Raw genomic sequence first — 121,896 nt, forward strand, 5'->3', positions numbered from 1 at the left:
AAGGAAAGTGTATTATATTTGTATGAATATCACGTTAAAATATATCTTCATGTTAGATTTTCATGAAAAGGTGATTTTTTTTTATCTCGCTCGCTTCGCTCGCTCGGGACCTATATTAAGCTTCTTCTTGCCAGAAGCGCCATACTCGGCCCCCTCGAGCATATAGAGCTTCGCCCTGATGCTCACAATCATAACAAAAATCCTGTTCACCGTGGCGTACAAAAAAGAGAAAAAAAAGGAAAGAGAGGAGGGTGAATATGATATCATCTTTTTAACATTATGTCAAAATCTATCACAAAATTGGATTTTTGCAATAAAAATGTCAAAAAAAATTTGCTCGATCGCTTCGCTCGCTTATATATATATTTGCCCGATACGCCATATCGCCCCCTCAAAATGTTTGCCTTAGGACGCCATTGTCTGTTCCATGATATGACCGGGAAATTTTTGGCTCTTGCCCCCCTGGCCACCGACCCCTGTTACGCCGCTGCTTAGAATATAGTCTGTGCATGAGCTATACCACCCCTTCATCCAATTCTCGTTTCGAGAATCATTCATGTTGATTTGATCATGAGGTTTGCATTTTTAACATAAGTAAATATGGACTTTGAATTACCATTTGTCATGTTTGTGGAAGTTTGATCCTAGTCATAACTAATGTTTTTCAAACGGCAAACATGACAAACGGGAAACATACTTCTCGACATAGCTGCAGGAATATGACGAAATAAATATTGAGTAGCCAGTACTTTTTAGCACGATAGTGTACTTTCAGTTATCAATTTCTGAACCTGTCTCCCATAAGACAGAGATGAGGGAGAGACCCGGGGAGAGACTGCATTTGAATCGCTCAAAATAGATCAATGGATCATTTTGAGAAAAATGGATTGAACCATGGACTTAGGACCATGATTGAATTAAGAGGTGGTTATGGTCATTGATATCACTAATTGATGCTGTAGAGATCCTCAAATTGGCATTGAGACCAAGATTTATGATGCCACGTATCTGCAGATATTAGAAAGATCCCCTTTCATTTCGAACATGTATTATTTCACCTTATAATATTCTCTTTTCCAAAGTCCATTGGTATATATATAATAAGTGTAATCTGGACATGGGAGGATACAGGTTTCACAAAATGGAGCAAAGAGATATTTTATTTATGTATTTTTTTGCCTATCACTCGTGTCAAAATTAAGGGTATACATATATGTTGGTGAGTGACATGTCCCATCTTCGTTACATGGCCAGTGTCAGTATTCTCTACATTTTAATGCTTTCGTCTTTCTCATTGTTTGTCCAATGAAACATTAATTGATCCCGGCAGTCAAAAAAATGAAAGCATATGTTCAAATGTGTATGTCCACAAGTAGGTTAGCCGTAGGTTAGTTGTCCGGTATATATTCTGCGGCAATGAAATGTCGGGCAACACAACCGTCAGCGTCAATGCCTGAGCACGAGAAGGGAAATCCCCTGACACGCCCATTGCCTGCCTGTGGGACACGCCCCTCGAGCCATGGACGGATCCCTGGGAATTTCATGTTCGTGTTTGTTTACCAATTGTCACATTGTAGATGTAGTCGTATACAATGCGCCTCGTGAAATACACAATATACACGTACAGCAGTCTCATAATGTTTCTTGATGAAAAAATGAAAAGTTGATTCACAAAATTAGATGAAATCAAATGATATAATATTGGTGTACTTTATGAGAAATTGGAATGTTCAGGACTAAATTTATATCCTGTTTTCTGAAGTCTATTTTGGCGTTCTACTTTGAATTAGACTAGGTTTTGTGCATGTGCAAAGTTCATTCAGGAGCGAAGTGTCAATACGAATTTCGGGCTCAGGAAAATTGGACTTTGCCAATTCACAATCCAATATATACGGTGTCTAATGACCAGTGGATTGTTACAGTCGATTTACATCAGCGGCTGATCTCTGGATTAATGATCGCCAATCGTAATTTTATGATATTTGCATTGAAAACTAGTACCAGCATATATCCGATCTAGAGACTAGACGGTACTGTGTCGGCTATTTTCACCCTCCACTACCCGGTGCATTGACGCCTGCCTCGCGATATGTTACGTGCTAAGAATTTGGTTCAACTCGTCATCAAGTCAAATCTGTGTACAACAGGCAGTGTACGTACAGCAGAAGCAATGGCGACTCTCTCGAAGCGTGGACAAGTTGCTGTTGTCACATTGAAAAACCCACCACTCAATGTTCTCAGGTATTAACTTCTACTCTGACTAGTTATACTGCGGCAGCCCGAACACAACATTCAACAAAGTGTCATCCGGGTTATATAGTGTAACAACTCCTAACTAGCAATCATCATATTCAGGAATTTCAAATGTTTAAGATTTGATGGTATGAATTTACAAACTCATGCTAAAGTTTATCAAGTGCACCCCCCCCCCCCCCGCGGGCATACACATGAATTAGGGAATCGTTCTGTTTTTCAATATGTGACTAAAAAAGATGCCATGGTCATATACGATGGATATAGGTCTACATCTAGTAATGTCTGTTGATGTAATTTAATCTAGATTATGTTCAAATTGATTTTGTTCAAGGTGCAGTAGTAGTCCCTCAAGATTTTTGAACAAAATTACATTTTTTCCAAAAAGTTTCTTCTGGTAAATTAGATGAGTGTAACTGAAGATTTTGTTCATTGGAGAATAATAAAATGTTCCGTTTCTATCCCAATCTCGTGTTGTCTTGCAGCTATCCAACCAGAGCTTCAATTGTTCAATCAATAAAGGTGAGATCTAGTCTTCCCCTCGAGAAGGCCCAACATTTTTTTTTTATTCATACACATACCCCGTTTAAAGGCATACATGTATCAAATAAAGTATTGAGTGGAATATGCTAATTGTATGGACCATCCAAGAATTGCAAGTGTAAAATGCCTAAAAAATGTATTGTAGGCCTAATTACATAACAAAAGCCCCAAATGTTAGGTGTATGAAAGCATAATTAATTACTCATTTATTTCAATCAAATTTCGGTAAAATTTACCTACAAATAAAGAAATTCAAAGATCAAGGAGAACCAAGTGGAGTAAACTATGATCTGTTGAAATTCTCAGCAGGTAAATCAAATCGGTCTTGTAGAATTCTTGTCTCTTGTGATTTGTTGAATATCATGACTCCATATATGTTCACAGTAGGCCCTACATAGAGGAAGAATAATTTTTTTTTTTTGAAGACCAACACAAATATGGTGTTTTATACAGAAAGAAAATCTTAGAGCTCTGGCTATTTATCACATGGGCTATTCCACGGTTACTCACGTTACATTTGGAGACACCTTGACTCATACTTGGAGCTGTAACTCCATTATTATTGATAGGAACTAAACATCTCTTTATCACAACATAGTACGCAGTCTGACTATCCTTTGTATAAAAACAAAACTTGGGAAATTTCATTATGCTCCTGGCAAATCTTTGAAATGTGTTGGTTACTCATGTTACATGATTTGGACATGCATAAAATGAAGAGTGGACATAAGTGAAAAGTGTCCTCATGCAAGGCTTTTATGAAAGTTGATTATATCCATTTCAAAGAAGTATATTAGGGAGACAAATTTGTATATAATTAAAAAAATAAAGAACACATGGTTTTTACTAGGGGTGCAGATAAAGTGGTTACTCATGTTACGGTTCAGATTAGCTATATGTACAAAGACACATTGAGCTCATGTCCACCAACCTATGGAATTGCCCACATGCTTTTGAGCTGGCTGAATGGGTGGGCTAATGTATTATCCCACACTTACATGTAGATTTTAGGTTGAGTAGGCCTATTATCTTTTAAAGTTTCAGATACAATTAAGGCTACAGTATGGTTCCAGCGCTAACTACTTGTAGGTTAGAGACACTTTGAAAGTCTATTTGATTTTGAAATCTTTTCAAATACTCTTACAGGAATAATGTGTGTTTATTGTATTGCTTGTCAAGTGCCCTACTTTAAAAACTGTGCAAACAAGTGCACCAAGAATCAATACAAATTATGTATGTGAAAGGGTATCCATACAATACTGTATTGACTTTCATATTCAAGCTAATTTTGTGTAGACTCTGTGTAGTGTAGCAAAGGTCTGGGTGGACGGAATTGTAAATGCTAGCAAACCTTTATACACCAAGAAGCCACAGGTTGGTTGTCTTTTAACAGAGTTAGAATCTAGCTTAGCATCTCTAATAACCATTAAATTTGACCAATGATTTTATTTTTTTTCCTATGAAATATGCCTATAATAGATAGAATTATCGCACCTGTATCTAATCAATGTTAATGCAGAATGAATTGCAATCAAACACAATTTCTACCCCAAAAAAATCAATTACAACATGATTTTCAACCATTCAGAAGCACATGTAGAACTTGCATGTTATTTTACGGTTGGATTGAATGCATCCTTTTGAGCAACAGGGCCCATGGCTAATAAAATCTATGCGGTTTACTGAGTTAACATCCATTAAACTAACTTTATTTTTCTCCTTCCAATCCCCCTGTACTACATGTAGGAAGCAGAGCAAGATGCATCAGTGAAGAGCATCGTCCTGTGTGGTTCGGGCAGATCATTCTCTGCTGGCGCTGATATCACTGAGTTTGCCAATCCAGATCTGGTGTTCAAAGGTAAATGATAAAGATATGAAGATTAAACGTTACTTCTGCCTGTTTACAATGAATTGTGGAGTATATTTCTCAGATTGGTAGGGAAGAGTTTCTTTTGTAAGCCCAATAGTTCATTTTGGCCATGCTGTAAGTTTTGGGGTTTGCTAAGATTAAAAAGAGGTTGACTTGGTTCTGTTAAGGCACGTTAACAAGTGTCAGAGTGGCATTATTTGTTGAAGGAGCTCTGCACGCATCTTTTCATCACTAATCTTCACATTTCTTCATAAACAAAGCATGCTGCGATGGATAGTAGGATTCTGACTCCAAGACATGTACTTTACACAGAAGTACAGACTACAAACAGGTGTTCGGTCCAAATATTTCAATTGTTTTCTCATGCTGTTATGTTGAAACAAATTCTCTTAACTTTCTTGTTTTGTATGGTCTGCAATTTTATGGTGTTTAAAAACACTTTTAATGCCTGGCTTTCAGCGTTGGACACTTTCTTATATGATAACTTAAAACAAATAGAAACCAAAAATCAAATTATGATCTAAGTTTCAACAAAGAGCTGGGACCAAAATAATTTGTGTTCCTACTCTTCTTGAAGGCCGTTTTTAGCATTGAATTGTATTGGTGCATATTCCAAGATGTGCATCATAATGCATATTGTTATTACTATTCTTTTACAGAACCAAACTTGATCGAGGTAACCAAAGCAGTTGAAGCATGCAGCAAACCTGTGGTAGCCGTGATGCACGGGACATCGTTAGGAGGTGGAGTCGAGCTCGCTCTAGGATGCCATTACAGACTCTTGCATAAAGCAGGGAAGTAAGTATAAGATCTGTCTTCAAATGACTCCTGACTCTATTTTTTTTTGGGGGGGGCTCTTTTTTGTAATCATGTCAAAAAATGCGACTTAGTTTTTTATTATTCAGAAACATGGCATTGTTCTGGAATGCCTCAATGTATAAGGTAACAATGAAAAATTTTAGCCACATTGAGCTTCTGCAGGAATCTTCTGCTTTTGATTCCTCTTATTTTTTGCAGGCCAACGATTGAGAGTTGAGTGGAGGGCATTGTGTATATAGGGCATACAGACATGTAGGGCAAATCCATGGACGCAACGTATACGTTTGTTCCTTATTCAACTCATCCCATGATTAATATGTTTTCCACAAGAGCTGGGCAGACCAAGGAAAGTGCTACAACTGAGCAATCTCTATGCTTTGTTCCTAGGATTGGTCTTCCAGAAGTCCACATTGGTCTGGTACCAGGCGCTACGGGGACTCAGAAGGTACCGAGGGTCATGTCTATCCCTAATGCCATTGATATGATCACCAGCGGTCGGCATATATCGGCCAAGGAGGCTCATAAAATGGGCATCGTTGACAAGGTACTATTCAACTCCATTGAGTAGTAGACTACGTTTTATTTATTTATTTATTCATTCTCAAATTTTTAAACAGGGTGGCATGATCAGCATAAAAAACATACAATATACATGTATGAAAAACATAGTAACAGGACATTATGTGATAAAGAAAAAAATAACAAGTAAAAATATGAGAATATGTTAGGAGATACAAATGGCAAGATACATGATATAAATATGCAAAATACAAACATTAAAAGCTGGTCTTCCTCAGGGCTCTGTAAAAAAAACATTAAAAAGATGAATGATTGTTAAAACATAAGGCAATGTATTACACAGTAGTAGTAAATTTAATTTTGGAATAAAAAACCAAGCAGAAGACATATCGCATCATTTGGTAATTTTATCACTAATATATATCGACACGACACATTTTAATGTTTAAATATATGGAATGAAGTGTGAGGGAATAACAGAAAAACAAAAGAAAAGGAATCGAGATTAAGTGTATTTTAGGAAAAGCACGGACAATGGAATAGTGATTGATAAGTGTTATAGCAAGCTTTTATACTGATTAAGATGAACAATGTGATTTGTCTATATGTGTTTAAGTTGGTATTTGAAAGAGTGAACAGATTTTGAAAACCTCATATGGTCAGGCAGTTGGTTCCAATTGAAAGAGCCTAGAAACAGGAAATATTTTTGGTAAAAGGTCATGTATAACAGGTGGATGAATTTCTAGGTTGTACACCAACACAATAGTAAATCCCATTTTGGTCTACTTTCAATTTTTTATAAAAGACCAGTTGGAGCCACCCAGTTCAAAATCTACCAGGAGTTGATAATCAAGGTCCTCTTAATAAGATATCATTTTTTTATTCTGGCTTAAAAATCAGAAATTAGGAAACTTCCTCATTAGAAAGAGTAATTGTGTCTCTATGGGGTCTCTTCTGGTAGTATAGTTCATAAAAGATAGGTTATGATGTATATATTTTTTTTTCCAAAGAGGCTTCCCACACAAAATCATTCACTATGTCTGGTGAGCAAAACACTACATGTTGCTGGGCTGTTAGAACCTAATATCTCAAAATTGAAAAAAAAAATTGAGGGCAGCAGAAAATTTTTTATTGTACAACTTCTTTAGGCATGAGAAGGTTGCTACCTATGTCATAAACTCTAAACTCTTGTATTTTCTCTATAAAAGCTATGCTAAATTTTGAAGTACAAGAACTTAATTGCTCAGTGGCATTTAAATTATTATGTAATAGTTCTTTATGCACTCTGGTATGCATTTCCAAAGAGCAATAATTTCTGTGGCATATCAGATTTACATTTTATTCATCTTTGCAGGTTCTGGAAGACGATTACATGAATGAGGGTGTGGCCTTTGCTGAGAGTGTAGCCAATGACCCGGTAGGACCAAGGCGTGTCAGTCAGATGCCCGTCAAGGTGGATGAGACCACGCCCATGGTCTTCAAAGGTATTTAGAATGTTCTATATTCACTTGGTATATATTAAAGAAGTTTGTCTTCTTCTTCTTCTGGGCTAATTCCATTTGATCTATCAATTTGGTCTAAATGCTGTTTTTCGTACATTGTAAGTACTCTATTGGTCTGTTTCCAGCTTAGTCTAATGTCAAGTTGGTCCAATTTCCACTTTGTCTATGTAGCCTGAGACCAGAAATAAAGTAGACAAAGCGGGTGTAGAAAAAACATACTCCTATATAGACTTCATACACGTGAATCGGCCGATGGCCAAGGCTGGCAAAATGTGGCCTAGAGGCCAGCCCAGATTCCTTCCATGATTACCGATAATGCATGGACATGTAGTTGAAACACCAACAACTTTGCTCCATGTGGTTGAATAGTTTGTTGGGTTTTTTTTTTCAAAGGATACCATTCAAGTATCCACCACTGATATTTTTATTTTACTTCTTATTTTGTGGGGTTTTTTTTCAGTTGCATATGAGAAGGTTGCTGCCAAGGCCAGGGGTATGTACTCTCCTCTGTTCTGTGTGAAGGCCATTGAAGCCGCAACCAAGGCAAGCTCCTTTGAAGAAGGCCTTCAGATGTAAGAGAATTTGATTTAAAAACATTACAATCTTAAAGCCTTTTTGATGAATTTATTTGAATTCATGTACAGGTGCAGTTGTGACAACATCATTCTTTTTTCTTATTGGTGTTTATTAATTGATTTTTCCCTTTCAGTGAATGAGAAGTACACTTTAATTAGTAATTGAACTAAACTGCCTTCCCATGACCACTCTGTGGTATGAGCTTTTTTAGTAAATGGGGAAAATGTGTCATTGTTTTATGTAGAAATTTATAAATTTACTTGGTTTTGAAACATCTATATTTCAGAAATTGGGGGCTATGTGATTCCAATTCTTTTAGCATCATGAAGAGCAGAAAGAAAATGTACAAAATCAAGAAAAGGGTCAATTTTGAAAAAATAACAAAAAAAATCAGTTACTTCCTTTTTTCATCAGACAGCAGTATGACCAAAGAATTTATGTGGGTAATTCATTTTATTTGTTCTCACTCTCCAATGAATTCAAAATTCATGTCTTATTCATCTTCTCTCTAGAATTGCAGAGAAAGGTATAAGGTAAAAATGTAGAAAAACTAAAGAGGGGCATGCATACAGCTACATATTGTACACATAAGGGCCCCATCTTACAAAGAATATGGAAAGCCAGCAAAGTCAACATATAAAGTGCATGTTTGTTCAAAGATTTTCTAGATATGAATGTAAATCCATGAATTCATTGATTTTTTGACCATTTGGTATGTTCTCCTTTGTTTACAAAGGACATTTTGCAAATTGCAAAAGAATTATGGCTCTGATTGATTTCCATAGAGTTACGATTGATTGGATCAATCGTAGCGGGGCCCAGATTTGAAGTTAATATTGCAGGCCACAGAAATATCAGTTGATCATGATCTGCACAGCTGATCCATGATAAAAGCTTTTATTATGATGTTGATTCACTGTGAGGATGCACACAAACATACATGTAACTGTAGGACGCTGTTGAAAGAATGATGCCTTGAAATTTGTTATATCATTGATTCAAATCTAGGGTGTTTTGGGGTCATTAATGGATTCATTGTTTTTATTACCTGGCCTGCCTGTGTGCTTTGAAACATCTCTATAAAGCACCCCATAAATGTTATTCATTACCATCTTATTTTCAGGGAGAGACACATTTCAAAGTTTCTTGGATTGGGTGATCAGTCTAGAGCTCTTCAATATGCTTTCTTTTCTGAGAGGGCAGTATCCAAGGTAATCAATGTGTTCATCATCATTCATTCTCCATTTATTTATTTGTTTTTATTTTCATTCACACGTCCAGGGAGAAAAATATTCAGACCTTTCTGGCCGTATCGGAACAAACTCCGGCACTGCAGTATGCCTTCTTTGGGGAAAGGGCCATCTCTAAGGTACCTTTCATTACATTGTCAATATTGTTCTGTTATCATAATTGTTTGGTTTATATTTTTTTTAAATTTGTAGGTAAAATAATAACCTTCTGTCCACATACAAGTAATGCATTTTAGTAGATTCTGTCAATACATACCAGTTCTACAGTGTATATCTACTAAGTACTTACCTAGTATACAAATATACCGGGTTTGAGAAAGAATAGTGGAAATATTTTTATCCGAAGTTCATTCGGCAATTACTATATTCCCGAGGGGCGCGAGGCCCGAGGGAAAATAGTAACATTGCCGGGCCAACCGAAGATAAAATATTTCCACTACACTTTCGCAAGAAATGCCAGGTATATTTGTTATATATATCCCTTCCATGTTTGAAAGTTTGAACGAAAAATATTGGTAATGTAGTCCTGATTGGCCCATCTCCATGATCTGGACAAAATCTAGGTCGTCTTAGCTCTAGTTTAAACAACCTTGGCTTATCATTCTAAGCGAGCCGGTTCCTGAGTAGACTGCGCACAGCTACCGTCGGCTCCCAAGCATTGCTCAGGGTGGTTTGGTGTTGCGCGGCGGCTGTACTAGTGAGATCGATCTTCTGATAATTCCACTTAATACCGGTTGTGAAGGTTGTGAACTAACCCTTCTGTACTAAAATCAGACAGCCCGAATCATTTTCAGCATACAGATTCATTGTAATCAAGCAAGACATGATTTCACATTGACAGTTATTTATTGGAGAGTTTGTGATTCAGCTCGCATTGCATTTTTGCCTGTGTTGATTGCGCTGTGCTCAGCGGTACCCTGAGAAAGCATCTGCGCCGTTGCATCACTAGACTTGCCCGGTGGAGGCAGTCCATTGTGCGCTGTGCCCGAGTGATTGCGTGGTTTTCACTTTGACGCATAATAGTAAAAAGAAAAAAACTATTCTATTCTGACGTCACAAACTATTTTGATCTTCGATGAATTACATTTTCTGGTGAAATTATGATTATTCATGTGAAGGGCTCTCGACCAATCAAATAGCAACAGATTTTCAGTAAGGGATATAATATTTACTATAATTATAATAATTGTTATCAATTTTCTATTTTTATAACCATTGTGGTTGTATATCATCATCTTATTTTTATCAGTGGAGCGTCCCTGATGGATCTACCAGCTACAAGACTGCCAAAGGTCAAGAGGTCAAATCGGCAGCTGTGATTGGTGCTGGGACTATGGGTGTTGGCATCACAATGTCAATGGTATTGGCTGGTATACCAACCTATCTTACAGAACAAAACCAGGAGGTAAGGACTGAAATTTATTAATCATGAAATGTAGTTCACTTATGTAGTACAACAAACATATGGGGCTCCAAAAATTTGCAGTGTTGCTTTTCAAAAGCCTGCTTTGCTTGTTATTGTTGTAACCTCCTCAAATCACTTACATCTCCTTTTCTTTAGTTGTGTCTTGGTCCTCTTCAGAATTTGAATATATATTGTGATGATAATGATAATAATAGCTGGATTCGTATAGCGTTTTTTTTTCCCAGAGGGTATAATGTGCACTTGCTATTACCCTGGCTTTAGATTGGGGTGCCGCTTAATTCTGTAGCTCTGTGCATTCAAGGAATTGATTTTGCCAGGTACCTATTCATCAATCTCACCTGGGTCAAGAGCAGCACAGTATGGATAAGTTTATTGCTGACGGAAAACGCACATGACAGAGATTTGATCAAACAACACTCTGAATTCAAAATGGGTCATAACCACTAACGCAACTTGTCAAAATTCTGGCCGTGTCTTTTAGCGGAAATCGCGCTGTAAGGATTCTATGAATGTGATGATTTATAATCAAAGGCCGCTTACAGGACGCCTGGAGGAAAGACACTGCTATGACGTTTGGCAAGGTGCCTAAACCAAGATGTGCCCACACAATGAAATTAAATGAAATTATTAAATAAGCTTTACGTGCATATCTCCTGTTGATTACACGTCTAGTGCATTAATATTTATATCCCTCTATTGTTACATTATTATTGTTTTGATTATGCATGAACATGGTAAAGTGATGAAATAAACTTTACACAAATATCTTTTCTTTGATACCTTGTATAATGATTTAATATTGTGTCCTTCCACTGTTACAATATTTTTGTTTTTATCATCAATGAACATAGTACCTTGAGAAAGGACTCAAGATGGTACAAGGCTATCTAGCCCATGGGGTCAAGCAAGGTCGTATGAGCGAGGACAAAGCCAAGCAGATCTTCTCATTGGTACGGCCGACCCTGAGTTACGACGACCTGAAGGATGTTGATGTGGTCGTTGAGGCCGTCTTTGAGAACATGGCTTTGAAGAAGGAGATCTTCAAGAAACTTGATGGTGTCTGCAAGCCCAGTGCTGTCCTTGCAAGTAACACATCAACACTGGATATAGATGAGGTATATATATATGTTAAGATGTGCTTTCCATGAAATTGTAGTAGTATCAGTAGAAGTAGTTGTTGTTGTAGTAGTGTTAGTAGTATTAGCAGTAGAAGTAGTAGTAGTAATAGTAGTAGTAATAGTGGTATATGTAGTATGTAGTAGTAGTAGTAGTAGTAGTAGTAGTAGTAGTAGTAGTAGTAGTAGTAGCAGCAGCAGCAGCAGCAGCAGCAGTAGTATTAGCAACAGTAGTGTAATGAACAAAACAACTTGAGGGTGCAGAAAATAATATATGTTGGAAGAATTCTTAAAAATAACAAGTTTTGACCTGTTGAAAGAAAAAAAAATTGTGATAGATTTTGACATGATATTCTACAAATAGTATTACATGATTTTATATTTCACTTTTTTCTTCTCTTTTCTTTTCTTTTCTTTCCTTTTCTCTTTTTTTTTTCTTGGTAGTGGAACTTTTATTTTGCGGGAGGGCATCTGTACATCAGTGAATAACAATAGTAATAGTACAAAAGCAGTAACTTTGTCTAATTCTATGATTCCTAGGAATTTCTGCAGGATAGAGCTAAGTTGGCTCAAGATTGTTTGAGGGGCACTCATCCATGCTAGGCAGGCATATTCATCGGCTTGGATTTGTATCATACAGTGTATAATTTATCATCACTCAATTTTCCATTCCTATTTCAGATGGCTTCAGCAACGACTCGCCCAGATAAGGTGATGGGGATGCATTTCTTCTCTCCTGCTCACATCATGAAACTACTTGAGAACATCAGAGGCAAAGACACTTCACCAGAAACCATGGCAACGGCCATGGATCTTGGAAAACGCATGAAGAAGGTGAGAGATTTGTGATTGTATGCCTCGCATTTAAGTCTTGGAACTCTTGTTAGATTGCTCCCAAGTGATAGGAGAAAGGGCATATATTGTGTGAGGCTATGCCAGAATCCCGATAACCGGGGTAATAATTAATAAAGGGTAAAGTGCTTAGAAGCACAAAGTATTATTAAAAGCGCTGTGTAATGCAACTTTTATTATTGCTAATCCTTTTCTTATGGATGCCATCAATTTTCATTCCATACTTGGGGCATGTGTTGAGGTTGAAATCAGAAATTTATGGGGACGTATCATCATATTCATTGTAATGCTGCATTTCTTGGAGAATTTGAAAACAGAGTATTGAAAAAAGGGAGAGTGAGACTTCCACTTTGACTAATAGTTGACTACAGTTTTTGTTTTATTTTAAAGACATTCAGAATTACCACTTTGGGGGCGTTCCATGTTGTCACTGGTATCTAAATATCGCTAATTATTTAGTTAATGAAATGCGTTTTATAAATGACTTCAGTACTGAAAGTATTGAAGAGTGTCTTTTTGAAACTAACTTGATTAATCACTTTTTTTTTCTTCTATCCATTTCTCTTTTAGGTATCAGTCTTGGTTGGTAACTGCCCTGGATTTGTTGGAAACAGGATGCTAGCGCCATACTCCAAAGAAGCAATCTTCTTGCTGGAAGAGGGCGCCCTACCTCACGAGGTTGATCAGACGTTGGAGGACTTTGGTCTGGCTATGGGTCTATGTCGGATGGGTGACTTAGCAGGTGAGACTAGACACTAAAAAAGTTGTCATTCTCCTCCTCATCATCATCCTCCTCCTCCTTAGTATCATTATCATTATAATCATTATTATCATCATCATCATCATCATTATCATCATCATCTTCAACACCCTAGTTATCAACATTACCATCATCATTATTGTCACCATCATCACTTTCACCATCACCATCTGTCTCCTCTTCATCATCACCACCACAATTACCATGATTGTTTTCTTGTATTTCCTCCTCATCCTCTTCCTCTTCCTCATATTTTCTCTTTATCATAATCATCTTCAGTCTTGACTATTGTCATCATGGTTTATTATCATTATCATCATCATCATTATCATTTTATTGTAATCACCTTGATATTAGTATCATTGATAATAATAATGTCATATTTTACCCAGGGTAGCCACTTCAGTTCCGAAAACTGTTTAACATGGCAATGTTATTATTACCCTGGCTTTAGCACAGCTACCTTGATTGGGCGCTCGAGCATTCAAGGAATTTCTTCCAACCGCGGGTACCCATTTACCTCACCTGGTGGAGTGCAGCACAGTGTGGATAAATTTCTTGCTGAAGGAAAACACACCATGGCTAGGATTCGAACCCATGACTCTCTGTTTGAAAGGCAAGAGTCAGAACCACTGGACCACGATACACCCATCATTATTGATCAGCATCATTGTTGCTGCCTTACCCTTCTTTCTCATTTTCCCTTTTACTTGTTTCATTCTTCCTCTTCTTCCTACACTTTCTTTCTGTTAACTGCTTTTAAATCTGCTTTGTTCATAGGTCTTGATATTGGTTATAAGAGTCGTAAGGAATTCGGTTTCATTCAGCGAGAAGGACAAGACGATTTCCTCAGGAAAGGAGAGCGCTACAGCCCTCTATCTGATTGGTTGGTCGAGAGTGGTAGACTAGGACAAAAGACAGGTAAGCATACTAAATATTTTGTACCTGTACAATTTTTCCACGAGGAGAGCATCCATGTACTTAACAAAATTTGTGTCCATGGCTTTGCTAATTGCGACATACAGGATTATACTGCAGATCACTTGTGAGATGTTTAATAAAGCTGTTAGTTACAAAAGATTTCATGCACGGTTGGTGACCAGTTTTTGTGCTTTATGATATATCTCTCTGTCACTGACTTATCAACTGGAGAACATCTTCCTGATGTGAGTGTTTCATAAAGCTGTTCAAAAGTTAAGGGCGATTTTTAGAATGACTGGTGATCCTTTCTTGTGGTGAATAGTGTAATCTAATATGTTCATTCTTAACTTATGAACAGCTTCATGAAACTCCCTACAGTCATGGGTAACTTAGTATCTTCATGAAACACTGCCCTAATCCTCTATCAAACAAGTGAAAAAAATTGGAAAGTTGGAAGTGAAAGATGCCTGAGTGGGTTTCTTGGAGAAAGGTATGGGTAAACTTGACTCAGACTATGTTTAGAGCACTTTCTAATAATTTCAGCAACCTATTTGCTCTCAGCCCATCAGATCCAAGAATATCAGATTCAAACGATTTCAAACAAACATCACCCTCACTTCATGAAATGTTTCTCTACAAGATTTTCATAGGAATAGTGGCACATATAATCATGACTCGTATCATTTTTTTTCTGTATGCTTGTAATATTTGTATTTATGTTGTATGGACAGGGGGCCGTTTCATAAAGCTTTTTGTAAGTTAAGAGCGACTTTAGGAACAACTGGTGATCCTTTCTTACGTGCTTAACCATCGCCAATGAATATACCATTTACCACAAGAAAGGATCACCAGTCGTTCTTAAAGTCGCTCTTAACTTACGTACAGCTTTATGAAACACCCACCAGCAATGACAAAACAGTATACCAGTTACTGACAGGGTTTCCCTGACTAAAAAAGAAAGACTAATAAATATCAATAACTAGTGGTCACTTTCATTTTTGTTAGATTTATTATTTACCTCAGGCTGTGATTTAGGTGGGATAATTTTCAATGACTTATAAAGTCATCCAATCAAAATTGACCTCACCCAAAATTTGAAATATGCAATTTTGTCACTCTAGAGGGAGAATGTAATTTGTCTTATGAATAATCTGTCATGACTTTTATTCCCCCCATCTAGGCAAGGGTTTCTACAACTATGGCAAGCCAGGTGGTCGTAAACCAGAGGCTGATCCCGAGGTTACTCAGATGATAATGGATGTGTCTCAGAAGGCAGGGATCACTAGACGACATATCCCAGCACAGGTAGACGTTAACCCATAGACCTGAGATTTATTCATTTTCTATTAGGTTTTATGTAGGGAATGCCTGGTTCTGGTAGGCAATAAGTTAAACATGATTGGTTGATACTTCCAGGTGGGATATACAGTGCGTCCCACAAAAAGGAAACCCGTTTTTCAGAGATAGCTTTCACAATCATTAAATATGTTTTTACAATGAATTTGATACTCATAGCAAGAGTGGAATCTCATCTCTAGTTTGAAACAAACGGCTTAGCAAATTGTTCATGCATGGCAGATTACAAACAAATATTGAGGCATATCAGGGATGAATTGCGCAGAAACTCGCGTGTGAATGTGAATCCACTCTCATTTCAGGGATCACAGAGAGAATCTTAACAAAGAATACAAAAGAAATGCTAATGAGCTAATTGTCGAAACGGCAAGGTCGTCTTATCACAAATCAATCATGATCATTTTTTCTGTGCAACCTGGTTTTGACATTAAAATTTCAAACTCGTCTTGCTCATTAATGAAGTGTTCGTCTATTAGGTATCAAACTAAAGAAGAATAAATTAATTATATTATTATGTAACTGAAATACTGGTATCATAATTCATTTGCCCTTGAAATGCAATGAAATGGGAATCCCGGTTTTCTTTTTTCTGGGACGCACTGTAAACAGCCGAAATCTCATAATGTACATGTTACTTACAGCCATGGACGGTATTCTTAATTAGTAAATAATCTGAGTCAGTACACGTATTTGGAAACAAAACCAATCTGTTTTAAATTATGGATGTTGTTTGCACACAATGTCCGATGATCTTTTCTTTTGATAGCTAATAGCTTTTGAATTTTCCTGCTGGCAAGAAGGTCCGCTCAAAGTCTGTTTTTAAGCTATTCGAATCGTTTCATTCAATTTTCTTTGGTGTCAGTATGTTTGAGTAGAAAAAAAGCCATGTGAATAAATATGTTGTCTTGAGTCTTCTGAAATTATATGCTCACTTTATCTCATTATTATTTATGAAGATTTTCTTATGAATAAAGGCGTACTGAAACTTGTGTCTTGTACTCATCAGAGTAAACCAAAAGAATGAACAGAGCATTAAATTGACAGTGTGAACAAACCAATGCCTGGTTAGGAGATTAATTGAGATAGATGCAGTGAAATGCCACATGTAGGGTTGACTTTCTTAAATTTACCTAGAACATGTTGGCTCCAATGGCATATTTAACATGTAATATTTTTGTTTCAACAGGAAATTCTTGAGCGGTGCCTGTATGGTCTTATCAATGAAGGTTTCAAGTGTCTTGAAGAGCAGATAGCATCTTCTGATGAGGATATTGATATGATTTGGTAAGAGCATACATATATCTTGAAAACATTCCATTAAAACATAGGACAAATAAGGGCATCATCAGGAACTTTTTAGTGATGGAAATCATCTTGCCTGCACCTGGCCACTGGCATTCAGACAAAATCTAGACTTTTTGGGGTGGTTTATTTAAGTATCAAAAATACACATTTCTGTCTAATCTGGGGGGGATGGAATCTTGCCCCTGCCCCTCTGGTATATTTAGCATAGACTATAAACTCCAGTTGATTTGGGTACAAGGGGAAAAGTTGCTTTTTGATTGAGCTTACAACAAAATGGGAACTGACTGCTGTAATAGTTAATATTAATGTGTCATATTTTCACCCCCCCCCCCAAAAAAAAAAACCAGGTGAGGTAAATGGGTACCGGCAAGAAGTAATTCCTCAAAAAGCTGTGTGCACCTGAATAGGTAGCCTAGCTTTATAGCCGGGGTAATAATAATAGCAGGGCCTGCTGGGAGAACAGTTATCGGAACGGAAGTGGCTACCCTGGGTGAATATACCGTTATTATTATTATAGTTATTAAACCTTGATTTTCAAAAAAATGTTCTTTCGTTCCAATGTCCATCAAATATTTACAGGTTGTACGGCTATGGCTGGCCAAGGCACACAGGTGGACCTATGTATTATGCTAAGAACATTGTTGGCCTTCCTAAACTCTTGGAGAGAATACTTTATTATCACTTTCAACATCGTAAGTACCCTTGATTGTGATTTTATTAGTGATGTGCATCTATGCATATGTATGTAAAAAATTTTACTATACTGAGTATGACATATTGTTTATTTAAATGTAAAATCATGTGCAATTTTGCATTTATGCCTTAAATCTTGATTTGTAAATTTTATATACCAAATTTGATTAAATTGAATTGAACCCTTATTAGAATTGATTTAATCTTTGTGGTACCAGTAATTAAATGATATTTACTGTAGGTTCGTAGAGGCAAGGAAATGCTGTTTTTTATTGTCTCGCCTGCATAGCAGAGCGAGACTATAGGCGCCGCTTTTCCGACGGAGGCGGCATCAAATCTTAACCTAAGGTTAAGTTTTTGAAATGACATCATAACTTAGAAAGTATATGGACCTAGTTCATGAAACTTGGACATAAGGTTAATCAAGTATTAGTGAACATCCTTCCTGAGTTTCAGGTCACATGACCAAGGTCAATGGTCATTTAGGGTCAATGAACTTTGGCAAAGTTGGGGGTATTTGTTGAATTACCTTCATAACTTTGAAAATTTATGGATCTAGTTCATGAAACTTGGACATTAGGTTAATCAAGTACCACTGAATATCCTGTGCGAGTTTCAGGTCACATGACCATGGTCAATGGTCATTTAAGGTCAATGAACTTTGGCCGTGTTGGGGGTCTTTGTTGAATTACCATCCTAACTCTGAAGGTTTATGGATCTAGTTCATCAAACTTGGACATAAGAGTAATCGAGTATCACTGAACATCCTGTACGAGTTTCAGGTCACATGACCATGGTCAAAGGTCATTTAAGGTCAATGAACTTTGGCCGTGTTAGGGTTATTTGTTGAATTACCATTCTAACTCTGAAGTTATTGGATCTATTTCATAAAACTTGGGATATAAGAGTAATCAAGTATCACTGAACATCCCCTGTGAGTTTCAGGTCACAAAACCAAGATCAAAGGTCAGTTAAGGTCAATAAACTTAGGCCATGTTGGGGTAATTGTTGAATTGCCATCATAACTCTGAAATTTTATGGATAGAGTGAATGAAATGTGGACATGGGGGTAGTTGAAAAGTCTTAAGTCACCGTTCAAATGTCATCTATGGTCAATGAACGTGGTATTATGTCATTATATGAATGGTGTTTTTGTGAATGATTATCTTACAGTAGTTTTCAAAGTTAGCACTGCTGCTATATTAAATCGCGTAATGCAGGCGAGACTGCCAGAGGCGTTCCACTTGTTTAATTATGTATAACTTAATATTTTATAGATTTGATCTTTCGGTGACTAACAAACCCTTAATTCAACCATTCCTTCATTAAATTTGATTAAAAAACATACCGGTACCTGTAACATCATCCAAATAGGGTATATACACCTTTTATATCATTTATGTGACACATCTCAAGAAGAGTATCTCTTTGCCATATTTTCCCCATACAGCCAATAGTCCATACTGGAAGCCTAGCCAGCTACTCATAGACAGGGTATCAGAAGATCATCCACACGCCAGCAAACTGTAGTATGCCAGTAAATATCTCATGTCAAATCTACTCCTGAAATACCTTCGTAATTAAGGCAATGATTAGAAAATCCTATTTTTGTTACTTTAACTGTTTTGGTAATGACAGGAACAATGGGGTGTAGCAAAAATGAAACGGTATACAAATAATATACATCATGGGGGCGTTAGTAAGAATTATATGCACAAGGTACAAAGTGTACTTTCTTCAGAAAAAAAGCTTACTCTAGACCAATGAATTTATATCATTTTGATAATTATTAATAACAATAATTGTGGTTTCTTATGACACTCCTGGTGTGCTCCATGTTATCGATCAGGCGCAGATCCAGCTGAATCTGACACTACCATTTTAGGGACCATATTGTTTTCGCACGATAGCCCGCCTCTCAAAGCTGGCACGATCCACGTCTGTTACCGATAATCTATGTAGAGCGTAAACACAACGATCCCTGTCATTCTTGTTATTGCAGTTAATATTTTTGACCAAATTCTACATTACTACCTCAATGATTAGAAACACGCAAATTTGAGACCAAAGATCATGATGTTTTGTGTTGATGATTCATTTTAGTTCATAATAATATAGGTAAGTTTTTATATAGTGTCTTGTTGTGATTTACATGTAAATGTATGCAGGCACAGATCCTTATTGAAACCTTGATCAGCATGTGGGTCTTCACACAAGACTAGCGATGGGGCTTTCTATACACAGTCATTGTAGGCTGTGCATTCAGACCCCTAACTCAAGTGAAGGGTTTGCACAGCAGTCCAATATACATGTGTATTGTCATGTAGTAATGATCATTAACGAAAGAGGGGAGGATTGATTGAATATTTTAGCATTTTGGCATCTGACACCAAGAGTTCTTCCAAACTATAATGATTGGTGAATGAATTGATCTTTTATGGCACAGTAACATTTCTCCTACGGTGGCCATACGGCGAATCCAAAACGGCCGTTTTTAACATTTTTTGTATCAGCTACATATAGTTGCATTGTTTAATTTAGAAAATGAATAAAACCGCTATTTTTGACTTGCCGTAGGGAAAATGTGAGTGCAGCATTAGACATCATGTACGGTTTCCATTTTTCAAGAAATGGTACTTTTTAGTCTTGCATTTGTTAGCATGGCCTTCAGAACAGGCTATTGAATTAACAATGCCCAGTGCCACAAAGAAATCACTCAGCTAAGACATTAGGGAAAGTTTCATCCAGGAGCTCGCTGCATAAGAGCTACTATTACAGTAACTTTGTCATCCAATGGTAACTACCAGCCAATCAAAATCAAGGATTGCAAAGTTACCATAATGGTAGCTTTTATGCAACAGGGCCCAGGCCTTTTAGAAAAATTTGTAAAAAATGTCATTTGTACCTGTTGTCAGTAATTAGTAGATTCTCACATGGTGTCAGAGGTACAAGTGAATATGAACTAGATCTGAATTCATAATTTCCTCCTTGCATTATAATGGAAATGCGAGAAAACTGCCAAGAAAGAAACATAGTGCCATTGAAACTTTTTGTGAATGCACTAAGCGTCTTATACAGTGGCTTTTGCTCATTCCCTATTGTTTCGTCTGTACTGAATGCAAGGATTAGCTTTGAGGGAAACACAATTTCATACAATGAAAAAATGTTACTGTCTTGTTTTTATAGATTATGAATAAATTTATATCAGTAATTTTGTACTTCAAATTTATCACAGTATTAAAATATATATTTTGATACTAGTATACATTAATGTGACATGTTTTGTGCAATTTTGAATAAACAAAACTTAATTTTATATACACTGTATGCAATTTTTATTGTAAGAATAATTTGAGTTATTTGATTTTTTTTAATAGATGTAGATAGTTGCTTCATATTAGTTTTTCTTGATTTTCAAAGTATTAACATGTTAATAAAAATGATAATGACATCCACTATCCCAGATCATACAGCATGTATAGGAATCATAGCCTTTAATTAAACCATGAGCCCATCTCTTTTGCCAAATTGGCAAAAAAAATTGGCAAATTCTAAGGTATTGTCTAAATATAGCTAATTGGCCCCTTAACCCTTACTTACCAAGGGGGGGGGTATTTTCAACCCCCCCTCGTCATTCTTCACGATATATCCGTTGTACAAAAAAAAAATCCATGCTGCTTGCTGACTTTTTACCTTCAAGTCTCGCAAATTTTTAGACCAAATTTTTCATACCTGGGCACGCGGTTACAAAATTATGCTCCATTGTGGAAGTGCATGTACAAAGTCAATACAAAATCTGTTTCATCTAAAATTTATAAATGAGTGATTATTCTCACTTTAATGACAAGTCATTTAATTTGATGCTATTTATGACTAAATTACTACCCTCAATGACTTTTAGCAAAAACAATAAAAATAAAGATAAAAAACTAAGAAATTAATATGGAAGTTTTGTATAGTTGTTGGGAATGCGATAAAGAATATTTTCACAAAAAATTAGCTTTCTGGCTTTAGTTAGTGAATTAGAGCTTGAATATATCAACAATTCATATAAAAAATAAACGAATTTTTTGCAATTTACAATTGTCATTTTCTACCTTCGTGCAAATTTTCGTCATAATCACGCGATCCGCGGCCGACAACTTGGTGGGGGGGCCTTTTAGGCGCCCCCACCCCTGGACTTTAAGCTCACAAAATAGCCCGGGAAAGTTAGGGCTGAGCCGCAGTAGGGGTTGAAAATCACGATTTTATATGAAAAGGCATTCATAGCCTTAAAAATCTCAAGTTAATTGTAATTGGAATTGACTCAAAAACTTATTTGGCTGACAATTTTTATACCAAATTGCGTTTTTTAATATTCTCATATTAGTATAAAATCGCCTTTCTGATAATACAAACGACAAAATAACTACATGTTTTTCACAACATCTTTTGAGTTCAATGACTTCCATTGTTTTAATAATAAAAACAAAAATTTTGAGAAATAAAACTTTCCTCATGGTATGTAATCAATGTGATATCGTAATCATTCCAATTAAATTGATTGCAATAAATTAGCAATTCTCTATGCATTAGCAAATTAAACTTAATTTTAATAAATTAAAAAGTACACATCCATGAAAATGGTTATCACATGGATTGAACATCTTCAAATAAATAAAAATATTAACTATTGCAAATGATATAAAAATTGCAGTGAACCTTAAAGGACAAAACTAACACAAATTCGTTTTGTATATAAAAAAGATACCTTCAATAGTTTCATGAAAGGAATGCAATACTGGAATTATCATAAATCATATAATGATAATAATAATATGATCCTTATTGCGAAGTGAATATTGTCACTTGTCATGAGTGAAGATGATTGTCTGAACTGTCACAATTTAATGAGTGCAGAAAGGCTGCTTACGAATTATAGCAGAAGTAATGTGCTTTTTGAAGCTATTTAGGGGGATTGTATGATGTCGATCTTCATTCCATCACGGACCTATTCATATGAGTATTTAAATTGCTCTGGGTATTGTATCTGTCTTTGGATGTCATATCAAGGAAAAAATTACACTCAGCGTTTTCGCAATATTTTCCTCTTTCTATTGAGCAAAGCATTCTCCAGTGCTGTAATGCGCTTCAGCATCCCGTTTCTAGGCAACGCATCATCGTCCATACCCCCCTGGTCAGTATTCCTCTTTTCCTCTTTCTCTTCCTCTTTCCTCTTTGTTCTTCTCTCTTTCAACTTCAAAGACAGTTCATGCTTCAAGCTGCTTATGATGTCAAGTTTCTTCCGAGCATCTTGAGACAGGAGGATTGGACGATGTCGACCTGTCTCCGACCGGGTTGATACCGCACCTGCATCGTTTCCGAGATCATTTTCGATATCATCGTCTCTTATAGCGTTAAGATCAACGTCATCATCAGAGTCGTTTCCATCAGGTTCATGGGTCTTGCGTGAGGCTGCTATGGCTTCATTTAGGTCATTGATGATCGAGTCACCCTTGATCTTCTCGGTGGCTTTGAAACGCTTCTTGCTCGATAGATTTGGGAGATGTTGGTCGCGACTATCGAGAGGACTTTCCTCAGGCGTGCTGGTGCTCGTAACATTTTCAACTTCCTCTTGCAATGTAAGATACTCTGAAGAAAAATAAAATGAATGATGTATATCAGAGATTATGAAAGAGAATTGGCTAAAAATTGGCTACAAAGAACTAGGAGAAAACAAGATTTCTTGTTTGATGTTCACTCAATCGTAAGATTTTGCACACTGTGCTACCTGGGTGAAATTTCCAAGCAGTCCAGACAAAAAAATTGTCGTCGAATAAACTTTTGTTTTTCGTCTTTTATTTAACTTCACAACTTTATAGCTTGTTCAGATGTGGCTGGTTACTGCGATATCCATTCACACCTTTCACAAGTTTTTCAATTATCTTTATGATCTCTCGGCAGCCTTTCAACGATATCCAAAAAAAATGAGAGACTCTCGAAAGAGCCTGGAAAGGCAAAGTAAAACCTTTGGCAGTTTGCTGAGAGACCGCCAAGAGATTCCAGAAAGAATACTACAGGACTTATTTTCCTGAATTACCGCTGTTTTGAACCATTTCAATTTTTTTGAAGACCACAGAGACCAAGTAATATATAGACCGTTCCTGGATCGTAAAAGACCTTGGAGATCAGCAAAAGTTCAAAGACCACTGAAAGATCAACCCAGTTTTAGCCTTTCACCAGTTTTTCAGTTGTCTTGCTCTCTTGTACAATGGGGGTTTTAATAATTCCAAAGACAACTCATCCATCCCGTTTACAGGCAGGGGCTTGGGAGCGATTTTTGAAGAGATGCTAATTGGAGTGAAAACCTTTTTTTTTAGCATACCAACTGGATTTCCAGGGGTGCTGCCTATGGTGTATAACATACGCAGCACCACCAGAGAATTCTTTTAGTTGCTTTAGCATCACAGGGCCATGTTCCCAGGACACATAATTAAACATACCTGCACGATTTAACGTTTGTTCGATGTTATACAGCGTGTTTGTTATATCCCCTGCATTGTACGTCGTACCATCGTAACCTTGAAGAAAAGTAAAATTATATATTCAAAATTGTTATCAAAGCTTTAATATAAGTGAAATGATATATTTACAGTGCGTCCCACAAAAAGGGAAACCCGTTTCCAGATACAGACTTCACAATTATTAAATACATTTTTACTATAAAATTTGATACTCATGGTAAGAGTGGAATCTCATTTTTAATTTGAAATCAACAGCTTATCAAATCGTTCACGCATGGCAGATTACAAAAGATAAATACTGAGGCATATAAAACGATTTGGGCAGAAACTCACGTGTGAATCTGAATCCTTTCTCATTTTAGGCGACAGTGAGAGAATCTTATATGATGTCGAATGAGCACGTTCGTCGTATGACGAACCAATCTTATACAATATTTCTGCGCAACCTGGTTTTGACCTTAAAATTTCAAACTCGTTTCGCTCAAAAATTATCAAAATGAATAGGAACGATTGAATTGTATGATTATGTAAATTAAATATAATTCATTTGCCTTTGAAGAAAAAGACATGGGAGTCACGGTTTCCTTTTTTCTGGGACGCACTGTATATTATATTGCAAAATTAATTTCAAAATGTAAGACAATCGCTTATTTGTAATGGCATCAGCTTATTACCCATACCGGTTTTGTTTTGAAATTTTAATATGTCACCAAATATATCATTAAAACTACTCTTTCGGTACATATATATTTTTCTTGTAAACTTTCTTCTTTCTACTTTATTATATGAAATGATGAAAAGCGTTGTCAATACCTATTTCATATTTAATTGTTAATCGTTTAAAGAGCGCATGGTATTCTACATGCAAAATATCATTTGGAAATTGTTTATTAAATTTGTGAAAATACGTACCATTTTCCAGAGTATTGACGAGATTTTCCAAGTCACTATTCAGTTCTGAGAGTACATACGATAGTCCATCATTTGACCCTGAGGGAAAATGATGAAACAGCCGAGTTTAAAGTTAATTATTCTAGATAAATGCCATTGGCATTTGTGCTCACTCTGGTTGGACTGCATTGTACTTGTGCCTGATATGTTCTGATGTATAGAATTATTATGTAAGTCGTTCATATAGTAAGTGTATCCATTTTGTCATCTTGTCTGTAGCTGTACTGTCACATATCATCCACGTCTCTCTCTCTCACACAAGCACACACACCCACTTGCACATACCATTCCTTCTATTCAATTGAGTCATTCTTGTCTTGGCCTATTTTTTTAAGTATATTGTCATAAGTACTCATGATCTGATAATTTTGTCATTCCTTTAAATCTTCCATGGAAATGTTTGTAGAAAACTTTAAAGAGTATATTTTTTTATTTGTAATAGGTTTTTGTTGTTGTTGTTGTTGTTGTTGCTACCGCAGGGCCACACCAGTCTATTTGCATGGGGAAGGGAGCGGACAAGACGCTCTGAAACTTAAGATAACTTCTTGTTTTCTCTTGATGAAACCTTCGGATATTTTAGGCCTAACCCCGTTTCAAATAATCTTCCCCGCACTTCTGCCTCATGTCACTGCCCCCCCCCCCTCTGCTTGGTGCTTGTGCTATTGAAACCATACCTTGTTGTCCTGGACACAATGCTTCGTCTTCTCCTCCGAGGCAGTCATTATAATCATCGCATACAGCATACACAGAGATGCAGTTACCGACATAGCAACGGAACTGATAGTGCGGATCACAATCCTCTGCAAAAAACGATTTTTTTTTTTTTTTTGATACGTTGAATGAAAAAGGAAGTAACTCAATCTTTTGAACCATCGGGTATACGTGAAGAAAATATTGGCATGTGTCGACAAACAATACTTCTTTAACGTACATGTATAGATCAATGACAAGAATCACAAGAATCTTAGTCGGCATGGTTACAAATGTGATCTCGTTAAAATGTAATCAGAAGGTAGTAAAATAATCATTTACTGCCAGTCAAGTTTTTCATATCATTATTTTCAATTAGTGTTATTAAGAGTTATCAGAAAGGCTATTAAGTGACGGAGGTTTTGGGAGGGGGCGAGAGAGAGGGAGATAATGTTGAGGTTGCATAAAATGCTCTAAGAGAGAGGGGGACGAGTCGAACAGAAAGTGGAAAGAGTGAAGCAGGTTAGGGATCTATTAAAATAAAACTTGTGAGCGTTAGAAATATTTGATTTGAGAGGAAAGACACGTAGGTATGATGGTGATAGGGGAGGGGTAAGACTGAGATAACCAAAATGAGATACATGCTTGTAGCTTGGCTGCATCACTGGAGATTCTTTCTTTTTTTAAGGCCATTCATGTTCATTTATTTGGAACGGATTTAAATTTTCCTACAAGTGAACGTCAATAGGGTGACGACGAGCAGAAACCTATGAAAGATGGCGCGAAATAGTATCACCGTCCCCATTAAGCATGGGAATGTCGAAATCATTCCCGATAGCGGAATCTGACAAATTATCCAATGAAAATAGGACAAGGAACCACTAGGACCTCTGCCTCTTTTGACTTACCAAGGTTTTGGAAATCATTACAGTTCAAGGGAATCTCGTCAGACCCTGAGGGACAGTCATTCCTCCCGTCACACATGCGACTGGCGGGAACACAAGCACCCGACTCACACTGAAAAACATAGCAGAAAATAAACGTTAGGACATGATTTGCATATGTAAATTCCTCTCCAAACGGCTCTACAATGGAAATAAATAAACTTTTTTGGGGGGGGGGGGGCGTAGAGGTAAAATATGACTGCCAACACATAAAAGTCTACAGCAATCGATCTGCTGTATAATGTTTATTATAATGACTGGTTTCCACCAGACAAATTATTCAATTGATGTTTAGATATTTCCAAAATTCGTCATCTCTGGCCATAGCAGTGCATTTAGGTGTTTGGACAATTAATTTTTTTTTAATATCTACATTTTTGTACGCCCGATCGAACTAAGGGCGTACGCTAGGGTGCCTGTGCACCCTTCAACCATGGACATGCTTCAACTGAGGCAGAGGAGTTCCAACACTGGTAAGCAAAACGAAATTTATACCCCTCCTGCTTTCAACAGCTCATTTTCCGAACTTCAGTTCCACCACCCCCCAAGATGTGCACCGCCACACCACTATAGTTCCACCTCCCCAGGATGTGCAACTCCCCATGCTCACACCAGCCTACGCCCTTGCGAACCCATTTTTTCCTTTCTTGTTCTACTTCATTAACTATTACAGCATTTCATTTAAACTTGAAAACAGAAACAATCACTTCTCAGGGAAATCCATCAAAGGTCTATGAGGGTATGTTGCATGTATGTATCTACTTTTCCTCTCTCTGTATTCCGTACACATTGTCGATTTAAGATTGATTTTCATCATTGTTATTGTGCCAATCTTTTATGGCTTACCTCATACTCGTATGCGCCACATGAACTTGGACAGCTTATTTCATCATCACCACCCTCGCAGTCCTGGTAACGCCCGTCACACACGTAATCCTGATGAAAAAATAGTTTGGCAAAGGGTAAGAATATTACATCCGTTATTAATGTTTACTGTGCAATTCACGGTTTTGGATTCAGTTCAGTCTGTTCTTGTTAATCAATTTGAATTCGTATATACCTATTTCTTAATATCGCCATAAGATTATTGGCGATGCTGCTGCTGCTGCTGAATCACAGCATATAGACACCTGTTTTACAGGTAGAATTACCCACATTGGGTTATTTGTTGCCCCCCCCCCTTCATGACCCTCTTTTAGGATATATGCCGGTCAAATGACAGACAACGTGAGGTACACGATATCTAATGTATCCTCGTGTGCCAAATGAGGCAACCATATGGGAAATACATGCATTTCGTGTGTGTCACACAGAGGCATTTTTAAGGGTTGTCATATGTGACTCCATAAAGTGCGTCATTTGACTCAAATTAATTATACAGGGGTCACCTGGCTCGGGAGGCAGGTCAAGGGTCATTTGACTTCAAAAGTTTTCTGTACACCAAGGCCCGTATTCTGAAGTCGGGTTTAATTTAAACTCTGGTTTAAAGTTGTGGTTTAACTATGGATAACCAATAGAGCATAAATCTCTAACAGTATTATTTCAATGTATCAGCTCATTTTTCTTTCAAATAATTTTTAACTCTTTCGGACGGATAAATATGATTGCTTTCCTCACCATTAATGAGTTAGGAAAGAGCACATTAAACATAAGAAACATACAAAGTACGTAAATTTTTTGATATTTTTGGTTTTCCATAATTTTAGCAGAGTTAGACCAAGGTCTAAGTTAAAGAATACGAGCCCATGTGTAATGTCATGTCTTTGTTCAGACATTTCATATCAATGATTTATCCTACATTCTTTTTAAATGCAGGGAAGGCCATGTAAAGTAACCTGAAAAAAATCCTATTTTTTGTTGTCAGAATTAGAAATAACAGGTATATTCTTAATTATTTGTTTTGTGTAATACCTTTGAAATACATGATCCGTCGTTACACCGGAATTCCGACTTTCCACAGTCGATGAAATTAGTACCTCCGCAGTTTTCTTCGTCTTCTCCCTTCATGCAGTCCCTGTACATACCGTCACAACGCCATTGGGATGAGATACAAACGCCATTGTTGCACTAGTCAAAATGAATCAGAAAACAGTTTGTTTAATCAAGAAACAAGAAGATTTAGAACAAGTTTTAATCATAAATTGTTTTGCATTTGTAAAGTATATATGAATGTCAGTTTTCAAAATTTTGTAAATTATCAGAGTGATTATAGTTGTTCATATTATTTCTTTCTGGTTTCTTATCACCCACAATGAATTATCAAACCCCTATGTTCTCCCAGAGAACGTTAATGGATTTAGGGTATGATATGCAAACAATAAACATTGAAATGATTAAATCATCCGAAAAAATAATTTTATTTATTCAGAATGATAATACTTTCCACACCTTTGTTCTCAGGGCTCTATTCTACACTGTAAAGAATTCTGATAAAACCGTGATATGTTTTTTTTATATCGTATTAGTTTTCAAGGTTTGGACGTATGTTCTTGTAACTAAAGAAAAATCAATTTGCCCGTGCAGAATACACATCTTCATAGTTACCTGGAATTGGTCTCGGTCGCATGTGCTCTGCGGTTCACAGTCTTTCTCATCTTCACCATGTGAACAGTCTTCGTAAAATCCGTCACATCGGAAGCCACCGGGGAAGCACTGGCCATCGAGACACCTGAATTCATCACTCCTGCATCCAGTGATTGGACAAGCTTCCTCATCCTCTCCCAGGAAGCAATCGTCAAGGCCGTCGCAACGGTTCCCAAGAGGAATACATTCTCCGTTCCTGCATCTGAACTGTCCTTGACAGTCTTGAGCAACCGGACAAGTGGCTTCATCCTCGTTGCTAGGACAATCCGGAATGCCATCACAAGTTCTCTCACGTTCAATGCAATGACCATTATAACAAGTGAACTGTCCACTGGTACAGCCTTCATTGATGGGACATGAATCCTCATCGATACCATTCGAACAGTCCTGTCTTCCGTCGCATATATACCGTAATTCGATGCAGAATCCGGTCTGACAATCAAATTTACCGGGACAGACCTCTTCTGATTCACAGTTCTGCTCATCAGAACGATCAGGACAGTCTTTGTAATCGTCACAAACCTGACTAGAGTCGATGCATGTACCATCACCACACCTAAATCCATTGCAAAGGTTCGTGAAGGGGCACTGCCTTGCTGACTCGTCTTCACCATCGTAACAATCTCGAACACCGTTACAAACAGCCGAGGAAGGAATGCAGTTGCCTGTGCTGCATTGGAATCCACAGACTGTGTTGCAGCTCCGCTCGTCTTCCCCTCCATAACAATCACGAACACCGTTACAGATCTTATCTTCAGAAACACAGACACCGTCATCACAGAGAAATCTTGGTGAGGGACAATTGTCGATGACAGGGCATCCATCTTCATCTTCCCCGCTATAACAATCGGGTTTACCGTCACATTTAGCAATCAGTGGAATACATTCGCCTGAATCGCATTTAAATTGATTCAAACATCGATCTACTATTGGACATCCTTCTTCGTCTTCATTTCCATAACAATCTCGAACTCCATCACAAACTGCTATTCTTGGAATACAATATCCAGGAGGACAGCTAAACTCACCTGGGCAATCATCTACAATAGGACAGTTCAATTCGTCTTCCCCTTGCAAACAGTCTCTGAAGTTATCGCAGATCCTAGTAGCTTCGATGCACCTACCGTCATCACATTCAAATTCACATCGTTCGCAACCATTTTCATCTTCACCGTCGGTACAATCTGATCTACCGTTACAGACATAGGTTCGAGGTATACAGTTCCCTCTGTTACATTCGAATTGGCTACCACACCCTACTGGGCAGTCAATCTCATCTTCCGCTGCTGAGCAGTCGGGTATTCCGTCACAGCGTTTGTCACCATCGATGCAATGGCCATTATAGCAGGTAAACTCATCACTGTCACATCCCTCGTTTATTGGACAGGAGTTTTCATCTTGACCATTTGAGCAGTCTCGCCTTCCATCGCAGACATATCTGAGTTCAATGCAGAATCCGGTCTGACAATCAAATTTACCAGGACAGGCCTCTTCTGATTCACAGTTTTGCTCATCAGAACGATCAGGACAGTCTTTGGAATCGTCACAAACCAGACTAGAGTCGATGCAAGTACCATCACCACACCTAAATCCATTACAAAGGTTCGTGAAGGGGCACTGCCTTGTTGACTCGTCTTCACCATCGTAACAATCTCGAACACCGTTACAAACAGCCGAGGAAGGAATGCAGTTGCCTGTGCTGCATTGGAATCCACAGACGGTGCTGCAGCTCCTCTCGTCTTCCCCTCCATAACAATCACGAACACCATTACAGATCTTATCTTGAGAAACACAGATACCGTCATCACAGAGAAATCTAGGTGAGGGACAATCGTCGATTACAGGGCATCCATCTTCATCTTCCCCGCTGTAACAGTCGGGTTTACCGTCACATTTAGCAACCAGTGGAATACATTCGCCTGAATCGCATTTAAATTGATTCAAACATCGATCCACTATTGGACATCCTTCTTCGTCTTCATTTCCATAACAATCTCGAACTCCATCGCAAACAGCTATTCTTGGAATGCAGTATCCAGGAGAGCATGTGAACTCACCTGGACAACTATCATCTACAATAGGACAGTTCAATTCGTCTTCCCCCTGCGAGCAGTCTCGGATATTATCACAGATTCTAGAGGTCTCGATGCATCTATCATCATTACAGGCGAACTCACACTGATCACAATTATCCTCATCTTCGCCATCGGTACAATCTGATCTACCGTTACAGACATAGGTTCTAGGTATACAGTTCCCTCTGTTACATTCAAATTGGCTACCACACCCTACTGGACAGTCAGTCTCATCTTCCCCTGCAGAGCAGTCTGGTATTCCGTCACAGCGTTTGTCACCATCGATGCAATGGCCATTATAGCAGGTAAACTCATCACTGGTACAGCCTTCATTGATGGGACATGAACTCTCATCGATACCATTCGAACAGTCTTGTCTTCCGTCGCATAAATATCGTAATTCGATGCAGAATCCAGTCTGACAATCAAATTTACCAGGGCAGACCTCTTCTGATTCACAGTTCTGCTCATCAGAACGATCAGGACAGTCTTTGTAATCGTCACAAACCTGACTAGAGTCGATGCATGTACCATCACCACACCTAAATCCATTGCAAAGGTTCGTGAAGGGGCACTGCCTTGTTGACTCGTCTTCACCATCGTAACAATCTCGAACACCGTTACAAACAGCCGAGGAAGGAATGCAGTTGCCTGTGCTGCATTGGAATCCACAGACTGTGTTGCAGCTCCGCTCGTCTTCCCCTCCATAACAATCACGTACACCATTGCAGATCTTGTCTTGAGAAACACAGATACCGTCATCACAGAGAAATCTAGGTGAGGGACAATCGTCAATTACAGGGCATCCATCTTCATCTTCCCCGCTGTAACAGTCGGGTTTACCGTCACATTTAGCCGCCAGTGGAATACATTCCCCTGAATTGCATTTAAACTGATTCAAACATCGATCCACTATTGGACATCCTTCTTCGTCTTCATTTCCATAACAATCTCGAACTCCATCGCAAACAGCTATTCTTGGAATGCAGTATCCAGGGGAACATGTGAACTCATCTGGACAACTTTCATCTACAATAGGACAGTTCAATTCGTCTTCCCCTTGCGAGCAGTCTCGGACGTTATCGCAGATCCTAGTAGCTTCGATGCACCTACCGTCATCACATTCAAATTCACATTGTTCACAACCATCTTCATCTTCTCCGTCGGTACAATCTGATCTGCCGTTACAGACATAGGTTCTAGGTATACAGTTCCCTCTGTTACACTCAAATTGGCTACCACACCCTACTGGACAGTCAGTCTCATCTTCCCCTGCAGAGCAGTCTGGTATTCCGTCACAGCGTTTGTCACCATCGATGCAATGGCCATTATAGCAGGTAAACTCATCACTGGTACAGCCTTCATTGATGGGACATGAACTCTCATCGATACCATTCGAACAGTCTTGTCTTCCGTCGCATATATACCGTAATTCGATGCAGAATCCGGTCTGACAATCAAATTTACCAGGACAGGCCTCCTCTGATTCACAGTTTTGCTCATCAGAACGATCGGAACAGTCTTTGTAATCATCACAAACCTGACTAGAGTCGATGCAAGTACCATCACCACACCTAAATCCATTACAAAGGTTCATGAAGGGGCACTGCCTTGTTGACTCGTCTTCACCATCGTAACAATCTTGAACGCCGTTACAAACAGCCGAGGAAGGAATGCAGTTGCCTGTGCTGCATTGGAATCCACAGACGGTGTTGCAGCTCCTCTCGTCTTCCCCTCCATAACAATCGCGAACTCCATCGCAAACAGCGATTCTTGGAATACAGTTGTCATTGTTGCACTGAAATTCGCAAATTACATTGCAGTTCCTTTCATCTTCACCTCCGTAACAGTCCCGTCTTCCATCACATAACGCTGCATTCGATATGCAAGTACCTTCCTGACATCTAAACTGTCCATTGCATATATCCTGCGCTGGGCAATTCTCTTCATCCTCCCCACCAGTACAATGACGGTGAGCATCGCAGACATAGCTCTGAGGTATGCATCTACCATCACGGCACTGGAATTGGCCCTGACATCCATAGTCCTCATAACTTTGGGAGTACCTTGGTGTAGTGTAGTATCCTTGGGTATACAACTCATTGGTGTCATCGTCATATCTGTCAGCTCCACAGTTGTAACTCTCCTCGTCCGAACCATCACCACAATCGTTGTAGCCATCACAAACTCGATTTGAATCGACGCATCTTCCATTTCGACAACGGAATCCACTTGAACATCTATCATTAGGACACTCAACCTCGTCCTCCCCTCTCGAACAGTCCCTTTGCCCATTGCAAATAGCAGAATCCGGAATGCATAATCCATCTCTACATTCGAACCCATTACATGTTGCTGGGCAATCATTTTCATCATCACCTCTGGAACAATCCCGTCGCCCGTCGCAGACGTTTTGGGGATCAATGCATGGTCCATCGGTGCATTTAAACCCTGGACACTCTTCTGGGCAGTCGGTTTCATCATCCCCTCTAGGGCAATTCCGTTGGCCATCGCAGACATTTCGAGTAGGTATACACGAGCCATCTGTACAGGTGAATCCAGAACATTCCTCAGGGCAATCTATTTCATCTTCTCCCGCAGAACAGTCAGTGTCACCATTACAAAGGCTCGAAAAGGGTATACAAGTGCCGTCAGTACATTCAAATGCAGTGCACCCGGGCAAACAGTTTTCCTCATCTTCAGCCTCAGAACAGTCTCGAGCTCCATCGCAAACCGAACTAATGTCGGTACAAGTTCCGTCGTTGCATTCAAAACCTTCTGCACAATCAGATCCTATGAAGCAAGACAGTTCAGTTTCATCTCTGCCATCGATACAATCCAAATTTCCATCACATACTCGGGAAGAATCGAGGCAGTAATCAGTGCGGCAGAAGAAGAATCCTCGACAGCTTGGCAATTCCGGACAACCTTCTTCGTCAACGGCATCGTAACAGTCTACCCAACCATCGCAAAATGCCTCACCGGGGACACACTGTCCTGTACTGCACATTTTAAGATCTTCATCTACATCACATTGCGGAAGTTCCCTACATGATTGCTCGTCTTCACCACTGGCACAATCAATGTTGCCGTCACACATCCTAGAAGCTGGGACACATGTCCCATCTATGCACTGAAAGTCACCACCGCATTGCGTCATCACGCAGTCATCCTCGTCCTCACCATGACTGCAATCGATGAAGCGATCACAGATTTGACTCCTGGAGATGCATTCGCCATCATTACACAGGAAGTCACCTCCACAGCTTCCAGGCTCATCAACAGGACAGTTCATCTCGTCGGTTCCATCGAGGCAGTCTTTTGTTCCGTCACAGATCCTTGTTTCCACAACACACCTTAATCCATTGCCATCGCTGCAACGTATCTCATTATGGCGACATGTTGGTGAACTTGAACATCTGAGTTCATCCTCCCCTCCTGAACACTCCTTTCTTCCGTTACACACCAGACTAAACTCCAGACATCGCCCATCTGACGGGCATTCGAACTTCCCAGGACATGCAGCTACTGCGACACAGTTCTCTTCGTCTTCTCCTGCAGAATAAAGTGTAAGAATATAAAATCCGATCGGAGAAAGATAATAGTAGATAATAATATGTTTACTTTCTTAAACTATATGAAATTGTGCTTTTTATTACGTGCTTATTCATGCTAATTAATCAAAAAAATATTTAAGTTTTACATGAAGTGGAAACAAATTATTTTGTATCAATACCTTTCCGTTGAATACTACAGAAGTTTTATATACTGACAATTATTTGATGTCTAGAAATAACTCACCATTTCGACAGTCTTGGTCAGAGTCACAAAGAGCTGATCGCGGTAAACATTTTCCTTCAGGACATTGAAACTCACCACTTCCTGTAAAAAGTCAACAAGAAAGAAAAGTGTTACACGCTGTTTTCGCTTTTATGGAGGCATGCATTTCAAACAACTTGGTGTCGAAGTTAAACTGATTGTAGCCGCTGACGAAGTTTCGAGAGTTCGGAGTTGACTGTTTCGGATTGTTACAATTCAAAGAACCCTCAGACGTAAACAGTTATATCCAATAAATACACTTCATTACACACCATTTTACACGCAAACATAGCTAGAGAATTTCGAGATGGTCTCATTGCATTGTTACATTGCAATGGTATGTGGAGTGGCTCGTGTCTATGATTTTTTCCCACCTTCGCGGAGTGTCCTTAGAAGAATTTTGCCAGATTTCTTCTAGTCTAATGTAAAGGTTGGTGTTTTACCAATCTAAGTTACGTACTGCATGAGAAGCAATCCTGCTCGTCTTCGCCTGACGTACAATCGTAAGAGCCATCACAAACCGATTCTGGTTGAATACATCGACCGTCATCGCACTGGTATCTGCCATCGCACGGTTCATTGATGTCCAGTCCTCCGCAGTTGCGTTCCTCCTCCCCAAAGTAACAATCATGGATTCCATCGCATACATATTGCTGGTAAATAAAGTAACATATGATCACATTGGTCTCATTTTCCGGCATTTTGTAATGCTTATCAAAAAAATTAATTGATCAGTAAAGTATAAAAAATGACCTAAAAATAAATAGTTTGTGCAAATGGAATTATCCAAGCATATAATTTTGCAAGAGAGATGTGTCTTTTTATCGGGAGCCGTTATTTTATTTAGATTGAAAAAAAGGGAAAACATACAAATTTACATACACATACGCACACCCACGCCCACATGCGTGCAAATACATATTTTAATGTAACCTGATTTTCAACAAAAAACAATTGGGAAATTTGAAATTGTGAAGTAGGGTTTGAAATTAATTTCTTCTTGCAACCAATCGCAATTCATTTGAGTTACCTTTTATTTTTTGATAAAAACAGTATAAAATAGAAGGCCTTCTTCGATGATTGTGCGACTGTAATGAGATTGCTAAATAGTTTAAATTAAAAAAAAAGGAAATGAAACATCTTTGAATCTTTGAAGAAAAAAGACAAATATAAACAAACAGGTCAACTCTGAATACAACCATTGCTTCAAACCTGTTTAGCTGCTCATCTTCTGCTTATTCGATTCGATGGTACGCGACTTGTCGGGGTTTTTTTTATTTACTTAATCCTTTTGGATATTCTTAATTTATTTTCCTAATTTCTTTTCCTAAAAAACGGGAAACTGTGTCGCCCCTGCGCCCTCCCCTTGGCAACGCTAGTTATTTTACCATGGTACATCGTCATGATCACACAACATTTAATAACACGTCCCCCCTAAGGGAATGAATATTACATCTTACATTGTCTACGCAAGCATCATTGTTGCACTTGAACTGACCCAGTGGGCAGGTCTTTACAAGACATGCCTGCTCATCTTCCCCATCATGGCAGTCTATATGGCCATCACAAACCCATTCTGTTCCTATACAGGAACCTGTGGAATACAAAAAAAGGTATTTGGGATAGAAGTTGTTTTAAAATGCATAAGCCCTCATCATACATCTCAAATACTAAGAGATATTGGCTTACACTTATGGTATACAGGTGTACACAATTAAGGTCTAGGAAAAACACGCGGATTGTTTACTTTCAACCCTTCTTTTTTCTCAAAATCTTTAGGCTTCATTCATATATATTTCCAGCACCTACTCACCCATGTTTTCCCCCGTTCGTTTAAAATGAAATGCACTCCCTTGCAGTATTTGGCTGGATGATTCGACTTTGATGCACGTATTTTATAAATGGATATAACTGAAAGGTAGGTGTAAAGAACATAAACATACTCTGCGCTTCATGGATAAAGAAAAGTGGTTGAGGAGCCCTCGGTGATTCATTGGACATGAAAGAGGGTTCGAAGCCCATGTAAGGCACTGACTTTCATGTGAAAGACAAGATACATTACTCTGAATATATCGATTTACAGCACACTTCTACAATATCGTCTCTTCCTTCTTAATTTTTTTCTTCAGGCCTTTACATCTGTACATGATCACTATTTTATTGGAAAGGAATTCATTTGTCGAAAATTTGTTTCTCGTAGGCAAATAAACGATCGGTAACCATAGAGTGCATCGACTTTTACCTCATCGAGAATTGGACAAAAAAGTTATAGACTACAAAAAGGTCGTCACATTCCAACAACAAAAAATGATACGCCCCCTCCCCCGAAAACGGGAAAACGAATCCCCGCGAATCCCTAGATTTTACTAATTGTGAAAGGCCCTTGTCTACTACTCTTCCATATCTGCATTTGGTATTTCAAATTTTATGGACGGAATCGTTATGATTTACCTGTTGTGCACCGGAACTGGTCATTGTCGCACCGTTTTCTAGAACACCCGAGCTCGTCTTCCCTATTCGAACAATCCTCAATGAGATCACATAGCCAGTAATTAGGAATGCATTCACCGCTCTGGCATCGGGTCATGTCCGAGGGGCAGGTACTTAACGAGCAACTCCTTTCATCCTAAGAATATGAAGAAGTATTACAACCTAAATTAGTTCAAAACGCCAGGGCGGCGTTCAGAATAATTTTTGATTGATTGATTGCATTTATTCTTTTTTCATTCCAAAATTTAACAAAAGTTACAATGCAAGGCAAAACACAAAAAAGCTTGTTAGTATGGGTTCCCTGCAATAAATAGTTAACTAAAGTATATATATGATCATTGAAATTCAAATCGTAAATTAAGATGGTTTTAGGAAGATGAGGCTGATACGACCCCCCAAACTTGGATAGATTTACTTATTCAATAAAAGATATTGTCAAAGACTTTGCCTTTGATACCATAGTTCTTCCTTCTTTTGTCCTCTTTGATTTTTTCTTCCTCACTGTTTGTGTCCCTTGAAAAATAAAAGAGGCAACGGTGCCTTAAAAAGTGTGTAATGATCTATGCATACCCAATCAAAACAAAATTGTAGAATGATACTGCCCCCCCCCCCCCCACACACACACACACTTTTGTTGTTGTTGTTGCTGCTGCTGTTGCTGTTTTGCTTGTCTGAAAATTAATGAGAAAAAAGGTGTGGTCCGTAAGTGGCATATCCCGGATTCACTGCTCTCAGTTTTATGCACCCTTTTACAGTTCTTTGCCCCATTTAACATGATTAATAAAGAGACTGGAATAGTTTCTTACCTCTCCGCCTTGGCAATCGTATAGACGACCATCACAGACTTGACGAGATGGGATACATTTACCATTCTCGCATTGAAATGATCGAGGTGGACATTGGAATGGATATGCGGGTGGTTTCGGTGACTGAAAGAAAAACATTATAAGAGGGGGAACAATGAATATGAGCAACTATGGAAAGCCAGCAACGTCAACATGTAAAACACATGTTTGTTCAAAATAATTACTTGAAATGATGTATATCTATACATTATTCTGTTTTCTTGACAATTCAGTATGCCATCTATCTTAAAATAAACTATCCCGATGCGCACTTTTACTACCCCAGCCTTAGCATGTTTAGAAACCTTATCCACAAACTTCAAACAATTCAAAGCAATATGAGTTGGGGGTAAGCAGCGCCGATCTTTTCAAAGAAATTAATGAAGTGGCAGCCATTTCCAAAAAAGACGTGAAAATTAGTTTATTAGCATATTCATGCATTTACGGTCTTGCACCTTCGACCATGGATCTATGAAGATATAGACATTCATCGATTTTATAATGAATTCACTTATAGGTCTCTTTTTTAAAGGGCCCCTCTGTAAAACAGCGTTAATGTGTTATCAACGCTGAGTAGGGCAATCCCTCCGTCTTTTTAATGATCATTTTTTTGTTATTGTAAATACATCGTTGTTATTATTCTTAATTGACGAAAAATAAATACAATACAACAGGTGACCGTTATTGTCATCTGAATAACATTCTCTTCATATTAGTCTACTTTTGTCCTATGATCGTCACGTGAGAAGGGCCTGAAGTAGTTCGTGATTGGATATTTATATTTCACAAATTGTATGCGCAGTAGGTAATAAATCACTGAAATCATAGAAAATCGATGTGCAGTTCTTGCTTATCTTCGGTAATCTTAGTTTCATCTGTGTTATTTGGGGAAATGTCTGCATATTTCAATATGGAGGCAATTTTGTGATTGATTTTTTACCATTTAAAATTCCTTTTCCAAAGTTTCTCCTTATAAATATTTCAGATATACGTGCACATAGCGTCTATCTCGTAATGATGTTAATGAGGTCCTAATGTCAGAATGTGTGAGCGGGTCGAATAATATCATATTTCATATCACAACAATCGTCTGCTTCTCAAGTTTGCTACTCCAAATATGAAGCATGGCGATTGAAAGGCATAAGCTGAAATAGGGCATCAGCCAACAAAATCAAGACCAGGGAAAATGTTCCTTCTTTTAGTGATCAGATACGACTTGGTAGTCATGGTAATTATTTTGTCACAAGATGTACACAACCAGGTGACGGTGACTATCATTGGATAATAGTAGAGCTCGCGTTAATCGCCCATCGTTTCATATATGTCCATGCTTCGAGTAATGAAATATAAATGTATTGAGACAGACATCGTATCAATACTACAAATTATGATTCATTGAACACAATCTTGCCAAAACACAATACAGATTTTATTTAACACTTATATGAATATGCTGCTATCAAAGTTTGGGAATCCCCTGGCACACATCAACCCAAACTATACAATCTTTCAAACTACTAACGATATTCTTCGTTTTAATTTGTAATATAGTTACAGTAATATATATATATATTTTTCAAATTTCCTATCATGAATTTCCTATTGTCATTTTATTATCTGAAATATATAATTGATGTTATCATTTTATATTTTTTAAACCTGTTGTATCAGGACCACGATGTAATCAGCTGTGCTGGTCATATTTTTTCCTGTATAAATAAATTTTTTTTTTAAATGAATAGCCTGAGCTGCGGTTTCTAGCACTGTGATTTCAAGCATTTACCCCTGAAATGTGTGCATCACAATGTGGATTAACTTCTCGCTGAATTACGCCATCGCTGTGATTTGAACCCACGACCCTCTGTTTCAGAGTCCTGAGACTCACTAGGCAAGAACGCTCCAATTATAGTAACGTTAATGATAACATCAACGATGGAAATAGTATATTAACAAAGATAACAAACGAACAGAAGAAATGGGATGAAAAAAATCGAAACACTTACCAATTGACCCTGTCTCGTTGTTATTTGAATCTCTGAAAAGTTTGCTGATTGAACTTGAAATTCAAAAGAAATTCGAATGAATAGATGAAGTCAGTGTACACACAAAAAACATAATATTTAAGAGTGGCAATGAAAGAACCTGTGAAAAAAAATTATTGGTGTACGTATATACAACACATTTGATTTTGACATCATAATCCAAGACCGTTCTTAGACATAAGAATACGATGGCAACCTTGGAATTTACTTTTTCATTCTTTTTTTTCTTCAAATTAATCCAATGGCAAAGGATGGCGGAGTTACGATTACTCCGCTATCAAAGTTTTACCATCTTGGGCATTTGACCTCCCAACCCCATCTGTAAGGTGTGTGTGTTTTTCTTTCTAAAGAATTACCCTGAATGCCTAATTTTATTTCGTTCCATCAGTAGTGGATCCAGGTGGGGGCACATTGTGCCCGTGCCCCCACCAGGATCCACTACTGATGAAACGATGGCCTTTAACAGTCATAGCAAATATTTGTAATGAGAATATGCCGCTCATAATAAAGTGAAGACTTTTTCTTTCTTGTAAGTTTTTCCCCAAAAAATGACCTCCATTTTGTAGTTAAAGAGTTGGGTTTTTTGCCTTAAATTATTCCTGACATATTTTTGGGGGGCGGGGTGTCAATTTGTTTTCTGTACAAAAATGCCACCCACACCCCTTGGAAAATCCTGGATCCGCCTCTGTGTTCCATAATGATCATAAGTAAACCATTTAACTTTGGTCTTAAAAAGAAATTTTTAGAGAAAAGAATAACGAATCTGCATCGTGTCAGACCGGAAAAATGCTTACAGACTGTTTACTTTGACAAATCCTTTTTTATCAGCACAGTTGAATTTAGCATTTATTGCATGAATAATATTTGGTTTGAGTTACTTGTTTCTAGATAAGGTGTATCTCAGACAAGCTTTAGATCGTCAATGGCAACTTTTGTACAAAACATACCAATTAATTTGATAGCAATTTTTGTTTTACTCTGGCCATTAAAATCCCTGCTTATCATAAGCACTATCAAGTTTGAATTCTTAAGAGCGTAAAGAAAAGTAAAACTTTGTTAATGTAGTCATGCATTAAATAGATAACGACACATGTTTGACAATGAATATGAAACCATTAAAAAGGTTTGTAATATTCTGATTAGTATCATAGTATAAAACATACAAAAACTATATATACCACTGCGGATTTATTTCTATCATGGGATAATTGGCTAATCGTCAAGAAGGAAACGACTTCTATACATTATGTACCCTGTCACGATTGATTTAAAGGTCAAGTCCACCCCAGAAAATGTTGTCTTGAATCAACAACAAAAAAATCAAACAAGCATGACACGGAAAATTCATCAAAATCGGATGTAAAATAAGAAAGTTATGACCATTTAAAGTTTCGCTTATTTTTCACAAAACACTTCTATGCACAATTCAGTGACATGCAAATGAGAAAGTCGATGATGGTCCTCACTCACCATTTCTTTGTTGTTTGAATCATACAATATTTCAATTTTTACAGATTTTACAATAATGAACAACTTGACTGAACCTTATACTATGTTAACACGATAGTAATTCCACAATGAGGAATACAGGACAAAGCGGAGAAAATTGGAACATTTTATATTTCATGCAATAGAATACAAAATAAATAGTAAGTGATGTCGTCAGTCCCCTCATTTGCATACCGACCAGGATCTGAATATAACTGTTTTGTGAAATTAAGCGAAAATTTAAAAATTGTATAGCTTTCTTATTTTACATCTGATTTAGATGACATTTTCAGTGTTATGCTTGTTGTTGGGGTGGACTTGACCACTCATTCAATGAACAAGGTTATGATATAACCTTGTTCTCAGTTATATCTCCATGTGTGGCAAAATAAGGATGGCAATGTTTGGCTTATTTTCTCTTTTTCTTTGGGACAAATGCTTGATTTTTTTTACACTGACAGTTTCCATTACACCTATTTGTCATACAACTTGGCCCTTAAGTAAATTTGATTCTTTAAATTATTTTTTTCTCAATTAAAAATAGAGATAAAAAAATGAAAATTGTCTTGCCATATTTTTTCTACCAATAGAGGGCGTACACAAAAATATGCCAAAAATTCAAGTTTTTGAGCGCTCTAGTGAATACAAAAGATATTCCCAAGTTACAAATGAAAAAGAAATTGCAACTGTGTGGAAATTAGTAATTTTGGTCACAAAAGTGATATTTTAATCTTTTTTTAAAGTGTGTGCTCTGTACAGCATTGGCATGCCATAGTCCAACCTGTAGATTCCCCACAGGCAGGGTGGTTGCAGTGAACAAGTGGACTTGACCTTAGAATATAGACGAATTTCAATTTTCTTGTTCCATAAAACAATCGTTTTTTACATAAAGCCAATCAAATCTGAGCATGATCTTTTCAGAACCAGTAAGTGATAAGATTTATATCTGAGCACTCAATCGATTAATTGAAATACCCACCTTTTCACCCCCCCCCCCCGCCCCTGGATTTGATACTTCATTTTTAAGACACTTACCATTGTCAAGATGGCGAAGTACTCGTAATTTTGTTGATCTTTTATTTTCCAGCTGCAAAGGAAATTTTAAACAAGAAATTATAAGTTCAAAGAAATGGACCAACATTTCATTCATTGGTATTTTAAAAAATGAGAATCAACATTTCATTATTTGGAAAGATCTTTCATCATTGACGTCGTTGTATAACATGGCATAATACCTTTAATTTTTCATTTGTATTACTATTGGTTATAATGTAAGAGTCGTGTAGAGTGAGATGTTTTCATCACTTGTCTTGAGACAAAATGTAAAAGAAAAGTAATGTTTAATCCATGTTTTATTTAATAAAAAGAACACTGATAACATAAAGCAAATATGACGGATAAACAAGTATATTTTAAAGTCGAATCTTACCGGAGTACCACGTCTCAAGAATCGCCTTGCTCTTGTACCTTCGTCTAATCCGTAGCAGCAAATGATCAGAATCAACAAACAAAATAGAAATATCAGCGACTTCATGCTGGCCTAACGATGGACCTTAAGGTTTCCTCATCAAAACTTTTCCCCTTAATTGGTTACAGTTCAGAGTGCAACCTAAAAATGGGTGCAAGAAAGTCGAATCATTGATTGATTCTTCTAGTAAAAGTATGTTATACTCGATCGAAATGGCAGCGTTCAATTTTCCATTCACCTTTTTCACCATGTCCTGTGCATGTGTCGAAGACGACTACAGACGACGCAGTCAAGCGTTCGACCGTTCAACAATTCTCCGCGCATTCTTAGCGTGAAAGAGGCAATTACATTTGCATGCGATGCAATGTCAGTAACACCTGGTACAATAAGGGTAAGAACCTACACACAATGAGTAAGGAATGTACGTCCAATTAATTTGGCATAATGCCCCACGTATGCTGTAGGGTGCGGCTAGTGGGAAAACCTCCACAGATTTGGAAGAAAAACCGCAGTTGGATGAGGAGCGGGAAGGATTCGAGGAAGGACGTTACAATCTATAGTTTTATCCCTTTTTTCGTGGCTGCCATTTTCCTCCTTGATCTTAGAAGAAAATGGCGGCTCTCTTCCACGTACTCATTGCTCTTCAGTGCTCTATCTCCATCGTTTTAAGTAAGCCTGTTGACTTAACTGAAAGTTGGAAAGGCTCACCCAAGAAACAATCGGTAAGCAAGAAGAAGTTTTCCAAAGGTTGTAGTTACGACAATTTTCTTCGTAGAAGAAATATGTGACCTATAACGAATCAAATAATTAAACTCGTTTGTTGTCTACGTGTTTATAATGCCTTCCATTCTTGATGCATTATCACAATAGTCCGAGGTGTCTATATTTCATGTTTGAACAGATTAGTGAAAATGTTAAAATTATAGTAAATGATTACGCAATGGTCACATCAACGAAACCGACCCCAGAACCATCGCATTAATATGACACATCATCGTTCTTTTTTAGCAGTCTTTGTTGGTGTGAATGTGACATTAAAACCTATTCAATAAATCTTGATCAAACCTAGCCATTCATGCAAAGTGGTTTAATCATTGGGTAATTAATACAAACACAAAAAAGAAAATGATGAAAAAATAATTGAGGATACAAACAATAATTATCTGCAGGCACAGACCCTTTTAGTTTTCGCAATTCGCGTAGAGCATAATTCAGAGTCTGAAGAAGTGAGACTAGATTCATTATGTACTGTATCTGACTCTACCAATGAGAGAGTTTGGATTCTAGTCTTCACTCTAGACATGGTTTTTGTCATTAATGTAATGTAGATCCTCCAATTGGCAATGCGACAGATATGTGTGGTGTCACATGTGAACAACTTTCCCGTTGATGGACTATAAAATACCCCAAAATGTCTCTTTTTGCTCTTTCTTATGGTGATACAAACTCTTTATCCATAATTTATTCTTTGAAAATCTGTATTACAAGCCCTTCTATAGAAGGAATTAATGATCTACTGATAGATGTGATAAAAGAGGCATTTTAAGTGAAATATATACAAAAGCAATGGGAAAGTTGTTCACATGTGATTTCACACATCTTTGTCGCATTGCCGATTGGAGAATCTACATTACATTAATGATCTAAACTTCAAATGCTCATAACTTTCTTATTACTCATTCAATTTTTCTCAAACTTTCATTGATCTGTTTCTTTGATTTTTCTGTTTTCACAGAAACAAGCTATCTTGTTCCAAAGGTTTCATTTTCCTTTAATAATGTAGAAGAGTAATAAAAGAAGGTCTGCATGTAAATTATGTTTTATTGACCCATCTTTAAATTTTATAGATTTGGAGAGATCAACCGATGGACATCGGCAATGAGATCGACCTTGGCAAGAGAAATGCATTCGGAAGTGAGTTTCTTTGTATGATTGAGTCGACAAGTGACATAATTATCAATTTATCATATTTTCTATAGTTCAATTTTTCAGTAGGCTTTTGCAATTGGCGGCATAATTTTTATTGTTTTCAAATTATATTTTATTATAATATCTTATTTCACTGTCTTTTCACTGAAGGGAAATGAATCTGGGGTCGCGGAAACGGTGGGGGCTGGGTGGGCTTTAGCCCCCCCCCCCCTCCCTTACTTTTTTTTTCCAAAACCATGTACAAAAACGTGAAAATGACCTGTTTAAATTTTTGCATGGTCAACCCCCTCCCCTTCAAAACTGTTTCGCGGCCCATTGTGAATGTATCCTATTTATTCATAAACTCGTAAACACACAATTCAATGTATCATTCGATACTTTTTTTAATTCATTTACTCTTTTATTCAATTCAACCCATTCCATTCGTAAAACACATGGATAAACAGAGTAAAATACAAGATTGATGTATGAATGTGAAGACAGCTTAAAATGAATCCGGTAAACATTGGCGCCATCAAATATTTAAATAACATTCAGATTGAATAAATTAGCATAAGATCAAGGTAATACAAATTTAAAAGAAAATTATTAATATACCAGGACAAACCTTACATATAACATGAACAAGAAAGAGCTTGAAGAAAATCTCAATATAATAAATTGTACATAATAAGCTTCTTTTTTTTTTTGAATAAATTCTGAAAGGATATAGTTTCAGTAAGGTTTTTAACCCAAATTTTCCCATTTTTTATATGTCACTCAGATTGCATGCCACCGGGATCCGATGTCCCTGGGTTTCGCTGTGCAACGAGTCAGGAGTGTATCCCTCTGGGTGAGGTCTGCGATGGCGTCAATGATTGCGACTTCGATGCCTACGACGAGACGGACGATGCGTGTATGGTAGTCCAATGCGAAGGATTCCTCTGTGCCGATAGGTCGTGTCTCCTCGCCGAGTTCGTGTGCGATGGGTCTCCTGATTGCAATGATGGCATGGTAAGTCAGGAGCGGTTCCGGCAAGGAGGGGGCAAGAGACACCCCGACCAATTTGAGTTTTTTTCAGTTTTTTGCTGGGTCCCTCCCACCTCTTCTGGTTAAATACTAGATCTGTACCGTATTCACAAAATGTATTGAAGATAATTTTTGTTTGTTAGTACCATGGAGCTACTTAGTAGCTCCATATTGGAGTGGTCTTTGCCTTTAGTGTATATGACCATGGACCTAACTGTAGTAGGTCCATGATCATGATCATATGACCCTTGGCTCATTATTGTAAAGGGGTGAACTAATTCGTATCGAGATCTGGCCTCTTAATTACAAGTTATTGTTGTATATTTTTAACCGAAAAAAATCAAATTCAATATTTTATTGTTTTTCTTTCCCTTTCGGTTGGTGGAATTTTCGTTAGGATTAGGATTTTAGACAAGGATCGATCTGATAATTTTTTTTAATGAGGAATGAGTAATATAATTCTTATTTATCAAAATTATGTCTTTATAGGATGAAGAAGATTGTAGCATGAACCAGTGCAGCGCTGATCGCTTCCAATGCCGGAGTGGACGGTGCATCCCAACCTTCTGGCGGTGTGATATGCTTGAGGACTGTCAGGAAGGGGAGGACGAGTCGGGATGCGATGAAAATGTTTGTCCGGGGGACGAATTTCGCTGTGACACCGGCTCGTGTGTCATCCGCCTTTGGGTTTGTGACGGTCAGGTACGTAAAGAAAATAGATGTACTGACAAATATCAATTATCACACCTCTACAGATTATAATGAATGAAGTAGATAATTAATAAACTGGCAAAATGAGAGCTTGATGAGGAAAGGAAGGCCTGAAATTTGAATTGATTTGGTGGGGATATAGCAAATATAATAATGGTTATCTTCCTGCATTTATATGCGCGTACATGTTTTTAATTAATTTCACATAATATTTATTGTTTGATTTATTTGATGATGCAATATAATATGGCATTACATTCTTTATTGTTGTGAACAATTCCCAACTCTATTGATATGTAATGAATGTTATTAATTAATGACCGTTTCCTTTGTTTCTTGAAAACATCATAATGCGAGTGTGGTAAACAGTGAATAAAAAAGCACGTTGCTTAGGCCCGGCACTATAAGTAGTTTAAACTTATAAATAATTGTTTAAACTTTTTATAAACAACTTGTTTAAGACATTTAAATTATTGTTACAATCATGGGCATAAAACAACGCGCTTATTTTTTTTTACTTAGACTATTCACAATTCTAAAGGGTATACTACATGAATAAAATGTATCCTGGGTTAGGCTCTTTGAAAATTATAGGCAGTGTCTGCATCTCTATCTGGTGCCTTTTTGTTGGCACTTAAAAAAGTTTTTATACATTATACCATAGATGTCAATTTATCATTTGTCTTGTTCATAACATTTCACACCGGACCAAAAATACATCGATTTCAATTGGGCTAATTATGTATTCACGAGGTAATATCTTGGACCCCCAATGGACCGATTCCCACGAAATTGGGGCTTTTTGGAGGTATTTCATTATATATTCTATCCAAAATAATCAATCGCTGACATGCAAACAAAGGAAAATCGATGACGTCATACTTTGATACTCTTCATGAAAATACTGAGATTTTTTTTTCATTTGCTATTTTATATATATTTCTTAGAGTGATTGTCCCCATGGCGAAGATGAGACTGTTGGTTGTAACGTGATTGTGGATTGTGATGACGACCAGTTTCAGTGTGGAGACAATTCGTGTATACCGAAAACTTGGGTCTGTGATGGAGTAGACAACTGTCCTTCAGGTATCATCCGAGAGAAAAATCAATGTTTAACCCGTTGAGGCTAAAGGGGCTTTCACAATTGCTCTTGCGATCATTTGGTCACAATATATGTTGCGCAGAATCGCAACGGTTGTAAGCAGTCGCGCCAACAATTGTGAAAGGGGCTTAATGAATCCACATACTCATTATATTTTGCATAAACAAAAACACTAAACAAAACATTAAAATGTTCAGTAGTCAGAGAGGTAAATTGCTAATTCGTCTACTGCCAACTCGTCCACTCACCACATGGTCGACATTAATTTAGTCTAATGTCATTCCGTCCATCAACATTTCATCTAACAACAATTTGGTCGAATAACCATTTGGTCCAATCACTTCGTCTAATCCCCATTTTGTCTCATAACCAGTTGGTCTTAATCCATTTCAATTTCATTCATCTTGCACAATCAACACTTAGTCCAATAAGACCAAATGGTGTATGGACTAAATAGCTATTGGACCAACTGGTTATTAGACAAAATATTGAGGAGACGAATTGGCAATTAGACAATGGATGGTGGACGACCTGATGGTAGCCCAAATGATAGTAGATGAGTTGGTAATTGGACGAATTGGCATTAGACGAGTTGGGAATAAACCGTCAGAGACAGGAGTAAAAGTACTATGTCTGTGAAGTCAACATCCGTCCACTAATCTTCGTAAGCGGGAAAGTACACCCAAGGTTAAATGAAAAGCATGTTTTTAACATTGAACTGAATACATTTGGGAAGATCAAATCTTCTGTAAATCACTATTACCAATTTTGAAATACCAATACTTCAATACAATGTAAACTGAATGAGCAATGTCTCTTGCATAGTATTGATACATCTGAAAAGGTCAAGGCCCCGTCTTACAAAGACTTACGATTGATCCGATCAATCGAATAATCTATAGTATATGGAATCCATCAATGTAATATTTTTTTCTTTAGGAAATTTGCTCAATGTCCTTTGAAAACTTTGAAAACAAAGAGAAGCATACTGAATTGTCAAGAAAACAGTGAATGTATGACTTTACGTCATTTCTAGAAAATTTTGAACAAACATGAATTTTAGATGTTGACATTGCTGGCTTTCCATAGTTACGATTGATCTGATTAATCGCAACTCTTTGTAAGACGGGCCCCAGTTATTTTTTTTTGTCTTATTGGGTTAAACTTTATGCCTCCGCTTATCCTTTCTATACGTTATATCATCATACATTATGCTTTAGTTATCGTTTGTTTTATAATCCCCATGATCATGTAATTCATCCGTATGTATATGGAGGCCACTGGCGTACAGATGGGGGGGGGGGCATTGGGCCATATTTACGACCAATGAAGAAAGGGAGAAAATTGAAGGGAAGGAAAAGGGGTGAAATATAAATCATTATCTTTTATCAAAGTCTATCAATAAATAAGATTTTTAAATAAAAATGTCAATTTTTTTGCTAGCACGCTTCGCTTTCTCGCAGCTTGTTAGAAATTTTTCCCCATACTCGATGCCTGATCCCATCAATTTTTTTGGTCCTTACACTTCTGGTACAGGCGATGATGAAGACCAAGATTGTTGCAAAAAGAAAGAATTCCGCTGCCATACCGGGCAATGTATCCCTGAAGAGTGGCGCTGTGACGGACGTATTCGGGACTGTCCTTCGGGGGAGGACGAGGAGGACTGTGGATGCGGGCCGAACGAATTCCAGTGCGACAGTGGGACGTGCATTCTGGATACCAAGTTCTGTGACAATGTGGTGAGCAAATGGAGTCGGACAAACGCAGGGGCGTATCAAAGTTATACCAGCGAAGGGGGAGGCAAGAGCCTAAGTATCATATTTGCACCAGACTTAGGTCGGTTCTGATTGGATCTTAACTACCTATTGGTAGTGTTGGCACATAAAGCTTGGTCGTCTTAAACGTTTTCGCCAGCCCAAAAGATTCTTGATGGGAAAGTGGCAGATCCTTTAAGACAAACTTAATACATAGTAGTATTACTCTATTATGTACAATTTCAGTATTGTTTTTTTTTTTGTAGATTGACTGTGATGATGGCGGGTCCGATGAATCAAGATGTCCAATCATTGACCCTATACCTGTATGCAAAGCAGCAGGGACGGTCAAGTGTATGTATGGACAGGTGTGTGCTGTAGTATGCAATGGCATCAGAGAGTGTCCAGTGAATGGTAAGTATGTGGATCAAGTTCATTATTTTAGTTTCCTCCATTTGGCGAAGGAGTCTAGTTCGGGATATGTCTTACATGTAATACACAAGGAACGCTTCATTCTGTTGAGAGGTGCACTTGTATTGTCTTTGTAGCATGATGATGTGTAGCACTGTTAAAATTATCGTCAACTTATTTTTTCTTCATTTAAGCTTTCTTCCCAGATGTTAATAAGGCTTAGTTTATTCTTTCCCGACATGGATATTTCCTGCGGTATTTGTGCCGTTTGATATTTTGAATAAAATGCGCCCTTCTATAACAATCGTCACCATCACCATGGCAAACTAGATTATATTTCCGCCATTTATCAATATCTGTTCAGATGAATATTTATTGCATTATAACAGAATTAGTTTTCATGATCAATGAAATGTGGAAGCGTTAAGGCTAGCTAGGAATAATCCTTGCATAAATCGTGTCGTGTAAAATTTCTATGGATAACACATCTTGTCACCGTAAGACCAATGAAGTACATTTTAGTAAATGGTATATCACGTTTTACCTAAATATATAATAATTTTTTCCTTTAATGTTTTTAACACAGGTGAAGACGAAGTTGGTTGTCCAGTGACGAACTGTCAGCCATCAGAGTTTGAATGCAAAGACGGTCAGTGTATACCGAGTTCGGATAAATGTGACGGTTACCCGCATTGTTCAGGTGGGGAAGACGAGATCGGATGTTCTCTGACTAACTGTTTGGCATCGGAATTTGAATGCCGAGACGGTCAGTGTTTACCGGCTTCGGATAAATGTGACGGATACCCGCATTGCTCCGAAGGGGAAGACGAGATTGAATGTTCTCTGACTAACTGCTTGGCATCGGAATTTGAATGCCGAGACGGTCAGTGTTTACCGGCTTCGGATAAATGTGACGGATACCCGCATTGCTCCGAAGGGGAAGACGAGATTGAATGTTCTCTGACTAACTGTTTGGCATCGGAATTTGAATGCCGAGACGGTCAGTGTTTACCGGCTTCGGATAAATGTGACGGATACCCCCATTGTTCCCAAGGGGAAGATGAAAGCGATTGCTCGCTACCAATTGTACCAACTGAATCTCCTTATCCTGTAACGAGCCCACTCTCTATCGTATGTGGACTGCCATTGTTTTTTGAGTGTCCGGATGGTACCTGCATATCACGTGACCTCCTATGTAACGGAAAGGTATGAATACTAAGAGGGCACCATCCAAATATTCACTAATATGGGTGATCAATACGAATTTGATAGAGATTTTTTTATTCTCACATTAAAATCCAGGAGAGGTGGATATTTGCTTTTATTTATTCAGGGAGGCGCGAACTATACTGAATTTCGATTTCAGTAGTCCTACCACTATTCTGAAAATGATCGCTAAGATTTTATTGCTTGGAATGTCCATATCAAATGTCATTACATTTTATTTGGAATTCGAATCGCAACGAATCGCATAGTGTGCGCCGGGTTTCACTTATTTTTCACAATTTTTGCATTGGTTTTTGTTATTCTTTAGCGCAATGCCCCCACTGACAACAACGAAAAAGATCAATCAATAGGCTAAAATAATTCCAAATCAATAACAAAGCCGTTAGGGGTAGAGTCTGTTTTGTTCGTGCGATAATACGAAAAAAAACCTTTTCAATCGGAATGACTGGTGTCCATCCATTTGATGGAATTGTAATCCTCAACTCCTGATGTAAGCTAGAAGATGCATTCTATATATCGAAGACCACTAACTATCAGTGAATGGACTATGCTAAAAGAAAATTACATGCATAAATAAATGAGTATTTTACGAAAACGTTTTGCTGAACAATTCCCGAAATATCATGCTTATCTGAAACGGTTACTTAAGTTACTCTGTAAAACATTCTTCTTCGTCCTTTTAGCCCGACTGTCCATATAGCGATGCAGATGAGCAACCTGGTAATTGTCAGATCGTTTCTACATGTGATCTTGATGAGTTTGAGGTAAGAAAATCTTTAAATTGTTGATCTTCAAAAATAAAGAATTTTCGATGATTTTATCAACCAATCTATAAGCAGCTAAAAATGAAGGCTTTAAGAATATTGTTTGAACTTAGATTTGGCCATAATAGTCTTCAATTCAAGGTATTATTTCAAAGAGCAGACAAAGTACGTACTACTGATAGAAAGCTAATACAAATAATGATACATATTCTTCTGTATGCCTACTCCATTCCTTACCGAATGAAATCTAAATATATATCAGGAGCATTTATACATCAAGTGACTAAATCGGAAAATAACATAAAACAAATTTTCATATGAGGCAACTGGATGACGACTGCTTTTATCAAAATGGCTTTAATTATCTATTGATTTTTCGAAATATACTACAAATGTTGACATTGTAAATAAAACAAGAATTGATTATCTTTGAAATATTTAAAAGAGGTAATATGATACCATGGAATATAACGCCATAAATCTTACCCTCTATTTCAGTGTGACGATGGGACTTGTATATATTCAGCGCTTGTCTGCAATGACCGAGCTGATTGTTCCGATGAGTCAGATGAAGCAGTAGAACGATGCGGATTCAGTGAGTATACACCCGAGTGATCTCAACTTTGGTGTTGGTGCTATGACTCAATGTAACACTATCCACTGTTATACAGAATTATACTAACCGCATTTCAAATAGTTAATACACCGAATGACCTGAATTTTCAACACCGAATGTATGTAATATTGTTGGGCGATTTGGTGGTTTGTAATCATATGTTCTACTAGCAGATGGCCTAATTCACGAATTGTCTAATACCATCGTTGGTAAATATACGTGATCAACTATTAATGAGGTCCAATCGCCACGTGACTTCGTCTGATACTCACTTGAGCCAACTGCCATGTGGTCTCATCTTCCCGTGTCCTGATGGTCTAATTTCCACTGATTAGACTAATGTCCACAATATTCATCTAAGCCAGGCAAACGATTTTATATGCAGTCGGCCCATTGTTGTCAATAATCATTGTTTCACATTGCCCAACACAATTCAGATAAGATCTCAGTCAGTAATGTTCTTTGCAATGCAGACGTTTGCTGAAAGACGCTAACAATATGTTTAATATTTTAAATTGGGTTTTTCCTGTCCCGACTTGTTTATGACGATTGATAATTGATGTGTTAATATTTTACAAAATTTGATTTTTCTTCAGTTACGTTGCAACGTTAAAAAAAAATGGTATCTTTTATCCAAGACGCATGCTTAACTCCATCACTTTGATTAGCGTAAGGAATTTACTATATCTTACGTGTATTTTCTCAAACTTATCCATGTCTCAGATCTATGTAATTCTGAAGATGGTTTCAGATGTCGAGACGGATCTTGTATACCTCTGTACCAAGTGTGTAATGACGTCATCGATTGTCCTGATGGAGGGGATGAGGATGACTGTGCTGCAATATGTGAGTTTGGTCAAAACAGCAGGAAGCAAGATAAAGAGAGTTAAATGGGAAGAGGACGAGTTCCAAGATAAAGATTAATATGAACCACTCACAAATTGAAAGAAGGAAAGGAATGGTGAAAATGTTGGAGAGCACAGCTTTTATCTTTAGTACTAAGCTCATTGATCCTTGTTTTAAATAGTTTTGAAAATTACTTGATATTCTTTCTTAGCACTGATTTAAATGAACGCCATTGGCATTTTTATCAAATTTTGAAGTTTTTTTTTTTTGGTTTTCCGTTTCCATTCATCATGATCTTTATTCTTCTATTAGCTCAGCCCTTTAATACCCCTTTCTGTCTCTTCCCACAATCATTAAAAAACTTCAAACATTTTCAACAGAATGCTCTATCAAAATGTGGTTGTGTTTTTTTTTATCTCTCCTTTGATAAGATACTAGACCAGGCGTGTGTCCCGTACATCCCAACATCGCATACGGAGGAAACAATATCTGCGTCGACAACTGTTTTCAAGATACAGACTGCCCAGAACCAATGAAATGTTGTCCGGCGCCCTCTGCGTGCGGCCTAACATGTAACAACGTCTTCCTTCCTTCTAACCCGTTGACAGGTATTTTCTACATGTATTTAATTTGATCGACTGTTGTTATTCAATATATTCAACATAATGAAAACAACACAGGCAGCACAATGTTGAATTGTTTTACGAGCCATGACTACGAACAACACTGAATAGATGTCAATTGCATTGCTTAACTCTAAAAAGAGAAGAATATTTTGACATATGAAACGGCTTGGGCCACTAGCTTACCTAAGGGGGGGGGCAGACTGCCCCCCCCCCGACGAGTCACACTCATGTAAAGGACGTATCCCTGCCCCCCCCCCCCCTGACGAGTCAAAACTGATCCCTGACGAGCCACAAATTGCCCCTCCTTTGAACTTGAAGACCTTTTTTTTTTTTTTTTTCAATTTGTTTTCTGGTGCGAAATGTCCTTTACTTTTGGTTGAAAACCTTTTTTGTCAATTTTTTTGGCGGACGAATTTGCCCCCCCCCCCCTTGGAAAATCCTAGGTACGCCACTGGCTTGGGCCACCCCCCCCCCCCCCCCCCACCGTTCGAAGTCCGACAGTTTCAATGGAGACACAGTTTAAATTTCATTTGGGGCCCTGCAAATGATTTTTTTTATTCATATATTTGAATTTAGCGTGAAATATGGTCTAGAATACACATAATTATTAATCCCCGAGGGTAAAAAATTATTCATATTTCAGTTCGTACTGTTCCTTAAAAATGTTAAATTGTTTTCATTGAAATGTCCATGCGCCTCACTCATCTCCCTTCATTAGAATGAAAACGATTTAGGGCAGCTGTTTTACTCTTCATGAAATCCTGCGTTTATGCTAACCAAGTAACATTTAAAAAAAATATTTATCATTCTTCTATCAAGGTTTGGCAGAGCTGGCAAATTTTGTTGAGACTCTTCGTGATGGCCTAGATATTATCAATAATGAAGGTAAGTGTATTTATTTGGTATGTTATTTTATTTTTGTTTTGCGTCCCCTGTGGCTGGGAGGCGAGAAGCGAACTGAATCTCTATGACCCGCAGGTCTCTTCTATCGAGTTCTTAATTGGTATGATCATAAACCAAATAGGGATAGCTCCTTCTACCATTCTAGAATAGAAAACGGATAATATTCAATATTTTATCCTTTTTTTAGCTACGAAGCACTGCTTCTATGGTAATTGTCGGATAAAACGTCCGACAGGTCATTTCAATGAAACGACCCCAGGTCACAACTGGAATATTTTCCAGAATAGGGATAGGGGTTTGGCTAGAAAGTATGGACAATTTTCTTCGGTAGTCCTTCATAGTTTCTTCTTCTTCTTCTTAGTATTCTATTTCAGTTAGTCAGGTTGTCGAGTCCTTATGTGCAAGGAAGTGCGAACAGAAAAGGGTTTACCTAATTGGAGCTATGGTTTAAGACAAATTGACTATTTTCAGTAATTGTTTCCAATTGCGTGATATTTCGCGGCAGTAACGGATTGAATCACTGCCATGTTTATACGATTTTTATTTTTGTAAAACAGTTGCAATCCTGACAGACGACGTGGATGATATAGAAACGCGACTGGAAAGCCTTGAGACAGATACGCGTCTACTTAGACAGGATGTGGATATCCTCAAGCAACAGGCAACAGCGGGTGACAGACCACAAGTACCAATTTATCCTGCACCATATGAATCGGAGCCTACCACACCGAAAGTGGTCGAAAGCTATGTCAAACCTTACCAGCCGCAAGATGTTCAGCCTTACAAACCAGACGACGTGCAACCGTATGAACCAGTAACCAAACGACCTAACGAACCGGAAGAACCTTACGGGTCTTATAAACCAGAAGAACCGCAATATGTTCAACCTTCTGAACCACAAGATGTCAGACCTTACACACCAGACAACGTTATAACCTATGAGCAAGAAACACCATTGTCTTATAAACCACAAGACGAACCAGAAACCGTCCGACCTTACATCCCACCACAAGACAAACCATACGAGCCAGAAACCGTTCGTCCTTATGAACCAGAAGATATCCAACCCTATGAAACAGAAACTGCCCAACCTTACGAACCGCCACAAGATGAGCAACCTTACAAACCACCTCAAGATGTTAGACCTTACGAACCACCACAAGATGTTAGACCTTACGAACCACCACAAGATGCTAGACCATACGAGCCACCACAAGATGAAAGACCATATGAACCGCCTCAGGATACTAGACCATACGAACCGCCACAGGATACAAGTCCTTACGAACCACCTCAGGATACTAGGCCTTACGAACCACCTCAAGATGTTAGACCTTACGAACCACCTCAAGATGTTAGACCTTACAAACCACCTCAGGCTGTTAGACCCTACGAACCTCCACAAGATGTTAAACCTTACGAACCACCACAAGATGTAAGACCATATGAACCGCCTCAGGATACTAGACCATACGAACCGCCACAGGATACAAGTCCTTACGAACCACCTCAGGATACAAGGCCTTACGAACCGTCACAAGATACTAGACCATACAAGCCACCTCAAGATGTAAGACCTTACGAACCATCACAAGATATTAGACCTTACGAACCGCCACAGGATACAAGACCATACGAACCACCTCAGGATACTAGGCCTTACGAACCACCTCAGGATACTAGACCATACGAGCCTCCACATAATACAAGACCTTACGAATCGCCGCAAGATGTTAGACCTTACGAACCACCTCAAGATGTTAGACCTTACGAACCACCTCAAGATGTTAGGCCTTACGAACCACCACAAGATGTTAGACCTTACGAACCACCTCAGGATACAAGACCTTACGAACCACCACAAGATACTAGACCATACGAGCCACCACAAGATGTAAGACCATATGAACCGCCTCAGGATACTAGACCATACGAGCCGCCACAGGATACAAGACCTTACGAACCACCTCAGGATACAAGACCATACGAACCTCCACAGGATACAAGACCTTACGAGCCGCCGCAAGATAATAGACCTTACCAACCACCTCAAGATGTTAGACCTTACCAACCACCTCAAGATGTTAGACCTTACCAACCACCTCAGGATACTAGACCATACGAACCGCCACAGGATACAAGACCTTACGAACCACCTCAGGATACAAGACCATACGAACCTCCACAGGATACAAGACCTTACGAACCGCCGCAAGATGTTAGACCTTACGAACCACCTCAAGATGTTAGACCTTACGAACCACCTCAGGATACAAGACCTTACGAACCACCACAAGATACTAGACCATACGAGCCACCACAAGATGTAAGACCATATGAACCGCCTCAGGATACTAGACCATACGAGCCGCCACAGGATACAAGACCTTACGAACCACCTCAGGATACAAGACCATACGAACCTCCACAGGATACAAGACCTTACGAGCCGCCGCAAGATAATAGACCTTACGAACCACCTCAAGATGTTAGACCTTACCAACCACCTCAAGATGTTAGACCTTACCAACCACCTCAGGATACTAGACCATACGAACCGCCACAGGATACAAGACCTTACGAACCACCTCAGGATACAAGACCTTACGAACCACCTCAGGATACAAGACCTTACGAACCGCCACAGGATACAAGACCTTACGAACCGCCACAGGATACTAGACCATACGAGCCACCTCAAGATGTAAGACCTTACGAACCATCACAAGATATTAGACCTTACGAACGACCACAAGATACTAGGCCTTACGTACCGCCGCAAGATGCTAGACCTTACGAACCGCCGCAAGATGCTGGACCTTATGAAACACAGAATTCCAGACCCTACAAACCGCAAGATGTTAGACCTTGAGTACTTAACGATGTGACATCCTATGGACGGGGTAGTTGTTAAGACCTAACTTGCCATTAAAAATACAGGGCTGTAATATTTGTTAGTATTGTAAATCGAATGATGTCATTGGTGAAGGAACTTAGATTATAGTAGTAATAACTAGATACCTTTCTTAGAGGAAGAGACATCTATGTTGAGGATGGTTGATACATTTCAAAATCTACCTGTGAAATCAAATTTCATGAATATCTCATTAGGTATTTAAAATCTGTAAATACCAATGCAAAGCATTGCTTTTAATTATCATTAATGGTTCCCATAATTTTCTTTTTTTTTCCATTAATGTTCGTGACACCTTGTGAAACCAGATAGTTCTGATGATAATAACGTACTCGGCAGCCCAGACATCTTGAACTAGAGTGCAAGATTTTATTTTCTGGAATGAATTCAAAGAATCTTCAATATGTTATATCTGTACATCATTACAAACAGTCGTTCTGTTTTGTGTTACTTGCAATTTATGTTTGAGTTTATGTATTATTTTTATGACAGTATACCATATATACTATTTTAGCAATCAATTTATTTTGCGCGTTGTTGAATGTAGATTAAAACCGAAATTTGATTTCGCTATACAATTTTGTTGATTGTTTTGCTTGCAGTTGAGAATGTCCTTTGGAAGGTGACATAAAAAGTAATTCAAAGATCACGTTTATCTTTACAAAGTTTGATCTGAATAATAAGAGAAAATCAATAAAGCACAACATTGATAATTTCGTATATGAAATAACATATTCAACATACGATTTTCCTTTTATTTCTCTCACTGTCACAAAACAATGCTGATAATAATTATATTATGCAAGTGAGTGAGTTGACGCAACAATATCAAACACTTATTTTATCATTTGACATATTAAATATTCCCTTTTTCTCTTAATAATGTAAAACTTGATTTGATTTAATGTGGATTCGTAAAGACCAACGTTATTTGATTTATCTCTGTTATTTATTGAATTCAACTTGTTTTTTATATGGGCTTGGCCTTTAAAACTAAGATCCTTTTTTTCTTTAATTTGTTTATATTTATTTTGACGACATTTTACCATCCAGATCGCAGACGCTTTCTGCAACTTTGAGAATATATTGGAAAAAAACCCGTCAAATTACAGTGGACAGATTTCCAAGGCTTTCAATGCAAAGAATCTCCGCGTTATTAAAAACGTCTGCGAAGTGACAGCTAAAATGCCCTAATAATATTGTATAAGATCTGCTCTCATCAGGAGCCGCGCAACCGGGGACATCAGCCCTTAAACATTAAAGATTCATGTACTAAAAATGTGGAAAGGACAATCAACTTTGATTATACATGTTCACCCCCCCCCCTCACACACACACACGTTTCGCACACACCTCCCCCGTTTTCAAAATCATTCCGCCGCCCCTGCTCCTCGCACCGCCCAATCTCGCCTCCTCCCCTCTCCCTCGTTTTATAAAATATATATGTATATAATCAAGTGAGATGAAAGTTAAGGACATAAAATTGACTCGATGAGTCAAGAAAACGGTGGAGTCATCGTTTTGATAAAGTAAACGAAAGGTAATCCAACCTGATATAAGCTTTCTAAATGTGAAAATAATAAACAGGAATTATTGTTGAAATATCAACAACATTAACGCTGAAAAAAATTGATAACGTGAGTAATGGGAGATTTATGGATTTGAGAAATAAATGCAAAATATGCCAAACCGGAAAATTTGTGTGATAAGCCAAATTGACAACATAATTAACAATTCGGAGTAAAAGCATCCGAGTCATCAGCAGATGTAGATATTTTCATAATGCTTGGAGTAGACTTCAATTCTATACCCACAAGAACATGAGGGGGCTCGCTAGCTCCAGCCATGAAATTCAACATAATCATAGATGTTTTATCTTACACTTTGACATTGGACAACATCAAAATAGTATGCGACTTTTTGAACGTCGGATAAGACATTAGCAAAATGTAGGAAACATCGCGGAGAGGTCGTGTTGGGTGAGGTTTTCTTCGGTTACCTTCAATCCCGTTGCAGTCAAGAAGAATCCCATCGCGTGTAAACAATTTGTTCCGTATTAATTTTCAAATCCTATCTGTGTCCGATACCTTCCATTAGCATCAGGTGCGGAGGGTGTCAGTTGAGTAGGTGCGTCAATATACGAAGAGTTTGATGTCAATATGAGCTACATCCAAATATATCCATACAAATAGTCAAACTCGTCATAGTTCCATCAAATTTGCGCTGACAATGTTGAATGGTTAACGCAGCTTGTGTCTAAAAATATAGATACATAATTTTAGGTGAATGTGGATAAATCAACGAATCCTGAATTACCATAGTTGTTTTAGCTCGTTTTAGAATTAAACCTAAATTTTCAATCAAGATAGCTCATTTGGGAATTGAACCTTAATTTGTACTCCAGTTTCGCAAACTTCCAAAAATGCATTTATAAACTCCTTAAAGTTTTTAGTAAATATCAATGTGCAATTAATATCAAAGAATAGAGCATTTAATTATCTTTAAAATGATACCCTACATGATATGATTATGGTTCACATGGAGATGCAGTGCCTTGAAATGTGGGGGCAAGGTCAAAATTCAAAAGTTGCAAAATGACACAATATTGAAAGTCACTGTTCTTTTTTCAGTGGTGATGAGTGAGTTTCTCAGCGTTTTTTTTTTATTTGATCGGTAATTCCTCATCGGTTTTAGTAAATATCAATGTGTAATTAATATAAATGAATGGATCATTTAATTTTCTTTAAAATGATACCCTACATGACATGATTATCGTTCACATGGAGGTGCAGTGCCGTGAAATGTGGGGCAAGGTCAAAATTCAAAAGTTGCAAAATGACACAATATTGAAAGTCACTGTTCTTTTTTCAGTGGTGATGAGTGAGTTTCTCAGCGGTTTCTTTTAATTGTTTTAATGCACCTTAACATCAACATTAACATGGAATCAAACACACCTCTGCACAAGCAAAAAACATAACAAACAAGCAAACATGCATGGGTATTTCAAACCACGACTCAAACCATGTTATCTCACAGAATCATCACTACAGAAACAGGGGCTTCATTTGAATGGATTTTCATCTCTATTGACACAGACAAAAGAATCAAGTTCTGTATTGACCCTTCATGACTATTTCTGCTCGTTTTGCAGCTTTTCAATTCAGACCTCATCCAACACTTTTGAATCCTGCTCTTTTCGTGATGGCATGATCATAACAAGCATGGTATCATTTTAAAGAAAATTAAATGATATTTTGAATGATATCAAATATGCATTGTGTAATAATGGGAGTTGGGATAAATTAATGGCCAAACTGAGATTTCCAAACTTTTTTTGCTCGTTTTGCAGCTTTTCAATTCAGACCTCATCCAACACTTTTGACTCCTGCTCTTTTCATGATGGCATGATCATAACAAGCATAGTATCATTTTAAAGAGAATTAAATGATCTTTTAAATGATGTAAAATTGGGAATTGGGAGAAATCAATGGCCAAACAAAGATTTCCAAACTCTTTTTGAGGGGTTTATATACATGTGTATTTCGATTCCAATTTCTAAGATAAATATAACTTACAATCATACAGATATTATTCTAATTTCATTTTATACTTTAACATTGTTTTTGTGAGCGCTTTGGACCATTGTGAGAAAGGGGCAGTACATAAATGATAAATGATGAATAATAATAATGAATCAATTTGGCCGAAAATGGATCTAGCTCCTTATGGAACTAAGCTCCTCATATGCGCGCGGGGTTGAGAAGACAATAGAGTGCTAATAGCAGACGCTTCAGAGGCGTGACTAAAATACGAGCGTAGGTGTGGTAATCCTTTACGAATTTTTAATTGCTTTTTCTCACATCGGGCAAGAACGCCTGGAAAAAAAGGTGAGTCCAATTCAGAATACTTCTAAAAAGGGAAGTTTTGATTGAAAAATAATATATTAGAAATCGTCAGAAAATGAGGATAATCATTGCAATGTTTGGTTCTGTGGCGTTGCCGTAATGAATTCGGAATGCCATGAACACACCACGCAACGGGGGATATAGGCCTACCAGTAGAAAAGTTGGAGCAAAATACGCTTTGATAAAAGACAAGCTCACCAAAACAAGTTTATTTTCCCTAATCGAGAGGATTCAAATAAGATTAACACTAATAATGTTATCCAACTTCATTGTCAAACAAGAAAGTCATGGCATTTAAAATTTTCATTTTTCCCAAAACAGTTAAGCACGCAGCGCCTGACATTGCAAGTCAGATAGTCGATGATGTCACATGCAAATTATTTTGTAGTAAATGAATATTTTCAAGTACTTAATTTTTTGTAGATATGATTTCTAATTATTTTGTATTGAATTCTAATATTTCCGGTGGGTTGTCTTGATCACGAAGTATTCAAGTCGTCTGGTTACCGCATTGATTAAGCAAAATTATTGAAATATTTCTTATTTCATAAAGCAAACCACAAAAGTTATAGTCAGTCAAATCATTCGCTCATTTGAGTCTTAAGCATCATTGTAAATATTGTTTTGTTTTTCTTCTGATTTTCATGAAACGTTTTGTTTTATGTTCGCATGATATTCCTCTGTTCTTAGCCTAATCAACTCTCCCAGGAAAATATCGATTAGATATTTTGTTCTATCATGTTGTCTATTTTTTTGCAAATGCAATATCAATTCGTCTATATATATTTCAGTTGTTTTCTATTGTACTTCATTTGTATTTTTTATATATTTTTGTAATAGAAATACGAAAAATGAAATGATTATTCTGAACTATCGTAATAAAAACCACTAATGGGAAATATAATACATGTGCACGAATCAAACATCATGATGCTGAATTAATACCAGTAAAATATAAAGAGATCCATATGGTGAGGTTGATCAAAGCAGGCTTTCATTTTTTTTTAACAAAAACGGAAACATCTGGTTAAAATATGTATACATGTATATCATTTATTCAGGATTTAAAGGTAATTTTCTTTCAATAACAAAACTCTGTTCATCGCAAGTTCTTGGCAACAGCATTTAATAAATATCTCCCAATATTGGAAGGCACCCAACCTATTGTAAAAGTTTTTTTAAAGACTTTTTATTTAGATTTTGCACAGAGAACGACATCAAGGGGACAGGGGACCTCAACAACTTAACAAAAACTATACATTTCGTAAACCAAATAAATAATCAACATTTTGGTTGTTTAAACTTCTTATTGTTATGAACCCCTCCCCGTTCTCTCACTCCCCACTCACGCCCCCCCCCCCCCCCCATTCTCTCTCTCTTTCTCTATCAACGTCCCCCTTCATACCACTCCCCCCTTCCGATTTCTCGCTTGATTTCTGTCTCGCCACTGGTGACGTGTGTAACATCATTCGATTCGTCATCGCCCTAATGATGCCATGTGCTGGAACAAAACAGTTGTCGGTGAATTGATTGATATTACGAACTGTGTATCGTGGGAGACAACACAACAGGAATATTGATATGTAGGTATTGCAAATAAGGAGACAGTTAAGATTGTAACAAGTCGCATCATAATGCTATTCTGTGTCGGGATGTGTGCGAAGATTGTGTGTGTGTGTTCTTTTGCAAGCAAACCATTACAAGAGTTGGGAAGATAATTGCAGCTTTGCCGCAAAATAATCAAAGACTTACCTCAGCAATGCATGTGAAAGGATAAACACAAATCCTTGAAAATCTGCTTCAAAGAACTTGACCTTTGAAAAAGTAAAATATGAAAGTATCCAGAATATTCAGATGTTGTCCCTGTGCGTATATAGGATGTAGTGTTGAACGAAGTTTATACCCAATGTAAGATTGAATTGATATATATACCCAGCGTTTTAAATTTTAATAGGTGTACATGAAAATGTTTGATAATCAAAATAAACAAAAATACGATACGTTCATATTATAGCCTACTTGTAGATTCTGTCATGGTGACTTAAAATGTACATGTCATGCGACACTTTCTTTTCAATTTGTATCTGCTTCGCAGAAGTATTAGGTTTGGCCATAGGGAATGGGGTATGAGGTCTGCGAGCACCCCCCCCCCCCCTCCCCCAAAAAAGTCACAACGATAATAATACGTTTCAAGGCCAGAAAAAATTAGGAGGAAAATGAATAAATTTGGAAACGAAAAAGTGAAATGATACATTTCTTCATATTAGATCAAAATTATTATTGGTAAAAAGATCAAAATTTTAATTTAGATAAGTAGTAATTTGAACATTATCGTTTTTATGGGAGCAATGTTTCGGGAAAAGAATGTAATAGAGTCGTGTCATGTACATTGAAAATGATTCAACTTGAAGATCCTTTAATTATGAATTAACCATTAAGCACCTGTTTACCGTTGATTAGATTGTAATTTGGGAATCTGGAGCGCCAAACGTATGAGCTCACTATGCGGCTCTATTTTAGCCAGTGTCTGTCTCCGTATCCATGAATGTTGCGGTCTTGTAGTAGGAGGGGAGAAAAAGAGGACCGGATCTAGGGAAAGGGGTGCAAATAATGAAAACCGATGGGAAGGGGTGTAGTGAAGGTAGGGAGGGGAAAGTGGGGAGAAATAAGGAGAAGGGGGAGTGGAGAGGGGAAAAGGGGAGGGTTTGCACGTCAGGGGACACGGTTCAAAAGGGAGGGTTCGTGTTGGGGTGGTGATAGCCGACGAAGGGAGGTGGGGTGGGGGAATCATGATATGACTTGGAGAAGTTTGGAACAGGGTGAGATGTGGAGATTGATTGGGAAAGGTGACATAAGAGGTGTAAGAAAAGTGGGTTATAGACAATGATAGAGAGATTGAGAGAGAGAGGGGAGAGGTGGGAGGAGCCTTCGCACATGGCATCGTGTGCCAAGGGACCTATTAACCAGTTTACGCTTATTAGTAAACTAAATTTACGCTCGACACTCTTTGGCTGCGTATCGTAGATTATTACTACGCGGTCCCTCAATCCAGCTATGTGCTCGTGACATGCAGGATACCTTATTGGAACATTCGAATGGATAACCGAGTGCCGTGTTTTATTCAAACTATATTTTGATTTTCGTAAACCATTTTGCCGCTATTCTGGAAAAAGGACACCTATCATCGTTTGACTCTTAATTTGTTTTGATCATGAACGATTAGAGACACCGTCAATATTTTTTTCACAGGTAACTGTATACATGTGCTTCTAATATATCTTTCATTTAAAGTGAATATACGTGCAGTGAGTAGTTTTCCATGCACACTAAGAATAAAATATATATCTTGCGCCTCACTGAAACACAATTTAAGCGGCACTTGTTTTGTGGGAGGCAGTTTTGTACCCTACACAACTACATACAGACCCTCATTAATGTGCAGATGGGGGCTTGGGGCGCTCCCCCCCCCCCCCCAGAAAGAAAAAGTCACGAGCAAGAAAAACAAAGAGAAAGTGAAAGAAAAGAGAGAAGGGCGAAATATGATCTGATTATTGTGTCTAAATCCATCACAATTTGGATTTATGTAATAAAGATGTCAACATTTTGCTCGCTCCCACCTTTTTTAAAATAAATTTTGCCCAATACGCCATATCTGTCCCCTCCCATTTGTGGGGCTCATTGCGCCATTGCTGAGACCCTTTCGCACCTGTTTTACCTGGAATGTCCAAATTTACCCAGAAAGTGTAGGAATTTTACACGTATATTAATACAAAACTAGACACATTGTTTTGTAGTGAGTCGGGCTGTGACATCACTCATTGGCTCTACTGATTTTAACACCGACATTTTCTTCTGTTTTTACAAAAAACAAGTGGAATGCCTCTGGCGGTCTCACCTGCATCACGCGATTCAATATAGTAGCAGTGCTGACTTTGAAAACTACTATAACTCGCACAAGATGTTCAGTGATACTTGGTTACTCTTATGTCCACGCTTTATGAACTAGACCAATACACTTACAGAGATATGATGGTAATTCAACAAATACCCCCAACATGGCCAAAGTTCATTGACCTTACATGACCTTTGACCTTGAACATGTGACCTAAAACTCGCACAGGATGTTCAGTGATACTTGATTACTCTTATGTCCAAGTTTCATGAGTTTCGTGAGACAAAAATCATGAAGTAGAAATATAGCTTTCTTTTTAGCGCCTAGTGATTTATGTAGAAAAATAAGAAAATTTAATCAATTTTGATTATGCATTATTTGTGCACGATTTATTGTACAAATTCATCCATCAGCACCTGCAATATTAAAGGGCATGTATGCCCGTCATAGCACTGTGAAGAAAAATCATAGATTTTAAGAATTTCAATTAAATACTTAAATCAGTGCCAATAATCACTCAAAGATTGAGCCGATTAGTATTTCAAATATTTTCAAATTGTCGCCTTGATAATTTCGCGTCTTTACACCCCCCCCCCTCCTTGAACGGGTAATATGTATTGAGATGCATATTCGACTGTAACACTAATTTATCCTTTTTTGTTATAGGAAATTAAGTAAGATACCTCATATCCTATTTAGACAGATTAGGTTCTAACAGGGTACAAATTAATCTTCCTGCTCCTTATTCATTGTTCGTATAACTCTATGTAGGAAATTGGAATATGACTCATCATTCTTAATTCATAGGCCTATCTATCGGTGACATTTTCACAGCTTGCTTAATTAATTCTTCCATCCTTTAATCCCATCCTTCATGCCATCCTTTTTATTGAAGTCGAATAAGTGTAATCGTAAACGTGGCATTTCACACATCTGGGGCCCGGTCTTACAAAGAGTCGTGATTGATCCAATCAACCTCAACTATAATGCATGGAAACCCATCAATTTCAGATCTTTTTTTCCTACAGGGAAATTTACACACTGTCTTCTGTAAACAAATGAGGAAGCACACTGCATTGTCAAGACAACGATGAATGCGTGAATAATAATAATAATAATAAAAGCTGGATTTATCAAGCGCATTTTGCCTGAGGATACAAAGTACTGATATTATTGACCCGGCTTTAGCTGCGCTGCCATATAGGCCCTGAAGCATTCAAGGAATTTCTTCCTACCGGGTACCCATTCACCTCACCTGGGTTAAGCGCAGCACAATGTGGGTACATTTCTTGCTGAAGGAAAACACGCCATGGCTGGGAATCGAACCCATGTCCCTCAGATTGAAAGACTCGACCACGCCCCCCCCCCCCATATATCATATTTAGGTTTCTTTTCTTTAACAAACATGCATTTTAGTTGTCGGTGTTGCTGGCTTTCCATAGTTGTGGTCGATCGGATCAATCGCAACTCTTTGTAAGACGGGGCCCTGATATGATACATTGGATGACCATATGGCCAGCTTCACAACGTGTCTATCTCAAACGTGGCATATTTTCTACACAATTTTTAATTTCATTTCTCGTTCATTAGTGTTCCCCATCCACCCCCCCCCCCCCGCAATTTGAAAATATGACCCGACTATTAGGATTATTAATCATTGTTTTGGGCCATTCCATCCGATACACATAATTATTCATATATACTGCACCAGGTGAATACATTTATCAGTACATTCATTGCATATTTCAGAATCGTGATGCACGCTTAGTGTTTTCAGTTGGTCACATACATCTCCTCTGATTAGGGAACTCCACTGGCTCCCTTTTTCACAACGTGTCATTTTAAAACTCTGTCTCTACATTTACAAATTGATTAATAGTAATGGTCCTTCTTATCTTGTAAACACAGTTGCTCATCTACGTTCTATTAATGACGGTTTAGTATAGCCGGATCTAGACTTTGGAATACCCTCCCCTCTACCATCCGAACAACACCGACCATATCATCTTTCAAACGACAACTCAAGTCGTATCTTTTTCCAAATACCTAGTATATACTAAACTATATTCATTTATGTATTGTTTTGATAAATTTTGACTGGCTTACCAATCTGGGGCCTGGTGGCCTCAAGTGCTATACTAGAGCTACTGTGAATGATGTGCTGACCGGGCCTGTCCCTTAAATTATTGGTGAACGGAGCAGCAAGAGGCCACCAGGCCTCACCTGGGACAACTGAGTATACAAATAGGTGATTCAATTTAATGTACACAATTTGATATATATATTTTTTTATTTACATTCTATGTCTGACAAGTGTAAACGCTGTGATACCTTTGTGTATAGCGCATATATAATAACCATTATTATCATTATTATATTGTACAACAGATGAGTGTAAAACCTTTATGATTTGGGCGTTCACGTAATCAGTGTTAAAAAACTATTAAAACCGGTGTTCTTGTCAATACAAACAACGGCTATTTCCTATGAACTATAGAGTGACATAATATATATTTTGGGCGTTAACATGATTAACGTCAAAAATATAATTATCCCATGCATGAGTTTCCAATCTGATAGACATTTGATAAAGCGTCTTTTCCTTTCGGTAACAAAAAGCTGCACACAAACTACTCCGTGTTTGGGCCACTTAAACAATAATTAAATAAGAGTTTTGTTCCAAAAAAATAATATTCTCGTTACAAAACAATTATACTTTAGGGCCTGTGACAAAATAGGCGGAAATAAAATGTGTTCGATGTAATGGGCGTTTACATAATTAGAGTTTAAAAAACCTATCAAAATCAGGGAGTTTTGTTACCAACAATAACATTTCCTATACAAAAAACGGAAGTTTCGAAGGAACTGTAGTAGTTTGGGCGTTCACATAATTAATGCCAAAACATATTAAAATCAAAGAGTTTGTTTCCAATAATAATAATATATATGTATTTTAATTACAAAATCGGATATTAGGTAGAAACTGTAGCAACAAAGTAGGGGGAATGAATGATTGTCCAACAATCATGATAATATTGGTAAAAATGTGAAAATAGGGTTAAAAGGCAAGAAAAATCGTCAGATTTGACGTCATTTTCGTGTTTGGGTAAAAACATCTACCCGACCTCGTATTGAGTGAACCTGTGTGTAGATCACACAAAGCTCGTGGCAGCAGGATTGTTTTCAATTCCACAAGATATCACGTTTTCTTACGAAGAACACATCTGTTGAATAGGTGAAGGATCCTGTTTCAACGAAAATAAAGCAGATGTCAAAAAAATAAGTAAATAGAATGTTCTTTTCAGAGTTACAAAAATGGAACAGTTCCTTAACAGTGCGTTCTTTTAGATTTGAGGACGACGTCCTTCCAAATATATAAGAAAAGACTATCTTCATTTTATTTGCTTTACAATGATAGATAATTCTCTCTTTTTTATGACGCAATCTGGAAATGCCAAAAGTCGAAGTAACATTTGGGGTGAGGTTTTTGTGGCAACTTACACTGCTATGTAAGAAAGTGTGGCGGCTTTAAAGTACATTTTGTCAAATTTCCCCATTTAAAACCAAGTTAAAATTTTTAATCGAGTTCCGGGTCTGATGCAGTAGTCACATCAACTTAGCTACATGTATTTCTGACCAACTGAAGTTGTTTCTGTGACTCAGAGTCCCAGATGCTCACTCCTGGTCGAATTCAGGTCTTTTTCGTTTATATGTTCTTTTTAAAACAAGAATGCGTATAGCATTTTCATCTATTTGAATGCAGGATAAAACAGCATTGTATATTAAATGCCTTACTCAGGGGCATAGGTGCCGCGGTCGGGTTTCGAACCCCGGACTTTCCATGTACAGTCAGGCGTCTTAGAAAATGCACTCAGCCATGGCACCTCCACTGCCCCGGGCACGAAATTATTTTTCCTACCGAAGTTCCGGTCCCCAATATGAATATTACGGTTGTCTGTTGCGTGCGTTCAGCATCAGGATACACACGTATTCAACATAAATTCATGTTTGTTTTTTATTGTGTCATAACCTCTTTCGTCGCATGCTGAAAACTTACTTTGTATCTCTATTATATTCATTGCACAGAGAGGCATCATGTTTAGTGTAGGTGATATGCTAATGCTTATACTCATAGATGGTAACAGCTGCGGCGGTGAACAACTGTTTTGAAGATGAGATGCCAATTTATGATAAACCGTGAACTATCACAATTATGATAACGTACTCTCCCATCTCTCTCTCTCTCCCCCTCTCTCCCTCTTCCTATCACTCTCTCTCCCTCCTTTCTTTATTCATTTTACTTTCCCCGGCCCACCCCTCTCTTTGCTATAGTGGCGGCACCAAGAGAGGGGGCCATGGGCCGGGTATCTGCCACCAGTTGCAACCCCCCCCCCCCCGAAATTTTGAATGCTTATGGAAAAAATGTAATTTGTAAAAACTAGGTATATGCTGTCACTTTAAATACATTTTCACTTGCTCCCTTCCATTTGTCCCCCCCCCCCCTAGCTTCCCTATAGACATCCTGGTTCTGATATTTTTCGTTTCCACATCTCCCACTCTAACCCCCCCCCCTTCCGATTAGTCTGCAGGCACAGACCCTGATTGAAAATTTGATTAACGAGTGTGTCTCCAGACAAAAACTAGCACATATAAAACTTGCTGTTGGCCTTCAGTACACAAGGCTAGGCTACAATTCAGACCCTTAACTCGATTGAAGGGTTTGCACAGCAGACAGTCTTCCGATATTGACGGTAGCACCATCAGCAAAATGGATTGATTAACCTCTACCTAAACCAGATATAAACGAAGGCAGGTATAAATGTTTTCCCTTATGCATCGGTAATTGTCACAATTACATGTAAGTTCATTTCGGAGTTATACGAGTAATGCAGAGTTGGGGACAGGATGCCAATGACATGTACTTTGTAGCTGATATTAATCATGATTACCCTTTATTTTAGGTGAATCCCGTCATCGGGTAAACGCTTTTTGCAAGATGTTGAAAACCCTGACATGATGACGGAATTGGGCCGTTTTTCATCAAACTAGAATCGAACTCGACCCACCTTGGCAATTTGAAATCGGCAGTGGCCAGAAAATGATACAGGGGAACATTGGAAGACCGCAATGAGAAGCAAACATTCAAGGAGAAACTGCGCCACCTACTTTTTGGTGGCAACTGCAGTGGTCTGCATTGTTGCCAATATGTTATTTGTGGTACACCACTTGAACCACGAGGATGATTTCCACCTGTCAACAATCGACAACAGGCGAGATGTCGCCGGCCACCTCGAGTAAGTTACGTATTGAGGTAATGAGGTTTGAGACACAATAGGGGTTGGGGATGAGGAGGGAGGTGGAAACGAAAGTCAGGAGAAGGAGAAGAAGATGCAGAGGAAAGAGGAGGGGGAATGTTATGAATGTGATTGATGGTGATAATGGTGATGAAGATGTTAGTGATGGTAAAAGGAGACATATAGGGAAATGGTAGCAGTAATGGAAGTAGTAGCGGGAGTAGTAGTAGTAGTAGTAGTAAGAAGAAGAAGAAGTAGTAGTAGTAGTAGTAGTAGTAGTAGTAGTAGTAGTAGTAGTAGTAGTAGCAGTAGTAGTAGTAGTAGTAGTAGTAGTAGTAGTAGTAGTAGTAGTAGTAGTAGTAGTAGTAGTAGTAGTAGTAGTAGTAGGTGTAGTAGTAAGAGGAGGATGAGGAGGAGTAGTAGTAATAGTAAAAAGAAAAAGGAGAAGAAGAAGAAGAAGTCCCACCACCGAGAAATGGTAAAAAAGAAACAAAAATAAACTCAAAAGGAAAGGATGAAATATGAAATTTTCTTCAGTATTATGTTATAAGATATCACAAAGTTTTATTTTTCGCTCGCTTGCGAAAATATCCTTCGTAAAAAAAACATTCTGACCCCTCGAAACTTTTGATTCGTTACGCCACTAATAAGTCGAAGTAGTCAGCCGAAGCAAGTCTGTGAACTCAACATGATGCTCAATACTAAGAATGCCAAATCAAGTCTAGTCACTCAGTAGCATTTAATTTCAATATTGTAAACCAGATACGCTTCAGATGATGACAAGGGGTACGAGATCACGAATGACAAATCAAACTCAAAGCTTCGGAATAACCATTTACGTTTCCATGGCGAGGTCAATGTCGACGTCGATCGTCAGAAGTTCGATCTCCTTCGAGGTGATGACGTGTTCGGAATACCAACAGAGGAGGTAATGGATCGCTTGCGAAAAAAAATGGCGGGTAAGCTAATTGAATTCAGAGGAATTACCCCTTTTAATACTTTTCTGTCTTTACCTGACGTTTATTCTTCCCTTTCTCGATGTTCGATTTATCTCTATCGTCTCCCCTTTCTCTCTCCCTCCCCCTCTCTCTAACTCTCTCTCTCTCTCCCCCCCCCCCCCTCTTTCTCTCTCTCTCTATCTGGGTATAGACAAATATAAATTCACCTAATTAGTAGTACCGTTAATGGGTAAATGTCCTCATGTGTTACTTTCAGGGGGCGGTAGAAATGCAGAATTAGACAAACAAACGAACAAACAGCAAATGCTGACTCTTAACATGCAATTATTTTGGATTGGAAAAAAAAATTATATTCCTTTTAATTCTTTAAATGATATGAAAAGCCTTTAGGGGTGTGAATAACTGGAAATCATTCCACAGACACACACACAAATGTATCGATGTTTTGCAAGCATGTACTGTCTGCTTTGATTGTGGCACGTGCGAAAAAAAGACAGAAGTTAGAAGGGGTGTAATGTCAGTGTTTTCCTGTCTATATACGACACAGTGTTCGTAAATTCATTTAAATGATATCCTAATGAACTTCACGCTTCTTTCATTAAAATGTCAGGTGAATGAATTCCATCAAATATACGACGTCCAATGACTTTTTCCCTACATTTTAGATTGATTATCTACAAACTCTTTTAGAAAATGATATTCTGGTACGTGTAACTTTGCTATGAATCAAATGATTATTATCTATAGTAAAACTAAAATTTCCCTGTCTGGTGGTCTCTTTCTTGACGAAAGATTTAACAAAGAAGGTAGAAAAATTGACATTTTAATTATGACGCGATCGTGACTATGGCAACGGTATAGAAGGTCTCATGTTTCATTTCTCTTAACTTATTTTACTATATTGATTACATTTTTATTTAGGTCTTTACTATGACGTAGGATATGTAAATCCCTGATTATATTTATTTTTCTAGCTTTTAATAACAACGAGTTTTAATTTGCTGGTTTTAGATAAGACCTGATAAGAAACTAATTTCCATCCATATTAGTTTTTTCTAATTTCTCATAATTATATATGATTTCTGACAATCATCAATAGCATGAAATCAAACTTTCCTGAACTGAAGCTTGGAATGAATGCATCTGTGTTGAAAATAAACTTGAAATGATGGGGCAGTGTAAGTATTAAGACTATCATGAGATGTGTCATCTGACCACTATTACCATCATCATCATCATCGTAATCACAGTCATCATCATCATCATTATCATCATCATCACCATCATCATCGTAATCATCATCATCATTACCATCACCATCATAATTATCATCATCATCACCATCATCATCGTTATCGCAGAAATCATTATCTTCGTCATCATCACCATCATTGACATCATCATCATCAACATTGATTCCATAATCGTGGTTATCATCATCATCGTCATCATCACCGACATCTTCATCACCACCGTTGACATCATCATCTACCTCTTCATTTTTTGCACGTTCTTCTGAAATATCATTATCATGTTAACCTGGAGTTGTTGTTTTTTCTGGATTAAAAGACGGAGCACATGAGGCCCTACCAGATGAAAAGCATCGAAACTCAACTCCAGCTCCAACATTTGATAACAAACCGGCCGCTGATGTGAGGAAACTTGGGGACGAAGGTGCAGGAGTGAAGCTTGCACTCTTCGGTGAAGGAAAGAAAGTCGAGGAGACGAGATACAAGAAACATTCATTTAATGAACTAGTCAGCAGTAAGATTTCACTTCATAGGACACTAATGGATGGCCGCTATGAAGAGTAAGGATGTGTTCATGATATTCGTAAGACAGGACAAATTTCACTTTACCATGTGTTTACAGTTTTACAGCACTAAAACGCTTAGTTTTAACAGCTTAAAATCATCGGTATAAAATAAGAGCCTTCCTTGTAAATTGCCTCTATACATACACCTTTCCACAAAAATCACAATTTGATTAGTCATACTTTTTAGGACACTCTTGGTAAGAAGTAGCCCTCAACCGTGTCTGTGGTAAGGCAGTTTTTTACTAAGAAAGGCTCGACATTTGTGCAGGATTTGCCTTTACTCTTTCATCATGTTTATTGTACTTTTCATGCTTAAACATTTGATCTCATTCACCAGAAGCCAATAGTAATGGTTGTTTAAGAGACAAGTCTGTTCCAGCGGATCTTTTTTACACGGCCTCAGAACACAGTAATTCTCCAAACATTACGTGATTGCCATGATTTCATTTCTTGATATTTACTTGATTTCTCCACGAAGGTGCAAGAACATCACTTATCCTCACGATCTGCCAATGACATCCATCATTATTTGCTTTCACAACGAGGCATGGTCAACGCTATTGAGAACAGTCAATAGCATCATTGACAGGAGCCCTCTTCGGTTGATCAAGGAAATTATTCTTCTCGATGACGCAAGCACTATGGGTTCGTAATAACCAGCTTCGCTGAACTGCTTCCATCCTCCTCATCTTTTACATTCATCATCATCATCATCATCACTACTATTCTTCGTTCTCCTATAGCTCCACTTCCTCTTCTTCTGTTCTTGTTCGTGCTTTTCTTCTTCTTTTTCTTTGTATCTTCTCCTTTTTCCTTTTTCTTCCTCTTCTTCTTATTATTATTGTTTTTTTTTTCTTCTTCTTCTCTTCTTCTTCTCCTTCAGTCTTATTATTATTATTCACATTCTTCTTCTTCTGCCTTTTCTTCTTCTTCTTGTATTTTTTCTTCATTCTTCCCTTTAATCTCCTTCTTTCTGTCCCCTTCCGCTTCTTCTTCTATGTCTGCTTCTCAATCTTTTTTTTTTATTTCCCCTGTCGCTTTTCTCCTCCATGATTGCTTTTATCCATTTTATTACGAATCCAACGGAGATGACAAAAAAAAATAAGTGCTAAAAAATTTATGTCTTCCCAAATACATTCCCTTCCCAAAAGGTACTGCACAACAATTTTTTTTTGACAAATAAATGTAATATCAAAAGGGGAATACCTATCTGATTATTCAATTCAATTTCATGGAGGGCTAGCGTTGCACGAATTAGGCTAGCCGCTAGAACTATGTATTTTTAGGAGTGTAGAGTAGGAGGCCTAATCTAGAAATCTCTTGAAGAAGATTGATTTGAATAATTCATCATTTCATTGGAAATTAAATTCAAATGCAAAAGAAGATTATCTTAATTTAGACGATTAAGTGTATTCTGTGCTCCAGACTAAATTTCAATCCATGTCAATTTATATGCGAGATTCAACAGCAGAGAAGGGATAGTCATATCTCAATATAAATTTTAAAAAGCATTTTGATCTAGATATAACACTTTTATAACATCATCGTTAAAGGGGGAATTCGGAAAATTAAAATGTGTGTAGGACTCAATCATCTGATTTTATTTTCTAAATTCCATAACCCCCCTCTCCCCCCCCCCCACCTCTCTCTCTCTCTCCCTCCCTCTCTCCCTCTCTCTCTGTTTAAACTAAGATTTAAGGATACTCCACAATTAAACTGAAGTCTTGTCATTTTTACTGAAATTTGTAGAGTTACTTTGGCCGGTTAAGGAATATATAAAGAGAAATGCCATGTGCTTATATTTTTCTCTTGAACATTTTTTTCATTGTTTTGGTCCATTTCATTTAAAGGTCAAGTCCACCCCAGGAAATGTTGATTTGAATAAATAGAGAAAAATCAAACAAGCATAATGCTGAAAATTTGATCAAAATCGGATGTAAAAAAAGAAAGTTATGACATTTTAAAGTTTCGCTTATTTTTCACAAAACAGTTATATACACAACTCAGTGGTATGTAAATTAGAGAGTCGATGATGTCCATCAATCACTATTTCGTTTGTTTTTTATTGTTTGAATTATACAATATTTCAATTTTTACCAATTTGACATCAAGGACCAACTTAACTGAACCGTAAAATGTTATAACAATGGTAATGCCACATGTTCAGGGAGGAATAAAACTTTGTTTCACAGGACAACAAGGAAAAAATTAGAATATTCCATATGTCATATAATAAAATACAAAAGAAATAGTGAGTGAGTGATGTCATCAGTCCCCTCATTTGCATACTGACCAGGATGTGCATATAAATGTTTTGTGAAATTAAGCGAAACTTTAAAATGTCATAACTTTCTTATTTTACATCCGATTTTGATGAAATTTTCAGTGTTTTGCTTGTTGGATTTTTCTCTTTTTATTCAAATCAACATTTTGTTGGGGTGGAATTGTCCTTTAAGGTTTTGAGCCCAAATAATAATAATAATAATACACAAAATAATTTATAAAGAGCTTTATACAAATTTTTCAAAGAGCTAAGAAAAGAAAAAGAAAGAGGTAAGAATATACAAGATATTTAGGGAAACTTCATTCATTTCTTTTTCAATGTTCAACAGACAAATCAGAAATACAGCAATAGAAATCAATGATAAACAAAATAACAAAAGTAATGAGCTTACAGTTGTAAACGGGTAATATTAATAGAAGCTAAATACAATAAACTCATGTCATTTCTCAGAATACATGAATACGGAATTCAATATTGGAAGCCAATGACTTGAGAAAAATATAGAGGGCCGTATTAAAACCTTTGTTTCGCACCCATCGGAGCACCGACCCTCTTATGTCATGTAGTAGAATCTTACAAATTTGTTGAGGGATATCTAAAATTGTACGTATGGGCCCATGGGAGGTGTGTCGGGAGTTTTTAGGCTAATTAGTCAGAATTAGAGTATATTTTACTCAAAATATACGAGATTACGTTAGTTAGGGCTAACCTGCATCAACAATTTGACTTTTAAGTTCGATAGTCATTAGAAATATATCAAAATATACATCTCTTTAATTATTTATACGCGAATAAATGTACGGAGATAATCGCTTTACTTGAGTGACTTTCATAATTGTAGAGCTAATTTACAGTGAATGTAATTATTTTCATTATGTTCTTATTTTTCGTGGAATGTGAAGCATAAATCAAATTAAAATAAATGTGAAATCTTGATTAAGGGAAAGGCGGTAAAGCAATAAATCCTATGATTTGGTTTTTTATATTCTATCAGATCATCTCAAAGAGCCACTTGAAGATTACATATCACAAATCCATTCCATGAGGATTAAAATTTTGCGATCGGAAAAACGACTGGGCCTCATCAAGGCTCGCATGCTGGGGGTCGAAACATCAGAGGGCGAAACGTTCACATTCCTAGATTCCCATGTTGAGGTAAGTTTTGATTTAATAATGATAATAATATTCAGCATATTGCGCTTACATAGCGCTTAATACTGTTACCCGTGCTTTAGCATGGCTACCCTGATCTGACGCATGAGCATATTACACTGCACAAACTCCGGTGTTGATTTAACACCAGCCCGGAATCTATATATATGTCCACCCCAGAGAAGTATTGAAACAACACCAGTCTGGAATCAAACCGATGCTGTTTTAATACTAATGGATGTTAGACCAAAACGAAAGTGGTGATGTTTAACTCTCCTCTGGTGTGAACATATTTAGACTCCGGGCTGGTGTTAAATCAACACCAGAGTTTTTGCAGTGTACTTCCTCCTGGGTACCCAAGGGGCAAATGTAGTTAAACGCCTTGCCAATGGACGTGAGTGCTGCAGTGGGATTCGAACTCCGTACCTTGTGGTTCAAAGTCCGGGGGCTTATCCGCTGAGCCACAACACCTCCACATGACAAGACTAAAATAAAATATATCACGATACATTGATAGAATTTTAGTAAACATTAATGAATTTTCAGTAAAAAAAAGGAAGAATCTAAAATTTTACATTGATGAAATTCGATAAACTCTCAGTAGTCCGTCTTTCAATATGAAATAATTCATGTTCATTTTCATTGAGCTTTGAATTGCATGATTGATTTATATCAATGAAAAATGGATTGCAGTTTAGGGAAAAAGTCATTTTAAAGGGATGGTCCGGGCTGAAAGTATTTATATCTTAATAAATAGAGTAGAATTCACTGAGCAAAATGCCGAAAATTTCATCAAAATCGGATAACAAATAACAAAGTTATTGAATTTTAAAATTTAGCAATATTTTGTGAAAACAGTCGTCATGAATATTCATTAGGTGGGCTGATGATGTCACATCCCCACTTTCCGTTTTCTTATGTTATTACATAAAATCATAATTTTTTCATTATTTCATACTTGTGTGAATAATATGTCTCCCTTATAATGAAATAAGTTGCAGCAATAAATATCTAATGCACTAAATCAGTTGTCAATCAAATTTTTCTAGTTCTTGAAGGAAAAAAATTGAATAAACCTAATTTCATATAATAAAATACAAAAGAACAAGTGGAGATGTGACATCACTAGCCCACCTAATGAATATTCATGACGACTGTTTTCACAAAATATTGCTAAATTTTAAAATTCAATAACTTTGTTATTTGTCATCCGATTTTGATGAAATTTTCGGCAATTTGCTCAGTGAATTCTACTCTATTTATTAAGCTATAAATACTTTCAGCACGGACCATCCCTTTAAAATGACTTTAGATGTAGATATGCAGACACTTCCGTGAAAGTAGATAATCTATTGTCAAATGCTCTTCATGACAATGAAGTATTTGTCGAGGGTCGGTGAATCGAAACAGCCGTGACTCCGGATAAACTGCGTATTTACAATCTTTCGTCAGCTCCGAAATTTCGGATGAAAGTGTTGTTTCGATTCACCGACAAAGACCTTTCAGGTTTTCATTGTGATTTCATTCTATACTTGATGTGTTATTTTGTTGTTGTAAGCGCTTTTGGGCCAATTTGGGAAAAGGCTCAGTACATAAATAATTATAATAATAATGATAATAATAATTTGACGGGCATTTTCAATGCATTTGCTGCGTGCTATAAGCTCCCCCAATGGCTTTCTAAGGAAGAGCAATAGTCTCTTAATCCTTGAGCGGATCAGGGGACGGCTTTATAAAGACTTTATACAACTATTGTAACTTTGCCATTATTGTGACTACCATGGAAACCTTGATTGTGAATGACTGCTCATCCATGTTAACATGGCAATTGCCATAATGTCACAATAGTTGTAGATCTTTCATGGAACGGGTCCCAAATCGGACCTGGTCCATTAGTAGGGGTGACAGTGGGAACCTATAGGCTTGCTCAAGATTACCTCAAATCTGTTCCATTTCAGGTTAATATCGGGTGGTTAGAGCCTCTCCTCGCCCGTCTCGCTTCAGACAGGACCATCGCAGCCGTCCCCGTGGTCGATGAGATCAACAAAGACACCTTCAACTACAAGATCGTACCAGATCCTTTGCAACGAGGAGGGTTCAACTGGAGATTTGAATACAGATGGAAGACCGTACCCAACTACGATGAAAGACCATCTAGGGTGTCTCAAATAAAGTAAGGGGAAACCGTTATGAAAAAAAAATTAAAAGTAGCGACAAAAGCAAAAATCTGTACGAGTTTTCAGGGTTCCTTTCCATTTTGTTTTCTTTATAGCTTTATAGATAATGTTGTGGGTGTTTAAAAAAGGGTTGACTTAATTCTAGGAGAACAATGATTAAGGATGGGATCAATATTGATTTTTTTAAGTGGTTCCCCTCCCGCAATGGTAAGTGTACTTCATTGATTTGATCATTATTAAATGCAATCCGTCCTGTATATCTATAATCTATGCCGAAATGAATATTATATAACTTAAGGGGCAATCCACTCCATTCGAAATTTTATTTGAATAAAGAAAAAAATGTATATCAAACAAGCACTGCGCTGGAAATGTCATCAGAATTGGATGTGAAATAAGAAAGTTACGACATTTTTTTTTTGTCGCTTTTTTCACTAGTCAGTTATAAGCGTATGAAGACTCACTCGCTATTTTTCTGTTTATTTCATGATTGAATAATAATACATTTCATTTTTGTAGGCTCTTCATCAATTTAGAGTAAATTACAATAGTGCCAATCTCTCTTAATTACATTTTTTTTCATTTATTTAAGCACCTAAATGCCTCTGCCAGCAGACTATTATATAGCAGGACCGTACATGTTCATGGGGGAGTCAATTTTTTCCACAACCCATTGAGGAGGAAATCGAAATAACCAAGTTTTCTTATAATGAAATGAAAAAGAAATAGGGCGTGGGTGAAGTCATTAGTTCCCTCATTTCTATACCGACAGCAATATTCACAAATTCCTGTTTTGCGAAGTAAATCGAAAGTTTTTAATGGCATTAGTTTGTTATTCAAAATCTGATTTTAATGAAATTTTCAGCGTTATGCTTGTTTGGTTCTTCTCTTTATATTCATATCACTTCTTGGTTTGGATGATTTTGCCCTTTAAGAATTTGAATAAATGATCACTTACACGTAACTGCACACACTCACCCTCGCAAAAGAAAACTCAAACACAGGTGTAAAATTATGTCGATTCAGGTGTACTCAGTTAAACAGTTGCGCGTGCGTATTGTATGTATGGGGCATAGGCATGTTGGGAGGGTGCTCGTGAATGTGAGGGTGAGTAGGTGTGAGGGTGGGCGCGAGAGTGGAGGAGAGTAGGTTGATTTTTCTTGGGGGCGACTATTAAAAAACCTTATATTATTAACAGTTTCATTCTCTGCGTCTGTCTGTGGGAGGGGGTAGGTCGATTTTTCGGGGGACGACGATTAAAATATGCATTGATTATTAACAGTTTCACTCTCAGCTTCTATCTGTCGGAGGGGGAGGGTAGGTCGATTTTTTCGGGGTCGATTAAAAAATGCCTTGATTATTAACAGTTTCATTCTCTGCTCCTATCTGTCGGAGGGGGGTAGGTCGATTTTTTTTGGGGGGGCGACTATTAAAAATCCCTAGATTACTATGAGTTTCATGATCTTCGTCTGTCTGTATCATTATGATCTTCCAATCAGAACACCTACTATGCCAGGGGGACTTCTCACAATGGATCGAGCATTCTTCTTGAAGCTCGGAGGGTTCGATCCAGGTATGGAGGTATGGGGAGGGGAGAATCTCGAAGCATCTCTGAAGGTGAGAATATTTTTGTTCAAGGAAAGGGTTTTTAGTTGAATAGTTGGTTTTGAAAAAGAAAAGATCTACCGTGATATACAGGACCTACAGGTACAGGGTAACTCCAAAAACTAAAGCTTCGCATGCTGCAGTATGAACACAATATATAATAGACATGACATCTCTATTTTTATAAATAAAACCAAAAATATTAAAAGGAATGAGACATTACCGATAGTAAAAAGAACAATATATATGTTGTTAAGGAGGATTATCAAGATATTTGTGGTACAAGTAATACGAAGATTTTGAATTAATGTGGTGTTTTCGGAAAAAATTAGAATATAGGACAGAATTGGGCAGCATTTTTTCAAAACTGAAGACAGGGTTTTTTCTAACAAATAGGTTCTCATCAGCAAGGAAAAATAGTTAATCTTAAATTAGTACATTTTCTGCACTGCCTTAAACAAAAATTAATCGTACGCTTTCTTTTTGTTATTTTACACTAAACTTTTTTTTAGATATGGATGTGCGGTGGGTCGATTGAAATGATACCTTGTTCACGTGTTGGTCACGTGTACAGAGATACGTCGCCATATTCCTTCCTAGATCAAAACCCGATTGATATAGTAGAACATAACTCGATGAGGGTTGTCGAGGCAAGTATTAATTTCGTCAGCCTTTTTCCATTCGTAATACTTCGTTATCATTGTTTTGGTCCATAATTTTTCGTGATATTACTAAAGAAACGAAAATGTTAAATATCTCAAAGAGTGATAAAAAGCTAATTAGATACTTTGGACACACTTTCTCCTCCACATCCAATTGTCCTTTAGCATGGCTCACGAGCATGTATTATTTAATAATTATTACGGAAGTGATCATTTAAGCTAGCTGGTTTATTGAACTGACTTAGACGCACACAGCCTATTCTCTAGTAAAGATGAACTGCATAAAATTATTCTTATCACCGTGCATAATAACAGAATATCAGTGTTTGGTGGTATTCAGAATAATTTACCGATTTTTACAGAGTTGAATTCAGTTGACTACTCCCACCCAAAATATAATAATAAGAAGAATAATAATGATAACAATTATAAATATATAACAAATGATAATGATAATAATAATAATAATAATAATACTACTAATAATGATAATAATTAATAGGTTCATAAATGAATAATAAAATTGAGAAATAACATCAACAAAAATACATCAACAAAGAAACAAACGAAAAAAATTAGTAAATGGAAGATAAAGAAAAGTGTTCTCACAAAAAAGAAAGGTTAATATAAAAGGACATTTCTTTATTTTCCTTTCTCGATTTTACGCAAACCATTACCCTTTTTTCCACAATACCTTTAGGTCCTAAAGGCACCAACTATTATCAGAGGCAAAGTTTCTTATATTAAAATATATTTCCATTAGGTATGGACAGACGATTACAAGAAACATTTCTACGATCGACACCCGATGCTCAAGAATCGTGATTTCGGAGACGTCTCTGAGAGGAAAACGCTCAGAAAGTCTTTGAGTTGTAAAGACTTTGACTGGTACTTGAAAAACGTTTATCCTGAACTCTACATCCCTTCTCCTTCCTATGTTCTTCGGAGCACCGTACAGGTGAGTTTGTAGATTACAAACTTTCATAAAAATTCAAAGTTTACATACAGACTTAATCCCATATCGGTATAATGGGCATATTGGTTGCATCAGGACAAGACCTGTGTAACCATTATATAATTACAGTAGCAGTGTCAGCCAGGCGCTAGCTGTTCTAAGGCTTGAGTCCCTAAACCATTCATTTGCTTGTCATTTTGAGGTAAAAATCTCCCCCCCCCCCCCATTCTGTTAAATCCTGGTTCCGCCCCTGGATCTGCCCCTGGGTGTGGTAAGACTGGCGATTTTAGAAAGAAACAGTAGCATGACTGGTCCGTATTTACCTGGTACCTTGCAGTCAAAATACAAATGCGTTTCTCCAGTTCTTGAAAATATGAGGTAATTCCACTTTCCTGTCTTAATCATGTTAATTGAATCAAACGCATAGCAAGTGGAAAATTTAGTTCTAGTTTTATCCAGGCCAGGCTAAATTCAAGAAGCTGTATCTCACATTATGTTCCTATGAAACATAATTGGCCCGTATTCTGAACTCAGGTTCCATTTAAACCCTGTTTTAAAGTTGCGATTTAACTATGGATAGCCAATTGGGGCACAAATCCCTAAGAGTACACATCCAATTTATTAACTCATTTGACACTCAAATTGTTCATCATTGTCTGGAAATGATAAATAAGGACAGAGATAGACCGTGGTCTAAGTTAAACCTGACTTCAGAATACGGACCTTTGTATCACTGTTTTGATTTTGATGATTTTGATTACAAGTTTGATTCAATAATCTGTATGATTTATCGTCATATTCATCTTTATTTCCTTGAAGTAGTTTCAAAATGTTGGAACGAAATTGTGCATAGATTCCAACGACCAGAATGGACAACCTTTCAAGAATCTCATCGGCTGGCATTGTCATAAACTCGGGGGTAACGAGGTATTGTCATATTTCCTTGTTTTATTCTTATTCCATCTGTCAATTATTGTTCTCCTCGAAGTCTTTTTGAAGAAATTACTGAACAGTCACAGAAGATCTGGGATCTTAACCCAGACTCAAAGTTATTTTAAAATGCAACTCTCAGAAAGTTTTGAAAATCGAAGTCGTGATGCAATTATACTTTCAAAGGAACGTCGAAGTGGTTTGCGCAGTTCACCTGGTACCTGCTACCAGTTAATGATCAAAAGTGGTTTTCTTAGAGACAGGTGTTCCTATGACAACACCATACAAATTATGGGTTCATTGAGTGCGTCCCCCCTACCTTTGAGAAACATTACTTAAAATTTTCTAAATTTCATTTTAAATGTTACTAAATGTTGAAATGTTCATGATAGGCACAGCGCAATATTTTTAAATGAATAAAGTGTAAAATATGATGTTCTGAAACTGTTTAAATGTCATTTCCACCAGCTAATGGGACTGCCACCACCTTTCCCAATACGTGCTTGAAATGTCGAGACTGGCGGTTATTTTAAGAACAGCAGAAAGATCATAAAATGATGGCGTTAATCAATACTATACCATGCAGTACTCACTTTAAATGCTTGTCCTCTTTATTTTCTATTTCCGCAGTACTTCGAGGAAACCAAGACTGGTGAGATTAGAAACGATGAGTTGTGTTTAGAAGCTAACAGTGTCGGTACGCACGTCCTTCTCAACCCTTGTAGCCCAACGGGGGATCCACCTGACTCACAAAAATGGACTGTGAAGGTATGTTCTTTTAACGTTCTTCTCCAACAAAAAGAGTTTGGAAGCAGTGATTAGTTCCTCCAGTCCGACCTATAGAGGACAATTATGTTGCCCTTCTCCATATCACGATTTTTTTCCCTATGGGCTAAAAGGGACTGCTTGGAAGTTTCATCGAGAATGCTGATCAATTTTGACATGTTTTGCTTAGGGAGTGCTTTTCAAGCTCACTAAAAACCTCTTAATTCATTTTTCGGCTACTTACTTTGGGTTTTTGGGTGGCTGGTCACAGAGGATAATGTAGAGCCTACATTAACTACACAGTCTCACTAAATGTCAGTCATTAATGTGTGTTCTTTACATTTTCTTTCTAGTCTAGTGGTCTTGTTTACAACGCCCTCAGCGACCGATGTATGTACATGACTGGTACAGAGGCCGGATCTCAAGTGCAATTAAGGTTATGTAACCCCAACGAACGGCGGCAAATATGGGAAATATCATAACAAAATAATATGTGTAGATGTATATAATTATGGTGCATATTTGAAAGATCTCTATTTTTCTGTTAAATTATCTTTCTCTAAAATATGATTATTATCTGAAATTAACCATAAATTGATATCTTTACTTCAACTGTAACTGAAATAACCCACCAAGCTGAATTCCAGGACCAGAATATGTATTTATTTTTTTCTCCTTTAAACGGTGACCTATGTCATTACCTATGGACTACAGTTCATATTATTAATAACTATTGATGGCAAATGTCAGTTGACATCTTATTTTCTTATTCGTTTGGGTATGTGTGTGTTTCGTGGCAAAGTATATTTTCAATAATCAGTAATGATAATAACTTCAACTTTCTGAAGGGATGATGAAAGTAATCTAGGAATTGGAAATGTGAAATCGGCTTTAAAAGTATACTTATTAGATTTTATATAATATAAATCTACATGATTTCAGAGAAAATTGTAATAATATGTGTTGTTTGACGACCCTGTAAAAATATCGTAAAATACTGATTAAGGATGCGAGTCAGATAAACCTGTAGGAATTGTTGACATTCTTCTTCGTGGATATTGTTAGAACATTTTAGCAATCACTTCGCCGATCCTTTCTATAACTCTGATAATCTTTTGTCAAAAGCCCTTCATACCAAAGCAGCCTTTGTCGAAAATCAGTGAATTAAAACAGCAGTGTCGTCAAACCACTAATTTGCAATTGTTTGTCCGGTCCTTATCTTCGGACGATCTGTTGTCCCAGTCCACCAACTTTCGACAAAAACCTCCTCTCAGCTGTCCATTGTGATTTGAATTGCATTTTCGAAGGATTTGGTGCGTTGTTGAAAGCGCCTTGCTAGTGATTGCGAAAATACGCTATTGTCAATGTGCAATAAATGTGAATGAAAATTTGCATAATCATCCTTTGGATTTACTGTGTCTTTGTTACTACGTGTATTGATTTTTTTTTATAACTCAAACCCATGAATTATTTTCACTACAAAGCAGTATGGCGTGCGCATAAGCGCACTCTAAATAAACTCCTCAAAAAAAGTTTGGAAATCTGACTTTGATCGATAATCCCTCCTCGGTTATAGTAAATATCAATGTGTGATTAATATCAATGAATAGATCATTTAATTTTCTTTAAAATGATACCCTACATGATATGATTATGGTTCACACGAAGGTGCAGTGCCTTGAAATGTGGGGCAAGGTTTAAATTCAAAAGTTAGAAAATGAGACAATATTGAAAGTCACTGTTTATTTTTCCGTGGTGATGAGTGAGTTTCTCAGCGGTTTCTTTTGATATTGATCGATAATCCCTCCTCGTTTTAGTAAATATCAATGTGTATTTAATATCAATAAAAAGATCATTTAATTATCTTAAAAATGATACCCTACATGATATGATTATGGTTCACATGGAAGTGCAGTGCCTTGAAATGTGGGGCAAGGTCAAAATTCAAATAGTTGCAAAATGACACAATATTGAAAGTCACTAAGTAAGTTTCTCAGCGGTTTCTTTAATTTGTTTTTATGCACCTTAACATCAACATTAACATTGAATCAAACACACCTCTGCACAAGCAAACACACAACAAACAAACAAACATGCATGGGTATTTCAAACCACGACTCAAACCATATTATCTCCCAGAACCATCACAACATAAACCACAACAAAACATAAAAAATGAAGAAGCAGGGGATTTATTTGAATGTATTTTCATCTCTATTGACACAGACAAAAGAATCGTGTTCTGTATTGACCCTTCATCACTATTTCTGCTCGTTTTGCAGCTTTTCAATTCAGACCTCACCCAACACTTTTGAATCCTGCTCTTTTCGTGATGGTATGATCATATTAAACAAGCATGGTATCATTTTAAAGAAAATTAAATGATCTTGTAAATGATATTAAATATGCATTGTGTAGAATTGGGAGTTGGGAGAAATAATGGCCAAATTCAGATTTCCAAACTTTTTTTTGTTCGTTTTGCAGCTTTTCAATTCAGACCTCATCCAACACTTTTGAATCCTGCTCTTTTTATGATGGCATGATCATAACAAGCATAGTATCATTTAAAAGAGAATTAAATGATCTTTTGAATGATGTCAAATATGCATTGTGTAGAATTGGGAGTTGGGAGAAATTAATGGCCAAACTCAGATTTCCAAACTTTTTTGAGGGGTTTATATTTGGTTAAAATGCTCCATGGGGGTAATTATGTGTCTAATCAACATTGGGCATTTCTTTTGAGCATTTTTATTTATCCAGTGTGATGAAAATTGTGCCCATTCTAAAGTCATTGCTGCTTATTTTCTAACCTTACTGGACAATATGCTTCCCGCATTGGGTAAAATACTGCCCCAAATTAGTTGGAGTTACCCTCGAGCTGGTTAAAATTTTACCCAATATTTTGTACAGTGCAGGGGAGAGGAAGGAACAGTTCCCAACCCTGCTTTATAACCGAGAAAGAGAGAGAAAAAGAAATGTCCTCTAGTCCATTTATATTACTGACCCTATACCCCTATTAACCCTTCGAAATTAAATCTAAGTTCTTCAGTATTATCTTAATACTGATTAAGTATTGGAATTGTAAGCTCTTTTAATTTTGCGAATTTCTCGCTTCACGATAAAAAACCCAATTGTGTTTTCTTGCGAGAATTCCCTTGCTTACAAACATCAATACGGCGTTGTCTTGGAAACTGTTTTTAGCTTGAAAATGCACGTCTTTACAAATTATTATTTTTCTCATTTCCTCTTGCGAGTTCAAAATGTTCACTTTATATTGTGAAAATAGCCAATATCCTTGCTCGGCCGCTACACTATCACATAATTACCACTTCACTGGAACATCGTTATGTTGAGTATATTAAAGCTTATTTCGGGATTTGGTGAATATAAAAAACAGGATAAATAAATATTAAGTAGGTACGGTTTTGCAACTGGTAACAGGGATATCTTAGACAGTTTCCGCTGGCAATCGGCACATAAAGTAACCTTTCCAACGTTTTTTCTTCGCTAGGAAATGATTCTTGAATCAAATAGTGCGAGCGTCATTTTGGCTGTGAAAATGTACAAATTAACGAGTGTAATTACATGTTTTAGACTAGAAGGACACTCTATCTAAATAAATGATTTTACCCCACTTACTGTATAAAATTTAGGATTATCCAGGTTGTTTAGACAGGGGTGGGTGGGTAGCAGGCCAACGAGAGAGCGACTCCCAGGCACCCCCCCCCCCCCGGTTAACAAATCTGTTAACATAATAATGTGCTTTTCTCTCTCGATTTTCTGTACATTAGAAGGGGAATTGTAAACGATTACCGCTCTGCCAGGGAGTAGTTCAGTGGTTACAAAGTTGTAACTGATTATCTCAATAAGGGGTGAATGTTTGCGAACATAGTGAATTCGTAAACAGGGTTGCCAGAAAGTTCGCAAACAGGTTTCATGGTTGCAAACAGTTTTTCTTGTCGCAAAGAAATTTTTAACATGTTCAAAATCTATTTGCGAATCTATATTTCTGCAAACAGTTGCTACGGTTCGCAGTCGTAAGCATTTGCACACGGTAGATCTATCACTGGAGCTCTCTTTTAGTCGCCAATGATAGTGACCAAGAGATCACAAGTCATGGTTCCTGTATTGAATAGACCCCCTGATTAAAAATGTGCGTCAAACGTTTGCGAAAAAAATTTCCCCGTTTTAAAGCAGTTCGAAAATAATTGTCATGGATGTGAATCTATTATTCAATTAAAATGTTAATTGATGGCCTTGCGTGTAAATGTTTCCAATGAACACACAGTTTGTAGATTAATTCACAGCCTTTTGAAAACCAACGAATATACAAATGAATAAAATGTAACCCCAAAAAGGTCTTTATGGATTGACAAAAATTTGCATTGCATCCTTTCTTTCTATAAATTTTCACGCAAGTTTTAGTAGCCTTACACAAACTAAACAGCGTGTAAAACTACCATGACTACGGATGTTATCCCAAAAAACATCGTTATACGCCTTAAAGCCCCCTCACACCTAACCGAATTGCCTGAAATATGCCTTGCGATGGCTGGCGAAAGGCATATTTTAGAAATCGTTTTCAATGATAACTGAAAGTAAATCATAATTATTTACCCTTCGTGTTTGGGTTCGTACACCTCCTGAACTAACAGCTGCGATTATTCAAATTCGCGCGTAAATTTTGAACATGTTTAAAATTTCCCAACGAATTGAAAAATCGTAGGTCATCTGTTTGAATTCACATCTCTTATTCAGTCTGCGGTAATCGTTTTTTATCGTTCGCGTGCATTTCGTGCAGTTTTCCCATTCGTCACCCTGCGTCCGCTTACATTCGGTCAGGTGTGAGGGGGTTTTAAAGCGATACACCATTGTTTAATTGGGTACACATAACCGAGTGCATGGAACTATGATAGAAATGATTTTCTCCCTCGTCCGCGCGCACACGTCCACACGACACACACACACACATCTCATAAGGGTAGACACGCACATACACCCTCATTCACACATAAATATGTAAACGCATACCATTTGCAATGATCCGCGAACTGAGGACGTCCTCGGTTCGCTTAGTGTCCTCGTTTGAATATTAAGTTAAAAGTGCAAGTACCCGGTTGCCCATGTGAGCTGTAAGGACAGCCTCTCTCTCTCCCACACACATCTGCATACCCAAACACCCTCACACACATGCATCCCATCTATCAGCAAACATGCGAAAATTTGAAAAACAGTTGTGTCACAGTGCATCTCACTCACAACTTAATTCATTGTATCAAATTTGTCTTTGTTTTCTCTTGTTTCGTATCACCAGGATCGTTATTGCGCTGCGTAAAGGTGAATGACTACGTAATCTACCAAATCTAATGCGCTGAATATTCCTTAAAATGGGCATGACTGATGATAGCTTGAATGATTTAGAAAACCTTCACCTTCATTAATGGGATCTGTTGGTATCATCCTCTATTTTTCACTGGCTATTCAACTTAGAATTTGCATCTTTTTTCTCTCTATTTTCTTTATAAAGACTATAACGTCTATTCAGAATGATAACAACGATTCAAGGTGATATCTTGTATTTGGTCGGCTTGCGTTTCTTACTTAATGGCTTTATATTTTTTTTCTTTCATTATGGAGAGTTGTATTATTCTGTATTGGGTGGATGTAAAGAAAAAACAGGATTGGATAATTTGATAACGTTTTTCTTTTGTGTGCATGTGTGTGCGCGCTCGCACAAGAACCATATTATTCTTATCACTTATTCAGTTGAATCAAAGCAAGCTTTCTTCGTCTAATTTGCTGAAAGATATTTCATAATACAAGAAAAATTTAAAAAAAATCTGTCTTGAAAGAACGTGTTTTCATGAATATATGGAATAATAGCTTTAAAATTCTGCAATTAGGCCAAAGGGGTATCTAGGGGATCTGGGTTTTGGTTTTCTTACAATATTAGCGTTTAAATTCCGCAATTAAGCCAAAAGGGTAACAGTGGTATATGGGTTTTTGCGCCGAAAGGCAAGTTTGAACCATGGAGATTGTGGCCATGAGGGTGAATTCATGAATGTGGGAATCAAAAAGAAAATACAGCGATATATATTCATCATATCCTTTAACATGTCAAATCATCTCTTTTCTACTTCTCCTTGAATTCATGATGCTGTAATACTCGACTGGTTAAATTGACAGCGCACATTAGAGCGCATGCTATCAACTGCCTTTAAAAGCCATGTCATCGGTGAAAGAACCGGGAATCAAAGATGACTTTAGTATTAGATTGTGGATAATTGCACCTTTCACTGTCAAATCGTGGGAAGAACATTTAATGCGTAGAACGGTAGAGTGACATTAAGATGACAATATCCCTCTTTCTTTCTCATTTTGCAAAGGCTCTTCCGCTATTAGTGCCTCGCTGATTGTTGACAGAAGATCCACATTGTGAACTAATGGAGATCAGAAATAGAAATCGATAAAGGGATGTATCCATCTGACAGCCTGGGAGTACACCTAACATATTTGGCATACTTATATATTTGGCTGATCTTGATTACGCGTTCAAATTAGAATTATAAGTTGTGTACATTCTTACCTGGGATATCAGACCTTCGCTTAAAGTGCACTTTTTGTCAGTTACGAGGATTTTTTTTTTCAACTTGTTGCAACTTCGCTGAGCAAAATGCCCAACTCGTCGACAGACTCACCGGAAGGACCTGATGAAGGGGTGTCGGATGTGGTTTCCAAAACAATCTACGGTATATTGGGAACGGTGGGAATAATTGGGAATGGTCTTGTACTCGTCGTAATGATAGGAGTTCGGGAACTTCGTACTATCACCAACCTATTTATCGTCAACCAATCTGTGATTGACATGACGACTTCGATTCTCCTTCTAGCATCCTACTTGGCCCCACGTCCATCCCTCCCTTCACCGGAATGGGCCGCAATCTTTGTCTGCTCTGTATGGAACTCCGGCTATGTCTTCTGGGGAACCCTGATCAGCTCCACATTTAACCTTGTCATGGTGACGATAGAGAGGTACTTTGCGGTCGTGCATCCCATCAGGTACCGCAGGATGTTCAGCTACCGCCGCGCTGCAGCTATGGTCTCCATCCCCTGGCTGTTGGGGTTCGGATACGAGACCTACTGGGCCGCGGTCAATAGGTACTCCGATGGTCAATGCATAATTCACTATGACAGCTTTTTCGTGCAAGCATTCTTAGGTGTCTTCTCGTGTACGATCCAGTTCATCATCCCCCTCGCCATCATGGCTTTTGTTTATATCAACATCGCAAAAGTACTCCGGCAGAGGGTGGAAGATATCGCTCCTTGTCCACCTGCCACAAGCAGCCCCAACAACCATCAACAACCAACGCAGCAGCCAAACTACCGCCTCAAGGCTCGAAAGAATGTCATCAAGACTCTCCTGGTTGTCAGTATAACCTACGTCATATGTCTGACGCCTAATACCATCACCTACCTCCATTTCAATCTAGGAGGGGAACTTGATTTTGACGGACAGTTGTTTTACTTCACTGTGTACCTGGCTTTCTTGAACATGTGTGTAAATCCATTCATATACACTTTCAAGTACCACAAGTTTCAGAAGGGTTTAAGGAAACTGTTTCGGATCAAACGTGGCGGAAGTGTGGATGACCCAATCACGGCAACTGTTATTTCTGGTGGCGTCTAGATGTCTTAACGGTGAACCTGATGGAGATTTTAATAAAAAGAACACTGGTTGTTGGGCCTTTACAGGTTATGAACTTGCTGAAGGACCTTTTTTTTTTGTTCTTTGTATGATTTGAATACATTTTGAATTAAGAAAAGTTATTATTCAGCAGGGTGTCAAACTATCTAAAGAAAAAAAATTGAAAAATAATAGGTTTATGTATATAGACTCACAGGCTTATATATGGGCAAGATGAAAAGTTACTGAACTGAACATGATTATTTTATTTTTCGAAAATTATATTTTACATAAATCCAAAACAATCAACTATTGTAACATTGAAAATAGGATGACATTCTATCACCGGAAAATTCAGTTACTCGAGAGGCAAGTACATACTCTTTCAAGAATAACATATTTCACCTAAATTTGCGAAAAAAATGAATATTGATCTTTAATCGAATGTTTAATGTTAACATTCAGGGTTTTCATATGAATTACTATATACAACTCCACAAATTGTATACTTGAATGAAAGAATCTGCAAGCAATTGTTTATTACATTGAAGGTTCACTATTCAATCATATCACTGGCGCCTGACGATTTAGATCCGATGTATGTTTGGATGGTGAACCACTGTTTGTTAACCAAAAATTAACTCACCCTTCTACATTTTTCCTGTAGGGGGATACAGAAAGTATCCAGAGCGGCGCCGCGACGCGCCGATAAATTACACATTCTGTCAGCTACGCCTGCATTGCTGCCACCAGTGTGGCTAAGCTATCACTCCTTCTTATTCATGGCATTTCAATAAGTAGTGATGGATTAAAATTTTCCAATGTTTTATTCAGGCAATTGCTCGCTGTTAATCTTTCATATATATATATATATATATATATATATATATATATATATAAATATGTAAAGTTATACATGTACAACAGCTTTGGCAACTCTTTTTATTTATATTGTAAAGAAATGGATGAAGAGAACAATGGTAGGCTTTACTATATATATATATATATATATATATATATATATATATATATATATATATATATTTATATATATATATATATATATAAAATACTTCTGATACGGGGGTCCAACATTGCTCATAATAATAAAAAACGAAGTATTACAAATTTGACATGTGTGTATTGGTTTGATGCGCGTCTGCAACTCCTAAAAAATCTTAACTTGGGAGAAAAATATCAGATAAATAATTCAAGAGCATAGTGCATCATATATAATTTTTTAAGAAAAAATAAAACAGGAGAATAATTGTAACGTGTATGCCTACTACTATTGATTTACCACCTTCCAACATTTTCAACCTCCAGTAGATCTATTTATGATTCAATCTATGCCCCACATTTTATGATATAACGAGACCTACTTCTATACGAGGCCAATAAATGCATCTTCCATCTCCTAATGCCCCCCCCCCCTACTCCCTGCCCTTGACAACTTCATATAAAGAGAATAAGAAATCATATGGAGCCAAACTTTTATTTAAAAAAGCACGAAAGTAGACATCTTCTGATACTTATCTAATCTCATAAGATTTCGTTTTCTGTGAGGAATGAAGCTAGTTATTGTCATATTTAGTGATACTGTTTCTAATTAAGTCTGGTTTAAGCATAAAAAACAGATGAAAACATGATATGACATGTGAGAAAGGAAAAGGAAAATTATAAACTCTAAAGAAATCCATTGTACATGTTGTAGCGTTAAGAATACTTCAGAAGACCGCTCCGTCACTGTGCATTTTTGGTGCCTGTACATCAATAAACCTTCAGAGAGAACCTGATGAAGACTCATTTTCGGAAGCTGCAAGGGAGAATAATGAATACACACTATGAATAAAATGTGCAGTGTAACAATTATATTCATTTTATTTTCCAAAACCCTAATTTTTATGGCAATTCGGGAGGGGATCTTTTTTTAGGAACAGATAGATTTTCTATATCAAATTGAGGGTTTACTGTTTTCAAATGACATAGTTGTACTAAGATGTAATTGGCTAATAGTTGATTTTTTTTTCTTAAAAATCTGTATATATCCGCTATATAGAAGAGATTTCGTTTCATAGCATTTAGTTTACAAGTATATCCATTTTTATATGTAAATAAAAACATCTTTACAATAGAATAATGTAATTATAGTCGTACAAACTAAATGTGAAATGATCGATCTATAGGGGGCTCGAAAATATTTTTTTATTAAACAGCAGTGGTCGTTGGAAACCCAGCTGGTAGATTACAGCCCCTTATAAATTCTAAATATCATTTTGGGGGGAGAAAATGATATGATTGAAATCATTTTATGAAAAAAAAACCTTTATGACTTTCAATATGAATTATCATTTCGTGAAAAAGAGTTCGGTTTTGGGCACGCGTGGTGTATGCATGTGTGACATTTAAAAATGCGAATATGATCGCACGCAATGGATTGGCAAATGAAATGATTGCACATTTCATTTGCTTAAGTAGGAAACAATGGTGGACCTTTATTTGCATTTTAGTAACATGTTTGTGACATTGAATAAATGTCAAAGAAATTGTCATATTCTACGAGGCATCAAATGACTATACCAGTCCAATTTCTTAAGTTAAATAATACCACAGAGCAAGCAAACACATCATAAAGTGGAGATAATAAATATTCATGGTCTTTTAGGCTCATTGAATGCCCTGTTCTGAATTATATCGTTGTTTGGATAAAAGAAATCATGACTGCAGTGCATTAGGCAAATTTCATTTTATTTTTAAATGTCAACTAGAGAATGAAGCACAGCCTGCAGGGACAGAGGCGCATTTGCAAAACTGTTTCACCAAATCAGCAAATATTTGATCTTGATCAATAAAAAAGATAACATTTTCATCCTGACTACATTTCATGTAATGCAAAGACATTCTCTCTTGTTCAGATGAAAGATACTTACTATCACAAGTTGGTTTCTCAGTGTCCCTTAGGAAGCGGCAGCAAAATGTCTTTTTGCATTTCTCATTACCTTCAAAAATGGATAGATATTTTTTATGATATGATGAACTATCTTATGATCATGTTAATGTCTCATCGTTTATATTTCATGAACAACTATATTAAAATGACATTCGAAGAACATTTCAATAAAATGAAGCGATAAATGTGTTTCGTTTGAATAAAAATCATCAAAAGAAGTCGAGATGTAAATCTTGTAGTTAGATTCGTAAGTCTTCACGTTTTCGTGTTATTGCTATGTTGCAGCTATACTAGTGATTTTTTTATATACACAACATTCAACTCTCGACATTTTTTTCCTATAATGGCTGTTTTTTATGATTTTAGAAAACTTACCGTCGATTTTGAGGCACTCATCTTTGTAGAAGCATTTGGGTTTAGAAAACGCTAAAGGTCGCCAAGGAACAAGCCACCCTTGTGATTAAAAAAATACAATTTCAGTAATTCACATATTTTGTCACAGACTTTAAATGTAATGTGACCACTGACCTGCCTCCCAAAAAGAAAAAATAAGTCGCCATAGACGTTTCTCTGAAAATAGCCAAAATAGTAATTTGGTCTTCAAGAAGCAAAAGAGAGGAAATGAAAATAAATTTATCTGAAAGACTAACTGTTATCCTTCATATTGTTAGAATTTTAAGTTGTACAGTTGAATAAAAGACAATATCATGTTCGTACGCAGAATCTTTTTCCTCTGTGGCAAGACGCGTTAAAAAAAAATCTAAGAAATTCAAAAGCGAGGGAGCAAAGAGACCGAGCTTGTCAATGTATTTATAGAAAGTTTTCGCTCATGCCAATATGTAATCCTAATGTTAAAGTAACTTGTTATATGTTATAAGAAAGAAGACTGTGTATGTGTCTTAGTATGAGAAGGAAGGTGTGGATGTGTATCTGTGGGTTGGGTGTTTCCGTGTGTATGTGTGTTTCTAATGAATGTGATGGGGGTAGAGAGGGTTGGAATTTATTTAACCTTATTTCTTGTCTATTTTGCATGCATGTATATATTTACGATTATAATTTGTATTATTTTTAACAGGGCCCAATTGTAACCAGCTTTTCATCTTTGCTAATGTTTTTTTTATCATGTACAGCTAAATTGGTTACCCTGTGTAAAGATGTGAAGTGAATAGATTGAATAAATAAATAGGGCGCTTTTGCACAGTGAAACTGAAAAATATTATGCACACTTTGGTGACTTTTCTGAAAGTTTTCAGTAAAGCACCGTAAGTTTTCTAAATTTCAGGGGGAGGGGCAACTGTCCCTCCTCCCCCCCCCCCCCGGTGCGGGTTTATTTCCAATTGATCTAATGCCAATTTGTTCAATTGCCAACTCGTCTACTATCATTCACTATCCACATGGTCTAATTGCCAATTCGTCCACTCACCATTTCGTCTAATAGCCAGTCGGTCCATTAACCATTTAGTCCATTTACCATTTGGTCTAATTGGACTAAGTTTTAATTGTGCAAAATGATTGAAAATGAAATGGATACTAGACCAACTGGTTATGAGACGAAATGGTAATAGACGAAATTGTGATAAGACGAAGTGATGATTGGACCAAATGGTTGTTAGACGGACGGAATGGCATTGACTAAATGAAAGAAGACCATGTGATGAGTGGACGCGTTGTCAGTAGACGAATTGGCCGTTCATCCTGGTGCGGAAGGCCATGGACAAGACACAATATTTTCTTCGACACCTTTTTTGCGTACTGCACCTAGATTGCACGTCGGCTCATCTCAAGCTTAACGCTCTTAGTGAATTTATTCTGCGTTCAATTGAGTAATTATTGTTGTTGGTCAAATTTTAACAAGCTATTTATCATTCTAAAGCTTTAAAAAGTGCTTCTTCAATCCCAATAAAATACTTGAAAATTAACTTTCGGCGACTTACTGTTGGTTTTGGGGTGGCAGGTCACAAATATCAACTTAAATGTGTTCTATTACATGATCCTATATAATCTTCCCTATTATGTTCAATGAGGGACTCATGATTACCAACCCAATTCTCGTGCCATTCACTGATCATGCTGATAATGATTTTTTTTAATCAGATTCTCGAAACAGAATTGACAGAAACTCCATGTAAGAAAAATTGTAATAATAGGATATTTGGTGTTGTTATTGTCTGTACATTAGTATAATGCGTACTAGCTTTATGAGCAAATAAACATCCTGAAAAGCGTGTCTAACTGTTACTGTTTTTAAATTACGGCGATGAGTTATTCCTATCATTATCTTGCTCTCATATCTTTTTTTTTTCATTTTTCTCCGTCACAAAGATTCCTCCCCCTCCACGTGTCACATTTTACTTTCTACCCAACTAATATCCATCACATATTTTTTTTTGTTCTACTTACAGACTATTACATATAACCAAAGTCTCATATTGTTTTATATTATTATGAAATGAGATATAATTTGAACTAAAAATTTTGGGGGAAAAATTGCATTTTAGCCATAAGGGTCTATTGGAGTACATGGAATAGTAGTCCTTGCCTTGCATCACTATATGACATCATCACTTTGAAGTAGTCTCCAATGGGTATAGTGATAACCAACTATTTTACAACTTTTTAAAAATTCTTAACTTTGTTATTGTTTGTCCGATATTGTTCAAACTTTCACCTATATACTTGTCTGATTTCCCCCATTATTAAACACGCCTTTCCATTTGGGTTGGATTCCCTTTCAATCAGATTCCTTACCATTACTGTCAGCCTCTTCATAGATGGGAGCCGACATGGTGGAGAACACCAGTGCAAACAGGAAGAACAATGCCGCAGTACGTTGGTCCATTGATATGGTAATGTCCTGGTTAAAGGATAGGCATGATAGGGGAAAAAATTGATCACCACTCTTATATTTCAACTGCTCAAAAAAATACAATGATCATACTACGGCTCTCTTAGAAAAGTATTCGAAAAAAAAGCATACGGGGGAAATTCAAACCACAAATCTCTTAAACTTTACCCGGCATAAGGCATTGCATATTCATTGTTCAACTCTTCAAGTGCACACTCTTAAAACGGATTGTTCAAAATTACCTTTCTTTTGGTTGATATGTGTCCGACCGAGACAAATTGTCAAAATCAATCAAATCATTGGTTAAAATCTACCAGGAATTGGATTGATTTTGACCAGATCTATCTGTCGGACTGCAGTCATATTAACCAAGAGAATGATCATTTGACCAATCCTCTTTAAAGTGTAAATGTGTAATCAAATTTAAATTATTTTCAATAATCAAACTTCATGTAATTTAGCCTTTCCGCAGCCATGCGTTATTTTAAAACAATATATCTATACCATTTTTAATACTGCTACTACTATTACTACAGTATTTTGAGAAATTTTACCCAACAAACTTGCAAATTTCCAACCAACAATTGGGTTAATCTTAGTGCAAACACGTGAAAATCCCATTAACCTACCATCATTATTTAATTTATTTAATTCATCATTAATTATTTATTAAAGTAGCGATTCTTACCTGCACCTTAGCTCTCCAAACTCCAGTACTAAGCTCTCCAAACTGCAGCAATCAACCAAAATCCGAAATGCGACTCAAATGAAAACACGAAGTAATCTTCACTTAAGTGGCTTTCATTTTTTGTAGAAACCCGACTAGATTATTTTCTTTCTTGATTCAACGATGATCAATAATATTCAGCAGCCATACGGTACGGGGTACATGAAAATAGTACTTGTACTATCATTTTTCATATGGATTCTTAATTTCAAAATGTTCTTGTAAAATGTTTTCCATATTTTTTTTCAGTGAGAACATGTCGCGGAATGGAAGGGAGAAAAACTTTACGTCCGGGAGGACTATCAATTATGTTCTGCGCCAGGAAATGTCCTTTCAAAAATAATATGTACCAGTACCTTCAACCTGTTTGAACTGCACCAGATCGAGACCTAAATTTTTTTCTGAATGTGTAATCAAATTTGAATTATATTCAATAATCAAACTTCATGTAATTCAGCCTTTCCGCAGCCATGCGTTATTTTAAATCAATATATCTATACCATTTTAATATAACTACAGCATTCTGAGATATTTTACTCAACAAACTTGCAAATTCCCACCCAACAATTGGGTTAATCTTAGTGCAAACACTTGAAATCCCATTAACCTACCATCATTATTTTTTATAAATATAATAAATGATGAATGTATATATTTATATTTTTCATAACAAATTGATTTATGTATGAACTTATGTTTACAAGAAAAATATGTGATGAAATGGAAGAAAATAAATGTTTTATTTGAATTGAATTGAATTATTCATTAAAGTAGCGATTCTAACCTGTACCTTAGCTCTCCAAGCTCCAGCAATCAACCAAAATCCGAAATGCGACTCAGATGAAAACACAAAGTGATCTTTACTTAAAGTGGCTTTCATTTTTTGTAGAAATCCGACTAGATTAATGTTTCTTTCTTGATTCAACGATGATCAATAATATTCAGCAGCCATACGGTACGGGGTACATGAAAAGAGTACTAGTACTATCATTTTCCATATGGATTCTTATTTTCAAAATGTTGTTTTAAAAATTAATGTTTTCCATATTTTTTTTCAGTAAGAACATGTCGCGGAATGGAATGGTGAAAAACGTTGCGTCCGGGAAGGCTATCAATTATGTTCTGCGCCAGGAAATGTCCTTTCAAAAATGATATCTACCAGTACCTTCAACCAGTTTGAACAGCACCAGATCGAGACCTGATTTTGTCTGATAGTTAATGGTTTCTTATCCAGGATGCAACATGTGCATGATGTGTATCACTTATTCCATCTGCCTCCTTGTCTTCACCTCTTCCTATATCACTCGCTTTAGCCCCCCCCCCCCTCTCACCTTTTATATCCCACCCCGCCATCTCCCTCTCTTTCTCATCCTATCTGCCCCCTCTCCCTATGTATCTCCCCGCCTATCCCCCTCCTCCTCTCCTGTCCTTTTCTTCCCCTCCTTTTCCTATCTCTCTCTCTCTCTCTCTCTCTCCCTCTCCATCTTACTCTTTCTAATTCTCTCTATCCCTCTTCCCATCCCCATCTCCATAGCAGTGACATCGATTGCCATTGCATTGTGGTTAAGCGCGGCTGACTGGTTGCCATTAGTACACGTCACGTTAAAACCACAAACTATTCAATTTTGAACGATCCTGCCATATAAGCATGATGAGTGGCAGAAATGAATTATATATTTGCCGTTCGATTAATTCACATCATCGGTTATTGAGAAAAACTTCAAGAATAAAGTGCAATACCCCGAAATTTCCTAATTGGAAAATTACTTGAGCAGAAGATACTTTACCGAAATATTGCTTACAATAGAAAATTTCACAACTTTTTCATTGGTAATAGTATTTTTTTAATTCCTAACAGAGAATACCTACACTTCCATTTGAGCGCTCGAAGTTTGAGGAATGCTGATTGAACCCAGGCTGTAAAAACGGGGGGGGAGTGGACCTTGGCCATTTTAATCGGAATTTTAAATGTTAAAGTTTTCATGTATGATAATACCTAAATACCTGATAGAATGAACTTGTTCTATGAGTTCTTAATCAATATAAATATTAAGACATTCTTTTGACTTATAGTAGAAATTCTCATTGTTTTCGTTTTACTTACATTTTTCTTAAGACGATTTCTCTTATACCACTTATCTAGCGTGTTTACAGTATTTTGTAAATTTAGAGTAACATTCTGGATATTATCACCAGTAACATAGATAACTACATCATCAGCCTAAATAGAACATCCAACATCATGAATACCACCTGATATATCGTTTATAAATAACAGAAATAGAACAGGAGCAAGAACAATGCCCTGTGGTACCCCAATGATAATTCCTTTATTGAAGAGTTTTGACCTTTTGAACAAACAAGTTGTTTTCTCTCAGTAATATAGTTAGAAAACCATTGTAATTCTTTGTCATAAATACCATATTTCTCTAGTTTAAACAGGGGCAAATCATGATTAACACAGTCGAAACATTTTGAGATTTCGAGAAAACAGTGAACCAATTAATTCTTTATTATTAAGAGCATCATAAAAATCATCAATTACCCGGTGACGGCAAGTGATTGTAGAATGGTGAGGAATAAATGCATATTTTTATCTATATTTATCATATCATTATCTTAAAGATAGTTTAGTAATTGCAATTGAACTTCTCTTTTCTATAATTTTAGATACGTGGCATACAAAATATATAGGGAGATAGTTCGTAATATCATCTTTGTTCCCTTGCCCTTATATACAGAGTTAGTGTGGGTAATCTTCCAATCACATGGTATTTGACCTGTGTTGAGACTTGGATTAACAATAGAACATAGATATTCATATACATAGGGAGCAGCAAGTGTAAGTAATTTGGCATCGAAATCCGATACGTCGAGATGACTGCTATTATCAAGGCTACTCAAATAATCTAAAAATGTTGAAGATTTTATTTATGCCATTTTTTAAGTGTGAATGTAGAATTATCAAGTCTCTTTGCCTATATTAGTGAAATAATCATTCATAACATTGCAGTCAATGCTACAACTTTCTGAGTGAAAATCTTTATTTGTAACCTTTAAATTATGCGCTATTCGATCAGACCTTGTACTGACCAATGCTGTACACTCACACAGGCGAAATTGAATGTATACCGATCAACGTGATAGCGTTATTTCCATTGACATACAATTTGGAGTCGAGATTGTTGATGTGACCGTATCATGACAAGGAAGCAGTACATCACTATAAATTAAAGCTCGTACACTTACTGGTCAAATGTCATTGCACCACATTGAGAGTTATTTCTAATTGCATGTACCTACTTAGAGTGACATTAATATTCCATGCAAGCCTTAACACAGTTATTAATAATGGTTCAATACCCATGTTCTATTTACAGTAAGCATGGTAAGTAGGTAAACAAAAAAGAACCAAAAGGCATTATCATGTACTGGATGTTCCCAAATGGGTGCATGTAAATAGACTTATGATTCAGATGTACTCTTTGAAAACTGGCTCTGTCCTATGTGCTTGATGTAACAGCTTCCCTTTTTGAATAATGTAGATGAAGTAAAATGAAATGTTGACATCGACATAAAATGCAGTGAGATGTTAGCAAGTACATGTACATGTAGTAAAGATGAGTCGAATAGCAATTTTAAATTAAACGCAATCAAAGGAATCAAACCTGCTCATCTCAATGTTAGGAGTCTGGTAGATAAGGTTGCTGATATACAAACTTTGCTTAGTATATACATATATATATTCAGTTTGTCTGAACATGGTTGACAGAAGAATATTCTGATAGTTTGCTTTCTGTTGAAGAATATAAGATTGAGAGAAGAGATAGGAGCATCCATGGAGGAGGAGTGGGATGTTATATATCTGAAAATACTTCCTGCGTGAGAAGAAAAGATCTTGAACTTGTAACATTAGAAATATTGTGGCTCGAATTGCTGCGTGCCAATATAGCAGCTCACTGTTCGTTGGTATATTGTATAGGAAACCTGATAGTCACTTAGAATTCTTTGAGAGTTTATAATAAAATCTCGAGAAAGTATTTGCAAAGTCATGCAATGTTATTATACTTGGGGATTTCAGCTGTAAAATGTTAACTGTTTAATAATCTGTCAAAAAAGTAGATAAAATATATGTAGGTTTAGGTATGAAGTCTCAATTTTTGCCGTTCGCGCTTCGCGTTCGCATTAATTGTTTGATTATATACTTATACCGTTCATGATTGATAAAAGTGCATAGAATGTTATTATTTTAGGCCGGAACGTCAAACAATTTTCAGCTTGCGGTTCGCGCTCGCATTATTTAATCATTGAAATATGTACCGACTTAATGGCTAACTGCAAAACGTCCTTAACAGGTCCCTTTTCGACAAGGCCAGAACGCATTATATAAATTTCTGCTCGAGTTTCGCGCTCGCAGTAATTATATAGTTACATACGCATCTTGTTCAGGTTCACAAACATTGCCCAGGATGTTCAATTTTCAGGACAAAATACATGAAATTTCAAAATTGTTTAGCTCGCGCTCACACAACTTAAATAGTACTTATGAAATTATTACACATTTATGTTGTTTATAAGAATAAAGGTAAGAAATTACTGTAAGGACATGGGCGTTTTGCCCCCCCCCCAAAAAAAAAAAAAATAATAATAATAATTATTCACGATCAAGAAAAAAAAGAGAAAAGGAAAGGGATGAGTGAAATATAATATTATTTTCCAAATATGTCAAAATCTATCACGAACTTGGATATTTGTAATAAAAATGTCAACATTTTTGCTCACTCGCTTCGCTCGCTCGTAAATTCTTATTAATTTTACGCGATACGCCATATCGAGCCCCCTCAAAATGTTTGGCTCATTACGCCACTAGGACAACCCCTTCAAAGAACCAAACAAAAATCAACTTTGAGCGGCCGATCGGGGAAAATATGGGTGAAAAAAATCGCCCCCTCCCCTTTTGGCGGAGGCTGGATCCGCCCCTGGATGTAACTTATAAAACACGATATTCAGAACAATGTCCCCTTCATATACCCTGCCCAAGGGCGGATTATAAGAGAAAATCTTTTGAATATGTTGCTTCCGTGTTTTTTAATTCGCTCCCTTACTTATTTATTTATTTATTTGTTTAAAAACAGGGAAGCCCATTCAATAATGTGTTGATCTCACATGAGGCCCTATGACAATGTACATAGCATAACATAACAATTATAACAATTCATTTACATTTTCCCTTGTGATATACAAAATTGCACGTCCCTCCATGCATTAAAAAACATTGTAAATCATTAAGATTCTGATGTCATGCATGTAATTATACTGAATAACTTGATATAAATATTATATCCTTTTCTGTTGCAATAAGGTAAATGGTGTTTTGATTACTTTATATGATTATCATTACCTCAAATCCTTGCATATTCTTGAACTTCATGTCTAATTTTTTTTTACTTATGATTTTCCATTTCCATTCACTTTGATTTCAGACCATGTGTTGATATCAGTCGAATAAAAAATCAATTTCTTCAGTACTATTATACATACTGTCACCAGCTCCCCTGCCCAGTACGAAACGGCTTTGCGCATCGTGCCGGTCGAGATAATAGGGCATTTTCGCAATCTCTACGGAGAAGCTTTCTATAACGCAGAAGATCTTTTGTCAAAAGCCCTTCAATGACAAAACAGTCTTTGTCGAGAATCGGTGAATCAAAACAGCAGTGTCGTCCTGGACTCTAGACAAACGAAATATTGGCAACTTTTCATCCGGTCCGAATCACCGGACGGTCTGTTATCCTGGTCCCCCAACTTTCGACAAAAACCTCCTCTCAGCTGTCCATTGTGATTTGACTTGCATTTTCATAAGGATTGGTGCGTTGTTGAAAGCGTCTGCGTTGTGAGTGCGAAAATAAGTTGATGGTAAGAGAATAAAATACTGACACATGCTCCATTCGAATAAACCTCGCTATGCGAAAAATGGATTAATATGAGAGGGCGCGAGGACTTCCCAAAAGACCAATTTTCATCCGGCTAGATTATACACCGCTGTACGAAGGGAAAAGCAGTGTCAAAATCGGGTTTTACATAAGAACTTTATTTCACAATGGTAAGAATCAGAGCGTCCAAAACTTTTTTTCTAGACATCAAATCAATTAACAAATGAGTGCAATAGCGTAGCTATTACAGTACAAGTATAAAATACAGATGTAGTGTGAATACCACTGTTAAGAAACTCTTAACAAAATAAAAATAACCCTACAATAAATGTGTAGGTTCAACCCATAATGAAGGCGCCAGTCCCGGCAATGATATACAATGTTTCTGTTTGTTTGTTTGTTTGTTTGTTTGGGGGAGGGGTTGTATTCATGTATTTATTGATTTTTAAATAAATTCAATACAATATACAACAAATTAGCAAAATTACAAAAATCATACACACTTAAAGTAAATATATATAAAATCAATTTAAAACAAAAACAAAAAGCAGCAGCTTACAAGATTGAAGCCCGATCACAGGGGGGCATTGCCCCCAAAAGCTTATATTGAGTGAAAGAGAGGATGCCCACGGCACACCGGAGATAACCCCACGAGCCAACAAGCCGAATGACCACTAAAATTATAATTATACATGTATATAAAGAGATCCAAGATGTACACATTTCACCCGGCGGCGCCAGGTACAATGCGGACATACGGATCATTCTACTATTATAAATGAAATCATGTTCCCTCGCTATTACATAACCTATCCTTTGACACTCCTTTAACAATAAAATATTCAATGTATAATGTATTCGTTCTCCCTATATAATCATGATGACTATCTGAGGCTAAGATAAAAAAAAACATAATTGCCATAATGAAGAAAGACAACGTTAACACAGAAACTCACGGCCATTGAAGCCCTTTACATTCATTAGCATAATTCTTACCATGGAATCTAGCGTTATTTTATGGCATACCGGCATAATATTCATGATATTAGGAGTATTTAAAACTATTTCCGCACTTGAAAAACAAAACAAAAATGATAAAAAATATACTGAATTATCATTTTGAAAAATAGCGAGGGTCTCTCTTTTCCTTGTTTGCTTATCAGAGCAATTATGTGAGAAATATATTATTACCTGGATATGTATGATTTTAAACCTTCGCAAATCAGAGTTTCCTCAGTGAAATCCTCCCCAGCCCCCCGCCCCTGGCCCCACTCTCTATTTAGAGAAAATGCATATTTTAGTGGTCACAAATGTAAAATGAACGAAAACAAAACTACAAGAAATGAATTCAAATTTGACAAAGTGAATGTCGTGTTTATGAAATTGATAATAAACCAAAAAGGTACTTAAAATGCATTATCGTCTAAAATAGTAATGAAAATGAAAAACTTAATTTAAAAGACTTCAGGTTTCTTTGTCGTAGACGATTATAGGTATTACAAAAATCTCAAAAAATGTAGCTGGTGTACTTTCGTTCTTTCTTCAACCACAAATGGCAGATTTGCAGGTGAACTTTCAGGCTGAAATCAAGCTTGCATTCTGGAGGGTGTCGGTAAAACAAACGGATGATTGACACGAACATTTAGAAGAAATAAATATCCGTGATTTGAGAAGGAGGCTTGGATTTGTACTTACAAAGAGAAACACAACGTATCGCATTCTTTCGTTAGATTTATTTGATTGGGTTATTTTTCAAGGAATTGGCAGATGAAATTGAGTAGTATAAGAATTAAGTAGTCGTGCGATCTTCGTCAATTTGAAGGAAATCCATTGGGTATATATATTTCAAGACAGAATGATTTCTCCGAGGGGTAGTCAAAAGAACAGGTTAATGCGAGACATGCTTATAAATCATGTAGATTGTCGCTCATTCGCTTCAATGTTAAATGTCCTAAACATATCCAGACTTATATTAAGTTCATTATTCGAAACATATTTGGACTCGAATACTGTGCAATCCTGATATCTTTCTTTGTTCCATTGTTTGAATACGTTCAAGAAGAACTTAGCACCTTTTAGCGAAATCAATGTTTTGGTGGGAAATTCGAATGACACAGGAACCACAATGGATGCCAGGACCATAGTCGAGATTATAATCCTTGTTACGTATGTGCTGACTGGTATTCCGGGAAACCTAGTCATTATTCATATCTATGGCGTAAAGAAGGTTCGCAAAATTTCAACCGATTATCTGATCACAGCGCTAGCGGTGGCGGATCTTCTAACATCATCGGGTTTAATCGCTGTCACTGTTTGGACGATCGATTCCAATCTCAGGTCAGACAGCTCCTGTAAATTTGTTATGTATCTGCGCCGATCGGGGGCATTGACATCAGTCATCTTGACTACGTTTCTCTCCTGCGATCGGTATCTCATTGTGCACCGGTCACTTAACAAACGCCCTTCGTTAAAGATCACCATCGTATCCATTTCCGTTTGCACCATCTTTTCTATAGTGTGCCAAATACCGTATCTGTTATTTGGAAACTCGATCGTTATCTCCGATAAAACGGCTTGCGTCTACGCGGGACCTCGGTGGTTCTCGTTAGCTAATGGAATTAATTATGATATCGTATTTGGTTGTGCTACCTTGACATGTACAGTGATGTATTCAAGGATCTACTTGAAAATCAAGCACCACATGAAAGTTGGAACTAAAAATAGAGGACTGGACGAACGAACGGTTGATGAAAAGTCAAAGTCCCTGTGGGCTCTTTCCAACCGAAGCATCTTTTCCCAAAACAGAAAAGAGACAGTTTCGGAACATAATAATACTTGCTCAACCGCTGACATTCTTAGTGGGTATGATGATGGAGTTGTTGAAAACATTCCAAAGAATACATTGGCAAAAGAACCGTCGACTGAGGTCATTACGACAAGTTTGTCGCCAGGAGTTTATTCCGAAAAAACCTTATCACCACCACGAGGACCGAGTTGTTCAGTAAGCGAAATTGACAGCCATAGGAGCTTTGTTGGGCCGAATGTTGCTCGATGTCACAGTCAGGTTAGTGATGTGAACAATTCCGAAAAGGGTTTCCCAACTAATGGAATCACAATTTCATATGGTCAGTTCCTGGATGAATCGGAAGCGTCATCTAGCCAGAAGACTTCGTCCTCTATACTTAGAAAGTCTAACAACAAGAACAGTTCCGGAGGACCTGGAAAAATCGCCCACCGTAATTTCAAGTTCAGAGACTCTCGGGTTCAACTTTTCAATGGTAATCAAGTAACAAGAGGGCACCAACCGGAAATCCACGGCACGTCCGGCACGTCTTTGAAAAGGAGCTTCTCCAAACTCGGGACTTCCCGGAGTGGACCAATCAGTCGTCCTCGCAAAGATGCAATGACCCGAATGCTCCTTATCACAACTGCTATCTTTTTCGTTACATCTTTACCCGTGGCTGTCTTCGAGAACATGCCTTTAGCCCTGGTGACATCATTTCGAAGTTCATACTTAGGAGAGAGCACATGGATAGTATTGTACCATCTTCGACTTGTCAACCACGTTATCAATGTGTTCGTTTACATCATCGTTAACTCCCGTTTTAGAAAGGATTTTATGAGCCTGTTTTGCAAGAGCAGTGAGGAATAGCCGGTACAGTAAAAACGTGTCTATATTGACCACCTAAGGGAAACACAACAGTTAGCCTTTAACATGTTTGAATGTACTTGTTACAGGGCGGTCGTTAGGAAGCCTCAATTGCTAGGCATACTAAATAGGCTTTCGCATCCTACCGGGTACCCATTTAACACCTGGGTGGAGAGTGGCAAAGTGTGGATTAACACTTTGCCAAAGGACGCTAGGCCGTGGTGGGATTCGAACACACGACCCTCTGATTGCAAGGCGAGAGTCAGAACCGCTACACCACGACGATGCCGCATTTCCCAAAATTTCAACTCTTTTCTTAATTGCTTCGCTCGCTTTCACATTATCGATCAACCTTTCGGCATAGACAATAGTGAAAACAACAGGCCAAAAATGCAAATGTCCAATAATGGGAGGCGGGTGTTATCAGTAAATACCCCCTCCCCCTCTGCACGCCAGTATTTGAGGGAATGTCTTAGAAAGAAAACAATTTACTTATCTATTGTAAAATTCTATACATTTTATATATATATTTCGCTTTACAACTATAAATCTGACTCGACACATCACTTTACCGAGTCAAAACGTATTTACTTCTCAGAAAATGCAATGTGTCACAATTTTCATGGTGCATCATTTCTTAGCTATTTGTAAAGTATTGAAGTAGAATTGGTTTTTAACTCTATCAAATATTGTATATTTCGATAGAGAAAACTTCATCGGTTGGGGATGATAAAATATGTTTACATTTTTACCAATCTTAACAGTCATGTGGCAAGCTTTCGCCCATCTTGATTGGTAGAAATTTGGACATTATTTAATCGTATAGTTTGTTCTTCAATTGTTGAATCACATTTTTTGTTTTTCCTTAATGTCTTTGCCATGTTCACCTCTAACGTTTAATAGAATAGACACACATGTAAGACAACCTCTACGTGTTTCATCTCTTCATTTGAATCCTATGTATCCTAAATCGAACAAGATGATAATCACTTCGTAAAAATAATATTAGTAATCTTTATCATAATTATTGTTAGAGGTATGATATCGTAAAATGATACTTGAAAGGTATTATAGAACACGCTTACTTTGCGAAGGAAATTTGAAGGTTAAGGGGGTAACTTTTCCTCGAGCCGAATTAAATATTTTCCTCAAAAATATAGGCCATCCACCCCCACCCTCTCTCTCTCTCTCCCTCTCTCTCTCTCTCTCTCTCTCGCTGTCTCTCTTGGTATTTTCTTATTTTTGTCCTTCAACCTAATTCCAGTGAGCAAACATATCGGCAAGCAAGATTTTCGAAAACATATTAAAGTAAGCAAGGTAATTCAAAAGGATGGAGATGGTCAGGTGCATGGGCAGGCGTTTTCCTTGTTCTTTTTCTTTTTGAAAAAGCAATGCTCCATATAAAGACAAAGGTCTGCGATGGATTGGATATGCCTATATGAAATAAGTCTCCTGGGCTCCATAACACAAAGGTTTGCAATCAATCGCTAAATACCAGTGACCAATCAAGATGATCGTTGCATGCGAACTCTGTATAAAATACTGACCGGGAACAGTGCGGTTCTTTAATATTTGCAAGTCATTGCAAACTTTTGTGTTACGGAGCCCTCGTTAGTTCTTGTTCACTATTGTGTTTAGAAGAATATGCAATGCGATTGCAATTTACCAGGTAATTACGACATTGTTGTTACAGAGGCATCTTACATAATATTTTTCCAAGAATTATGTAGAATTTGATAAAGTATATTTACCAAAGTACCCGCCCCATTCCGTACGCCCTTGACTGACAAGTATATATTGATGTGATATTCAAGGCAGTTCCGAAAAATACCCAAATAAAGGGACAATTACATTTCATCGGATAAACCCTTACATTATTCAATCAATTGCGGAGAAACGAAATAGAGGTACCAAAGTACGCATTTTTTATTTTTACACCTGTCCACTTTTATTTATTTTCATCAATCGTTTTTCTCCATCAGTGCATTTGAACGTCACTATTTTTTCCCCTTCATTGTCCATTATCAGTTGCTTTCTATTGCAAATTTAGTGTCCGATTCTAAAGCTGATATCACGGGCACACGACGCCATTATGACGTGTTTTGTGTGTGGCCTTTTTCAAATATTTATGTACACAATGTCCTATTTCTTATTTTTGAAATATTCATTTTCCCGTCTGCCCTATACTCATGATCCTTTGGTAATCTTGAAATTTTCACTTTTTTAGTTTTTCATCCTCCCATACGACAGTTAAACGTCAGAACACCCTCGAAAAACAAGTCATGATAATAGAAAAAATAAAAATCATTATAGTAATGATAATAACAATAATAATAATAATGACAATAATATCATCATCACTCACCATAATTAGACAATAAAACCATGAAAAGTGATTTGAAAGCAGTGATCATGATCTTACGGTCAACAATATTCTGACTAAATCCACCTCAAAACTGTACAAGGTGCAATTTCATAAAAACCTCTCTGACAGTTTAATGAGAAAAATTTGTTCTGACAATGAGGTTCACATCATTTTATGGCATTAATGTACGTGACAGAACATTAATTTGTTTTCTTTCAAAAGAACATTGACCCCAAAGTCGCAGGTATGTTTATTTGGCGTTATATATAACAGGGTAACTGGGTAATGCTTATTTACTTGAAAGGGGCGTATTATGAGAACAGTGTCATAAAAGTGGACACTCATAACAAAAGAAAACCCTGGTCCCGTTTCATAAGACTCGATGTCAATGGCCTTGCCGTTATAAGCTTCAGAAATATAATGTGATTGGTCTGGAACATACTATCTAATTAATTCTAGAAGTTTTTTAATCGTTAGTGGGTCTAAGATCTTAGTAGTTTTGAGTATCGTGACCACGACTGAGGAATACAGCTTATGAAGGATATCGCTGTAACAATTTTCCGGGATAAGGAGGTCAAGATTCAATTATGTTATATGGTAAGTATATCAGCGGCAATTTGTACGTGTATATTTGTCATGACAGTGAATATGCTGCATTTAATGAATGAACGGTCTTCTAAAGGATTGAAAGTTGCCCTTCTTTTTCAATTTCATTTACCCAATTTAGATCCTTTTGTTCTATCTACGATTATAACGATTACGATTTTAAAAAAATAGTGATGAGGATAATGATAATAAAAGAGGAAGATGTTCCCGTTCATGTAATGACGATATAAATGATGAAAAATATGCTGCTGTCGATGGTGATCGTGACGATGATGATGACTGTGGTAATAAGCTCGACTAATATGATGAGGACCATTGTGACGATGATGACGATGGCGTGTTTGATTATGGGTTTGATGATGATGATTACGATGATGAGAATGATTAGGATGATGATGGTGACGATAACGATGATGATGATGATGATGATGGCGATGTTCAAATGATTTCCAAACCTAACATTCATTTCAGGGAAAACGGTCTTGTGTGTCGTCCTGTCGCTGCTGACGACTGGGGTCTTTAGTTCTAACACTGAACCAAACTTTGCTGATGGGCGAACCGTGATTGTACATCTATTTGAATGGAAGTGGACGGACATCGCCGAAGAATGTGAAAGGTAACAAAATAAACACCGTACGCACATGACGTCATAATCGGGTGGGAGCGTAGTGGTCTGGTGGTCAAGTCTACCGTCTTTCAATCTGAGGGACGTGGGTTCGATTCCCAGCCGTGGCGTGTTTTCCTTCAGCAAGAAATTTACCCATATTGTGCTGAACTCTACCCAGGTGAGGTAAATAGGTACCGGCAGGAAATAATTCCTCAAAAAGCTGTGAGCATCGATACCACCTTTACATCAACGCTACGTCCATGCAGTTTTCGCTACGTCAACGAAAAATCGCCATATCATGACGCAGTAGGAGCTGCTACAGAGCGTAGCGAGAACTGCCATTGACGTGGCATAATCCGCGTGATCTCCAAAGACCCATTTTCCGCTACGCGGACTTCGAACATGTCCAAAGTCCACGCAGCAGGAGCGCCGTCTGGACAATGCGTAGCAATGACGCAGCAAGGACCTCCTTATGATCCACTAACAGCTCCAACGACGTAGGATAGACGTGGTGGAGTGGAAAGAACGAGCAACAACTCTGTCCATGTCTACTGCGCTGCCGCCACTCACATTCATTTTTCACTACGTCCTATACATCAGGTGAAGTTCCCGCTACGTAGTTGAAATTCCGAAGAAAAGCTAGCACCCAGCGCCAGCTTTATTTGAATTTCTATTTGAAAAAAATGTGAAACTGTCAAGTGCATGCTACGTCCGCGCCAGGTTTCTATAAAGTTTCCACTTGGTTTATTTTGCGCGCAAAAGCGGTCCATGCTGCGTCGGAGCGGTTCCCGCTACGTTCTGACTACATCCAGCAAATTTCTGTTCTTGTTGTTTCTTCGTCTATTTGGACGTAGCACCAGCTGGGTGTGCGTGATGGCCGCGCAGTGGTCTCTTTCTCATCCTCTCTCCCTCTCTATCAATCAAGATTCTTAGGACCTCACAAGTTCGCCGGTGTCCAGGTGTCACCTCCCAGCGAGCATCTCGTATTCGCCGACAACCCCTACTCCGAGTATGATTACCCGTGGTGGGAGCGATACCAACCCATAGGCTACCAACTGATAAGTAGGAGTGGAACCCCCGAAGAGTTCGCCGACATGGTAACACGATGTCTGGCCGTCGATGTCCGTATCTACGTCGATGCCGTCATCAACCACATGGCAGGAGGTAGGGGCGCTGATGACGTCGACGACTATGATGACGATGTTTGAATTACCCATTGGCCTACTCATATTTGGCAGTACCTTATGACAATCCGATGCTTGGAGATCGTACTGTACACTGTGTCCATGAAAAAAATAAAACCGATAACAACGTTTGTTTACCTTTCTTTAATCACAAATACATTTTCAAACAATTCTGTTTATGGATCAAATACATTAACAAACTTGGCATCCTCAAGTTTGCATGCCATTCCATGCTTGGCTTATGGTCTTATACCTACCCCCCCCCCCACAAAAAAGAGCAGTTGTTTCAGTCTGATCAGTAAGGTTGAAATCGCAAAATACATCCACTCAAATGCGTTTTCATATCCTATATCATCCACATCGCCACAGTTCTAGGAGAGACACATACATGAAATTTTATTATCACAGGAGCGTTGAACAACAATAAAAGGGAAATTAAAGGGGCTTTAATCACAACCTAAGAAACCCCCATGAAAACCCCATCAAAACTCTGCAAAAAAAGTATTAACCAATTGCCTACTACATTATGTTATCTGGGTCTTTAATCCTCATTAGCTTTGTTAAAGCGACTATCCGGTTCTAATACGAAATTGTTTTGTTTTTTTTCTTTCAGTGAATTCGTTAGAATATAAATATGTTGATACATTCTTCATGCAAGTTCTTTTTTTTATTCTTATGAATCATGCCTCTACATTTGTATTCATCCCTTTATTAAACACAGGAGGTTATGTTTTCCCGAAGGTGCCCTTTGATGAAGGTGACTTCAACGTCAAACTTGGACTGTGTCCCACCGAAGATGGCGGCATTCATGACGTCAACGATACGGTCCAAATGCGTTACTGCAACCTCCTTGCGTTGGCTGATATACATTACGGGGATCTGAATAATTATTATGGAAGGGACAAGGTGAGAGTTGAAAATAGATATATTTAAAGTTGATGAATTAATTAGATTTATTTCCCGGAGAGATAACGAAAGGCATAAACTGGACAAAAGGGCATCATACGGACATTTTTATGTGGCAAAGAGCATAACGGAACATGACGAATAAATGATGAAATGAAATGAATAGAAAATTCTATGGCTGGTCAAACAAGGAATAAATGAGTTGATTAATTGATAAATCAATAATGAAGATATGAATTATTTCATTATTTAATTAATGGCCACATCAGTAAATCAAGGAATTAATGGATGGGTGAATTGATTAGTAAACGAATCTCTAAATTATACCACATACTTACTCATCCTCTTTCCTCTATCCTCATCTCTCCAGGTTGTGGAGTATCTTAATAAAATGATTGACATAGGCGTGGCAGGGTTTAGAATTGATGCTGCTAAACACATGTATCCCGCTGAATTAGATGACGTGGCCAATCGGTAAGTGCTTAAGGTTAAAAGCGCAGTTACTTTTAGGGTAGCAATGCACATTCTGTACGTCGAAAAGGACTGAGGCCTGCGTCGGAGGCGACTTAACCTACGTACAACATTCCCTTTTCAACAAAAAAAAAACCGGATGGACGCCGGCTCGGATTCAGTTCACATCTGGACGTGGTTTTAAGCCGGCGTCACGCCGGAAAATATGGTGCAATAACATTCATTGTAAAATGCTAACATGGTATGAGAGTTAGGTGACCGAGCCAGAACAGGCGACTTCACGACGCCTAGCCTATAATCTAGGCGGAGGCTGCAATTTTTTTCCTTTAAAAATCTGATGCTGTTACCGAAACGTCCGTAAAAGACAAAAGCTTTACGGTCTCTGCGACAAGCCCATAGGCTTGACGGGGTCTAAGCAGTAGCGACTTACGTCGGGAGTTGTAGGATGATTTGGAAGAGTGTCTGTCAGAGAACTAAAAAAAATCATAGTAAGGAATGCAAATATATGTTTTGAATAGAATTGCATAAGACTAACAGAAATACTATAAAAAACATTCAGAATTGTCAAATTTCGGCGCGCTTTCACTTTCTCCCCTCCATTCGACACATGGATTGACGTCCTTAATGAAATGAAGCGCAGACAGTGTTGTCTTGTTCGCAGGGTGAGAACAGACGCTGTTTTATTTGATGATGTCATGAAAATCAGGAAGATGGAGTGTTGTTAACATACACACACGCAAAAGAACGTCGGAGTGCGTGGATTTGCATTGTTCTCACACCGACGAACAATCAAGCTCCGTCGGAAATCGTGACTGCCTACTCTCTTGCTATCGTCATCGGCACGTCCTTAGCAAGCGTCATAACCAAGCCATGTGTAGTTACAGTTGGTTGGAAACTGAATTCCCCATTTGCTATCTATATTTTTTTTTAATTTCTCATATTTTCAGTTTATGCGAGATTTCTGAATTAAGGAAAGGGGATTCAATTTTATTTTTACTTTTACGTCTACTGACCTCAGGGAATATATTTTGTGTTACTTTAATCATTATATTGTTAAAACAAACTATTGTAAAACATTTTTGTTTGTTCCTTTTTTTTCTTGTAGTCTCCATGACTGTACATTTGGAGGAAGACCTTACATCTATCAAGAGGTCATTGACCGATTCAGCAACGAGGCCATCAAACCTAGCGAGTACTTTGAAACTGGCGATGTCACGGAGTTTAAATTCTGCGACCAGATGGCTTTACTCGGTCGCGCCTCTGTCCCGGCTGATCGGTTCCAAAATTTCGGTTTTGATCCAAGCTGGGGGATGATGCCGAGTGAGAGTGCAATTATCTTCGTAGAAAACCATGACAACCAACGCAATCACGGCGGTGGAGGTGATATCCTTTCATTTCAAGAACCACGCGAGTACAAGATCGGGATCGCGTTCGGCTTGGCGTGGAATTACGGCACCGCGCGAATCTTCAGCGGGTATGTCTTCGAACACAGCGACCAGGGACCCCCATCCGATACTTCAGGAAATACTTACAACGTCGTCATCAACGCAGAAGGGATGTGCGATGGTGGGTGGATTTGCGAGCACCGTTGGAGGGAGATTCGAAATATGGTATGTTTCCGTAATGTTGCCGTAGACGAACCGGTTGAAAACTGGTGGGACAACGGGAATAACTTCATCGCGTTTTCTCGTGGCGACAAAGCCTTCTTCGCGCTCAACAACGAAATGATTCGCCAATCGGAGACTCTGCAGACTGGTCTTCCACCAGGCACCTACTGCAATCTTATCACCGGCGAGCCTACGGCTACTGGTTGCTCAGGGTCATCGGTTGTAGTCAATGAGGGTGGCTTTGCCTACGTAGATCTACTACCGAGCACTGATGAGCGGGATGCGATGGTAGCCTTAACCATTGCTGCAACGTCGGGTCGATCTGATTATACTGGTTGTGTTGTCGAAGCTGCCGCAGTGCAGTTGAAATTTAATTTATTATTAATTGCAATCACTGTGTTAGTGCAGTTGATTTATTAATTTTCCAAGAATTCCCAGAATATCAAAATGTCCAAACTAGGAAAATTCAAATTTACTTTGCTTCTATTTCTCTTTCTGTACCCTTTCCCTCTCTTCTCTTCTCGGCTGTTTGAAACATCATTGTATCTCCCATAACGTCGGCTGTCCCTCAAGATTGTGTAATTTACCCTATCTTTTTTATTTGCTTAAAATTATGTACGTCCGATCTACCAAATTTTATTTCCGGGGGTACAGGTTTACCACAATATTCAAACGAAACTGTACGTTTAATCGGACATTATCCTATCCTATCCGTGCTTCAGCGAAATACCTACTTCGTAATGCTTGTTCAACGATAGGTTATGTAACTCAATTTATTTACTTACTCTCCTTTCCAACAAAAATGCAACTTGATCGAATGTGCATAATTATAAATGTCATTTCACTTTCACTTCTCTCATTTATTCCTCCTTGACGACCTCCTGTCTTTCAGCTTCTTTCCCTTTCTATTTTTCTCACTGTATTAAGCTAATTGTCTTTCTTTATCTAATATTTATGTGTGTCTGTTTATCTGAATCATTATCGGATTAATCCAATGATCATTCTATTTCATTCATTTTGTTAATTTTCCCCCATCGATAGTTGCACTTTTATCCGATCTTTTTTTTTACTTACTAGCCCTATTAACTTAAGTTCACCTAAGTTCAAATTTATCATATATTTTATATTTTTATGTATTAACATAATTTGATTTATATATTGTAACTTTGTATTTTGTTGTATTTTATGAAGGAAATAAATCTCAAATCTCCATTGCATCTGGATTCATCAATCTGTATTATATTAATGTTTGTATTACTTACGAACATGGGTGTCGATCACGGGGGGATGGGGGATATATCCCCCCAATATTTCAAGTGGGGGATGGCCTGTATTATCATCCCCCCCCCCCCCCAATAATTTAGGGTAGAAAATTTATAATAATGATGATGAAAAAATGTAAAGGTTTGATCATGATGATTATAGTGATGATTATAGTATGCCATCAATCAGTTTGTTTCCCTCGCAATTCGTGTATATTGTTATTAAATAAAAACATTCTTTTCCAGGACTGTTAAACAGATTGGTGGAGGTTCAAGATGAAAAAGAATGAAATGTTTACGTATATGATATTTTTTAACACATGACATAAAAGGACCCCGACGAAAAACAACTTTTGTTGATGGGGTGTTCCATCCCACCAGTGGTAATATGATCATATTTTTACAATTTTTTAATAAGTGAAATCAATTAATGGTTTCAGAAAGAATAATCATTCATTTCTCTCTAAAGCGTATCTTCGGATATGAACATCGGATTTTTTTTGCATGTTATTCTTGCTATTGTTATGGACTTGAATAACTAAACTTGATTGGCTCTTTCTTATTTTGGCAAAAATAAATCTCTTTTGAGTTTGGAAAGGGATGACAGTTTTGCATTCTATATGAGCACACTCATGCGGTACGTAAATTTCATTTTAACACATATATTAGCTGATATTACACACTGATGGTTCAAGAAAATGTTGGAGAAATATCATAACATGACAGTTGAGTTTTGATTGTTTTTATGTTTGTTTTTGTTTTATGCACTTATAAAGCATTTAAAACATGGTAAAATCCAGGGTTAAAATCGTCTAAGGAATGACGGTAATCCGATGGCGCACGAGAAGCCACACAGTTTGTAATTTGTGCTAGTCTTAATTTGCCCGAATCTGCATTTTATCATCATGCATTAAGAAGATAAAAGATATCGCCAGTCGGGTTAGATTTAAGAGAGAAGATGTATACATCATGTCCAATAAACAGATCACTTTGTACATGGTCCAGACAATTTTTTGTCATTTTTTCTTTCGTATGAGTTTAGAATAGGCTTACTTGTAACACAAATTTAATTTTCAAAAAAAAATTAGAAGTACATTACACTGTAATAATGAAAGAATTTCCAAGAACACAGTGGCGTAACTACGGGGGGGAGGCATGGGGGCACGTGCCCCCCAATCGGGGAAGAGGAGAAAGGAAGAGAAACGTAGTGGGAATGAAGAAATTATTGTTCATTATAATGTTATATTATAATAATGTTATGTTATAATACATAAGAAACATTTTTCATAACTTTATTTTGCTCAGGCCTAGATTTCTTCATTGTTCCCGGTACTCTCATTGTCTGTTTAATGTTTTTAAGTCGATATACACCAAATATATTTCCTCGCACTTCGACTTATTATTGTTTTATGTAGTGACATATGGTTCTTTTTCATGACTACTTAAAGTGATTGCCCCATTTTAAGGTGTTAATATAAAACATTTCCTGTCCGTGCTTACGTTCGCACTAGTAGATTGATGAGATATGACTGCTCTTCATGAATTCCTAAAAATCAGTCCTTAAAATGTCCCTTTTTCTGATCTGAATATCAAAAATTTTCGATCGCATCATTTGTTTAGTGAAATACGTATCGTATGGTCTTAGTGAATTTTTACAAACAGGCCTTAGAGATGCGTATTATCATGATTACAATGACTACAAAAAGTGCTTCATGTGTTTAGATGTAGCAAAATCAGCAAGCGCTTTGCACTCGCATTAGATGACTATGGTGAGATATGTATACTCTTAATGGATTCCTAAAATATAGTCCTTAACATGTCCTTGTTTGGGGTAAATATTTACAAAAATTTCAGCTCGCGCTTCGCGCTCGCATTGTTTGTTTAGCGAGACAGGTATGTATCATGATTACAAAAATTTGCTTATAATGTCCTTTTTTGGTCTGCATATCAAAAATGTTCAGCTCGCATTATTTGAGCAGTGAGATACATATCCGTTTAATGGCACTGTCCTTAAAATGTCCCTATTAGGTCAGTATACCTGGCAACTGAGCGCGCTTCGCGCGCTCACTAAGTGACTCAAAAATTTTGCTGGTACCCCCCCCCCCCCCAATGCCGTGACTCACGGTACGCCACTGCAAGAACATTTTAGTAACAATGATTTATTCTTTCCCATTACGTTTCTCTTCCTTTCACCCTCTTTTTCTCCTTTTCCCTGATTTGTTTTTGTTTTTTGGGGGGTAGCCGATTGGGAGGGGGCACATTCCCCCCCCCCCCCCCGTAGTTACGCCACTGGCGAGAGAGCAATTTTCAGTAGGTGGAAGAAAGAATGTTGCCCCAAAACCTCGTAGACGGGTCAATATACGACCAAAAATATCCTTACCCGGAACAAGTTGCAACAAATGATTTTTAACTGTTTCTGGCAGTATTTTACCTCAGGAATAACATACTAAAAATCTACCCAAATCCGCATATTGGAGAGTAGTTATTTTGACCCGTCTATCTTTCAAGTGGTGTGTAATTATCACATCACGAGCAATAAAAATTATGTACAGGGGTATATATATGCGTGCATAATACTACCATATACATATCCGTTTAATGGCACTGTCCTTAAAATGTCCCTATTAGGTCAGTATACCTGGCAACTGAGCGCGCTTCGCGCGCTCACTAAGTGACTAAAAAATTTTGCTGGTATCCCCCCCCCCAATGCCGTGACTCACGGTACGCCACTGCAAGAACACCATGCATATCAACCACTCCCAAATGTCCTAACTTGTGATTGTAGTGGGGGTAATGTTGAAAGATCCCCATCCACAAGAACATTTGTGTCAATGAGCATAGCGAGAGACAGTGGTGTATCGTGGGTCACGGCATTGGGGGGCACCAGCAATAATTTTGAGTCATTTAGTAAGCGCGCGAAGCGCGCTCAGTTGCCAGGTATACTGACCTAATAGAGACATTTTAAGGACTATATTTTAGGAATCAATTAAGAGTATACATGTCTCACCATAGTCATCTAATGCGAGTGCCAAGCGCTTGCTGATTTTGTTAGAATTACATTTAAACACATGAAGCACTTGTAGTCATTGTAATCATAATTATCATACGCATCTCACTAATTAAATATTGCGACCGCGAAGCGCGAGCTGAAAATTTAGGAAATTCAGACCTGAAGAGGGGTATTCTAAGGCTTGTTGGTAGGAATTTACTAACACCATACGTATTTCACTAACAGAGCGCGAAACGCGAGCTGACAATTTTTGACATTCAGGTCAGAAAAAGGGACATTTTAAGAACTAATTTTAGGAATTCATGAAGAGCAGACATATCTCACTAATGCGAACGTAAGCACGGACAGGGAATGTTTTATATTAAGACCTTAAAATGGGGCAATCATTTTCAGTAGTCATGAAAAGAAGCATATGTCACTACATAAAATAACTCGAAGTGCGAGGAAATATATATTTGGTGTATATTGACTTGATTTGACAACGTCAGGTCTCTCAAATATACTTGAAAACTATAGTGTTCCGAAAAAATATTTGATATGTTATATCTGAGCAAATTATGTTTCATAAAGTTATGAAAAATTGTTTCTTATGTAATATACAGTAACATAGCATAATTATAATATAGTTTACATTTTAGTGAACAATGATTTATTCTTTCTCATTACGTTTCTCTTCCTTTCACCCTCTTTTTCTCCTTTTCCCTGATTTTTTGTTTTTGTTTTTTTGGGGGGCAGCCGATTGGGAGGGGGCACGTGCCCCCCATGCCCCCCCCCCCCCCCGTAGTTACGCCACTGGCGAGAGAGCAATTTTCAGTAGGTGGAAGAAAGAATGTTGCCCCAAAACCTCGTAGACGGGTCAATATACGACCAAAAATATCCTTACCCGGAACAAGTTGCAACAAATGATTTTTAACTGTTTCTGGCAGTATTTTACCTCAGGAATAACATACTAAAAATCTACCCAAATCCGCATATGGGAGAGTAGTTATTTTGACCCGTCTATCTTTCAAGTGGTGTGTAATTATCACATCACGGGCTATAAAAATTATGTACAGGGGTATATATCTGCGTGCATAATACTACCATCTTTCACTCGAAGGACTATCACAATGATGGTTATATTGAAATGGATTTGTTGTGACGTAAACTACTGGATTGCAGTTAGTATTCGAATGCGAGCGAGCGAAGCGAGCGAGCAAATTTTCCATAGTTGGAAGACTCAGAAACA

General features: G+C 37.4%; 7 protein-coding genes across 11 annotated transcripts; 5 read left to right on the forward strand and 2 right to left on the reverse strand.

Moving 5' to 3' along the window:
* Positions 1 to 1,793: 1,793 nt before the first annotated feature.
* On the forward strand, positions 1,794 to 21,076 carry LOC129274156 (peroxisomal bifunctional enzyme-like). Of its 2 annotated transcripts, none has more exons than XM_064108964.1 (17): positions 1,794 to 2,241; positions 2,739 to 2,775; positions 4,543 to 4,654; positions 5,326 to 5,464; positions 5,873 to 6,029; positions 7,359 to 7,488; positions 7,967 to 8,078; positions 9,364 to 9,451; positions 10,582 to 10,737; positions 11,610 to 11,873; positions 12,555 to 12,707; positions 13,296 to 13,467; positions 14,266 to 14,406; positions 15,587 to 15,711; positions 16,949 to 17,046; positions 17,647 to 17,759; positions 19,211 to 21,076. In XM_064108964.1, the coding sequence occupies exons 1-17, from the start codon at positions 2,090 to 2,092 to the stop codon at positions 19,288 to 19,290; spliced, it is 2,229 nt and encodes a 742-aa protein (XP_063965034.1). In that variant the 5' UTR covers positions 1,794 to 2,089; the 3' UTR covers positions 19,291 to 21,076. The 2 variants fall into 2 exon arrangements, with proteins under 2 accessions (XP_063965034.1, XP_063965033.1); XM_064108963.1 differs by lacking the exon at positions 9,364 to 9,451 and adding an exon at positions 9,206 to 9,293 and having other exon boundaries at positions 1,801 to 2,241.
* A 1,678-nt stretch (positions 21,077 to 22,754) lies between these two features.
* On the reverse strand, positions 22,755 to 43,921 carry LOC129274162 (low-density lipoprotein receptor-related protein 2-like). The gene is made up of 16 exons (XM_064108962.1): positions 43,620 to 43,921; positions 43,226 to 43,277; positions 40,664 to 40,716; positions 38,622 to 38,744; positions 37,777 to 37,951; positions 36,786 to 36,919; positions 35,786 to 35,978; positions 35,308 to 35,388; positions 29,393 to 35,061; positions 28,760 to 28,915; positions 27,695 to 27,784; positions 26,813 to 26,921; positions 25,889 to 26,014; positions 25,176 to 25,253; positions 24,243 to 24,320; positions 22,755 to 23,391 (listed from the first exon to the last, which is right to left on the reverse strand). The coding sequence occupies exons 1-16, from the start codon at positions 43,722 to 43,724 to the stop codon at positions 22,826 to 22,828; spliced, it is 7,788 nt and encodes a 2,595-aa protein (XP_063965032.1). The 5' UTR covers positions 43,725 to 43,921; the 3' UTR covers positions 22,755 to 22,825.
* A 22-nt stretch (positions 43,922 to 43,943) lies between these two features.
* Positions 43,944 to 59,206, forward strand: LOC129274163 (uncharacterized). Its single transcript, XM_054911011.2, has 14 exons — positions 43,944 to 44,380; positions 45,506 to 45,572; positions 46,351 to 46,580; positions 47,085 to 47,297; positions 48,254 to 48,392; positions 49,945 to 50,147; positions 50,429 to 50,576; positions 51,160 to 51,779; positions 52,484 to 52,564; positions 53,063 to 53,159; positions 53,904 to 54,026; positions 54,458 to 54,634; positions 55,472 to 55,537; positions 56,113 to 59,206. The coding sequence occupies exons 1-14, from the start codon at positions 44,270 to 44,272 to the stop codon at positions 58,425 to 58,427; spliced, it is 4,590 nt and encodes a 1,529-aa protein (XP_054766986.2). The 5' UTR covers positions 43,944 to 44,269; the 3' UTR covers positions 58,428 to 59,206.
* Positions 59,207 to 62,256: 3,050 nt separating this feature from the next.
* Positions 62,257 to 87,025, forward strand: LOC129275110 (polypeptide N-acetylgalactosaminyltransferase 4-like). 4 transcript variants are annotated; one of them, XM_064108640.1, is made up of 13 exons: positions 62,257 to 62,356; positions 71,228 to 71,560; positions 72,323 to 72,519; positions 74,089 to 74,329; positions 74,814 to 74,980; positions 77,614 to 77,774; positions 79,730 to 79,944; positions 81,448 to 81,565; positions 82,066 to 82,203; positions 82,979 to 83,173; positions 83,993 to 84,097; positions 84,731 to 84,868; positions 85,219 to 87,025. In XM_064108640.1, exons 2-13 carry the CDS (start codon positions 71,394 to 71,396, stop codon positions 85,345 to 85,347), a joined length of 1,971 nt encoding a protein of 656 aa, XP_063964710.1. In that variant the 5' UTR covers positions 62,257 to 62,356; positions 71,228 to 71,393; the 3' UTR covers positions 85,348 to 87,025. The 4 variants fall into 4 exon arrangements, with proteins under 4 accessions (XP_063964710.1, XP_063964708.1, XP_063964709.1 ...); XM_064108638.1 differs by lacking the exon at positions 62,257 to 62,356 and adding an exon at positions 65,377 to 65,623; XM_064108639.1 differs by lacking the exon at positions 62,257 to 62,356 and adding an exon at positions 68,259 to 68,514.
* Positions 87,026 to 91,538: 4,513 nt separating this feature from the next.
* On the forward strand, positions 91,539 to 92,552 carry LOC129274621 (galanin receptor 2a-like). The gene has a single exon (XM_054911399.2). The coding sequence runs from the start codon at positions 91,539 to 91,541 to the stop codon at positions 92,550 to 92,552; it is 1,014 nt and encodes a 337-aa protein (XP_054767374.2).
* A 1,723-nt stretch (positions 92,553 to 94,275) lies between these two features.
* LOC129274622 (uncharacterized) lies at positions 94,276 to 99,173 on the reverse strand. Its single transcript, XM_064108857.1, has 5 exons — positions 99,033 to 99,173; positions 98,248 to 98,353; positions 95,875 to 95,952; positions 95,480 to 95,548; positions 94,276 to 94,365 (listed from the first exon to the last, which is right to left on the reverse strand). Exons 2-5 carry the CDS (start codon positions 98,336 to 98,338, stop codon positions 94,331 to 94,333), a joined length of 273 nt encoding a protein of 90 aa, XP_063964927.1. The 5' UTR covers positions 98,339 to 98,353; positions 99,033 to 99,173; the 3' UTR covers positions 94,276 to 94,330.
* Positions 99,174 to 111,339: 12,166 nt separating this feature from the next.
* On the forward strand, positions 111,340 to 118,653 carry LOC129274623 (alpha-amylase B-like). The gene is made up of 6 exons (XM_064108677.1): positions 111,340 to 111,612; positions 112,093 to 112,237; positions 113,154 to 113,392; positions 114,134 to 114,318; positions 114,689 to 114,792; positions 115,895 to 118,653. Exons 1-6 carry the CDS (start codon positions 111,603 to 111,605, stop codon positions 116,814 to 116,816), a joined length of 1,605 nt encoding a protein of 534 aa, XP_063964747.1. The 5' UTR covers positions 111,340 to 111,602; the 3' UTR covers positions 116,817 to 118,653.
* The last annotated feature ends 3,243 nt before the right edge of the window (positions 118,654 to 121,896 follow it).

The sequence above is a fragment of the Lytechinus pictus genome, chromosome 13, assembly GCF_037042905.1.
Source record: "Lytechinus pictus isolate F3 Inbred chromosome 13, Lp3.0, whole genome shotgun sequence".
In the NCBI taxonomy this organism is placed as follows: domain Eukaryota; kingdom Metazoa; phylum Echinodermata; class Echinoidea; order Temnopleuroida; family Toxopneustidae; genus Lytechinus; species Lytechinus pictus.

Coding starts and splice junctions, on each gene's coding strand:
- LOC129274163 (XM_054911011.2), top strand. CDS start 44,270: ATGGCGGCTCTCTTCCACGTACTCATTGCTCTTCAGTGCTCTATCTCC. Junction 48,393..49,944: donor AGTAGACAACTGTCCTTCAG/GTATCATCCGAG, acceptor CTTCTGGTACAG/GCGATGATGAAGACCAAGAT. Junction 50,148..50,428: donor CCAAGTTCTGTGACAATGTG/GTGAGCAAATGG, acceptor TTTTTTTTGTAG/ATTGACTGTGATGATGGCGG.
- LOC129274156 (XM_064108964.1), top strand. CDS start 2,090: ATGTTACGTGCTAAGAATTTGGTTCAACTCGTCATCAAGTCAAATCTG. Junction 6,030..7,358: donor AAATGGGCATCGTTGACAAG/GTACTATTCAAC, acceptor TCATCTTTGCAG/GTTCTGGAAGACGATTACAT. Junction 12,708..13,295: donor TTGGAAAACGCATGAAGAAG/GTGAGAGATTTG, acceptor TTTCTCTTTTAG/GTATCAGTCTTGGTTGGTAA.
- LOC129274623 (XM_064108677.1), top strand. Junction 112,238..113,153: donor ATCGCCGAAGAATGTGAAAG/GTAACAAAATAA, acceptor CTATCAATCAAG/ATTCTTAGGACCTCACAAGT. Junction 114,319..114,688: donor ATTATTATGGAAGGGACAAG/GTGAGAGTTGAA, acceptor TCATCTCTCCAG/GTTGTGGAGTATCTTAATAA.
- LOC129275110 (XM_064108640.1), top strand. CDS start 71,394: ATGAGAAGCAAACATTCAAGGAGAAACTGCGCCACCTACTTTTTGGTG. Junction 71,561..72,322: donor GATGTCGCCGGCCACCTCGA/GTAAGTTACGTA, acceptor ATTGTAAACCAG/ATACGCTTCAGATGATGACA. Junction 81,566..82,065: donor ATCTCGAAGCATCTCTGAAG/GTGAGAATATTT, acceptor ACTTTTTTTTAG/ATATGGATGTGCGGTGGGTC.
- LOC129274622 (XM_064108857.1), bottom strand. CDS start 98,338: ATGGACCAACGTACTGCGGCATTGTTCTTCCTGTTTGCACTGGTGTTC. Junction 95,953..98,247: donor TGAAGAGGCTGACAGTAATG/GTAAGGAATCTG, acceptor TTTAATCACAAG/GGTGGCTTGTTCCTTGGCGA. Junction 94,366..95,479: donor TGAGAAACCAACTTGTGATA/GTAAGTATCTTT, acceptor TCTCCCTTGCAG/CTTCCGAAAATGAGTCTTCA.
- LOC129274162 (XM_064108962.1), bottom strand. CDS start 43,724: ATGAAGTCGCTGATATTTCTATTTTGTTTGTTGATTCTGATCATTTGC. Junction 24,321..25,175: donor CGTCAATACTCTGGAAAATG/GTACGTATTTTC, acceptor CTTTTCTTCAAG/GTTACGATGGTACGACGTAC. Junction 23,392..24,242: donor ACAAACGTTAAATCGTGCAG/GTATGTTTAATT, acceptor ATTTTTCTTCAG/AGTATCTTACATTGCAAGAG.
- LOC129274621 (XM_054911399.2), top strand. CDS start 91,539: ATGCCCAACTCGTCGACAGACTCACCGGAAGGACCTGATGAAGGGGTG.